Source organism: Pinus tabuliformis, chromosome 2_2 (genome assembly GCF_031772625.1).
Source record: "Pinus tabuliformis cultivar Carrire ecotype Pingquan chromosome 2_2, CPIR1, whole genome shotgun sequence".
In the NCBI taxonomy this organism is placed as follows: domain Eukaryota; kingdom Viridiplantae; phylum Streptophyta; class Pinopsida; order Pinales; family Pinaceae; genus Pinus; species Pinus tabuliformis.
The window spans coordinates 850,504,726-850,648,904 of record NC_142300.1 but is presented as its reverse complement, the minus strand read 5'-3'; the positions used below and the strand labels follow the sequence as shown (position 1 = coordinate 850,648,904).

The following is a 144,179-nucleotide window of genomic DNA, read 5'->3' as shown; positions in this document are numbered from 1 at the left end:
GAAATCCCCATATTCGAGGGTCAGATAGACGCCGATGCCGTAGATAAATGGTTAAATCTGCTAGAGGGTTATTTTTCTGTTCATGAATTTTCGAGTCGGGAAAAGATTGTTTTTGCTCTTCTCAAAGCAGCCCCCCACGTCAAGGACTGGTGGGAAACCTACTGCGAGCAGAAGGATGAAAGTACTGGCTCACTATTTTCAGCCGCACCCACCTGGGATTCGTTCCGGGATGCCATCAAGGAGCAGTACTACCCTGTCGGAAGCTATGAGGATGAATACATAAAGTGGACCACGCTGCGGCAGGGAAGGGACCAAGACGTGCCGGAGTTCACCAATCTTTTCCATACCCTTCGCACAAAGTTGGGTATCAAGGATTCAGAGCAACATTTGATACTCAAATACCGTGGCTGCCTGCACAAGTACATCCAGGAAGAAATACAGTTCCTAAACATCCCCTCGCTCGGCGCAGCATACCGGTATGCCGTCAAGGTCGAGCAGAAGTTTAAACAAAAGAAGCGAGACTTTGGATCTGCGAATCCAAAGCAGGGGAAAGGTGCCCCTAAACCACAGAACAAAGGACAAAGCCAAGGCGGGACAGCCCAAGACAACCAGCCGAAGCTGCAAGCAAAGAGCAACGCCGCGAAGCCGAGAAAGGACACTGGAAAATGGTGCGAGTTCCATAAGAGCTCCACTCACAACACAAGTGAGTGTCGGGCCAAGCAGTCACTGGTGGCTGAGCTAAAGGTTTCAGAATCAGATGCATGTTCCGACTCTGAGTCAGAACCCGATAAGGGGTATGAAAAAGGGAAGCAGATCATTGATGCGGATCCCAGCGCCACTGTTGCTACCGCAAAGATCCAGAAAAATGAACCCGAAGATCCAGAGGAGGAGGAGCGTCTCTTCCACTCCCAGATGTGGGTAAAGGGCTCCCCGATACAGTTCATTGTTGATAGCGGGAGTCAAAAGAACCTCATTTCGGCAGAGGTCGTGAAGCGGTTGGGCTTACCGACCACAGCACATCCACAACCATACACCATTGGGTGGCTTCACCAAGGGCGAGATCTTCGCGTGAGCCAGCAGTGTCGCCTTCCATACAACATCAAGCCCTTCACGGATGAGGTATTGTGTGACATTGCTCCCCTTGAAGTTTGTGATGTATTACTAGGACAACCATACTTGTGGAAGCGACATGCTGTGTATGAATCAAGGCCCCGTGCTGTTATTATTACATTGGGAAATAAGTTGTTCAGGATACCAGAGGTAGCACCACCTGCCGCCATCTCTTTGATTACTGCAAAACAATGCAGTAAGATCATTTCCAAAACCAGGAAATTTGTTTTCCTGATGATACGCCCTCAAGGAAAGAAGAAGACAGTGGCCGCGGCCTCCAAACGGGGTCCCTCTGCACGGCAGCTACAGATGGACAAGATTGTGGAGGAGTACGAAGACATCTTCACCTCCCCGGCAGGGGTTCCTCTGCACTGTCAAGTCAAGCACTCCATCGATCTGACCCCAGGTGCGCCGCTACCCAATGGACCAATTTATCGGCGCTCCGTTCTGGAGAACAATGAAATCAAGAGGCAGATTCAGGAGCTCCTGCAGAAAGGTCACATCCGTCCGAGTTCTTCGCCCTGTGGGAGCCCGATAGTGTTGGTACAGAAGAAGGATGGGACGTGGAGACTCTGTATTGACTATCGGGCGCTGAACAAGATCACTGTCCGTAATAGGTACCCGATCCCGCGGATTGATGACCTCCTAGACCAACTAAAGGGGGCGAAATATTTCAGCAAGATCGATCTGAAGTCAGGATATCACCAGGTACCAATTGAACCCTCAGATGTGTGGAAGACTGCCTTCAAATCCAAGGAGGGCCTCTTCGAATGGTTGGTCATGCCTTTCGGATTGACGAATGCTCCTGCAACCTTTATGAGGCTAATGGATGACATCTTGCGGCCATTCACCAACTCCTTTGTAGTAGTATACTTGGATGACATTCTGATCTTCAGCCAGAGTTGGGAAGAGCACCTCCACCACATCCGACAGGTTCTCCAAACACTGCGGCAACACAAGCTATGTGCCAATTTGGAGAAATGCACTTTTGGCATGACCGAGGTTCAGTATCTGGGATACATCATTGATGAACAGGGGGTGCATGTCGATCCAGCCAAGGTCCAAGTCATTCGGGATTGGCCCTCTCCAACCACTCTAACAGAGCTCCGCAGCTTTCTAGGTCTTGCCAACTTCTACCGCAGGTTTGTGTTGGGATTTTCTCATATTTCTTGGCCCTTGAGTCAAGTCACCAAGGGCGGGGCGAAAGCAAAATTCTTTTGGTCTGAATCTCAACAGAAGGCATTCAGGGAGTTGAAGGATCGCCTCTGCACGGCACCAGTGCTCGCGTTACCAGATTTACAACAACCATTTGAGGTCGAGACAGATGCCTCTGACTATGCTATTGGGGCAGTCCTTACTCAACATGGACATCCAGTGGCATATCACAGTGAAACACTTTCAGACACAGTCCGGAAGTACCCCACTTATGATAAAGAGATGTATTCCATTGTACAGGCCTGCCGACAATGGAAGCATTACATTTTGGGGAAGGAAACGGTCATCCACACAGACCACCGACCTCTGCAGTTCATACAGACCCAAGGGAAATTGCAGAATGATCGCCATCAGAAGTGGTCTACATACCTGCAACAGTTTCACTTGAATATCAAGTATAAAAAGGGCAGCACCAATAATGTTGCAGATTGCCTCAGTCGACCACCGATCATGGCGCTAACCACCGTGCTCAACTCTTGCGGGCACGAGACTTCTGATTGGCCACTTCTCTACAAAAGCGACCCAGAATTCGGCCACACATACCAGACACTCTTGGAGGGTCGGCAGGTTGCAGATTTTCACCTCCAGGATGCCCTATTATGCCACCTCGGTCACCTTTGTGTTCCTTCAAGCGAGCGTGCCAAGATGATTTGGGAAGCACACTACAGTCGGGCTGCTGGGCATTTCGGGGTCGAGAAAACAGTGGCAGTACTGCAAAACTATTTCTATTGGCCGAATCTTCGACAGGATGTTGGGAAGTACATCCGATCATGTACTGCCTGTGCCATTGCCAAACCGACCATTAAGAAGCAAGGCCTCTATACCCCGTTGCCTACCCCTAGTCGACCTTGGGAATCCATCTCCATGGATTACATGTCAGGCCTTCCTTCCACTAAGCATGGAAATGACTGTGTTTTTGTGGTCGTCGACAGGTTCTCAAAGATGGCCATTATGATGGCCTGCAAGAAGAATATCACAGCAGAAGCCACTGCTAAACTCTTCTTTGAACGAGTGTGGGTGCACTTTGGGATCCCACAGTCTATCATCTCAGATCGGGACAGTCGGTTTCTCAGCACCTTTTGGTCCAGTCTCTGGTCAATGCTGGACACCAAACTCACGAAGTCCACAGCCTTCCATCCTCAAACTGATGGCCAGACAGAGGTTGTCAATAGGATGATTGTGCACATTCTGCGCATGTATAACTCAAAGCATCCACGCACATGGGACGAGAGCCTCCCCTACGTTCAGCACAGCTACAACCGAGCTCTTCACAGCTCCACTGGCCATAGCCCTTTTCAGGTGGGTTTGGGATTCCAGCCACTATGCCCCATTGATGTGGCCATGCCACTTGCAGCTACTCACATGAATTCAGCTCATGTCCAGTCCGAAACAGATAAGGCCACCAGCTTCATTGAGCGCATCCAACATATTCGCCAGCAGGTCCATGACATTCTTGAGAAATCAAATGCCAAGTACAAGCAGCGACATGATCAACATCGGGTGCCACACAAGTTTCAGGTGGGCGACAAAGTCTGGTTGCATTTGCAAAAGGAACGCCTTACTGGAGCCTATCGGAAATTGAGACCACTCCGATATGGTCCTTACACCATTACTAAGGCTATGGGAGACAATGCATTTGAGCTCAGCATTCCCCCATTCCTTGGCCTGCACCCAGTATTCAATGTGGACCGCCTTCGGCCATACTTTCCACCATTGCTAGACACATCCGACATTGCAGAACAGCTCAAACCCACAGAATTAAATCCAGATTGCATGGAACAAGCTGCAACTGATCGGATCATGGACACACAGATCAAGAACACTCGCCAACAGAATATCCAACTGTATCGAGTTGTCAAAGCGGGCCAACTCCTTCAGCAGGGCAAGTGGCTCACCAGGGAACAAGTTCAGCAGAAGTTTCCTCATCTCATGGAGGAGCTCAACGCAATGGGGACCATTGCTTCCTAAGGGGGGAGGAATGATCCAGGTGGATATTGGTGGCCACCTGCCAAGTCCACCTGGACCCCCACCATTGTCTTTCTCAGCATTTTCAGTTTCCTTAATTGTAGCACAACTTACTATTTTTAGCAGTTTTTCGGGTCCTGAACTTCCGGAGCCGTTTTGAGGCCCTAAACGACGTTTTTTGGGGAATCTAGGGGCAACACGAGTCCATGGAATGGACTGTGTTGCCCGTCCCAACAATGATAGTGCTCGGATAGATCTTTCTAATGAGCTATTGTACGCGTCAAACGGAGATCATATGCCAAAGTTACGACCCCGGGAAGTTGATGTACCAACTTACCCCCAAACGGGGCCCACAGTTTGGCGTTTCATCTCCTAGGGTTAGGTTTTGGAATGTTAAGGGTTTTTCCATTGTTTCTCAACAATAAATAGGCCTTCGAGCCTCATTGTAACACAGTTCAGAGGCATGTAGCCATCACATCTCTTCTCAGAGATAAGCTACCATCGCCCTAGCTAGTTTATTGCCATTTCTGTTTGTAAGCATATTTCAGTATTTTCCATTAATGAAATGAAGTATTATTTCCGCTGAATCTTTGTGTATATGGTTATCTCTGTAATTTGTTGCGTTCCTGTTTAAATCCGGATCATCGACACTTGAGGTACCGCAAAATTGCCCCTCCCAAGAGCAAGCTTTATTATCAGCAATAGGTGGGATTGGCCCAAGGGATTCCAATCTTGTGGCCTTTGATCATAAAGGATATGACCCTCAGTTACCAGCTCAACTAGCTTTCCTTATTCAAGTGAAAGCCCTCAACAAAACTGTTCATCGAACAATTATTGATGAGGGGGCATCTACGTGTATTATTTCGATGAGTTGCTGGAAGAATTTAGGCTCACCACCCTTGTCGAGATCGTCAACGACGTTAAAAGCATTTGATGGACGATCATACACTCCATACGGGATTTTAAGTAACTTGCAAGTTGAACTAGGGGGCAAAACAGTAGGAATTGATGTTGAAGTAATTAATGGAAACCTCGATTACAACATCCTACTGGGAAGGCCCTGGATATATGCCATGGCCGCAGTTGTGTCGACCTACTTCAGGAAGATTACATTTCCTTTTCAAGGAGGAATTATAGTTGTTGACCAACAAACTTTCCTCCCCGACAGTTCACAAGTTAGGGAAGCATTCCAATGATCCATGGAAGCAATCATTCGCTTCAAAATATTGGAGTAGGTCTCCTAAAAGACCCTACCTTAATGGGTACTTTTGCCCTACCGCCTGCAAGTAATCTGGCGGAAGTGGCCACAGTGGAAACCTACAATATGAAATCTTCTATATCTAATGGATTCGGAAGATTCCTAAACATTTTGTCAGCGTGGATCATCGCCCTAATAGAAATACTGTAAATACAGTGAGCTCCAAGGACGGTTCTTATCTCGTGTCAACCTCGTTAAAAAATGAAACAAGGAGTCGTGAGGATAGTTCTTTTACTGTGTCAACCTCATTAAAAAATGAAACAACCCCCTTTCCAAATCTCAAAGATAAACCTTCATTCCAACCACCAAGTTGAATGCAATGAAGCTTGGGGGGCATGCACCTCGATTTGCGTTATTATGTTGGGGGCATGCAAACTTATCGAGCAGTTTTAGCACATAGTTCATGCTCGTTAAAAAATAAACGCAAGATCCGAGCAGTTTTAGCACATAGTTCATGCTCGTTAAAAAATAAACATAAGATTGAGCAGTGTTTTTCCGCGTTTAAGCTCGTTAAAAAATGAACTACCTTCCGGTAAATAACCACAGTGAATGTAATACCATCAGCCATTAAAGCCTTGGTCGTGTTTGCACCATCACCTCCACTTTTCCATTGGCCGATCGTTCACCTCCATATGATTGTTTACCCATTTTGAGGAACAGCTGCGAAGAGTGATTTCATTAGCCATCCTTGTGACACTGCCGTGATTGGAAATTCCAACCCGTACCTGGAATGAGCTGCTAACCCGCTTTATCACTCGTTCCTCAAAAGACGAGTCTTCTTTAAGCTCTTTTCATCTGACTCGTAAAATATGAAAATATTGCCGAGTTTTGGCCTTCCAGCTTGATAAAGTGACCGGAAGAGCTATCCCTCCTCTAGATTTTAATCTTTTTGGACCTGAGGGATTATTGCACAAAAATATCGAGCACTTGTTTTGTTCGGCTCGTTAAAACTATCGAAAACTCATCCCTTCTGTATTGTTTTACACTTTTTCGGACTTAAGGGATTAGATGACGAAAAAGGACTTTCGGAGTTGACTTTACGTACCTTTTCAGACTCTCTAAAAATGAAAAGGACCGAGTTATCTTTGTCGTTAGACTCGTTAAAAGCATTAAATAGCGACAAACTTGTCTTTAGACGAGAACGAGTTTCACTATCGCTAGGCTCGTTAAAACATAGCGATGGGCTTGCCCGAAGGGCAAGTTATAGAACAAGCATATGTTATCCTCCTCAAGCTTGACAAAAATAAAGAGGTACTGGTCAGCAATGACTGGGGAAAAATTGGGAGAAACTCAAGAAAACTTTGATGGTAGCAAGTCGCTCTTGAACATGACACTTTTCCTCCGTACCACAATCGGGTTGGGTTGTTTCATTCACCGGTCACATCACCATGGTATCGCCATACCATCCATATTTGGGGTAATGCTACCGATCTATCGCATAAGTGTCGCCATATGTTCAAGAGAAGTCGTTCAGAGAAGTCAACCGTGTCCCATCCACTGCCATACATTATCCTTCATCCTTTCATGACCGCCACCCTGAATCATATGTCATCAGATTGTTTTCACCTCCATCAAAATCATTTGCTCCGTTCCGTGTCACTAATGTGGGATTCATTAAGGCCCTCCTTTGACGGATCGCTTCTTGTCGACATCAGCTCATTATCCAAGAAGTTGATCTAGGAACAACCCCTTCAGTACTTTGAAGCTTGCATGCCTCAATGGCAAGTTTCTCACTTCCGGCGACAGGTATACATCAATGACCTTCAACCGAAAGATTTTGTGTGGTGTTCGACGCCAAGTCCTTTATTCACACCACGTGAATTGTACTGCAGTACCTTGAGGGTCATTATCATTATCGTTGATTCCTCTCGCGCTTGTTAACGGTTTACCTCATTGACCGGTAATCAAGCAATGTCTTTCCATGTTCGACTTCAGAACATTTCTCACATGGATCGACTTGTACTTAGAGTGAAGATCGAACGAGTTTGAAGACCCCGGATCTAGTTTCATCCATCCGGGCTGCGATATATATTCAGGAAAGATAAAGACATTGACATGTACATCATTGCAGCAGATAATCATCCTACCCAAAGGATGATAATTTCATCAAAATTATCAGTCTACCATCAGACGATTGTCTGTTCTATGTACAGAAAAATGAATTTATAAAGCTGAGCATGGGAATGCCCGCCTCAACTAGATCATGAAAGCAGTATGAAAAATAATTTATTGTATTGTATCTTATTACAGGTCTCCTCCCAGCATTGGATGAACTTCGGATCCTCCTGATAAAGCATTTCACCCGATAAACGGCCTCATACTTTAGGGGGCAACTGTTATAGAAATTTTTGTGCCTTACAGCTATAAGCATGAAATGTCCATAATCTAAGGGATCCAAAGTCACTAAACATGTTGTTCCTACCCCTAGAGGAACAAGGCTAACAAACCACAGCAATTCACAGAAGTTCTCCACCAGAAACTGCTCAAAAACAAGTCAATTCAGGATCAATTCAGAGGCTCCACTAGCTGTCTGCACTGAAATGCAGAGATTACACTGGCTAGGTGCACTGCAACGCAGGTAGAAGCACTACCAGGGTGCGCTGAGCGGGAAGTGACAAATGGCAAGTTCATTCAACGAGGTGGAAAGACCCTGGAAGCTTCCAGAATCTTCTCCAATGACACTTGCCTCAAGGAATTCGACTAGTGATGAGTAAGAGGCTCTTAGTCTCTAAGTGGAAGCAAGAACTGACAGAGGGAGAGGACACTAGTCAGATCTCAAGCTGACTCATCCTCTCTCCAAACATCTATATATGGATCTCTCCTCCATGAGATCTAGAGGCTGGAATTTTGTTATTGCAAAGAATTGTTGTTGGTTTGAGATTGGAATCATTGGGTGCTTAATGCTTTGAAGGAAGGTGAAGATAGGAATTTCATTTGCTGGGAAGGAGATGTTGGATTGGAGCCCTCTTGGTTGTATCTCTTCCTGAACCTTTTTATTCATCAATAAAGCTATCTTGGTTTCTCCTATATACTGATGTATCTTTGATGTATGATTGCATTAGTATGTTTGGTTTATTTCTAATCCTGAACTAGTTATGAATATGAATCTATGTCTTTGTGTAGTGTTCTCTTCTTGTGATCTTGCAGAAACCTATTGAAGTTGGGCGAGCGAGAAGGCAAGTAGCTGGGAACTCTCAAAGAGAAGAGAAACTGGATCGAGGGACAAACGGAAGACACCGGTTAGTCCATCCATCTCTCTTCATTCTTAATTCATAAAGGAAGAATACTAGAATAGTTGTTTCTGTTTGTTGCTAAGGCACTGTCACACCTTAGGTGGATAGGATCGTCCTGCATAGGCATTTTTCCCCACAACATGTACCCCGTCCGTGATTGAGATAGGGGTTATTCTAGAATAAGATTCTTTTGTTAAAGTTATGTGAGTTGGCGGGCTTCGTCGCTCACCTTTGTTTATCTCGGTAGACATCGCCGAAGAAGTGTTTTGTTTGAAAGATTAACAGAACAATCTTTGGGTGACCTGAAAGAGGTAGGCCTCTCTCGGTAAAACAATTGTTTTGGCGGAAGTGAAGTAGAGGTAACCTTGAAACTCTGTTTTATACCTGGGGGCATGCAAACCTTTTGGAGTGCAAGCAAGGGGCGGCTATTTATTTTTTAAATTTTTAGGTCCTCCCTTTAAACCCGTAGGTCTAACCCTTTAAACTCGTAGGATTAGTCGTTTCCGAACTTGCATAACGAAAGGATGCGGGGCATAGCTTTGTAAGGCGCAAGCTCCATAAAAAATGGCATCTTACATGAGACATTCTTATCATATGACTGGATTAATCGAGCAGTTTTAGCACATAGTTCATGCTCGTTAAAAAATAAACATAAGATCAAGCAAGTGTTTCAACCCACGTTTAAGCTCATTAAAAAATGAACTATCCTCCAGTAAATAACCACCGTGAATGTAACATTATCAGCCATTAAAGCCTTTGTCGTGTTTGCAGCGTCACCTCCACTTTTCCATTGGCCGATCATTCACCTCCATATGATTGTTTACCCATTTTGAGGAACAGCTGCGAAGAGTGATTTCACTAGCCATCCTTGTGACACTGCCGTGCTTGGAAAATTCCAACTCTTACCTGGAATCAGCTGCTACCCATTTTATCACTCGTTCCTCAAAAGGCGAGTCTTCTTTAAGCTCTTTTCATTTGACTCGTAAAATATGAAAAGATTGCCGAGTTTTAGCCTTCCAGCTCGTTAAAGCGACAGGAAGAGCTATCCCTCCTCTAGATTTTAATCTTTTTGGACTTGAGGGATTATTGCACAAAAATATCGAGCGCTTGTTTTGTTCGGCTCGTTAAAACTATCGAAAATTCATCCCTTCTGTATTGTTTTATACTTTTTCGGACCTAAGGGATTAGATGACGAAAAAGGACTTTCGGAGTTAACTTTATGTACCTTTTCAGACTCTCTAAAAATGAAAAGGACCGAGTTATCTTTGTCGTTAGACTCGTTAAAAATATTAATAGCGACAAACTTGTCTTTAGACAAGAACGAGTTTCACTATCGCTAGGCTCGTTAAAACATAGCGATGGGTTTGCCCGAAGGGCAAATTATAGAACAAGCATATGTTATCCTCCTCAAGCTTGACAAAAATAAAGAGGTACTGGTCAGCAATGACTGGGAAAATTGGGAAGAAACTCAAAGAACCTTTATTGGTAGCAAGTCGCTCTTGAACATGACACTTCCACTCCGTGCCTGAGTCGGGTTGGGTTGTTTCATTCACCGGTCACATCACCATGGTCTCGCCATACCATCCACCTTTGGGGTAAATGCTACCAATCTATCATATAAGTGTCGCCGATATGTTCAAGAGAAGTCATCCAGAGAAGTCAACCGTGTCCCATCCACTACCATACATTATACTTCATTCTTTCATGACCGCCACCCTGAACCATATATCATCAGATCGTTTTCACCTCCATCAAAATCATTTGCTCTGTTCCGTGTCATTGATGTGGGATTCATTAAGGCCCTCCTTTGATGGATCGCTTCTTGTCGACATCAGCTCATTATCCAAGAAGTTGATCTAGGAACACCCCCTTCAGTACTTTGAAGCTTGCATGCCTCAATGGCAAGTTTCTCACTTCCGGCGACAGGTATACATCAATGACCTTCAACCGAAATATTTTGCATGGTGTTCGACGCCAAGTCCTTTATTCACACCACGTGAATTGTACTGCAGTACCTTGAGGTTCATTATCATTATCGGTGATTCCTCTCGCACTTGTTAACAGTTTACATCATTGACTGGTAATCAATCGATGTCTTTCCATGTTCGACTTCAAAACATTTCTCACATGGATCGACTTGTACTTAGAGTGAAGATCGGACGAGATTGAAGATCCCGGATCTAGTTTCATCCATCTGGGCTGCGATATATATTCAGGAAAAATAAAGACATTGACATGTACAGCACTGCAGAACAGATAATCATCCTACCAAAAGGATGATGATTTCATCAGAATCATCAGTCTACCATGAGACGATTGTCTGTCCTATGTACATAAAATGAATTTATAAAACTGAGCATGGGAATGCCCGCCTCAGCTAGATCATGAAAACAGTATGAAAAATAATGTATTGTATTGTAACTTATTACAGGTCTCCTCCCAGCATTGAAAGAACTTCGGATCCTCCTAATAAAGCATTTCACCCGATAAACGGCCTCATACTTTAGGGGGCAACTGTTATAGACATTTTTGTGCCTTACAGCTTTGAGCATGAAATGTCCATAATCCAAGGGATCCAAAGTCCCTAAAAGTGTTGTTCCTGCCCCTAAAGGAACAAGGTCAACCAATGACAGCTTCTCCCAGAAGTTCTCCACCAAAAACCACTCAGAACTAGTCAAATCAAGATCAATTCAGAAGCTCCACTAGCTGCCTGCGTTGCAAAGCACCCAAATACACTGGTTAGGTGTGTTGCAACGCACTTGAATGCACTACCCAGGTGCGTTGAGCGGGAAATGAAAAGTGGCAGAGTCATTCAACGAGGTGGAAAGACCATGGAAGCTTCCAGAATCTTCTCCAATGACACTTGCCTCACTGAATTCGACCAAGTGATGAGTAAGAGGCTCTCAGTCTCCAAGTGGAAGCAAGAACTGGCAGAGAGAAGCCACAAGTCAAAACATAAGCTGACTCATCCTCTTTGCTTACATCTATATATGGATCCCTCATCCCAGAGATCCAGAGGCTGGAATTTTGTACTTTGCAGAGAATTGTTGTTGGTTTGAGATTGAGATTAGTACATTGGGTGATTTATGCTTTGTTGGAGGAGAGGAAGGGATTCCTTTGCTAGGAGGTAGATGCTGGATCGGGACTCACTTGGTTGTATCTCCTCTTGGAATTTCTTATCATATCAATAAAATTATTTGAGTTTCTCCTACACGTTGTGTATCAATGATGTTTTGTTATATTTGCATGTTTAGCTTAATCTGATCCTGAGCTTTTTATGAATGTATATCTATATCTTCGTGTAGTTTCTCTCTCTTGTGATCTTGCAGGAATTCGGTGAAGCTGGGCCGGTAAGGGAGCAGAGAGCTGGGAGCTATTGAAGAGAGGAGCGATTGGATCAACAAACTAGTGAAATACACAGGTTAGTTACATCCTTTCTCCTCATTTACATCTCATAAAGAAGAATACTCAAGTAGTTTTCCTTGTTTGTTGCTAAGGCACTATCACACCTTAGAGTGGGATAGGGGCGTTCTGAATAGATACTTTTCCCAACAACACCATGTAATCCACCCATCCGTGGTGGGATTCACCCAGTCTTGGTCTCGTGCTATTATCTTATAGATGCAGTACAGATCATCATCGCTCTCATAGTTGCGGACTGGCTCTATATAGCGCGATCCTTCAGCAGGATCCAGGGGTATTATTACGCGTAGTGATTTCTTCTCAAAGATCATTTTTCGCTTCTTCAGATTGATTACCTCGTTCATATCAGTAGCCTAGTCAATTCCCAAGAGTGCGGGGTAGGGATTGTTGTTATCAACAATCTCTATGACTTCAAAATCTGCCAATGCGCTCACTCCCTCAATATCCACGGTTATTCCTCGCAACGGCTCCCTGGGTATTATTTTTTTTTTATTCGCCATCCTTAGCTAAATTGGGGACCATTGCAGCGCAGGTCTCCCCATTCGCTCCCATGTCTGTTCCAGTAGAACATTCAGATCTGATCCCAAATCCAAAATGACTTGATCCATTTCGTATTCTCTGATCTGTGCGATGAGTCTCATTTCACACCCCATCCTTGTGTTATGCTTTCAAATTTTGTGGACTATGTGCGGTTCACCTGGCGTAGTCCCACCACATCTGTTTTTTAGTTGCTGTAACCCTTTCACATCCTTATTGTCGTGTAGTAACTTCATACAAGTTTCAAGGAAAGTTGTCAACATAGAGGGGTCCATCTCCAGCTCCAGTTTATCTTTGCTTCCTGAAGTGGAGGCCTCAGCGAAGCTCTTCTTAGCTTCCATGAAGGTTTCCCGAGCGTGCTCCAAATCGAACTCAGCCTCCTTTGTTGGGGCTTTGCGAACCCATGTACTGCCTTCCAGCTATTTCCCTTTGTCATCTCTTATCGCAATCCCACTTCGGAGCACTATATTTACATTCAGATCTTCCTCGCACGGCTCAGACCTCATCATCTGCAGGTTCTGAGTCAGGGGAGGCGGTAGTGCTCCTTTGTCACGTATCCTAGCTATCAGTGTAGGACAATCTTTTGTCTCATAATCAAACAACATGCAATACTTGCACGACGGGTGCGTTGGATTAGTGCAATTGCGGGCATAGTATCCTGGCCCTCCGCAATTGTAGAAAATCAACTGTCTGCAACCTCTACCAGGTCCTCCTCCACCTCGGCCTCGTCCACGCCATCCCTTCATTCTGGTTAAGGGGCTGCATTTCGGCCTGAACCCCGTAGGTGGGCGTTCTATCCATCATCAATTCATAGCTTCTACAAGTTCGCTCATCATGTCCCACCGACCTACAAAAGTTTAGAACAACTGTTGTGGAGTTTGCATATACTTCAGTAACAAGTGGCAGTTATCCGTGGCATGTTTTCTGGTTATTTGACTGATAGCGCACCACAAAGTAGGTGTGGTGCTAGGTCCTGCTTGAGCTTCCAGCCTTAAAGACATCGTCCTCCTCCTGCAAAATTTGTAAAAACCGGGCAGTGGTCTTTGTCATGACCCTGACTCTTGCATTTCACGCACCATAATTCTTCGCGTACCTCTAGTCGAAACGTCCTATCCTGCTTCAAGCTTTGCATCTCAAGGCACAGATTCTTCAACTGCGCATGGATTTGCTAAACTCCTAGATTAGTATCTTGCATCAGAGTCCCATGTAGTCTCATGGAAATCTCCAAGGCCTCTGCCTAAGTTGTTAACTTCTGCTGTGATAGCGCACTCCTTAAATGTGGTAGTAGCGAAGCTACAAACCACTCGCGATGTTTTCCATCCATCAAATTCATGTTGGCTTCGTGAATCGTACATTTCAACCTCTGATCTAGTTCCCAAGGTGTCTCACCTGGTAACATCGTGATCTCTTTGAGTCCCATAATCGACTGTGCTTCAGATTTAGGTGTGTTAAATTCCCTATTCAATGTTGTTTGGATGTCTGTTATTCTAGCATTCGGGTTATCGCTGGAGTAATTAATATACTAGGTTAGCACACGATCTTGCAGAGCACTAACCAGTGTTTTCTTCTTTATGTTATCATCTGTGACACCTTGTGCTTCCCATACAACCCTTATAATGAACCAGAATTGGTTTAGATCCTCATTTCCCAAACCTTTGAACACAGGCAACTTCACTATGTTTGCCATACTGAATCGCGGTGGTGGTGGAGGTGGTACGGGTGAAGTTGGAGGTGATGGCAGTGAAGATGGAGGTGGTGTGGGTAGAGGTGGTATTCTCATAAATCCCTGTCTTATCAACTGAATAGCACTTTGCGGAGAGACCTTCGCAATCCCTTCTTCATCTCCTTGCGGAGGTGAAATCAAGGGGCTATGCTCTAGACCCTTATTTCCTTCGTTTTTGTAAATTCTTCCTCTTCACGTAGACCTAAACATCAAGGTAACTGCATAACCCGTTTTTCGCACAACAGCATTTTAATCCAAGTATTTAAATATTTTACGTACTTACCTCGTGGTTCTTTGAGAAAGCATCACTCTGCCTCGCTATAGCTAACTGAGGTGTCGACCGTGAACTTAATAACAAATCCTCCCATAATACGATCGAGCCAATGATCGATGACACATGCGATCTTATCCTCCAATGCTTCCAACCTTCGCACCAGCTCTGGGGTCCACACAATAGGACCGTTAAGCTTCCACCTTCCTTAGCTATCTGCTAGCTTCGCGCTCCACTCATATAGCTCAATAGGGAAGGATGTGAAAAATATTTTGTGGATCTTCGCATATAGGTAGCTGTCTAGCCACTATTCTTTTGACAGTCGCAGGTTTTTGTTCTCCTACGCCACGAACTCGTGGATTCTTCTGTCCAACCAGCCTTCGATTTCTTTCTTAGTTGGATTCCAATGATAAGACATCACACATCTCTCATGCAGATTCCAGTCCCGGCAATAGAACCATTTGTTGGCTTATGGGGGCCTGACCCAAGTTCAACGTTAGTTAGCCAAACAAATCTCTACACTACTGACCCTTTCAGCATCAGCCCGCGGAGCGTAGACCAAAGTCTCACCCGAAGCAATATGGGGGGATGATGGAACCAAGTTTTCGCACCCTTGAGATGGATGTGATGTCAATTTATTCCAACTATACTTGTCTTCACGCAGGTTGCTTATCCCTCTATTCTACCCTTAAGTACCTTCGCAAACTGTTACAATCGACTTTCGCGCAGCCCTAACCAGGGGTTGATCTGCTTTCACGCTGCTAGGGCAATGAACTGTGATATTTCCCAAACTATGCTAAGTATCTTACTTATCTTATTAACAAGTCTTAGTTAGCTTCGCGTCAATAGATGTTCTTACTTGTGTTAACTTAACCAATACAGTTATACACATTCGCGCATCATATAAGTATTAGAAGTGAAATTCATACCCAATATAACAGATGCATAAACAGGAAATAAAGACGCAGAAATTATAGAACATTTCTCTTTATTGATAATTCTAGATGATTACAGACTCGACTCGCCCTGCACACTCAGTTGTTGAGCCTTTACCTATTCTACGACCCAAACTTAGACTTCTACTCCAAAGATATGACTCAATTCTTCGTCATTGATTAGTTTTTCAATTGATTTGATTTCTTAACTACTTAGAGCTTCGCTTTATCATACAATCCCATGGTCCATGGACCATGGGTAGATCTTTTACAACCAACATTACATTATCAAAATAAGGGCGGACAACCCTATGACTCTTTAGCAACTACGTGCTCTGTGACCACAAAATGCGGAGTCTTTACATTATGACTACAAAATTGGACCAAAATATGGGCTTTAAGCCCCAAAACTGCCCTTGGGGGATCCCGCGCCCAACAAGGTCGAAGAAGTTGCTCCAGAGGTTGCCGATGTATTAGCGGAAGTCCCGAAATCACCAAAGATGCCTAGACCAAAGCCCACCCCAACCAAGGACAGCACGAAGGATAAGAAGGGCAAGCATTTTACAATACTGGTGTGCGCATCGTCGAGAAGAAACCCACCGAAGGACAAGCCCACCGCACAGGAAAAGGGCAAAGCCATCAATCTGGAGCCAGAGGAGGAAGAAATCAAAGACATCCCGATGGATGATGAGGACGTGGGAATAGACTTGGAGGAAGTTGAATTCCAGGGTGCTGACCCTATCACTCGGTTGTTTGAGTACATCCCTCCGCGCAAAGGCAAGACCAAGGTATCAAAATATATTGACGAGAGCAAGGTCCCCTTACAAACCCCTCTGCTGCCAGATAAGATTATCTTCAAAGGACCGCGCTTGGGGTGGGTTCTGCTGTTAAAAATCGAAGACTAGGACTTAGCTGACCATGAGAAGTTCCCGCACTTGGCGACCCAGCAACCGATGCGCTGCATTATCGATACAACCACTGGAATGACTGCATTAGAGCCGTGAAGGTGGCTTAGAGGAGTAGACAAGATAGGTCTGATCAACCTGCTATGGGTGTCGCACTACAACCGCACCCTGATTATAGTCTTGGTCGTCAAGTCGTTGCTATGCTTGGTGTATGATGGGTGTCTATGGCTGGAGGAGCCAATACCCATCACTGACAGATTGATCCACAGGATCATGCGATTTCCCTACACATGAGAAAATCTAGCCATGATGTTTGGCGGAAAAGGTGGCGAGCAGGCCCTCATGGAGGCCATGAAAGAGAAATTTAAGCTAGCGAAGAAGCCGTGCATATATGCCATATCAAGCATCAGTGACCCTGTTGTAAAGGTGGCTACGCAGATTTTGGCAGGGAAGGTGATGAGGAAGTGTCGCTCTGATGAGGTGTCGGCACCTGTCGTCGCATTAGCAGCCCAGTGCACCGAAGGAATCCAATTCAATTGAGCGGGCTATCTTCACGGAGAGTTCCTAGCGAACTGTCGCGAGGCACAGGAGCTTAGCAAGACATTCCACTATGCGTGTCTCTTACTGTCTATTGTGCTAGTAGCATGGGAGCTACCAGAGGATAGTCAATTCCCTTCGGTCGCACCAGACCTACCAGAAGCAACGAAGTACACTTCACTACGGGTGACCAAGGATGCGCAGCGCATCAAGGATAGCAAGATCTTCTGGATCTTGATGGAGATGAACATCTGCATGGCCATCAATCACAAACCACAGTTGTCGCCTATGGTGTTTTCCAACCTGCAGGGCTACGTGGAGTTTAAGGTAGATTTTCACCATGTGTCCATCAGGGCGTGAAAGGACCCTGCGCAGACATGGTATGACTTGCCTTACCTGGCAATGGATGACGCCATTGATGCAGTACTTGATCGATGGTCAACAGAATGGCGCACTACAGCAGACTTGGTGGTGGGAGGGAGCAAGTCCACCATGCAGTGCAAGAAGGAGGAGGCCAAGCTCAAGATGACGTAGCTGGACGAAAAGAGAAAGAAGGAGGCTGCTGACAAGACCCAGGCGGAGCGCGATGCCACTCAGCAGACGAAGAAGCAAATAAGTGGAACATAGCGGGGCTCTGACAAAGGCGTGAGGTCACCTTCACCCGAGACAGAAGAAGAGACGGAAAAGTAAATAGAGTAGCACGGCATGGACCCACAGGGGACGTCTGCCTGCATCAAGCGTCCAAGGGAACAAGAGAAAGGAGGGTTGAGGAAGAAGTCCAAGGCCACTACGACGTCGTTGGACCCAATCACCCTCATAGAAGGCGATTTGCATGACATTGGAGACACGGTGCGAGATGTCACTACGGAGGCCCTACAATAGTTTGAGCAATAGCAGCAACTAATATTGGGGTCCATCCAGACAGGTCTGTAGGAGCTACAGACCCGTGCATCACAAGCTGGCATGGTGTCCACCAGCCTTGCCATCGGCACTTCAGAAGCTGCCGAGATGTTGCGCGCAAGGGTATCCAACGCGATAATGCTACCTGATGGAGCACTGACCACAGAGAATGAAGCTGATAGGCCCACTGTTAGTGCCCTCAAGGGAGTAGGGTTGAATCTGGAAGTGCTCCCTGGCGAGGTGCTCCACCTATTGTAGGATGGAGTGATTGCGAAGTTGAGGGCCCGTGAGCACCGCGCCCTACAGGTGATCAGTGAGCAGCGGATTAACAATGAGAAGATGGCACTACAGTGAGACTCTGCCATCGCCGCCATGACCGAGGCGACCGACCAAAACAAGTGTATACTTCAGGTCGTGGAGGAGGCATGCCAAATGGTCCCAGAGTTGGCCATTCTTGAGAAAGAACTAGTCGAGGTGCGCATCCGCAAGCTGGCTAGAGGGGTGTGCGACAATTGGAATTGAACCTGTAGATCACCAAATTATAGTTGAAGGCCCAGCCTTCAACTCCGCTAGAAGTAAAGGAGCATCGTGCAACCGCTATCACAGAGGTAATAGCGGTGGTTGACATTACAGTAGCGGACTGCACACAACTCTTTGGACAGTCGTTTGAGGTCCTGACGAGCTTGCAGAAGGACCCTAATGTACAACGATTGGAGACAGAAGCACGAGGTGCAGCAGTGCTATGATGAGGTCAAAGGCACAGCACAAACTGTCGTGCTCACATAGAGACTAGCAAAGTTGTAGGAGGCCAAGCAGCTGAAAGAACAGGTGGATGCAGTGCAGCACATGGAAGGAGTGCTGAAGGCGGAACTAAAGCCCTGGCTAGATGAGGCTTATGCGGTTAGAGCCTCTATTGAAGGAAATCTTGTGACTCTACAAGCAACTCAGCAAAAGTTTCAGGTCAACAGTTCAGGAGTAGTGACCGAGCAGATGGTTGAAGAAGCGAAGCAGGCGGCCGCACAGTGCACTGTCGAGGTTGCGGTCATACACGTTGAGTTGGGAGGTCTTCGCGCTAAGATCTTCGCGCCCGCCAAGTGACTCGAGGGCGAGTCACGATGTTTGTGTTGGGGGCCTGTTGGGAACGGGATCCCCCAAGGATAGTTTTGGGGCTAAAATCCCATGTTTTGGGTCAAGTTTTGTAATAAAGTTGTAAAGTCTCCGCATTTTGTGGTCGCGGAGCGCGAAGGTGTCATGAGTCATAAAGGGTTGTCCGCCCTTATTTTGTAAAGTGTAAAGTCGGCTGTAAAGATCTACCCATGGTCCGTGGACCATGAGATTGTATAAAATTAGCTAAGGAAGTAAGCTCTAAGTAGTTTTAGGGAAGCAAGAAGTCTTGAGCGATAAGGAGGAAGTCTTTAGAAGTCTAAGTTTCAGGTCTTAGCGTAGGTAGAGGCTCTGCAGCTGAGTGCACAGAGGTCTAGGGTGGAAGTCCGCAGTTGAGTGCACGGACCCTGCAGCTGTGTGCGCAGGGCGGATAGAGTCTGTAATCATCTGAAGATATCAATAAAGAGAAGCATTCTAAAAAATTTTGTGTCTTTGTTTCTTGTTAATGCATCTTGTCACATTGTGTATGAATTTCATTTACAATGCTTATGTAATGCGTGAATGTATGTAATTATGTTGGTTAATTGAACGCAAGCAAGAATATCTGTTTATGCAGCGCTAACCGTGATCGTTTAATAAGATAAGTAATACACTTAAGATAATTTGGGAATTTGCATAATACATTGTCCTAGCAACACGAAAGTACATGAACCGTAGGTTAGGGCTGTGCAAAGGTCAATCGTACCCCTTCGCGGAGTTACCGAAGGGCGGAATAAAGGGCCAGACAGACAGAGCCCTAGGACTTGGGGAATTGCGCGAAAGCTAGAACAGAAGGAATAAACCGATATCACGATCATCTCAGGGTGCGGAAACTTGGTTCCATCATTCCCCCATACTGCTTCAAGTGAGACTTCTGTCCGTGCTCCGTGGGCTGATGCCAAAAGGGCCAGTAGTGTAGGGATTTGTTTGGCTAACTAATGCTAAACTTGGGTCAGGCCCCACGCAGCCAACATGCGCAAACACAAAATTCATTTCATGTGTTTCCTCTACATGTCTTGCTTTCTTTTCACTTGTTTGACCAACTGTCATCTTCAGCATGTTGATTACTATGTCATGCTTGCGACCTTATTCTGGTGACGTTGAAGGTTTGAGTATGAGTTGTGTTTTCTATGTAAACATCTATCACACTCACACACGATGTTGTAAGAACTATCAGGAAAGTGTCGACACAGTCATCCGAAGTGTCACACTTGTCGCTTTCACCATTAGACAGTGTCGCAGTCAGTCACACTGAGACATGTTGTCTTGTTGGTTTTAGGTGTCTTGTCATCGAGACATGTTGAGTGTGTGTTCGCAAGGTCATGTATTCACGATTTCACTCGCTCACACACTTAGCCATTTTTTTCGAAAGTTTTTTGATCGAACCACTCTCCATCAGTCGGACCTCCACTGAGCTGCACTGCACAATCTCGGCCCTCAGTGACCAAGCACTATCGCCTAGAACTGCGCAGAGCTTGAGCCTACCCTCTAGGCAGTCTACACTGCAAAATTCTGGAATCAAACCAATTGGTTGTCACCCAAAACAATGCAGAAGTTTTCCAAGAAGCTATCTTAGTTTGTGCTTCCTGTAAACCTATCCATCAAGCCTCTCGCTGGTCAAGTGGAGAATTTGACTTGGGTGGTGACCCAGGGCTGCACTCCTCCCAAAAATTGTGCAGAAGCTACCAGCCTGCCTACTTGCACTGTCTGAAGAAATTGCGCAGAGAAGAGGGACAGACACCCACTGCCTGTCATTGCACTATCTCTGGAAATTGCGTAGTTCTGTCAATCAGCCCCCTACAGGCATGCTTACTACTCCTCCTGAAAATTACGCAGTTTTCATGGACAACCCACCTGTTACCTAGCAACCCTCTCAGCCTAGAAACTACACAGACATGTCCTGCATGACTTCCTCCTAGATCTGCGCAGTTTTGGCCAGCAAGCTCCCACAACCCACTCTTGGCCTCCTCTGAAAATCTGCGCAATTTTCACTACCAGTGCCTCCTGCTACTCGCACTGGCTTCTCCGGAAAAATTGTGCAATTCTACCTCCCAACTGAGCCAGGTCCTACAGATGTCATTGTTGTCCCAAATTGCTCAACCTAGCCTCACAGTGACCTCTTAGAAATTATTCTCAACAGTGCCCTGGAGCCTCGCATCCCGGCCTAACATGCACTCTATGTTGTTTCAAAGCCTTATCCTCTCTCCCGTTCACTTGCACCCAGAAATGGAATACAATGCATCATGGTAGACTAGGCGATTTCTAGATTTAATGTCGTCTCGTCATGAGTGATTGCAAAAACAGATACATGGATGAGACATGTTGCGACGACAAACGGGATGAACAAGGAGCACATGTTAGAAGACTTGCTCGCGGTTGGACGAACACATGAAGCATACCAAGTAGCAAGCGAAGGAGACACATGCACATGCATGAACTATCAAGTGAACACCAAGACCATTAAAGACTCAGTGCACTCTACCATGCGGAGGTGAAGCTATGGTACACCACGGGCACACTCATCACTTAGCAGCACATCAGCGCGACACAAACAACACAGTCAACATGTGCTTACTAGTAGTGTCATGTCGAGTAGTGTCATAAGTCGCCTCGGCCACATCACTACTTTGGTCATAACTGTGTAAGCAATGTAATGTAACGTGGAAGTCCAAGAGACCCACGGATGAAGTCAAAGAGTCATGTAAGTTGAACAGTCATGAGGGAAGTTGAACAGTCATGAGGGAAGTCGAACAGTCACAAGGGTCAGTTTCACCCTTGGCTATATATACCCCTCATTTGTACATGCAAATGACTTTTCACCTTGGCTCCTCCCACATAGCCTTGAGGGTCTGTAGTCTTTTCTTTGAGTAGCGAGCAGTGGCTCCAACACCCCACTATCGGGGTTAGTGATGTATGGTGTACGAATGTGTCTTGGAACTTTCGCTTAATTTAGAAACCTGTTAACAGGTCATCACGTTTTCACACATGTATTGTATTCGTTTGTAAGACTATTCTTTGGATGCTTGTAATGCATGTTGCTTTAACTTGTACTACAATAGTTGAACTATTTCGGTTGTTTTAGTGCATATGTTGTTAGAAATGTGTTGTATGAGTTGTTAACGTTGTCTCGCCCATGTGGACTACTCTGCCAGACACTTGACAAATTTGTTCTTGTAAACTTGTTATAACGACTGTCGCACTCGTGTGGACTATTCCGCCAGGTGTTGTACATGCTATTTGTTCACCTTTGTGTTTGTGACTATTGCATCCGTGTGGACTACTCCACCAAAAGCTGCACAGATCTTGTTGTGTTGTGTGTCTCTAACTGAATTGGGACTATTCCCTTTCGACTTGAGACTCACTCTCACCCTCTCCCTCTGCAGTGAAATAACTTTGACACAAGCGACACTAAGCACTCACCAGGCACACAAACCTCATTGTTTGAATACTAAGTATACCACTCTCATGTGCTGACAAGCAAGACCTAAGGCATATCTTTAAGATAATGGAAACCGAGCCATCGTACCCTATGGGACTCCTACACCAAACAGTGTGAGGTCTAGTTTGGACTTCATATCAGGGAGATCCCCTGAATGTTGGCAGGTCCAGCACCGTCAACAAGTTAGTAGACCAAAGTTATGATCATCCGAGTATGCGCAGCCTATCAAAACCAGGAAAGTAAACTTCAGGACAGAAGAAAGTCCCAAGATGGTGGTGATATGAGAATATTGGGATGATGAAACTGTAGAAACGGTTCTAGATCTGTTACGCGATACCAAGATTTTTTCCCCAACACATTTGAGGAAATGAAGGGAATCGTAGGAGAGATGGGTGAGATGAGAATTCCATTGAAGCATCAGGTGAAGCCGGTAAAGCAACGGCCATATCAGTTGAACCGTATCTACAAAGAGAAAGTCAAGTAGCAGTTGGATAAAATGATAAAGGCATGAATCATTGAACCCATGAAAGATTATGAGTAGATAACCCCGATGGTAGTCCAAAATAAGATGGGAGAAATGAGGATTTGTTTAGCCCTCTGAAAGTTAGATGATGCATGTGCTCACGACCCTTGGGCCTACACCATTTACTAATGAGATATTGGAAAATGTAGGTGGACTGGAAGCTTATTCATTCACTGAAGGATTCTTTGGCTACCATCAGGTTAAGATTGCTAAAGAGGATTGGCGTAAGACCACCTTTGTGTCAGAATGGGGATGTTTCCAGTACACAGTCATGCCATACATGTTGAAGAATGCACCAGCCATTTTCTCGTGCATAGTGGTCGTAGCATTCAAGGAATTTGTTATCACTCCATAATTTTCCTGGCTATGAAAGGAAAACCCAGAGGTAACATTGAACCAATTTTGGAATAGGAATTGGCCTTCCTAACCAGAGGGGGGTCCCTCTATGAATCAGCTACCCAATGTCACTTCGGCAGTTATCCATGTCTTCAAACAGTGGCAAGATCTTTGGCAGGGTAAAGGTTTAATAGAGTGGTAAGGCAGAGCGAAAATCCATTGGGCATGGAGTCAAAGGTTGAATATAAGTCAAAGGGATTCCAAGATCATGGTTGATGAACAAACAGAATTATAGAGGCCTATAACCAGTATTTCCTTAAACATAAGAAATGTTGCAGTATGGTGGGAAGCAAGTGTAACAAATTCAATTAAAACAGAGCATTTTTCAAAGTGATTTCTGTAATAACAACAGAAGAAATAAGATGTATTTGAATGTATAAATTAAAGCATCATTAAATGAATGCTAATCATATGGCTTTATTCGAATACTGAGGAAAAACAATATTGATACACACAGAGAGACACATAAACTAAGAGACAGACTGGAAAATACAGTAACAAGAATATCTGTTTTGAAATATTTGGAACACCTGATCTTGGCAAACTTAGATTAATATCAAAATATCTTTACATACAAACTGTCTTTTTCCAGAAAAAAACCCAACCTTTATCACTCTAAAAGCGATAGTTTAAATAATAAAAATAATAACAAAGTCTTGCTGGTTTCTAGGAACAAAAACTAATAATAATAAAAAACGAGTGATAATTTCAAATTAAACTCGAAAACCTCTCGAACTATTGGAGTTGTTGGTCCAAAGTTGGAGTCAAATCCCCTGCCATCTGTTCTCAATCACTGATGATCCACTGACTTTGCTGATTTTGTGCTTTTAACATCTGGAGATAATCCCCTTGAAACTAATTTAGTTCCACTAGTCTTTGACTACAAGGATGTTGTTCTTGAAGTTCGAATGTTGAAATTAATTAAGATAAGGCTAATACCATGCCTGGAAATTTGAAAACTTCCCTGACTACTTGCCTAGAAATATGGAGATGCATCTTTGACTGATTGTAGCTGCCTGAAGATATGGATCTGAATGCCAACTGTATCCTTATCTCTGCTTTTGTTGCTAAGTGTTGATTTGATTCGAAGCTTTATTGCCAATAACTTCAAAGTTGCCTTCGAAGGTATAAAAAATGCAATCACCTAGGTCCCCTTTAAATCTTGCAATGATAAAATTTAGTCGCTTATAAAAAATATTCAAAATGTTCATTTTTCGTTGAACGAAAACTAGCATTTGCCCCTCCAAGGAAAACATGTTTCTGTTTTTCCTGTAAAAGCTTCTATCTATCATTTGCTTTGATGGGAGTATGCCAAAATCTCTTAATGCAATAAGATGGCAATCATCTGAGCTCGAACCAATGCACAAGTAAATATGACATCAACAGGAATATTTCTAATCCTTTATCTTCATGTTAAGCAGGGCTTCAACACCACCTTTAGAAAAATATTCTTGAACACTGGTTTGCGAATTGGTGTTGCCAATGTTAGCAAGATCCGATGGTTATGGAGGTACCCTAGCCTTCAGAACTTCTCGCAGGATTGTAGCAATGACCAGCTCCACTATATGAAATAGCTAAGCTCTGCTGCAGTTATTAACTTGTAACTAGGAGATTGCTGCCTGAATGCCTCAATGTGCTCACAATTGTGCATACCAAAAACAGAGCCCCATTTAAGTTCAAAACGAGATGCAACAAGAGAATAATGCTCTAATATTTTTAGCTGATTTCTAAAGTCAATATTAGTTCGAAGGGATAAGAATTTGCATGAAATGATTGCACATTTAGAAGAACTGACATCTTTATTTGTTGCCTTACAAGTGTTTCAACTTCAACAAAATTATTGTCACAATCCTCTCAATCACAGACGCACCGTAAAGTGTGTAGCAGCTTGCAAATTGTTTCTGGAAAATTAGGACGTAATAACAGAGCTTGCTTGTAACACCTAATAGCAGTTTCAACAAAGCAACTATTCCAGTTTTTCAGTCTCGTGCAATAAACATAAAGTTTGCAGTTAGAGCAACTGATTCCCCAAATTCAGTCTTCCCAAAATATTATCTGCCCAATGGATTGACCTTGTTGTGTCTTTGCACCTGAAAACACACATCAATGCGTATTCATCTGACATTATGAACGTTGGGTAGCAACATGAGCAATTGCTCTAGATTAGTCTCTTACAACCGTGTGTTTTAGGAGTTTTACCTCCACATTTGACTAATAATGCTATATCTCGACGCTTATAAACAAGTCACTTGGCGTTTTCTTTGAAACCCTGACTGTGTCATTGTGTGCACAAATCTAAACTAGAGCCCAAATACTCTGGTACAGTTGAATCATCTTCTATGGTAGACTTTGGCAAAAGAGTTGAAATTATAGGAAATTTTGCATACATGGTGTTTCTAACCATTTCTGTATTGTTCTTAATATCGATATAATGTGTTCGTGAGGCTTTTGACAAGCCAGATAATTGTATCCCTGATAAAAAAAAGAGCACAGAATGGGCACGAAACTGATCCCTGTCAATTCCTAGCCTTGCTGAATGTTTGCACGGCAAAAGGGAATTACTCTTGGCGTCATATAGATAACATTTGTCCGCCTTTCCTGTGTGTGCTAGCATTGACCATTCTCTTTGATTTGTCCACTTGTGCAATGGATGCTTGTTAGCTTTATACTTGACACTCCCCGCGAGGACGATGCCTTTGTGACTTAACTCTTGGCTTTGTGTGTGGAGTTGGACAGTGTATTAACACTTGGAAGTTTTGCTGGAACTTATGTGACTATCTAAGCTGTGAGGAAGGTGATTGTTGAATTATCTAGCACCCAAACAACTGTGGCAGTGGTTGTCCCCTAGGCAGTCACAGTTCTTATTGCTTGGTGTTGGTTTCATTTTTAATATTTGGGGAATAATTCCACATTCATAAAGTAGAAGAAAATCATACCGTTTAAAACTGGAAAATTGATGTCATTTTAGGACCCCAAACTGAAATGTCAAACTTAAAAGGGCAGATTTCGAAAAAATCTTGCATGTGATAACATTTGGCTCCAATTTGGCCCCAATGGGGATGATATCTTCCCTGTGGGGTAGCAAAGAACCCGTAGACGAAGTGCCATCCATTGGGTTGCTCCCAAGCTCTGAAAACCAACAACCTGAGACTAAATGCCACTGAAAACCAAACTGCTACAACCTGAAAACTGAAAAATGTTGCAAACTGACAGAGACAATTGTTGAAAATCAAATGTTGAAAAACCGAAATAATTGTTTACCCAACAAGCTTATTTGCAAATAAATTCCTACACTACTCTAACCAACCAAATTTACTTGTTTCAAGTATAGTCATGCTTCCAATGAAGCCATGAATTCATTTGACTGATTGTTTTAACTTCATTGGTGCCTTCAATCCTTGATCTGAATTGTTGTTGAGCTAACTTTGACTGAAAAAGAAATCTAAATTCAAACTTGCGGTCTATATACACTTCAATTTTTTATCTGAAAGATCTCTTCATATAAATCGCTACAGGATCATAAAAATCGAAAGAGGTAGAAGCTTGATAATTTAGAATAACCTCTTTCGCTTGCTCCATGTCAGTAGATTGTCTTTCTGTAATCTTTTCTTTAGCAAGCATAAATCCATCACTGTTTTCTTTATTGTCTTCCTGCAACTCTATTAAATAGCTATCATATATTGGTTCACAATTTCCATAAGTTTGTTGATTAAATTTTTCCATGAAAGAAAATACTATCAGTTGCTTTTGTAGACGATCCTCATCAAAATCATCATATTCATCGTATATAGGCTAAATGTTGTTCCAATTCTTAGTATATTTTAACCAAGAAACTTGCTCACTTTCATGTATATCAGCTTCTTGAAACAATGGTTGAATTTGCACTCCATCTTGTGAACATGAACTAATATTTTCTTGAACAACAAAATCCACAGGTGTTTGAAAAGGATCATCATTAATGCATTCATCAAAAATAGGCGGATCAAGGTGTGATTCTGTGTCACATGCATTTTCAGCCTCATTGTCTTCAAATACCTCTTCGTGTTGTTGATAAGAATTTTCAAAAGAATGGGTCTGATGAGGCAGAAATTGAGACATTCTTTGCGCTTCTTGTTCTGTCCTAATTTCTTTAGCCAACGTATTTAAACAATTATTATTTTCCTCTATATTAAAGATGCTGCATGAATCTAAATAAGACAATAAAGATGAAGAAATATCTTCATCCCATTCATCATCAGAAAACATACCAGTCCATTCTTTAAAACCTTGAAAAGAAACAAGGTCTGCCACAAACCCTGTTGTCTTGACGGGTGAAGCAACTGGATTAGCAACTAAGCTCATCATTCCAAAATAAATGGAGTCGCCAGTGAGAACTTTCAAACTTTGAATTCTTCGGACATTGGAGTCGCCATTGATAACTTTGAATTCTGGATTCTGCTGACAATGGAGTTGCCAGGTGAATGATGCACAAATTCTTTGTGTCTGAATATTGTTCACTTTCAGCAATCAGATCTGAAACATTTCCATTTCTTCCGGAGAAAGTCAACTTGAAGTATTCACCTCCCGGGCAACAGTGCCAAGATGTTATCACTCCGTTATTTTCCCGGATGTGAAAGGAAAACCCGGAGGTAACATTGCACCAATCTTGGACTACGAACTGGTCTTCCTAACCACAGCGGGCTCCCTTTATGAATCAGCTACCCAATGTCACTTCGGCATCTATTCATGTCTTCAAACAGTGGCCAGATCTTTGATAGGGTAAGGGTTTAACAGAGTTGTAAGGCAGAGGAAAAATCCATTGGGCATGGAGTCAAACGTTGCATATAAATCAAAGGGTTTCCAAGATCTTGGTTGATGAACAAACAGAATTACAAAGGCCAATAAGCAGTATTTCCTCAGACATAAGGAATGTTGTAGTATGGTGGGAAGCAAGTACAACAAATTCAATTAAAACAAAGCAATGTTCAAAGCGATTTCTGTAATAACATAAGAAATAAGATGTATTTGAATGTATGAATTAAAGCATCATTAAATTAATTCTAATCATACGACTTTATTCAAATACTGAGGAAAAACAATATTGATATACAAAGAGAGAGACATAAACTGAGATACACACTAGAAGACACAGTAACAAGAATCTTTGTTTTGAAATATTTGGAACTCCTGATCTTGGCAAACTTAGATTAATATCAAAAGATCATTACATACACGCCGTCCTTTTCCAGGAAAAACTCAACCTTTATCACTCTGAAAGTGATAGTTTAAATAATGAAAATAATAACAAACTCTTGCTGGTTTCGAGGAACAAAAACTAATAATAATAAAAAACAAGTTATAATTTCAAATAAAACTCCAAAAGCTATCGAACTGTTGGAGTTGTTGTTCCAAAGTTAGAGTCAAATCCCATGCCATTTGTACTCAGTCAATGATGATTCACTGACTTTTGTTGGTTTTGTGCTTTTAAGATATGGAGATAATCCCCTTGAAACTAATTTAGTGCCACTATACTGAGTACAAAGATGTTGTTCTTGAAGTTCGAATGTTGAAATTAATGAAGATAAGGCTGATCTCATGCCTAAAAAATTGAAAACTTCCCTGACTACCTGCCTAGAAATCTGGATATGCATCTTTGACTGACTGGAGCTGCCTGAAGATATGCATCTGAATTCCAAGTGTATCCTTATCTCTGCTTTTGTTGCTATATGTTGATTTGATTTGAAGCTTTATTGCCAATAACTTCAAAAGTTGCCTTAGAAGGTATAAAAAATGCAATCACCTAGATCTGCTTTAAATCTTGCAAAGATCAAATTTAGTTGCTTATAAAAAATATTCAAAATGTTCATTTTTCATTGAATGAAAACTAGCAATTGCCCCTCCTAGGAAAACATGTTTCTGTTTTTCCTGTAAAAGCTTCTATCTACATTTACTTTGATGGGAGTATGCCAAAATCTCTTAATGCAATAATATGGAAATCAATTGAGCTCGAACCAATGCACAAGTAAATATGACATCAACAAGAATATTTCTAATCCTTTATCTTCACGTTGAGCAGGGCTTCAACACCTTCTTTAGAAAAAGAAAAATCTGGAACACTGGTTTGTGAATTGGTGTTCCCAATGTTAGCATGATCTGATGGTTATGGAGGTACCCTAGCCTTCAAAATTTCTCGCAAGGTTGTAGCAATGACCAGCTCCACTGTATGAAATAGCTAAGATCTGCTGCAATTATTAACTTGTAACTGGCGATTGCCACTTGAATCCCTCAATGTGCTCACAGTTGTGCATACCAAAAACAAAGCCCCATTTAATTTCAAAACGAGATCCAACAAGAGAATAATGCTCTGATATTTTCAGTTGATTTTTAAAGTCAATATTGGTTCGAAAGGATAAGAATTTGCATGAAATGGTGGCACATTTAGAAGAACTGGCATCTTTATTTGTTGCCTTACAAGTGTTTCAACTTCAACAAAATTACTGTCACGATCCTCCCAATCACAGACACACTATAAAGTGTGCATTACCTTGCAAATTGCTTCTAGAAAATCAGGACGTAATAACAGAGCTTGCTTGTAACACCTAATAGCAGTTTCAACAAGGCAACTATTCCAGTTTTTGAGTCTCGTGCAATAAACATAAAGTTCGCAGTTAGAGCAACTGATTCCCCAGATTCAGTATTCTCGAAATATTATCTACCCAACGGATTGACCTCCTTGTGTCTTTGCACCTGAAAACACACATCAATGTGTATTCATCTGACATTATGAAAGTTGGGTAGCAACACGAGCAACTGCTCTAGATTAGTCTCTTACAACTGTGTGATTTATGAGTTTTACATGCACATTTGACTAATAATGCTATAGCGTGATGCTTGTAAACAAGTCACTTGGCGTTTTCTTTGAAACCCTGACTGTGTCATTGCGTGCACAAATCTGAACCAGAGTCCAAATACTCTGGTACAATCGAATCATCTTCTATGGTAGACTTTGGCAAAAGAGTTGAAGTATAGGAAGTTTTTCATACATAGTATTTCTCACCATTTCTGTTTTGTTCTGAATATCGATACAAAGTGTTCGTGAGGCTTTTGACAAGCCAAATAATTGTATCCCCGATAAAAAAAAAGCAAGGAATAGGCATGAAACTGATCCCCGTCAATTCCCAGTCTTGCTGAATATTTGCACTGAAAAAGGGCATTACTCTTGGCATCATATAGATCAAATTTGTCCACCTTTCCTGTGTCTGCTAGCATTGACCATTCTCTTTGATTTGTCCACTTGTGCAATGGATGCTGGTTAGCTTTATACTTGACAAGCCACGCGAGGACGATGCCTCTTTGTGACCTAACTCTTGGCTTTGTGTGTTGAGTTGGACAGTGTACTCACACTTGGAAGTTTTGCTGGAACTTATGTGACTAATCTAAGCTGTGAGAAAGGCGATCGCTGAATTATGTCCCCTTGGCAGTCACAGTCCTTGCTGCTTGGCGCTAGTTTCATTTTTTATATTTCGGGAATCATTCCACATTTATAACGTAGAAGAAAATCATATCATTTATATGTATCAATTGTTGGACTGTTAATTGATATGTACTGCAAAACTATGCACTCGTGGGTTCTTCTCTTCGGCGGGCAGCTTGACTCTAGCATTAATCTGTGCGTTGTGACAATGTAACTCATTGCTTGGCTCCTGGAATGGCTTGATCGTTCCTGGACTTAAAAGATTGGACGTCAACCCCAATGGTTTTTATAGAACACGATAGATCTTTAATGAACCCGAGAGAGCATAATTAGCCCGCCTCCGGCTTAATTCACGGAGTGTTACATGTGTCAAACATAATGCGTAATCAGACCTACAACATAATCATGTCTCGTGACACTGGAACTCGGGTGGGTGGGGAGGTTATCATTAAACCTTCCCAACTATCCAGGGTATCTTCCATTATTCACCAAATTAGTGTTGTCAACGGTTTTTTCAAATAAAAGTCAATATTGGTTTAAAACTAGCAAATCAGTGCCATTTTAGGAACCCAAATTGAAATGTCAAACTTAGGAGAGTGGATTTCGAAAAACTCTGGCATGTGATAACATAATTTATTCATAAATTCTTGGAATTTTAGTTGGATAACTGGATTATGTTCATTACGCTAAAGAAGCACATTGAGGTGTTGCGACTAATGTTGGACAAGTGCAGATAGTTGTAGATTTCATTAAATATAAAGAAACGTATATCTAATTCACCTATTGATATTTTGTTGGGACATGTCATTTGTAAGCAAAGTTATTGGTAGATCCTGCCAAGATTGCGGTGATAGTGGTCATGTCACTGCCCACATCATTGCAGTAGCTATGGTGTAACTTGGGGCATACGCTATGGTGTAACTTGGGGCATACGGGTTACTATCAGAAGGTTATCTATGGATATGCTTCGATCATTTCTCCCATGGAAAATTTGTTGAAGAAAGGAACCAATTTTCAGTGGAATGGCAAATGTGAAAAAATCCTTAGACGCCTTGAAGGAGAAGTTGGTGATGACACCAATTTTGGTATTCCCGGATTAGCACAAGGAGTTCCACATGCATGTTGATGCTTTATTGATTGCACTAGGTGTGATCTTAGCCCAACCCAGGAGAAAAGAGATTGATCATCCCATTTCTTTTGCAAGCAAGAAGTTGTCGACAACCTAGAAGAACTACACCGCGACGGAAAGGAAAGTACTGGAAATGGTGTATGCACTTCCAATGTTTAGGCATTACCTGTTGGGAAATAAGTTTAACTTGTACACTCATCATTCTATGTTGAAGTACTTCGTTAGCAAGCTTGTGTTGTAGGGGAGAATTTGTAAGTGGCTACTCTATTTCCAGGAATGCAATTTTCAGGGGGGTGTCCAAGCCAGGTAAACTAAATGCAAGACCCGATCATTTGTCATAGCTAAGCTTGGGAGAGGACGTGCAGAGTTTGGAGGAAAATATGTCAAATGCACAACTCTTTACTATGAACTTGGTGAATGACTATTTTGTAGAGATTGCAAGATTTTTTAGTATAGGGATAACGCTAAAAGACTATACTATGGTGTAGAAAAAACAACTAGTGGTAAAAATGATCGTTTATCCATTAATTGCAAGTTCCCTGCATAAGTTAGGCATGGGTGGAATTTTGTGCAAGTGTATATTAGAGCATGAACAGTCGATAATTTTAACAGAAGTGCATGCAGGTTTCGTTGGAGAACATTATGTAGGATACACCACAACACAAAAGATCTTGCACACAGGACTATGGTGGCCTACTTTACATACTGATGCCAAGGAGTTTTGTAGGAAGTGTGATGTATGCTAGTGGGTGGGGAAGCCTTCCCGAAGAGACGACATGCCTTTGGCTCCCCAACTCACTTTGCAGTCATTCGGTAAATGGGAAATAGATTTTGTGGGCCCAATCAGCCCACCTGCAAGGAGAATTGGAGCATGGTACATAAACACTGCCATTAATTATATAATAGATGGGTGGAAGCCACTCTAGTCAAAGATTGCAACAGAGAGACAGCTATGCATTTTTTATTTGACAATGTAGTGACTATATTCGTGAGTCAGAATTCTCATGAGTGACCAAGGTACCCATTTCTTGAACAAGACAATTATGGCATTAATAGAGGAGTTTCAGATCTATCATCAAAAGCGAACTCCATACCATCCACAAGTTAGTGGTATAGTGGAGGCATTTAATAAAATATTGGATACAACACTTACTAAGGTATGTAATATACAGTGTGATGGCTGGGATTTGAGAATACCATCAGTTTTTTGGGCCTATAGGACCACATGTAAGAAGTTGATTGGGAAAACACCTTTTCGGTTAGTATACAGGCAGGAGCCAGTAATGCCAATGGAGTTTTTAGTGTCGAGATTGCGCATTGCAATAGCCACACAGCTAACAAAGTCTGGTGCAGTCGAGCAGAGGTTACATGAATTATTGCAACTAGAGGAAGATCATGCGGTAGCTAGATTTCACCAAGAAGTGCATAAATCCAAAGAGAAGGCGTGGCATGATAGAAGGATTAAGCAAAAGACTTTTCAGTGTGGAGACTTGGTATTGTTGTATGACACTAAGTTTTTATAGCAACCGAGGAAATTTTATATGCATTGGATGGGAACACACATTATCCAACATGTGATAGATCCAAGAGTAGTACGATTGAAGAATTTGAATGGTATCTTATGAAAGGGTTTCATCAACAGGAGCCAGTTAAATTTGTACAAGGACAGACAAGCTCGTGGCGACCAACTGTGAAAAGACGAATTGCATTCGACCCTTTTGTATATAAATAAAGTAGGTTGATTATTTTGTTTCTATTCAGAGTTAGTGGATAATGGTTCTTTTTTGTTTTCATGGGTAAAAATTTATTTGTATATTGTGTACAAATGTGGAACGTGTTGAAAATAGCATCAAGAAAGGATAAATATAGAAGTGCTAAATTTAGTACTGCTATAAATAGCCTTTCAGTATACCTTCCTATTTTAGTTAGTCCCTGAACTAAAATAGAGAAGTAAAATTCGAATTTGATCTTAGCAACTGTTTGTAAAATAATTAATTAATTCATCTTGAGTTAATTAGTTGTAGAAAATCAAACGTTAAGTCTATGTGGGGACATGCAACAGTTTCTCCATTGATTGAGGAATTTATCCATCAGCTAAAGAGATAAGGATGAGTTGTAATATTGAGTTGTAATTAGTTGGCTCAATTAACGGAGTCAAGTCCAGTTAGATTAATTCAAACAGTTTGTTGAATTAATTGTGAGTTCAGTTCGATAATGCATGCATGCATGTAACTGTTGCGCTTCAGATAACTGAATATTCTCTCATAAATAACTCATGCATGTCAGTGCAAATAGAGACCCAGTTGAGATCAGATGGAGGGACAATGTACTATCAGTTGCAGGAATATTCCATTGTGAATATCTCTTTCATGCAGAAGGAATTCATTCCTTGGAGATTGCGCAGTGACTTCTTCAGTTTGGTGAGTTTGATGAGGCCAATTCACACATGTGACATCATTGGACCCCAAGAAAAACTGTGCAAGGAAATAGGAGGCTTTGAGGGCCGAGGGAAGGCATATCTTGTGTCTACTCAGTCTATGAGCTATATTGTTTGATTGCAGAGAGAGTAGGATAGCTTGTGAGCTGATTCTTTTTATAACTTGAACATATTTCCACTTGTATGATAATACAGAGATTGGGGTTTTAGGTTGAGGCTTTCCCCAGGTTATTTCTTTTGTGTTATGTGTGATTGATTTCTCATTCTCAGTTATATGTGTTCTCATTGATCTTGCTCAATTCGATTAAGCTTCCGCAAAGTTTGTTGTAGAAGTAGATCTTGTATTTTGCTTTAGTATATTGCATAATCTGTTGATCTACAGTGGGAATTTCTACAGAATGTTGCACACTAGAAGTGTCATGCAGTATCAATGTTAAACTAGATAATATGCAATGTTGGGGGGTTTCCTATTTCAGGGAAGTCTATATTTAAGAGTGAAGTGATAGTGGAATAGTAGAGGTTAATACGATTTGTGGCATAGCACTTAGTAAGAGTACCATAGATGGAATCACATCAGTGGTAATTGGGAGATAGTTGGACAACCAGAGAAATTTCCAAAAACCAGTACACTTGAACATGTTTGGTACAAAATTGAGTGAACAAATGGAGGATGTCACTAAGGCACAGTTGGATAAGCTACAACAAATAGTGGGTGATTGGTGTGCTAGACTAACCATGCAATCATTTTCATCGTAACCTATAGATTAGCCCACCGTGAGAAGTCAATGACAGTTCCTCCAGTCTAGCCAAAACAATCTCCACTGGAGCATCCCAAGCGAATATTTTTCTTGCTCAATATAGCTATAGAGGTTTGGGATGGAGCAATGTAGCAAAACATTGTGGACATCGCGCATATCAACTTTGTATTGTCCCATTTGAATCCATAGGACTTAGATAAACTGCAATACAGCTCTGTGCAAGAGTTGCATGATGGGATGGTAGCTACCAAAGAAGAATTAGATCAATCAAGTGAGGCTCAGGAGTAGTTACAGCGAGAAAAGGAGAAGGCAACTAAAGGTGAATCAAATTGGCATGTGGTCTTGAGGCAAGTCCACACCGAACTCGTGGGCAAACCTACCCATGACACTACCCCAACTAGAGATGTGGTAGGGAAGATCAGTGAGGTACTCAAGGCCTCCAATCATAAGTGACAAAGTTGGTGACACAATAGCGACCACCAACCTCTCCAGAAGAGTTTGAATATAGAGCATTGGTTTAGTGCATCAAACAGAAGTACAAGCAGCTAGCTGAATACAAAAAACATTATCAGAGTATGGTTGAGCAAGGAACTCAGCTATGGAGTACCTTATTAAAAGCTCCAATTGCTATAAAAACTATCAATCAAATCTTGAAGGTTGAAGAACAAGAACATGAAATCAAGGAAAGCATGGGAGTGATGAGCTTCATAGACAAATGAAATGTCACACGGGAAAATTTACATCTTAGTGAATGGAGAGAGTGGGTCTGAGAAGACAAGAAATAGTGGACCAACCTCCAGGATAGGGCATTGAAGGTGATGAGTAAATGTAATGATTTGTTGATAATAGTGTGGCAAGCAAGCAGTGAGGACACTGATGTTTGTTGAAGAATCTAGGGAAATGAAAATTAATGAGATTCTTCGTTAGCATGATAACAATTTGTGAAGTTATTTTACAATTTTATCTTGGCTTGATCTTCATATAATTATTAGTATGTGTTTGCTTCATCAAACTACTATAAAAAACAAAGAGACAAGAACACAAGATGTTTGGCATTATGCCAGGGCCAAAACCTCTCCCTCTTGTAGAGGAAAACCCGCACAAAATTCTTCTTATAGAGATTTCAATTGACGAATACCAAGACCATGACCCTTGATCTACTCTGCCACTGGACCAAGACATCAATCCTATTCTTTTTCACTGTTGAGATCATCATCATTGTTGCACCATTGAAGCCATCACTACCGCATCATTGAGTTCTTCACTGCTTCTTCTTCACCATGTCAACGAGGTCTATTGAGATCTTCACTGTGAACTTTATCGATTGGCCGAGAGCTTTATTATGAAAATCACCATGATGACGGTTTCATCATATCTCCATCATTGTACTCTAGTTGAGATCATCATCACATTAACTGTGAGCAAGCGGAGAGTGTATTTCTAGACTGTGATTACAATAGTGGGATCTTATTCCAAGACAGTGAGACTACACAAAGACAATGAGGGATCCGAGCCCTTTTTCATCATATATATATATATATATATATATATATATATATATATATATATATATATATATAGATATACATATACTCTTAGGAGATAGATCCAATGAGACGACGATAATGTTCCTCCTTGTACTGAGATCTTTTCTGGAATCATGATACCCATCCGAGAGATGTCAAGCCACTATTCTCATCGAGATTTCACATCACTGTATTTATACTTATCACTGAGACTGCGGATCAAATCCCTGTACCCATCCAAAGTGTTTGCTTGTCTTATTGTGCCATCTAAAGTGCAGAGGTATGTCCTCCTGTAGTGTGGATCTCTGCTCCCATACCCATCCAAATAGTATGGTGATACTTCTCCATCTGGGACCTAGAATAATTGCCTTCTTGTAGTGTGGATCTGATCTTCTACCCATACAAAATTTCAGAGAGGAAAATGCAAGTTATGATCTGCGTTTTGTGGATATCTTGACGGGGTATTTATAGTGGTTTCTCCTTGCAAATAAGATGGCTTGACTTCATGAATCATTGTGTCTATTTTTCTAGGCCGACATGACTGCCATTTATATATTTAATTCAATATTGAAGCCAACATGATGAATTCCTTATCGATTTGCTTGCAGACTTCTTGTGCTTGCTAATGGAGGATTGATCTTGGTCTTTGGAGGGCTAATACACACTTTTGTACACTTGTATACATTTACATATGCTCAAGAGCTTCTTTATACATGACATGACTCTTTGACATATTAATAAATCCTAAAGACATCAAGAAGAAGTCTTTTGACCTATGACACTTCTTACTCATGAAACCCATGTAGCAAGGCATACAAAAATAATTTAGTCTCTTTTATTACATCATTTACAAAGATCATGTCATTATGAAGACCGAACCTAGTTACACTTTATTCAACAGTGTTGCCACTAAGTATTTGTGTAACAACACCCCTTACCTAATCCTCAAATTAGGAGGTGGTCACTATGCAAACCCAATCTTCAAGGTACCGTTATGAAAATGGGGTATAAAAATTTTGACTTTTCTAACCTTCTATGAAATTAGAAAACCATCACCATTGCATTCAACTCGTCGATATGAATCTAGTGATATAAAATTTTGCCTCAATCTAACCTCTAGATTGCGATATATGCCTCTCAAAGAATAGGCCCTGCCATGTTATCTAACTACCACATGTTTGTCTGCAATTAGCCTGTGTGGTAGTCTACCATTATCCCATAAGGCCATCAGGCTCTTGGACCCGTCAAGGTTGGCCTTCTCCACAACACACTTATGCTTTTGTCCAGGACCATCCCCTGACTCCCGATCTAGTCGGGGTCGGTTCCACAACTTATCCACAACAGTTCTTGCACTCACGGGGCCTCTGCAGCACGCTAGCATATCAGGTGGCACTGCCTTCCTACCAATGGGCTATCTACTTCAGTGTGAGCCCTACCATGCCCCCACCTTACATCATCTCGCTCAAACCTTCCTATAAATTTCCTAAGAGTGCACTTTTGTTAACCATCGAGCCCTCACTATTGGGCTTACATGCGAAATGGGTCACACGACCCCCATTCCCCACTGGTCCACTACTCCACCACTAGGCTAACACCGTAGCCCATGCCACATCACCCTGACTCCATTCATTCTAGTGTTCCTTCACGTACCCCTCCATCACTACTCCAGGCTAGAATTTACGAGTTGGCATGTCTATGGGACCACCCTACACCAATGTAAATACAGTTGGGCTAGTGTGTCTTACCATGGTAGCCAACTTACGTCATCCCATTGGGTCCTTCCCAGCGCATTTGTTTCCTCTACCTGGAATTCCTTCAGGGTGGGACCTTCGGGTTAACGTCAAGTGATGTCATCCCACACTTATGTTCCCGTTGATTCCTTTTACGCATCCTTCTTTTCTTCCAGGATAAAGTCTCTAGGACACATGGTCAGTGGGCCACACTTTCGACCAATGGTATGACTGTCAGGCACACGCCTTGCCATTAGATCTATCCCAACACTTTTCTCCGCTCCACTCCCTCATACCTATGGTTTCACTACACTGCGCTGACATGTCAGGGGTCCACCTCTAGCCAATATCATAGCCACCGGGTTGGCGTGGCTGCCAACACTTCCCGACTGACGTCATCCTATCCCTTTATTTTTGTGTGCCCGCATTTTCTTTGGGATTTAACCACTAGGCTATGTTGTTTTGTGGGAACCACCCCCAACCAATGGTAGGACCGCAGGAATGGAATCTTAGCCATCTCATCCCAACTTACACCATCCTACCAACCCATTTATGATGTAAATTAATTCTTTGGGGCTAGAGGTTCTGGGTGTGTTGTCCAATGGGCACCACTTCCAACTAATGGCAAAACTGTCAAGTTGGCATGTCATCCAGCTCAACCCGATTGATGTTATCTCGATCAATGCTATTTTTATGCATGATAAACCTTTGGGTTCTTACCTTCGATCCACATCATCATCTCTTCGTCCAATCGCGTTAGGGGAAATCAGGCATGTAAATATTTGGCTACCATGGCTAGGTTTCTACCTGGTGAGGGGATAAGGGTTGCCAGAATTATCTTATAAGTTAAGGTTTCACCCTTGTTGCACTGCATCAAAGCTTGCACTCGAACTCTACCATGGTTTGACCAGGGGAACCTTGCCAGACCTTATGCGATGCACCCGATTTAGATTTCACTAACTATCAAGAGAGCTTGCTCCAACTCTTCGTCAATCACTTCTCGCTAGTCATTTCGACCATGAATCTACAATAGAGGTGTTGTATATATCATTAATGGCATCAACTCTCAACACTGATGATGGTAGAAGTGGCTTGCTAATGCACCCTACAGTGCTACTCTTCCTGAGCTTGGGAAGAAGCTACTTGAATGAGTTCTTGGCCCTCAGACATTCACCATATTATATTAAGGAAATCCCAAGGGTGTAGGCATAGGCGCTCCTACAATCTCTCTCTATTGAGGACCTGCATTAACCTCCTAAAGAGCTCCACCTCTCCCGCCACATGTCGAGAGCTCCAGACTCCAAAGTAGTCTTGTAAGTAGTTCCATGGAACTATGCAAGTACTTTCAAGGCCTAACCAACGATGTGATGACGCTAGTGGAATACATCTAGGCAACAGATAATGCAAGGTTGACTAAGCCTTTTTGCATGGGTTTCAAGTTATCCATGTACTTAAAAGAGAAAATATTTCTTTCAGTGTTAATGTAACGCCTCCTGTGTAGAATCACAAGCTTGTAACCAAGTGAATGAATATATATGTGTATACTCAAACCCTACTAAGCGGGAAGTCCCATATGTAATCACTTCATATTAATAGAAGGCCTTCAAGCCCATTGTTTATATATTTTAATCCAGATCCTTATGGATCCTTCCACTATTTGTAGCATTTCAGAATATATTTGTGTTATTTACATATAGGTTGTTAACAACACAATTCCATCGTCTATGCAGGACATATCTCTAGGTCAAGGTTATAACATAACTATTGTTATCATGTAATATATTACACATTTTTTTGCTTATTACATGTTATAAACAACAGCAACAAGCATTTCACACAACATTCATTCCCAGACCAGAATCACACACACTTGCTTGATTTAATTAGTAGCATCATTTATTTTAGAGATGCGATATCTTCATGTATGTATACTTTCATCACACTGCAGGTGTCATTTCCATGCAAGGGTGTAACCAAATACTTATTAAATTAACAACATTGTTACAGTTTAAGAGTCCGTAGTCATTTCAAACCATAAATGCATCATAATTCCATTAATATTTAAACAAGCATAGAAGGATACTTATCTTTAAATTTGCAGGGAAACTGAGTCTAGGACAAGGACTCTCCACCCAACCTTAGACAGCGACAGCCAAACTCACTTACAACTTTCACCCCCGAGCCAGATTCTAGAGATTGAGGGGGGATTTCTCACAGGACTGTAACACCAACTTCCATCTGGAATAGGGACTCTAAAGGACATTGTTCCTCAATCCCACCAACTGCCTACTGCAATAAGCAATGCACAAAGAATCCATAGATTCACCACCTCCATCCTCAAGAGTAACACCAGGGTTTCATCTCCTTCCTGAGAATTCCATAATCCACTGAAGATTTTAACTCAAAGACTGGTCTCTTCCCATGTTGTCCAGGGCCACAAGGACTACTATCTCAACCCACAGCGTCCAAGGGACCCAAGCTATTACAGGGCTCTAGAGACTCCAATCTCAACCTACAGACTCCAGGGAACCCAAGCTGTTACAGGGCTCCAGAGACTAGTATCCCAACCCACAGCCTCTAGGGAACCAAAAGACCAATCCCTTCACTTCTCTTCACTTCCTTTCTACGATTTTTTTCTCTGCTCTGCACTCTATTGATTACTACTCCAATGCTTGCTCTACCCCCTCATGAAAAATGAGAGAATGGTCCAAGATCCCCCTTCTTTCCCCTAGGGTCAATTCCCTCTCTTCCTCTGTTGTTTCTTTTTTCCTTGTTCAATGGGGATTTTCCATCCTCATCCTTGCTACTTTGCCCAGTCTTGTCCTCCATAAATATTCTTGTCCTATTTCCTTATTAAAATTCTCAAGCACATGGGCATGCATACATTATTTTTGCATCCCATTTAATTTAGGAACCATAACATTAAAATTGGGCACCAACCAGCCTTTAATGGTTGTCCAAACAATTCATATTTTTTTGCACAAGAAAGCCTCAACATCCCAAGCAAGCAATCCTCCTCCTCGACTCTAAAATTCATGTCCCTTTGACTCGGTCCCCTTTTTTAAATTTTATATTTGTAAAAATATTTACAATTCCTTTTATGAGAGAACCATGGGTGGGGTTGTCATAGACCCCTCCCCCTTGAGGGAACACTGCCATCGGTGTTCTTCTTCACATATGCAACACCAAAAATAAATACCAACACATAGTTTTATGGAGCTGCATATACATGGCTCTATACAATATTTACAATCATATACACATTTTCTTCAATCAACAAAGAAGAAAGGGATAATTATCTCTCATGGCATCAATTATTTCCCAAGTTGCCTCTTCACGCCTAAACTGCTTCAACTACACTTTGACTTGATCTATGGCTTGATTCTAGAGCATGAGACTCCTCCGATATAGAATGCACATTGGCTCTAGCTTGAAATCTCCCTCTAGTTCTACGTGTAGAATAGAACAATGAATCACATGATTAGAATCATGTACATATTTTTTAAGCAAAGAGACATGGAAAACATCATGGCTAATTGATGGAGGTAAATCCAACCTATATTCCATTTCTCCAATCCTCTCAAAGATCTCAAAATTCCCACAATTTTGTGGTTCCAACTTGGCACATGTTCCAATATCTAGGGAACTCTTCTTAGGTTTAATTCTCATAAAAACGTGCTCCCCCCTAACTCGAAACACTTTTTGCACCCTATGTTGATATGCATAGTTCTTCTACCTATCATGTGCCACTTCCAAATTCCGTTAGATAAGATGAACATGTTGCTCCATTTCCTTGAGCATGTCAGGTCCAACAAGGACCCTATTCACTGGATCACTCTAGTCGATAAGAGTATTATAACTCCTCCCATATAGAGCCTCAAATGGACTCATCCTTATGGACTCTTGGTATCCGTTGTTGTATGCAAATTCCATAAGCGGAAGGTATTCTTCCCACTTCTTGGGATTGTGCATCACATACATCCTTAACATGTCCTCAAGAATTATGTTATTCCTCTATGTTTTCCCATCAACTTGGGGATGACATGTAGTACTGAATGCCAATTGTGTTCCCAATTTTGCAAATAATTCCTTCCAAAACCTGAAAGTGAACCTAACATCTCTGTTTGACACACTTTTCTTGGGGATACCATGTACCCTCACAATCTCCTTTATGAATATTTGTGCCACTTCACTTACAAGGTTAGTGGACTTGACTGCTACAAAATGAGCTACCTTGCTCAGCTTATCAACCACTACCATGATTACGTCATGTTGCTTAGATGTCCGGGGCAATCCTATAATGAAATCCATATAAATTACCTCCCACTTCCATTCTAGAATGGGAATAGGCTACAACAAACCTGCTTGATGCTTGCACTTAGCCTTTACTTGTTAGAATTCTATGCATTTTTCCACAAAACCAACCAATTCCTTCTTCAAATTCGACCAATAATAGTACTTTTTAATGGTTGTAAGGGTCTTTTGATACCCTGGATGGCCTGAATAAGGCTTAACATGGAACTCTTTCATTACCATATTTTTTATTTCATCATTGTTTGGCACATAAATTTTGTTTTTAAACTTGATTAGTCAGTCATCTGTGAGGTGATATTCCTCATCCTCACCACCTTGCAACAATTTTTCTTTCACTTGCTAGTATTTTTCATCTTGCTACCCATCACTTTTGACCCTTTCTACCAGGTTTGTTTTATAATAACTTATAGATTGCAAGTGATTTACTTGAATTCTTCTGCTCAAAGAGTCAGTAAATTTGTTTTCTCTTCTTTTTATGTACTTGGTTTCAAATTCAAATTCACTAAGTGTGGCCATCCATATTGCTTTCCTAGCATTCAATTTGGTTGCCCAAACAAATACTTGAGTCCACTATGGTTTGTAATGAGTGTAAATTTCCTACCAAGGGGGTCATGCCTCCACATCTTCAAGGCATGGATGATGGTAGCCAACTCTAAATCATGGGTTACATAGTTCACCTCATGTTCATTTAACTTCCTCGACTCATAGCCTAACACATGTCCTTCCTACATCAAGACTCCACTGAGCCCTTCCTTGTAGACATTTATGCACACCATGGAATCCTTGTCAGGATATGAAATTCTCAACATTGGTGCCTTGGCGAGAAACTGCTTTAACTGCTCAAAGCTTTTGCACATTGATTAGTCCACTCAAATCTCTTTCCTTTACTCTACAAGGCTCTGATGGTATGACATATCTTAGAGAAATTCCTAATGAATCTCCTGTAATATCCTGCCAGTCCCATGAATGATCTAACCTCATCCACATTCTTTGGAGTTGGCCACTCCATTATGGCCTTAATCTTTTCATGATCAATTGATATCCCTTCCTTGGACAAGATGTGCCCCAAATATTGTATCTATGATTGGAAAAAATTACACTTACTGAGATTTGCATAAATCTTGTGCTCCCTTAATAATTGTAGCACTACATCCATATGATTTTCATGCTCTTGTTTTTTCCTTGAGTACACCAGTATGTGATCAAAAAACACAATGACAAACTTGTCAAGATAAGGATGCAACACATTGTTCATCATGCACATGAACATGGCAGGGGAATTAGTAAGCCCAAAAGGTACCACTATGAACTCATAGTGCCCATATCTTTTCTTGAAAGCAGTTTTATCAATATCCTCCTCCTTGATTCTTAGTTGATGGTAGTCTGACCTCAAGTCAATCTTGGAGAAAATTGTTGCTCCCCTCAACTTGTCAAAGAGGTCATCAATCCTTGGAGATGGGTACTTATTCTTGATGGTCACCTTATTTAATTTTCTGTAATCACGGCATAATCTAAGGGTTCCATATTTCTTCTGTACAAACAATACAAGTGCTTCCATGGAGACACACTCGGCCTTATGTAGCCCTTGTCAAGCATTTATTTTATCTACAATTTTAGCATTACCAACTCCAGGGTACTCATCCTATACGATGCCTAGGATGTTGGTGGTGCTTTACGTACCAGCTCAATAGAGAAATATCTCTCTGTGAGAAGGTAATCTAGGAACCTCTACAAGGAAAGCATTTTCATATTGTTTCAAAACAGGGTACCTTTTTAGCAACTCAGCTTCCTCATCTTCCATTTCACAATCAACTTTCTTGTCCTTAGAAACTTGCATTGCAAACAACATGAATCATTTTTTTGTTGTTGCGTTTGGCTTGCATAGCAGTGATCAACCTTACTGAAATGGGATTTTTCCTACCCTATAGCACACTACTTTATCCTTTCTCGTCTAAGCATTTTATTTCCTTTTTAAAGCAATATATCTTGGTTTTATGCAGGAACAACCAGTCCATGCCCAATAGTAGTCCATACACACCCAATGGAAATACATTCAAGTGTGTTGTTGTGGGCTTGTCACTAGATCAAATGCACGGGACCTTACCTAATGGTTGATCTTCATTTTTGTCCCAGTTGCTAGATGAACTAGCCATGGTTATTCATGCAATTCCATGACTAGATTACATTCTTCAACAAGCTCTAGGCTAACATAACTATAGTTAGAACCTGGATTGATTAAAATGGAAACAATTTGATCATGCAACTTACCTTCCATCTCAATGATGGATGATTGATTATCTGCCTAGCAGTTATCCACTGCTACATAAAATCTAGGCATACTTCGAGCTACCTCACCCACCATGAAAGCCTCTTGAGCATTGTAAATATTTGGTCTGACATTTTGGTTATGTGGGTAGTCCCTTCTCCTGTGGTTTTCACCACAAGTCCAACATTTTAGTGGCTCTCAGCCTTCAAACATTGGTTGTCCTGACGTTGATTGCTACACATTTTTTTTAACAACAACATTAGCTTTATGTTGAGATTGTCTTGCATGAGTTGGGTGCTTACCTTCTCTCTTTTCTGAGCTTTTCTTGGGCCAAATCTTCATATTTCTAGCATTGTTCTTTTCCTGCCAATTGATTTCGATTTATGACCTATGATTTTCTCTCTCATAGCAAATTTCTAGCTTCTTGATAGCATCTTTCAAAAATTAAGGTTCTAACAACTCAAATTTATCTTTGAATGCCATAGGAAATCCACTAATGAAACTCTGAGTTTTGGCATTTTCATCCTTGAGATATGGAACATACATCAATAGTGTTAAGAACTTAGTGACATATTCATCACTAGTTAATCTACCTATTGACCACACTTTGTCAACAGTCCAAGAAGCAGAGTATAAATCACTAGACAAAATTTTTCAAGGAGAAATGTCATCATTCAGCTTCCAATTTTATCACTGTAAACCCAATTTCTACAAATTATTGTAAATGATGCTAGTGTGACCATTAATTCATGTAACAACACCTAGGTAAGCCTATGATTTTTGTCAAAGGATTTCATCGTAGGAATTTTCTTAACCTCATGTTGACAGTGTTGGACCCACCAACATTCACGAGATCTCCCAGATATGAAGTCCCAACTAGACCTCAAATTGTTTGGAGTAGGAGTCCCAACAGTGGGTGGTAGTGTAATGCCTTGACCATGGTAGCACGCAAACGTAAGTAAGATAACTTTGGGTGAGAGCAAGTGTGTGACCCTATGGAGAGTCAAGTGCGATGCATGAAGGTTCTGACACACAAAGGGGAAAAGGAAGTGTTCCCCTTAGAAGCCTGTAATAGTATGCAACTTGAAAGGAACACACAAGTGGAATGACATCACAAGCTAAAATGCGGAATAGTCCACAAATTAAAATGATGGGTTAATCCAACAAGATTCATACAATTTCATGAAAAGTAGTTCATAAGAAAATGTGTAAGTTAAACAACATAAATTGCTAAAGCAACCAAAATAGTCCAACTACATTAACAACATATGCATGAAAGTGTGTTGGCTCTGTTATTATTATTATAAGGGAAAGTTCCATCCATACATACACCATTGACGACCACTAGCCCCAATAGTGGAACATTACAGTCAAGAACACATGCTCCTCCAAAGAATTATACTCGCTCTACACTGTGGAGAATCCAAGGCTCGTCACAATACTCCCAAGCCTTTTCTAAGCCTAAGGTTAGCCAAAATCTTGGCTCCCAAAAGCCTCTTCTATGAGCTATGAGGTTTTATTTATAACAAAGGGTGGGGTGACCCTTGACATTCCCCCTTGTGACTCTTTAACTTTCCTCACGACTCTTTAACTTCTTTACAAATAATTCATTACATAACGTTATGACCTTTCACATTCCACTAATGACACTTGGAATTTCACTTACCACATATTTATAAATAATATTGCATTTTCCACATGTACCCATGTGAGACAAGATAGGCTAGAGACAACCTAACAAGGTAAAACACCATGACTTCGAAGTCTGGGGAAAGACCAAGTCGGCAACCTCCACTTGGTGCTTTTATTGATGCCAATCTTGGTACTGCATGATGATATCCCCAAACTCCTTGATTGTTTCTTTCTAATAGCAGACTCTTGCCTCCATATCATCCGAGTATATGGTCTTGGAACCTATATCCAACTCATTTTGAAGCATGTGAAACATGGTGTTGACCATGACAGGACCACCAATGTACTTCTACATGTTATGTGCGCTCAGCTCCAAGTCTTCCCTAGTGACCTCTCATCTTAGCTGCTCCATGTACTCATCGATCTCTAGCCAGACTTGGTTCTTTGGTTTAGCCTCGGTGAGGGAACCAATTGATGGGATCTTGTGCGTTCTCACCATGACATCCAAATTGTTGTACAACCATGCATATGAGGCTTGTATGTTGTTGATGAATGGGGTGAGTTGCTCATAGTTTTGGATCAACATCCAAACTTTTTCTTTCTCTAGCTCTTCATGTGGCTTCATCTTCTTGGCTAAGTGAAGCGGGCCCCCCTTGTACCGCATTGTCCACTCTTGCACATGGGCGATGGTAGTATGTATGTTCTTGAGAGTTTTAACAAAATCTTTGCTCCATTGTTGTAGTCCATGCACACGGACAACTACTTTATGCATGGTGACAAATCCGTCATATAGCTTCCACATGCTACTCTCAAGTGTTGATACTTCAGCAAGTATCGCTTTCCTCATCTCCCCCATTACAGAAACTGCACTTTTCTCTCAAAGTTGTTCTGCCTCTTTCCTGGAAGCTTGCAAGTTCTTTACCAGCTGTTCATTATCGTCCAATAGGAACTTAACATTTGAGCTCGTGGCTTCTACAAGGGTAGCTGGATGTTTTCTAGTGTCTAACACTATCACCATTTCCTTGATGAATGACGGTTATGTATGATCATCTAGAAAGTGCTTCCTTCACAATTGTACAATCCTCTTCTACAAATCGTTAAATGATAGATTGTACACATCCATGACCGGATCATCATTAAGGAGGATAGCCTCTCCTTTCTCGTTGGGGATTAGTTCTAACACTGGAGGTGGTGGAGACTAAGAGATGACCCCAGGTGCTCTTGGCATAAGGTCAGTGTATTCATTTCGTGGCTCTTATTCCAACTCCATGTATGTCACTTCAATCAGTCGCTCAATCTGTTGAGCAATATCCCTATCCTGCATCTGTTCACCATCTTCCTCATCTATTGGTTTTTCTAACTCCTCAACCTATATGGGCATTGTTTGCTTCGTCATTGCACCTTGCCTTTCTTCTTCCTCCTATTTATGTTTATCTTCTCTTTCTCTCCTCCCTAGCTCCTTCTCTTCCTTCAACTTCTTCTTCGTTTACTACAACTTTAGCTATGCTTCCTATAACTTTTTATTTTCTCTCTTCCTTTGCTCTACTCTCTTTATCTGATGCTCCCTCTTTGCTTTCACTGCCAAATATACTTTCTCCAAGAGGGGATTTTCCTTCATCTTGCAGCTTTGCTCTTCCTCTGGATCCTCAGCAACCTTCCTCTTTCCCTTGTCCCACGCTGGATTATTGCCGATTGTTGTTGTTTTTGTTTCTTCTTGTCCTATTGTTGTATGTAGAGAAGATTTCCAAGTCATTTCTATACTGATCATCTCGTGGAGTTTGGATGCATTGTAGTAGTACCTGCAAGGGTCCTCCTCGTTCCAGTGAAATGTCCCGTGGATCCAGGGAAAGTACACCCTCTCATAGTGATCCTTGCAAATACCATGGGGATCATACAGATTAAATCTTTGGTGTCAAACTCAAATCCTACTATCTCCTTAGCTCCGGCATCTACATCCTTCAAGCTCTTAATCTATTACAACCTAATCCACAAAGGAAGAGTAGGTCATGGTTCCTTCTTCTTCCTATGCAGTGCTACTGACAACCCTGTGGAGAGGTGATATGATACCTCTTACATGACCAACTTTTCAGTGGCATACCTTGGTAGAACATGCGGAGGCTTCTCTCTGCCATACACTCTGATGAAGGTGTCACCTAGTGAGACATACCAATCTACGATGTTCACTATCACCTCCATTGCTTCTTTGGACATGCAATTATTGGGTTGTGTTATACTCTTTCCATGACTAGCCTACGTAGTTTACAGGGGGGTTAGAGGGGAGGCGGAACTCCCCCTTCATTGCGCCAACTACGCAGCGGGGTGGCGGCAGTCCCTCCTATATGGGGGGTTTGAGGAGGGCAATTAGCCCCCCTCTATGGGGTTCGGGGCAACACCTTGGGGAAAAAAAATTGGACCCTATATTAGGTCTGCCCAACCTAATATAGGGTCCAAAAAAAATTTCCCCAGGGCGCTACCCTGGACCCCGTAGAGGGGGGTTAACTGCCCCCCTATAACCCCCCTGTAAACTACATAGGCTAGTCGTGGAAAGAATATAACACAACCCAACATTCTCCCACTTGTTGTTTTCTTTCCATAGGGGGACACACGAGAGATTAGTCATTTATCCAGCCCTGAAACGCCCATTGTTTCTCTACACCAAGAGAACTTCTCAGAGCTCACAGATTTTGTCAATGCATCTGCAACATTCTTCAAAGTGTCCACCTTTACCAGCAACACCTTTTGTCTTCTATCATATCCCTCACAAAGTGATACTGAATATCAATGTGCTTTGTCTTTGAATGATAAGTAGGGTTCTTTGCCAAGAAAATTTCACTTTGGCTATCACAGTCTATCCTTATAGATCCCTGTACTAACCCCATACTTGAACACAAGCTCCGTAACAAAACTGCTTCCTTGCTTGCATGAGTGGCTGCCATGTATTCTACCTCTGTAGTTGATAATACCACTACAGATTGTTTCTTGCTCATCCAGCTGACTGCACCTCCAAATAGGTTAAACACATACCCACTTGTAGATCTTCTCTTATCCAAATCTCCAACCCAGTCTACATAAAAAAAGCCATGAATATCCAACACTCTGTCCAATATTGGTCTTCCTTGGTAGCACAAACCATAATCACTAGTGCCACACGAATACCTGAAAACCCACTTCACTGTTGTCCAGTGATCCTTCCCTGGTTTTGACATAAACCTGCTCAATAATCCCATTGCATGTGAAATGTCTGGTCTAGTACAGACAATCACATACATCAGGCTACCGACTACACTTGCATATGGAACACAACACATGTCCTCTTCCTCTTCTTGTGTCTTGGGACACAATTCAGCAGATAGCTTTGCACCTACAGGAATAGGAACCTTCATCGGTTTACTATCCTGCATATTAAACCTCTGCAATATTGTCTTGACATACTTCCTATGGTTTAACCAGGGCTTCCTCTTTTCCCTATCTCTTTTAATTTCCATGTCGAAAATATAGTTTGCAGCACCAATATCTTTCATGTCGAATTTGGAGGACAACTGCGTCTTCAAATCCTGGATAATTTCTTTGTCATTTCCAACCAGCAACATATCATCCACATACAAGACCAGATAAATAACACAGTCACCAATTAATTTAAAATACACACAGTGATCTGCTTTGCTTATAGTGAAGCCAAGTCCCCGTATAAATGTATCAAATTTCTGATACCACATCCTTAGTGATTGTTTTAACCCATACAGGGACTTCTTTAACTTGCATACCAGTTATTTCTTACCCTTCACTGCAAAACTTTCAAGTTGCTACATGTAGATCTCCTCTTCCAGATCCCCATGAAGAAATGTTGTCTTCACATCCATCTGTTCTACCTCAAAATCAAAAGCAGCAACAACAGATAAAAGTAATATAATAGAAGCTACCTTGGCAACAAGAGAAAAAATATCACCAAAATCAATTCCCAACACCTGGGAAGAACCTTTTGCTACCAACCGAGCTTTGTATTTATCCACCTTTCCTTCTGCATTTGTCTTCTTCTGGAACACCCATTTGTTGCCAATGGGTTTCCTTCCAGCCGACAACTCCACCAGATCCCAAGCCTCATTTTTGTGCAAAGATGTCATTTCATCAACCATGGCCTCTTTCCAGAGTTTTCCATCCTCTAAATCTACTGCTTCCTTCACAGTTCTAGGATCATCATCAGTAACAAATAAAGAAAAAATTAAACAGAAAGCAAATGGACTATACCTTTCGGGCTGCCTTCTTTCTTGAATTGATCTTCTCACACTTGGAGTTTGTGGCTCTTCATCTTCTGATTCCTCCTCTGTTGTAGAGTCTGATTCTTCCTCCTTAAGCTCAAACTCTATCTTATCAGGTTCCTTTGTTTGGACTTCATGTTTAATAACATCTTTCACCTCTCTAAGCACCACATCTCAGCTGTACACAACCTTCCTTGTTACTGGGTTCCAAAACTTATAACCCTTTAAACTATCCTTATACCCAACAAAGATGCACTTTTCAGATTTACTATCCAACTTGGTTCTTTTCTCCTTTGGAACATGTACATATGCATCACATCCAAATACCCTCAGATGTAAAAGATAGGGTTTCTTACCAGTCCATACCTCTTGTGGAGTCTTATCCTCTAACGCTAATGAAGGTGATCTATTGACCAGGTAACATGTTGTCTCCACCGCCTCTACCCAGAATTCCTGTCCTAACATAACACCACTAAGCATGCTTCTTTCCCTTTCCATCAACGCCTTGTTCATTTTTTCTGCAACTTCATTTTGCTCAGGTGCGTATGGAGTATTCTTCTATCGTGATATACCACACTTCTTACAAAATTATTCAAATTCCTTACTGCAAAACTCTCCACCATTATCTATCCTCAACACCTTTATCTTCTTCTCTGTTTGGTTTTCCACCAGAGCCTTGAATTCTTTAAACCTGTCAAAAACTTCAGATTTCTTCTTAAGGAAATATTTCCATGTATTCCTTGAGAAGTCATCTATAAATGATACATATTAGATAGACTTACCTAGTGATGGAACCTTCCCAAGTCCAAACACATCACTGTGCACAAAATCTAATATATGTTTCGCCTTCTTACCACCAGAGGGGAAACTCACCCGATTCGGCTTCCCGTATACACAATTTTCACAGAAATCAAAACACAGATAGCTATTACTCATACCATCTACCATACCTTTACCATGAAGTATTCAAAGGCCCTTATCTCCAATATGTCCAAGCCTTTGATGCCAAAGCATGGTCTTCTCTCCAGAGACCACTAGATTTTCTGCTCCACTTTCAGGAACCACAGAACTGTTGCACCTATCAACAACAATGCTACCTCGCAGTTTGTACATAGTTCCAATCCGAACTCCCTACATCAATACCAATGCTCCCCAAACCATCTTGCAGGTATCCTTCTCAAACACTATTTTTACACCTGCATCATCCAGCTTGCTTACAGAAATTAGATTTCTGGCCAATGCAGGAATATGTAGAACACTCGAAAGTGTTCTAACCCTTCCACCTTGCAACTTCAACTTTACTTTTCCGCGACAAATGATTCTAGCCTTATTGTCATTCCCCAAGAAAACATCACCACCATCATATTTCTCATACTCGAAAAACCACTCTCTATGGGGAGTGAAGTGAAAGGATGCACCTAAGTCAATCAACCATGCCTCATGATCTACATGTGTACATGAAGAAGCCAAGTAAACATACCCACCTTCAACGGAGGTGGTTTTCACCTCTACATAAGGAGCATCATCAGATCCCTTTCCTTTGTCAGGAGCTTTAGATTTACAGTCCCTTTTGTAGTGCCCTTCCTTTCCACATTTCCAGCAAACCACCTTTACAGATTTTCCTGGAGATTTAGAACTCCCACTCGATGACTTATTTTTGTTTCTGTTTTTGGACCGTCCTCATACAGACAAGGCATCACCATTCTAGCTCTACATATTTTTCCATCTCATCTCCTCCATCAGTAAGGATGAGACTATTTCTTCAAATTTCAAGGCAATTGCATTGCTACCTATTGCAATAACAAGACTATCCCACGAATCTGGTAGAGAACACAACAAACTGATGCATTTATCTTCATTTGAAATTTTAATATCAACAAATAATAACTGACTTACCATAATATTAAATGCATTCAGATGATCTGTCACCGAGTCTCCATCTTTCATCCTCAGGTTATACATCTTTTTCCGTAGGAACAGTTTATTCAACAAAGACTTAGATTGGTAGAAAGTCCCTAACTTGTCCCACAAAGCCTTCATTGTAGCTTCCCCTAATACATTCAGCAATACTGAATCTGAGACACATAATCGTATTGTGCTCTTTGCCTTCCGATCCAACTTCTTCCATTCTTCATCGGACACTCCTATTGGTTTAGTCCCTAGATCTACCGTGATCCACTAATATTTATCCACCAACAAATCCTCCATCTTGAGTTTCCATAACTCAAAACTCTGACCATTAAATTTATTGATCTCTATCTTTCCACTACTCACCATCTTCTTTCACCACTAGAATCAGTCCCGTAGATCTCCCACTGAATAGGGTCTACCATAGGCTTGAGCGAAACCCCTCAGCAACAAAGGCTTCCCCTTGAAGCCAAAACAGCTCTGATACCAAATGTAGGTTTTAACCCCATATAGAAAATACCTGTTGTTATAGACATATTTGGGCACTGCAACCCCAATCTTATATGTCAATAAACCAAAGGCTTTCTAAACCCTAAAAGTGTTGTTTCATACCCTAAATTATCATGGTCAACTGATTACGTCATTCCTCAAAAGTTCCACCTGAAAAACCACTCAGAACTGGCCAAAACTGGACCATACTGACTACTCCACTGTGAGTGTGCGATGCATCTCACCTTCTACACATGGGGGGTACGATGCATACTGAAAAGGCCTTCTATAGGGTACGATAAGCGAGGATGGACAAATTTCTGAGACAGTTTGCTAAGTGGATGATCATGGAATCTTCCAGAAACTTCTCATATGACACTTGCCTCTCTGAATTCGTCGAGGGATGAGTAAGAGATCCAAGAAATCTCCAAGTGGAACCAAGAACTATCAGTGGAATGATGCTAATCAAAAACCCAAAGCTGACTCACACCCTTGCAAGACATCTATAAATGGATCCCTCATCTGAGAGATCTGGAGGCTTGAATTTTGTAATTTGTAAGGAAGTGTTGTTGGTTTCTCTTTGAGAAGGAACATTGTATTGTGGGGTGATCTTGCTTTTCATGAGGTTAAGAGGGCTTTGACACTGGGAGGATGATGCTGGATTAGACAGCTGGGTTGTAATCCTCTCTTCTATTTCTACTATTAATAAAGTTCTTTGAGTTTTCCTCCATATAATCGTGTATTTGTGAATCTTGTTATTTGTAAATGCAATTTTATGGTCAATGTATTTCTGATTCTGCATTGTTTATGGTATTATAGATCGAGATGCTTTGATGGTGTTTTGTTGCTTTGCCTCTACAGGTTTTCTCTAAAGCGAAATAAGTAGGAGAGGAGTGGCAAGCTCTATCAAGTGAGAGAGGAAACAAGCAAGGAGCCAAGTGGAAGATCCAAGTTGGTCCTCTTTTCTTCTCTCTTATCTATCATACATAAAGGAAATCACAATTTTCTTTGATTGTTTGTTTCTAAGATAGCTACCCGTCTTAGCGGGACTAGCAGATTGAAAAGACACTAGTTTTCCCAGAAACAAAATGGTGACTCCGCTGGGGAGCGATTAGTTTGTTTGTTTGTTATTGTTGTTTGCTTTATAAACTATAGACGGAGCCTGAAGTTAGCCAGCTAGCCTTCGAACTACTTTTGCTATGAAACTGCAAATTAGATGAATGCTGCTTCAATCAATTGTTGGGTTGGTTTATGAACTGAAAATCTGAATTACAAGCATCCTAATGTCCTTGTGGTAGCTCAATAACCTCTTGAGATCAAACCCATACTTTTTTTTTACTGTCTATCATAGCTCAGCCTAAGTCAATGAACTTAGCTGCAAATTTTGAGCAAAAACTAAGCTCAGTTTCGTTCCCTAGCCCATCGCACTGTCTATAACTGGCAACCTGTATGCATCGCACCTCCTGTGTGTTGCAGGTGAGATACATGCCTGTTTCCCTTAAGGGAGGGTGCGATGACTGAATGATATTGTTTAACTCTTTGGAATTTGGTTTTTTCCTCCTTGTTTTCAACTCTATTCAGTAGTTTTGCTACTTATGATCAGTGTATCATTGCTAAATCCTCCTTCCTTTACATTATTAAGCCTCCATTGATAAGGATTTTTAAGTGTTTTTATGTATTTTTCAATCATTTGCAATCCTTCTTTGTCAAATGTAGCTTAACTGAACTGTCATATTTTGATACAAAAGTGTCTTAACTGTCATTTTGAGTCAAGAAGAAGAGTGTCGTAAAGTCTTTGTACTTTTGTCATTGTATTTGATTTGAATTGTTAATATTTGAAGTGTCGAAAGTAGTTTTCTATTCGAAATCGAAAAGTGTCGTTTAGTCTTCCTTTCATTTTGAAAAGAAATTGTCGAAGTTTCGCTTTGAAGAAAGTAGTTTAGATTTGTATTAGTTTCCTTTTTGGCATTCTCACATTAAGGAATTGAAAAAAAAAATACATGCATTCGCATTTCCATTTAGACTATATGCGGAAAATGATCTAGGAAAAGTGCATTTAGTGTGTGCTCTTTGCTCTCTGCTGAAAGAATCGTTATCTTCTTTCCTTAGTAGCTAATATTTTCTTTGCTAAAAGAAAATAAACAACTATTTATCATCTTAGATTGCATATTTAGGAATTTTACATCTACATCACGCGATGAACCTTGAAAGGAAAAATTCTAAGCAAGATCAACTCTAAAATAAATCTCCATGAACATAAAAAAGCTTTGGTACCTAACGCACAACATCTAGAAGTCTAGGCTAGATACGTATTTTGGCGTCGTAAAACCTGGTAACTATCGTTTTCATCGAAGGTTGGGTGATTCCTCCTCCTTGATGCGACAAGTGCCAATACAGACTTGTGCTCCTCGTACCTTCGAGTATATATTGGGAGACCACAATAGGCTGATATCCTTTATCTATAGGAAGTCGTGTCTGTCGCCCTATCGATCGCAATGCACTGAACACAGCATTCGGGAAGATTGACTGCCGTACGTAAAGTCCTTGGTAATTTCTCTTTAATTTACCACCAAGGTGTATATTGCAGTTTTGCGATTGGTTTGGTAATCCCTCTGTCTAGATTTCCAGAGTAGTCACTTTCATTCCTTTTCGACTCCTTAAAAGAAAAGGTCCATCTAAGCACTTGTCACTTCAGGCTCATTAAAAATCGAAGGCAACTAGAGTCATCTTTAGCTTTTCTCGACTCTTAAAAATTGAAAAACCAAAGTTGTGTCAAAGCGTCATTAAAATTCATTTAATTCGGAATAACATTTTTCCCTTTTAATTTTGAGTTGATCAAGTAATCCGAAATCGTGGAAGAAAGTCAATTAAAACCCTATCGTTCACGGAGGCTAGCGAGTCAACCATCTTTGACTCTGGAAACGAAACCATTCCGGGTAAAACAATCTCGTTTAACTGAGTCCACCTCTCCTGGTTTATTTGAAACTTATGTTTCAACATCATCAGAGACTACAGTTACTTCGATCTTTTCTGGAACATCTGCCTTTACATAAGAAGTTCCCTAGTTACAAGAGGACATTAGAACTGATCCTAGTGTAACGGTAGACACTTCCACACTTGGAATAGCTCCATCGAGGGCTAATCCAGAAACTGAAGTTCACTTACCTGAACATCTGGAAGTTGAGTTCCAGAATTCAGGAGGTGTCACCCCTCTAGTATCTGTCACTACAGAAGCTATACCTTCTTCGCCTCCAGAAATATTTTACGGACCTGACGGTCTACCTCTTCCACTTGGACTGATTTCCATAGAGGAGATAACATAGGATATTCCATCCAATACTCCATTGCATTTTGGAACTGGGATCCACTTATATCCTTCTATTCCTCAAGTTAGTACTTTTAATCATCCTTCATCGCAAGTTCCTGTCGAATCGCTAGGAAATCCTTTGGATAGACTAAATATGTCTGAACAGCCATCAACATCTAGGATTGTGTCATCTCATACAGCCGCAGCAGAAATTCTTTCTGCCACTCCTACGATGTTTGTTGTTATACCATATGTCCCAACTAGTTATCAATCACTAGATGGATTCCACCCAGGGACTGTTTCGATGACATTGTCTATTCCTATTTGTTCCTCCGGGATCCTATCTGGCATCTCTTATGTTGAAGCTCGAAAAATTGATCCTGCATACCGGTTTCAATTTTGCGCAGCCCAGTCTCCAAAGATCCATCTATCCTTTGAGTACTAGGTTGCCACCATATGGGGGCAGTATGCTTTTTCATTATTCCCTCCAGGGGAACAACCATATGAGAGCTCACAACAACATTCAGGTCAGACTGGAATTACATCCAGTGGTTGGGTACCAATATTACCTCAACAACCAAGGGTTGTATATTCAATGCAACCGGCCCAACCTGTGTCAAATATCACCACTACACCTGCTATAGTGACTGTGTCGCAAGTACAAGCACAACCTGTTGTATGTCAACCTCAAGTTTCTCAAGTGTCAGAAATGACTGGGGAAAAAGGGAAGAAAACTTGAAGAACTTTATTGGTAGCAGGTCACTCTTGAACATGACACTTTCACTCCATCACCATGATTGAGTCAGCTTGGGTTATTCTATTCACCAGTCATATCACCATTAGTCCTCCACACCATCCATATTTTTGGGTTAATGCTACCAATCCATCTCAGTGTCGCCGAAATGTTCAAGAGAAGTCATTCAGAGAATTCACTACCCAGCTAATGCCTCATCCATTGCAATACCTTTAGCCTTCATTTTCATGACTGCCATTCCTAAACCTTGTATCATCAGATTGTTTTCACCTCCAGAAAATAATTTTGCTTCATTTCATGTCGTAGATGTGGGATACATTAAGGCCCTCCTAAGACAGGTCACTTCTTGTCGACAACAGCTCATTATCCAAGAAGTTGACTTAGAAACAACCCTTTCAGTACTTTGAAGCTTGCATGCCTCAATGGCAAGTATCTCACTTCCAGCAACAGGTTTACATCAATGGCCTTCGACCAAAATATTTTGCGTGGTGTTCGACATCGACTCATATATTCGCACCACGTGAATTGTACTACAGTACCTTGAGGGTCATTAGAATTATCGGTGATTCTTCTCGTGTTTGTTAACATATTACATTATTGGCTGGTAATCATGCGATGTCTTTCCATGTTCGACTTCAGAACATCTTTTCACATGGATTGACTTGTACTTCGGGCAAAGATTAAACGAGTTTGAAGACCCCGGATCTAGTTTCATCCATCCAAGCTGTGATATATTCAGGAAAATAAAGACATCAGACGTACACAGGAGCTGCACAGATGATCATCCAAGCTAAAGGATGATGACTCTACATACAAAGAATCACCAGTCTGCAACAACAGACGATTATCTGTCCTATGTATATGAAAATGAATTTATAAAGTTGAGCATGGGAATGCTTGCCTCAGCTAAATCATGAAAATAAAATGATGATGATGTATTGTATTGTATTTTATACATGACACCTTCCAGTTCGAATACCTCAGATCCTCATGATAAAGCATTTCACCCGACATCAAAAGATTTACGACCTCATGCTTTAGGGGGAAACTGTTATAGACATATTTGAGCACTGCAACCCCAATCACATATGTCGATAAAAAAAGGGATCTTCAACCCCTAAAAGTGTTGTTTCATACTCTAAAGGATCATGGTCAACTGATTACATCATTTCCCAAAAGTTCCACTTGAGAAACCACTCAGAACTGGCCAAAACTAGACCATACTGACTGCTCCATGGTCAAGGTACAATGCATACTAGCTGCTAAACTAGCCAGGTGTGATGCATACTGAAAGAGCCTTCTGTGGGGTGTGATGAGCGAGAATAGACAAATGGAAGAGATAGTTTGCTAAGTGGATGCCCTGGGAATCTTCTAGAAACTTCTCATATGACACTTTCCTCTTTGAATTCGCCTAGGGATGAGTAAGAGATCAAAGAAATCTCCAAGTGGAACCAAGAACTATCAGTGGAATGACACTAATCAGAAACCCAGAGCTGACTCACACCCTTGCAAGACATCTATATATAGATCCCTCATTTGAGAGATCTAGAGGCTGGAATTTTGTAATCTGTAAGGAAGTGTTGTTGGTTTCTCTTTGAGAAAGAACATTGTATTGTGGGGTGATCTTGCTTTTCATGAGGTGAAGAGGGCTTTGATGCTAGGATGATGATGCTGGATTAGATAGCTGGGTTATATTCCTCTCTTCTATTTCTACTATTAATAAAGTTCTTTGAGTTTTCCTCCATATAATCATGTATTTGTGAATTTTGTTATTTGTGAATGCAATTGTATGGTCAATGTATTTCTGATTCTGCATTGTTTATGATATTATAGATCGAGATGCTTTGATGGTGTTTTGTCGCTTTTCCTCTACAGGCTTTCTCTAAAGTGGGACAAGTAGGAGAGGAGTGGCAAGATCTATCAAGGGAGAGAGGAAACAAGCAAGGAGCCAAGTGGAAGATCCAGGTTGGTCCTCTTTGCTTCTCTCTTATGTATCATACATAAAGGAAATCACAATTTTCTTTGATTGTTTGTTTCTAAGATAGCTACCCGTCTTAGCTGAGTCGTTTATTAATTCATTATTACCTTCTATTACTTAAGATGTGGCGAAAGGAGGAGTTGACACTGAAGAGCAGGTCATTGCTCGTGCACAGTATTTAGACTTGAGCTATACTCAGTCTGGCACGCTCTACGACAAAATTCCTAACGCTCCTAGAACATAATTTTCTGTTCCTCCCCCTCCTAAATCAAACAAGGACTCTCATGCCGGTGATGGCATGATTGGTACCTCGAGTACGCAAACCACAAAGGCTTCATCAGGTAAGGCCCTTATGGTTTCTAGTCAAAAAGAAAATGACAAACTTCTTGCCTCGGAGGTTAATGCTGTGTCATCTGACAAGGGCAAAGAACCAAAGTAACCAAGGGGCAAGAATAAAAGGAAAAACAAAAAGAAGAAACAGGAAAATTCAACTCCTGAAAAATCTTCCGAAAACCCTGCTGGGAAACAGAAACCTCGTTATCCATGTTTAATATGTAACGACGAGCATTTCACGAGAGATTGTCCACATCGAGCTGAGGTTGCAAAATTTTTAAAGACTTCAACTACCTCAGCGGTGTTGATTGATCCGTTTCGAAACCCAGAAACTAACCTGGTTGCTACGGATCATGCTTCCAAATCCCAAGTGCTTATGTTGTCCATATCGAAACATCAAAATGATACTTTGATATCGACAAGGAATAAAGATTATGGGAATCCATAGATGTCGAACAACAAGGCTATAGATCAACCCAGTAGTTCGACAACAACTTCGTCAGAAGTTGTGCCACCCATCATTCCTGAATTAACTATAAAGCCGCCAAAGGGAGTAGTACATAAATCGACATTCAATCCTCATGCCCGAGCAGCACAGAATTATAATATAGTGGAAGATTTGGCTCAATCACCATCCGCTATGTCGACACTTGAAGTACTGCAGAATTGTCCCTTCCAAAAGCAGGCTTTATTATCAGCAATAGGTGGGATTGACCCAACAGATTCTAATCTTGTGGCCTTTAACCATAAAGAATATGAACCTCAATTACCGGCCCAACTCGCTTTCCTTATACAGGTAAAAACCCTCAACAAAACTGTTCATCGAACAATCATTGATGAGGGGGCATCTACCTGTATTATGTCAATGAGTTGCTGGAAAACTTTAGGCTCACCACCCTTGTCACGATCATCAATGAAATTTAAAGCGTTCAATGGAAGAACATACATGCCATATGGGATATTAAGTAACTTGCAAGTTGAACTAGGGGGTAAGACAGTAGAAATTGAAGTCGAGGTAATCTATGGAAACCTTGACTACAATATCTTACTAGGAAGGCCCTGGATTTATGCTATGGTTGCTGTTGTGTCAACATATTTTAGAAATATTGCATTTCCCTTCCAAGGCGGAATTACAATCGTTGACCAACTAACCTTTTTCCCCAACACTTCACAAGCTACTGGAAGCATTCTGATGATCCATGGAAGCTCTCAATCGCTTCAAAATTTCGGAGTAGGTCTTCTAAAAGACACCGCCTTAATGGGTACTTTTTCCCTCTCGCCTCCGAGTAATCTGGCGGAAGTGGCCGCAGTGGAAACCTGTCATATGATATCTTCTACATCATCAAAGATTAAGAAGAACTCTGAACATTTTGATAATATGGATCATCGCCAAGTGTTACCCCCAAGCCCCATAGAAATTTTGTAGCAATCAATTTTTTGGGCCTGGGCGGCAAACCCAAATCAACACTCATCAAGTGTTTGGATAGACAGGTCTCTACAGTATGGTACCTCTTTCGATCCTTGGTCTCGCATACATTCTACAGACGAAGGAATCATTTAGTCGATGATGATAGGAGAGAAGCCGTGGGAAGATTACCACCATCGTTCCCACCTTCAAGATAACAATGAAGATTATTCAAGTGACCTTAATCATCCTTTAGTTTTTTATTTTCTATCAAATACTGTAAAACGAGGACCCCTAAAGCAAAATTCCAAGTCGAGTCTTTGATTAGATCTCGTAAAATTCCAGTCGAGTCTTTCACTTGATCTCATAAAAGAACCTTCATTCCATCCACCTGATAACCATGAGTAGTCTGGTGAATGTAATGAAGCTTAGGGGGCATGCACCTAGTTGTAAAGATAAGTTTCCTTGTAGGTTATGTGATTGGTTTGTCACACCATTCACCTTTGTCTATTCTGGACGAAGCCATCCTACTTCACCGCAGTGATTTCCATCTGGTTACAAGAGACTCTCGTTTTCATCATGCTGGGGGCATGCAAACTAGCTGAGCATATGTTGTCGCATGGTTCAAGCTCATTAAAAAATAAACCAGGCTCTGAGCATATGTTGTTGCATGGTTCAAGCTCATTAAAAAATAAACCAGGCTATGAGCAATGTTTCCGCAAGGTTCAAGCTCATTAAAAAATAAACCTGCCATATGAGCAATGTTTCCGCAAGGTTCAATCTCATTAAAAAATAAACCCGCCTATGAGCATAGTTTCTCCCGATTCAAGTTCATTAAAAAATGAATCCACCCTCGGTAAATAACCTTTGTGATTGCCCTGCTATTAGCATTTTTAACCTTAGTTGTGTTCCTACTGTCACCTCCATTCTTTTGGCCGATCATACGCTTCCACTTGATTGTTTACCCTTTTGAGGAACAGTTGTGACAAGTGATTCTATTAGCCACCCTCTTCACACTGCCATGTTTTGAGAAGTTCCAAGCTTACCGGAACCAGTTGCTACCCCAAAACACCACTCGTTCCTAAAAAATGAGTCTCTTTTAAACTCTTTTTAGACTCGTTAAATATAAAAATATTGTCAAGCTATTGGTCTTTCCAACTCATTAAAGTAAGGGAAGCGCCATCCCTCCTATACATTTTAATCTTTTTAGACCTGAGGGATTATAAAAAAAAAAAATATCGAGCACTTGTCTTTTTCGGCTCGCTAAAGCGATCGAAAAGTGATCCCTTTCGTATTATTTTATACTTTTTCAGACTTAAGGGATTATGCTACAAAAAAGGACTGCTGGAGTTTCCTTTTCGTCCCTTTTCAAACTCTCTAAACATGAAAAGGACCGAGTTATCTTTGTCGTTAAACTCATTAAAACAATCCAAACAAGAACAAGTTTCGTTGTTGCTAGACTTGCTAAAACAGAGCGACAGGTTTGCCCGAAGGGAAAATTATAGAACAAGCATATGTTATCCTCCTCAAGCTTGAAAAAAAATAAAGAGGTACTGGTCAACAATGACTGGGGAAAAAGGGAAGAAAACTTGAAGATTTTTATTGGTAGTAGGTCGCTCTTGAACATGACACTTTCACTCCATCACCATGATTGAGTCGAGTTGGGTTACTCCGTTCACCAGTCATATCACCATTGGTCCTCTGTACCATCTATTTTTTGGGGTTAATGCTACCAATCCATCTAAGTGTCGCCGACATGTTCAAGAGAAGTCATTCAGTGAATTAACCATCCAGCTAACGCCTCATCCACTGCAATACCTTCACCCTTCATTCTTCATGACCGCCATTCCTGAACCTTGTATCATCAGATCATTTTAACCTCCAGAAAAATAATTTGCTTCGTTTTGTGTCATAGATGTGGGATACATCAAGGCCCTCCTACGACAGGTCACTTTTTTTCGACATCAGCTCATTATCCAAGAAGTTGACTTAGAAACAACCCTTTCAGTACTTTGAAGCTTGCATGCCTTAATGGCAAGTTTCTCACTTCCGGCGACAAGTTTACATCAATGGCCTTCGACTGAAATATTTTGCGTGGTGTTCGACATCGGCTCATATATTCACACCACGTGAATTGTACTGTAGTACCTTGAGGGTAATTATCATTATCGGTGACTCCTCTCGCGCCTGTTAGCAACTTACATTATTGGCTGGTAATCAGCCGATGTCTTTCCATGTTCGACTTCAAAACATCTTTTCACATGGATCGACTTGTACATTGGGCAAAAATTGAACGAGTTTGAACACCTTGGATCTAGTTTCATCCATCTGAGCTGCGATATATTCAGGAAAATGAAAACATCGATTGTACACAGAAGCTGCACAGATGATCATCCAAGCTAAGGGATGATGACTCTGCATATAAAGAATCACCAATTTGCAACAGCAGAAAATTATCTGTCCTATGTACATGAAAATGAATTTATAAAGCTGTGCATGGGAATGCCCACCTCAGCCAGATCATGAAAATAATATTATGATGATGTATTGTATTATATCTTATACAGATCACGTTCCAGTTCGAATACCTTGGAGCCTCATGATAAAGCATTTCACTCGACATCAAAAGATTTACGACTTCATGCTTTAGGGGGCAACTGTTATAGACATATTTGGGCACTGCAACCCCAATCTTATATGTCAATAAACCAAGGGCTTTTTAACCCCTAAAAGTGTTGTTTCATACCCTAAAGGATCATGGTCAACTGATTACATCATTCCCCAAAAGTTCCACCTGAAAAACCACTCAAAACTGGCCAAAAATGGACCATACTGACTGCTCCACTGTCAGGGTGCGATGCATCTCACCTTCTATACACGGGGGGTGCAATGCATACTGAAAATGCCTTCTGTAGGGTGAGATGAGTGAGGATGGACAAATGTCCGAGACAGTTTGCTAAGTGGATGATCATGGAATCTTCCAGAAAATTCTCATATGACACTTGCCTCTCTGAATTCGCCCAAGGATGAGTAAGAGATCCAAGAAATCTCCAAGTGGAACCAAGAACTATCAGTGGAATGACATTAATCAAAAACCCAAAGCTGGCTCACACCCTTGCAAGACATCTATAAATGGATCCCTCATCTGAGAGATCTGGAGGCTAGAATTTTGTAATCTGTAAGGAAGTGTTATTGGTTTCTCTTTGAGAAGGAACATTGTATTGTGGGGTGATCTTGCTTTTCATGAGGTGAAGAGGGCTTTGATGCTGGATCAAACAGCTGGGTTGTAATCCTCTCTTCTATTTCTACTATCAATAAAGTTCTTTGAGTTTTCCTCCATATAATCGTGTATTTGTGAATCTTGTTATTTGTAAATGCAATTGTATGGTCAATGTTTTTCTGATTCTGCATTGTTTATGGTATTATAGATCGAGATGCTTTGATGGTGTTTTGTTTCTTTGCCTCTACAGGTTTTCTCTAAAGTAGGATAAGTAGGAGAGGAGTGGCAAACTCTATCAAGGGAGAGAGGAAACAAGCAAGGAGCCAAGCGGAAGATCCAGGTTGGTCCTCTTTGCTTCTCTCTTGTCTATCATATATAAAGGACATCACAATTTGATTTGATTGTTTGTTTCTAAGATAGCTACCCGTCTTAGCAATACTAGCAAATCGAAAAGACACTAGTTTTCCCAGAAACACCTGCATACGAATTCTAAGAACAAAAAATAAACAATGCAAGAGCATAACACATAAAACACATATACACAAAGATTTTCCCCTAGATCCCAAAACCAGGACTACCAGCTTGATTTTTCATTATGTTCCTTTCAATGTTACAATACATATTTATACATGCCAAAGCATCCAATACCATGGACATGATGGTTTTCAGTCCATGGTTTTGGACGCGATGGTTTTCGATCCATGGTATTGGATGCTTTTGCATGTATAAATATGTATTGTGACATTAAAAGGAACCTAATGAAAAATCAAGTTGGTAGTCTCGGTTTTGGGATCCCAGTGATAATCTCTATGTATATGTGATTTATGTGTTATGCTCTTGCATTGTTTATTTTCTATTCTTAGAATTCATATGCAGGTAATTTATGTACGGGGTTAAAACCTACATTTGGTATCAGAGTTGTTTTGGCTTCAAGGGGACACCTTTTTTGCTGAGGGGTTTCGCTCACGCCTATGGTAGACCTAATTCAATGGGAGATCTGTGGGATCGATTCTAGTGGTGAAAGAAGATGGCGAGTAGTGGAAAGATAAAGATCGAGAAATTTAATGGTTAGAGTTTTGAGTTATGGAAACTCAATATGGGGGATCTGTTGGTGGATAAAGATCAATGGATCACGATAGATCGAGGTACTAAACTAATGGGAGTGTCCGATGAAGAATGGAAGAAGTTGGATCGGAAGGAAAATAGCACAATATGATTTTGTGTCTCACATTCAGTATTGTTGAATGTATCAGGGGAAGCTACAATGAAGGCTTTGCAGGACAATTTAGGGACTTTTTACCAATCTAAGTCTCTAGTGAATAAATTGTTCCTACGAAAAGGTTGTATAACCTGAGGATGAAAGATGGAGACTCGGTGACAGAGCATCTGGATGCATTTAATACTGTGGTAAGTCAGTTATTATCTGTTGATATTAAAATTTAAGATGAAGATAAGTGCATCAGTTTGTTGTGTTCTCTACCAAATTTGTGGGATAGTCTGGTTATTGCAATAGGTAGCAATGCAACTGCCTTGCAATTTGATGGAATAGTCTCATCCTTACTGACAGAGGAGATGAGACGGAAAAATATGGAGAGCCATAATGGTGATTCCTTGTCTGTATGAGGACGGTCCCAGAACAAAAACAAAAATAAGTCATCGAGTGGGAGATCTAAATCTAGAGGGAGATCTAAATCTCCAGGAAAACCTGTAAAGGTGGTTTGCTGGAAATGCAAAAAGGAAGGGCACTACAAAAGGGACTGTAAATCTAGAGCTCCTGACAAAGGAAAGGGATCTGATGATGCTCCTTCTGTAGAGGTGAAAACCACCTCCGATGAAGGTGGGGATGTGTACTTCGCTTCTGCAACTACACATGTAGATCATGAGGCATGGTTGATTGATTCAGGTGCATCCTTTCACTTCACTCCCCATAGAGAGTGGTTCGGCGAGTATGAGAAATATGATGGTGTCGGTGTCTTCTTGGGGGATGACAGGAAGGCTAGAATAATTGGTTGCGGAAAAGTAAAGTTGAAGTTGCAAGGTGGAAGGGTGAGAACACTTTTGGGTCTTCTGCATATTCCAACATTGGCCAAAAATCTGATTTCCGTAAGCAAGCTGGATGATGCAAGTGTAAAAACAATGTTCGATAAGGATACCTGCGAGATGGTTAGGGGAGCACTGGTATTGATGTGAGGAGTTCGGATTGGAACTCTATACAAGCTGCAAGGTAGCATTGTTGTTGAAGGGTGCAACAGTTCTATGGTTCCTAAAAGTGGAGCAGAAAATCTAGTGGTCTCTGGAGAGAATACCACGTTGTAGCATCAAAGGCTTGGACATATTGGATCCTACTCCAAGATTAGCTTGTACAATGGGATTATGAAATGGTCAGTTATATTTTCCATCACTCTTCGAAGCTACAATCAGAAATAAACTTGCAATAAACATGTATGACAGTCTCCTTAGGTGTCCAAGTCCAGCTCATGCCAGGAAACTACTGTTGGGCACATATTGCATCAAGTAAGTATCTGGACATGTAGAATTTCACTTGCTCATTCTTAGGTGGATTACGGGCATTAGTCACATGGATCTTCAACTGATGAACTAATAAGTTTGACCAGTTGAATGGCTTCCCATCATTCACCAATTGGTCCAGCATGACTACCCAACCTTCAGGAAAGGTTTATGTTTTCTCTTGATCATATATTTTGCATGCAAGGATAATCAAGAACTAATAAGCCTTCCTAAGAGACTTTGTCTTGTAAACATGATTGGTTTTCTGTCTAAACTTTGAAGGCTCTTTCACCCAACGCTTGATGATGTCTCTAGTGTTCACAAAGTTGTGGGTAGCATAGAAAAATGAATCCATGTGCTTCACCGGCTGAGGTAAATGATACATCTATTGAAATTTCTTCACCCTAAAGGTGGCAAGCTCTATCCCACTGGCACTGATCAATGTCATAGTCTCTGGATCTATGTGTGAGACATCTAGATGATAATTTCCAAACATAGGTAGGTGGGGTAGTTGCATGCACCCTTGTATAATCCTGACCGGTGGATGCTAAGTTAAACTTGTTGATCCTCTAAGTCTTCCTTGAAGTCCTCTGCAAAGTATCCTTGATTTGTTTCCATGTCAATGTTGTACCCTTCTCAATGAACAACTAAGTGTCTACATAAACTGGTAGATTAACTGACGTTTGCTCAACTGCTTCCCCAATACTTCTCTTGATGGTTTCCTTTGATGCATCTCTCTTGGAGGCCATGTTAACTGTAACTGCTAGAGAGATGCTCAACAACTATTGTACCTGGAGACAGAGAGGACACTCATGGTAGGAAAATGTTAGCTTAAAACCAAAAGCAACTTCAAGACAAGACCAAGCAACAAATTGGGTTCATGATGGGACATACTGTGCAATTATGGTTCACAAAGGTCATTGGCTGCCTACTAGAACTACGCACTGTGCAATCCCAGCATTCGGTGGTGAGGCTTGTTGACTGTAACTGCACAAAGCACAGTTCAGTCTTGGGCCAGGGTCGTGAGAGATTGCACACTGCGCAATATCATTGGCCAAGCTAGGAGGATGGCTCCTGGAACTGCGTAGTTGGAGTCAGCCTAGGACAGACTCTGTGCAATTGCAAAAGCTAAGGTAGAGGCCTTGAGCTCCCATATTGTGCAGTTCAGGTAGTGCATAGTGAGATCCAGGCAAGGGGAACCGAGATCTGCCCAAGGGAGTGTGAAAACAAGCGGATCTGAAAGATGGTGTGAGGTTGAGTCCAGATCCAACTAAGCATATATGCATGCATGTGAAACAAGTGCAACAAATGATTAAAAGGAAGGAAAACGAAGCATGTGAAGAGAGTTTCCATAATGGCAATCGTTGGTGCAAAATGGGAAAACTCATGCGACACTTGGGAAAGGAAATCTAAAACTTGAAACAACACTTCTACAAGCAAAAACAAGTTAAATCACCAGCATTTGTTCATAGCAAAAAGTGAAACAACACTCTCACCAGCTAAACAACAAAAGCGATAGAATAACCAGCAAAAGACAATAAAAGCAAAACTCACCCAGAAAAGCAACGATGATGCTCTGAAGGTTCCTTGATCTCCTTCAGAATTCTAGATCTTGATGATCGAGTGTACAAGTGAGCTCTAGAGGCTTCCATTACATAGAATTGAGAAAATTGGAATTTATGACGCTAATTCCTGATATCAAGGACAAAAGCGACACTTAGCAGAAACTTCTAAAGATAGCAATGTGCCACCTTCGAGAAACTGATAATAGATCCCTGCTTCATAGGGATGATTCTTTGCCTTTATTTTTCCTCATTTTCTGGGGTGGGACCTACCATGCATTGCCCAGAAATATTGCACAGTCCTAGGAAGGACTGGACAACTCTCTCGCTCATGCACTGCGCAGTTTCTAAGCACAGTGAGTTCTGTGCAATTTATGGGCTCAGTGGATCTGGGATGCCTCTCATGTTCTACGCAATTTCCCTACTCAAGGTTGGATTTCAGTCAGTTCTACGTATCAATTGATTAAAAGGAAGGAAAATGAAGCATGTGAAGGGAGTCACCATAATGGCCACCGTTGGTGCAAAATGGGAAAACTCATGCGAAACTTGGGAAAGGAAATCTAAAAATTGAAACAACACCTATACAAGCTAAAACAAGTTAAATCACCAGCATTTCTTCATAGAAACAAGTGAGACAACACTCTCACTAGCTAAACAACAAAAAGTGATAGAAAAAGTAGCAAAAGACGATAAAAGAAAAACTCACCTGGAAAAGTGATGACGATGCTCCGAAGGTTCCTTGATCTCCTTGGGAATTCTAGATCTTGATGATCGAGTTTACAAGTGATCTCTAGAGGCTTCCATTACATAGAATTGAGAAAATTGGAATTTATGACGCTCATTCCTGATATCAAGGACAAAAGCGACACTTAGCGGAAACTTCTAAAGATATAAATGTGCCACCTTCGAGAAACTAATAATAGATCCCTGCTTCATAGGGATGCTTCTTTCCCTTTATTTTTATTTCTTTTCCGAGGGGGACCTGCCATGCATTGCCTAGAAATATTGCCCAGTTCTAGGAAGGACTGAGCAACTCTCTCTCTCATGCATTGCGCAATTTTTAAGCACAGTGAGTTTTGCGCAATTTCTGGGCTCAGTGGCTCTGGGATGCCTCTCATGTTCTACACAATTTCCCTGCTCAAGGTTGAGTTTTAGTAAATTCTTTGTATTTCTTAGGCACAAATTCCACTATCAGTCAAGACTATGCAATTCCCAAGAGAAAGGCTAGTTGCCCTCAAGGATTGTGCAGTTCTCTAAGGCAAGCTTGGAACGGTTAAAAGACCAAGTCAAGAGATCGTCTTCTGGATTAGGAAAAATATCTGAGTGAGAAAACAGAAGCCAATATTGAAATAATAAATCTTAGTTGAAGCACAAGTACCTGGATCAGTGCGAGATGGGCCGTTGTGGTTTATAAGGGAGGCTCCAAAACAAAGCATGGGAAAAAATTTGGAGGGTGGTTGTAGCAATTAAAACACCTCCCTAAATTATTTGTATTTGTAAACATTGATAATAGACAGAGTTTTTCTTCCATTTATAACCCCAAATCTGGGGTGGAATTCGTTGACAAAGTCTTAGCTAAGTCCCAGTGTTTATCAAGTCTATGTAAAAGTGTGTTTAGGAATAATTTAGTGCATGGTTACTCATAGTTAGGCACCATGCCTAAAGTATTTTATTATAAACACACTTGGTTTCATACTAGATCAAATTGTGTCACAAAATTGGGTAGTGTATTGAGGGTCTATGTCTAAATGTCTATTTCCCCTTCTAAGGGTTAAATTGAATTTGTAATATCTTGATGTAAAACATATTTTAGTGCATGGTTACTCATAGTTAGACACTGTGGCTAAAATCTTTGAGGGTGGAAAAAATAATTAATCCCCTTTAGAGCCAATAAATTAATTTTTCTGGAAAAATTAAATAAAAATCTTAAGCCAAAAAATCAATTAATTTTGAGTCAAAAAATAATTTGAGGGAAAATAAATTCTCTCAAAGTGGAAAATAATCAAAAAAAATTGGGTCAAAAAAGAATTTTTTTGGAGGTCCTCCACGAAGGGAAAAATGGATATTAAAAAAAAATGACCCCTTGGACCTTTTTGGTTAAGTCAAAGTGAAATTTTTTAGGATATTAACCCAAAATATTAATTTTTTGGATTAATAAAAAATGGATTTTAAGAGAAATTCGAAATTTTCCTCAAAAATAAAAATAAAAATCAATGACGGAGATAAAGTTATTTTCAAAAGAAGATCAACGGAGGAGATTATTTTGACGAGGATCAAGCCAACTAGTCGTTATTTCCACTTGGTGGGGTTTTCTTCTCTCACTTTCTATGTAAGGAAGCTACTAAGCTCCTATTGTCCATCTTTGCATGATGTAAATTTTAATGCATGTACTGAGCCTTGCTTTGCTGGAATTGTATTTCTCATAATAGAAAGACTTTGGGGTTTCAATTTCATGGTGTTCTTCTATATGTTGATTTGTGGTATGTGAGTGAATCTTTGTGCTCTATATTATATTTGCTCCATAGTTGTTATTTCATTTGTTGCATGACAGAACAAAAATTGGTACAAGTATCTTGCCTTAGGTGTTGGGTTTATATCTACATATCTAAATATCTTATGACCGAACAACTTATATTTTAAGTTTGAATAGAGATCTACAGATATGCTAGCCCTTGGTCTCCAAGTTCATAGACTGTGGGGAAGAATAGACCATGTTTGGATTCTGAGCTTTCATTTTGTTGGGTACTTTGAAAAAGGGTTTTGGTAGGTGATTCATTTGCATACATCATTCATAAAAAATATCTTGAAAATTTTTATTCTCTTTCTCTTGTGCTATAACGAAATAGCTAATTTAATTTTGTAAATATTTGTAAATAAATTTTCTAACCCTTGTATTTTAATTTGAAATTTTGTATAGCATTTGAGGTCTGGGGTTTTATATTTTTTTTGTATATATTAGGTATTTGGGCTCTCCATTTTTTTTATTTGTGTAGGCAATAGCTCAAGGGTTTGTAGCGGTAATTACTTTATGGGTTATTCATTCAAGAGAAGAAGGTTGATCTAGGCCCTAGAGGGTAATATCCAACCTTTCTAGGTCCCATTTTCTCAATGTCTACCTGGAATAGGAGGGTCGCAGCCCTTGGAGGCACTTTAGAAGTGATTTTTGAGGTAAGAAATTATTGTTTGTGTGCTTTGAATCCTCTTAAGGTTGGTCACATGGGTTACAAGGCCTATCATTCATAGTCATAGCCCTATTTAGGATGGAACCCCTTAATCATAGCCCTTGTGAGGACTATTTCCTTAGTAGTAAGCCTTCAATGCTTAGCCACAGACCCTTTGGGCTTTCCTTTGTTGGTCGTAGGCCATTTTTGACCTCCTCTTTGGTGGAAGTAGCCCTATAGGGATTGATTTCCCTTAGCTGCGGGCTCTTGTGGGCTTGTAGCCTTAGGCCACAAGCCTAAAGGCATATTTTCCCTAGTTGTTGGCCTCTTTGGGTCTTCATCCATTCATTCCAACAATTTTTTTCATATTTTTGGGGTTTTTCATCAAAATTAGGACTAATTTTTTTGTGGTTGTAGACCTAGGGAATCACTGGAAATTATCTAGGACTGATATCTATTATTTTGGATCATACATTTTGATTGTATTGGGCTAACAATTTGTTTTGCAGACTAACTAGCCTCTTAGGTAAGGGTTTCAATGGCCAAAGTTACAAAACAAGCCACCAACTAACTCTAAAGGCCCTAGCTTCAGTCACAAGAGAGTTGATCCACTCAATTCCAAGGCTAGTAATTGTGTTGCAAGTGTTTGAAGGATTTATATTCCATTGGAAGGTCAACTAGCCATCAAAATAGGCCTTTACGCTTAAGGGTTTGCTCTCTAACCTTGTCTCTTCCTCATTGTTTCATAAATTAGATATGAAGCATCATAGTGGCATAATTTCTGAAGTAAGACTCTAACCAGCCCTAAATACACATTCACATGAGCTCATAATTAGACCACATTTAATATCAAGTAATAAGAAAGACTTTTTTCATGGCTTTTATGATTTTCTAGTTGATTTTTGAGAGATGATATACATTTTCCTGAGTCTGATATATTAACTTTTGAATCTGATATAAACTCTATAATAGTAAAGTTTGTGAGTTTTGGTGCTAGAGTTTTGATCTAAGCAGTTCTAATACATTTAAGAAGACATAATAAGTTTGGTTTAGCAAAGTAACATAAGTATTTTTTTGTCTAACTAATCATCGGTGTCTTGTTGGTCACTCTTTTCATTTTCCATCATTGACATAACGTTGCATCTCATTATTTACATCTAAGTGTGCTCTAATAAAAATCAACCTCATTTGTGAAGAGAATCCAATTACACACCTCATTGTAGAGCTTGAATAGTTGTTAATGATCATAAAAGATCATTGTTCATCTTTCATTTGTTGCATCATTACATACTCTTGAATGTTGGGCATTCGCATAGTGCATTTCATTTCTAGAAATCATTATTAGCAATCTCTAAAGAAAAAATCACTTCGTTGATTTCTAATTTCATAGCGCTTTTTTATTATTTCACAATGCTCTATTTTGCATTGATTTCTTATTTCTTAGCGCTTAAATGATATATCTGACATTGCCATTTTATTATCTTATTTTGAAATTGTTAATATTATAAAGTGGTTAGTCGTGAAAGTTAATGGTTTTGATGTTAATGCTCTTGTAAAGTAATTATAATACTTTGTAACATATTGCTTCTAATTGATAACTAACATAAGGAATTGGTTGCTAATTGAATAAGAGCATTATCTTGTTTAACATCATTATGATCTAAGGATAATCTTGTGATATCATCTTCTTTGAGTAGTAATTTCAATTGAGTAATCCAATTGCTAATCTTGTTTCATTAGTATTGTTTCCTTTTGTTTCTAATTTGCATATCACATTGTTAAAATAATCATTTGAGAATTTGTTACATTGAGATTGTTGATCATTGAATAAATCTTGAAGTGATTTGTATCTAGGCACTTTGTTGATCTTGTTCCATTATCACATGGTTTTAATTAAGATTTCTCCTAATATTTCTCTCTAAGCACTTATTTGTACTCTCAAATTGAACATCATAGCATCTAATTTAACTTGAAACTACTTAAGAGGATCATCTAATAATATCATTTAATAAATTCACTCATAATTTGCATTTCATCCTACGATTAGTTCTTCATTAATTAATTTACCTCCAAGCATAAGCTTGGTTGAAAGAAGATAGTACCACCTTTCTCACCCAACTTGCGAAGTTTAGACCCTCACTTGTGGTTAACTCACTGACCTTGCAGTCATCAGGGCCATAGTCCCTGTAGCGTTGGAGGCATTTGGATGGTTAGAAATTCTAGGGGAGGTATCGTTAATAAATCCATAGCTTTCTTCTCTTGGGTTTCCCTCAACAACCTACTCTTGAGACTAACTTCAAAACAATTGAGAGAGAGGACTCAATTAGAAAATGCATTTAATCTAAAATTAACCAAGAGTTTGAATTTCACTTAGTTCTAGGTGTTGCATCTCATATAGGATAGTTTTCATCCTAACAATGATTGTTCATCTGGTAACTTGGTATCTTATTTCACATTGTGCAAGTAATTTGACTCCTAAGGCATTGGTCTCATACTTAAGAAATTTTTAAATTTAATCAATTTGTGCTAAATAATATTAACTTTCCAATTATCTTGAACCAAGTTGCTAGGCCATTCAGTTGTGTCTCTTGGATCCATTATTTCAACCATAGGGATTATCCCCCTTAGCCTATTATAAGGAGACAACTTAAACAAATAGGTTCGGGATCTGAGTGATAGCCCCTGCCCTGAGCATTGTCACATTCATGTATATAATTTGAATGACAACATGAACCGTCTTGAGTTCATATAACTCTTTTTCCTTGCTATTGTAATAGCATTCAGACAAGTATTTCTCTCTAAAGATCCTTTCAAACTCATCCTAGGTAAATTCTTTCTCAACAATGCCTCCAACATTCTTCGGATCTTCCCACCATATATCTGCTTTTCCCTTCAGGCTATAGGTGGTGACTCTAGCTTTCATATTTTTAGAATAGTCATGTATTCTAAAAACCGTCTTCATACCCAATAGCCAAGCTTTTGCATCCTTTGCTTTCTTCATATTCCCATCAAATGTGGGTGGATTGGATTTCTTAAATTATTCATGCATGTGATCCTTTCCCTTACTTCCTGAATGATGGTGGTAATAATGGTGAGAATGATGGTGGTGCATCCTAGTATCATAACTAGATGATCTACTAAAATGATGCACCTGTGTGCTAGTTCCTCCTCTTGGGGTGCTCAAAGGTACATCTCTTGGCATAGTGTCCTCACTTTCCTGCCCATGCCTCTTTCTAGACATGCCACCATCTTATCCATTAGTGTTTTCTTCTAACTCATGAAGGCTCTTCCTGTCTCTATGACTTACCCTCATCTCATATTGTCTCTACCTCTACCAATCCAAGAGTCTTTGTAGGAAACTACATTCATCTTGGCTTGCCTTACTTACACTCTTACTAGCCTCTAATTATCATCCTTGAGGCTCTTGACTTCAGCCATCATGCTTCTCAAAGTATCCAACCAATCTGGAGAGTGATTCCCTCCCCCTTGGTCCACTAATCTTTCTTCTTCATTAGCTCTAACCCAGTCACTTCCATGTTGCAATTGATCAGAATTGTATTCAACCATTATGGTCACCATTTCTATATTTCCTTTGTCTTATGTTGCCTGTGATGTTTTGTCAAACACACACATTGTTATATTTTCATGTAATTATAGTCAAATAAAACACCATAATTATCATGAACCTTGCATTCATGGAGCTGTCATGGAGAATTTTGTTGTGACAGAAGAATCATGTTAGCATTCTAACCATATTTAATAATTCATATGTGCAAATTAAAATTCAAGCCATCTAAATTATTAGTGCATCATCGATAAAATAATTAGCCAGTTAGTCACAGGGTCCTTCCCTTACAGGGTTTCCATAACAGTCTTCCTACGACACTATGACCATGTTATCACATAAATATCGTAAAATAACAATTTCCTATTGTAACCTATGGCCTGCAATAGTCATAATCTATCACAGCTAATACCACCCATGCCCACCAAATAATTTGAGTCCTGACACCTATAGTCTTTTTCTGCAAATCTTATATGATGATCCTCACCTCCCACAATCAAAACATATAGTCTGGATTTTCCAGGGTAGATTCATGGCTTGCGCAAGGGGTTAGGACCTCGTTTACATCACTAAGGATAGGGTTGTGATACCATATATACCATCGATCTCAACAAGTTGATCAACAACATGTGCGGGGGGTCCTCTCCCCACTAGTGTCACTCTGGGGGGGTGTGCACACCGTCAGATCATTGACAACGATCCAACGGTTTAACTTTATGTCATTCTAACATGTCATAGAATGAGTTGATACCCAATTAGGTATGTTTATTAATTTATTCAAACCGGCCTTTAAAACCTAAACAATTTGCTTAGATAATTACAAAAATCATCACTTGTTCATGATAGGTCCCATCCAATCCAAGTGTTAAACTTAGATGATCATATACCACGTGTAACAACACCCCTTACAAAATACCTAGAGTAGGAGGTGGTCAGTATGCAAACCTAATCTTCAAGATACTGTTATGAAAATGGGGTATAAAAATTTTGACTTTTCTAAACTTCTCTAAACTCATACCAACCATCACCATTGTGTTTGTCTCATTGAGACAAATCTAGTAATATAAAAAATTTCCTCAATCTGACCTCTAGATTGCAAGATATTTCCTCTCAAATAATAGGACCTACCACATCATCTAGTTTCCACGTGGCAGTCTTCCATTATCCCACGTGGTATTCTACCATTAGCCAGTGTGGCAATCAAGCTCTTGGACCCGTTGGGATCATCCTTCTCCACAACACACTTACGCTTTTCTCTAGGCCCAGCCCTTGACTCCTGAACTAGTCAAGGTCATTTCCATAGCTTATTTGCTTGGTGCATTTTCTTATTATACCATACTGCACTCTCAGGGTCTCTACAGTGGGCTGACCTGTCAGGTGGGACCACATTCCCGCCAATGGGCTATCTACTTCAGTGTGCACCCTGCACACTCCCACCTTACATCATCTTGCTCGAACCTTCCCGACAATTTCCTAAGAGTGCACCTTTGTTAACCATTGAGGCCTCACTATTGAGCTTACGTGAGAAGTGGGTGACGTGACCCCCATTCCCCATTGGTTTGTTTCTCCACCAATGGGATGACACCGAAACCCATGCCACCTCACCCTAACTCCATTCATCCTAGTGTTCCTTTGCTTGCCCCTCCATTGTTGCTTCGGGCTAGAACTTGCAATCTAACCTATCTTTGGGTCCACCCTACACCAATGGAAATACATTCGGGCTTGCGTGTCTTGCCACGACAATCAACTAATGTCATCCCATTGGGTACTTCCCAGCATATTTGTTTCCTCCACCTAGAATTCCTTCTAGGTAAGACCTCTCGGGTGATGGCAGGTGACATCATCCCACACCTACGTTCCCAACGTTTCCTTTTACATGTCCTTCTTTTCTTCCTGGATAAAGTCTTCGGGCCCCATGGTTAGTGGGTAACACTTTTGGCTAATGGTATGATTTTCGAGCACATGTCATCCCTCTAGATCTTTCTTGGTGCTTTTATTCGCCACACTCCCTCATACTATAAATTCACTATAGTGAGCTGACATGTCAAGGGGTCCAGCTCTGGCCAATATCAAAGCCACTGAGCTGGTGTGGTTGCCAACACTTCCTAACTAACATCATCACGTCCCTTTATTTTTGTGTGCTTGCATTTTATCTAATATTTCACCACTGGGTTGTGTTGTTCTGTGGAAACCATCCCCAACTAATGGTTGGACCGCCTGGATGGCATGTTAGCCATCTCATCTCAACTGATGTCATCCCACCAACCTATTTATGCTGCAAATTAATTCTTTTGGGCTAGAGGTTTTGAGCACACTGTACAGTGGGTGCCACCTCCAATCATTGGTAGGATCGCTAGGCTGGCGTGTCATCCATCTCATCCTAGTTTACATCATCCCAATCGATCCCAATGTTATGCAAGATAAACTTCAGGCTAAACCTTCCAAGTTTTTACCTCCGGGACACATCATCATATCTTCATCCAATCGTGTCAGGGGAAATTAGGCATGCCAATCTATGGCTTCCATGACTAGGGTTCTTCTTGGTGAGGGGATAAGGGTTACCTGAATTATCTTATAATTTAGGGCTTCACCCTTCCTACACTGCATAAGAGCTTTCACTTAAACTTTTCCATGGCTCAACCAGGGTAACCTTGATAGGCCTTATGTGATGGGCCCGATTTATATTTCGCTAAGTATCAAGAGATCTTAATCCATCTCTTCATTGATCGCTTCTCACTAATCATTTCAACAATGAATCTGCCACAGATGTTCTGTAGACTTCACGAAAAACATCAATTCCCAGTGGCGATGATGGTAGAAGTGGCTTGCTAATGCACCCTATGGTGCTACCCCTCTTTATCTTGGGTGAAAGCCACTCCAATGAGTTCCTAGCCCTCAAAGAAACCGTGTATTGGAAAAATGAAATTCTAGAGTTGTGGGCGTAGGTGCTGATACAGTCTCTCTCTGTTGAGAACTTGTAGTAACCTCCTAAATGGGTCCACCTCGCCTACCACACACCAAGAGCTCTAAACTACAAGTAGGCCTATAAGCAGCTCCATGGCACTATGCAAGGGCTTCTAGGACCTAACCAAATACATGGTGGCTCTAGTGGAAGACAACTAGGCTATGAATAATGCAAGGCTGACTAAGCATTTGCATAGGGTTTTTAGGCTATCCATGTACTTAAAAGAGAGAATAGCTCTTTCAGCATTAATGCAACGCCTCATGTGTAGAATCATAGGCATTTAACTAAGTGAATGAACGTATATGTGTATACTAATACCCTGCTAAGTAGGCAATCCCATAGGTAATCACTTCATATTAATAGAAGGCCTTCAAGCCCACAATTTCCATATTTTAATCGAGATTATTATGGATTCTTCCATTTTCTATAACATTTCAAAATATCATTATGTTATTTACATATAAGTTGTTAATAGGATAGTTCCATCATTTATGTAGGACATATCTCTAGGTTAGGGTTATAACATATTCATTGTTATCATGTAATATATTACACATTTTTTTTCTTATTACATGTTATAAACAATGCCATCAAGCATTTCACACAACATGCATTACCGGAACAAAAGCACACACACTTGCTTGATTTAATTAGGAGCATCATTTATTTCAAAGATGTGATATCTTCATGTGTGTATAATTTCCTCACACTGCAGGTGTCATTTCCATGCAAGGGTGTAACCACATACTTATTAAATTAACAACATTATTAAAGCCCAAAAGTCCAGATCCATTTCAAACTAGAAATGCATCATAATTCCATTAACAGTTAAACAAGTACAGAAGGATACTTATCTTTAAATTTACATGGAAATAGAGTCTGGGACAAGGAATATCCACCCAACCTTAGACATATGTAACCAAGCTCACTTGTAGCTATCACCCTCGATCCATATTCTAGAGACTGAAGGGGCTTGTAAATAGAACTGTAAAACCAACATCCAGTTGGAACAGGGTCTCCAAAGGACCTATTTCCTCAATACCACCAACTTCATACTATAGTAATCAATGCATAGGGAATCCAAAGGTTCAGCACCTCCACCCTCAAGAGTAACACCAGGGATTCACCTCCTTCTGAGGAAGTCTAGAATCCACTATAGATGTTAACTCAAACACTAGTCTCTTCCCAAGTTTTCCAGGGCTACAGGGACTACTATCTCAACCCACATCCTTGAGGGGACCAAAGTTGATACAGGGATCCATAGATTCCAATCTCAACCCATAACCTCCAGGGAACCCAAGTTGTTACAGGGTTCCAGAGATTGGTATCCAAACCTACAGCCTCTAGGGAACTAGAAGACCAATCCCTTCACTTCTCTTCACTTCCTTTATGTTATTTACTGCTCTAGTTTTCTCTTTGTTGATTTTTTCTCCAATGCTCATTGCTTGATATTCCCTTGCATGAACGATTAAGAGAATAGTCCAAAATACCCCCTCTTTCCCCCAGGTTCGATCCCCTCTCTTCCTCTATTGTTTCTTTTTTCCTTGTTCTGCAATGATTTTCCATCCTCATCCTTGTTTCCTTTCGCAGTCTTGTCCTCCATAATTTTTCCTATCCTCATTCCTTGTTAATGTTCTTAAGCACACGGGCATGTGTACTTTCTTTTTGCTACCCACTTAATTTAGGAACCATTCCATTAGAATCGGGGACCAACTAGCCTTTAACGATTTTCCAAACAATTCATATTTTTTTACCCAAGAAAACCTCCATAGCAAGCAATCCTCCTCCTCGACTCTGGAATTCGTGTCCCTTTGACTCAGTCCCCTTTTTGAAATTTTATATCTATAAAAATATTTACAATGCCTTTTATGAGAGAACAATGGGTGGGCTATCACAATCCAACCAACAGAACTATGCAAGAGGTTATCAAAAAAGGGGAAGATGTTAGGACCGAGATCGAGGCATAATAAAAGGAATTATAGGCAATAACAAAGGCCATAGATGAAAAGTTATGTTCCCAGGATAAGGACTGAGTTGCTCAGATTGAGCCATAGTTTTGCGTTAGGGGCCTGTTGGAGGCTGAATTTTGTTTAAAATAGTGTTAATGCAAGGGATCATGCAGAAGCGATAATGGTGCAAGAGAGAAGTATATGTCACATAGTAGTAAGGACTGGCATATAAGAGAAAGACACGACACAGGGAGGTATCAAGCATAGGAGATAACGACATCTAGCAAGTTGGATGCATGTGAATAAATATGGTAGTTAGTATTTTGCAAATGATGGGCTTTGGAGAGAAAGGTCACTATGGTAGGAGAACCTAAAGATATTTACAAAGGGAGGAAGATGGTGGAGTGGTGATGAGCTAGTGGTAGATATTTTCAACAAGTTTGACTAGACGGTTATATGGCATGGGATAGTTGGAGAGAAGTTGTTAGAGCATATCTCAAACAGTTAAGCCAGTGTCAAGGATAGATGGAAGATAGAGGAAGAAAGTCGAAGAATACTAAGAAGCTACGTCAGATCAATAATAGGACTCAACCGAGACAATTCAAGGGTGGGGCTAAAGAAGAATGAAGAGTTTCTAAGACAATGTATTTTGCTACATTAGTAGGATTCTAGATGTTAATTGTATGTCTATTTTTGTTTTGTAGCTCACATGTAGAGGAAATAGTATATAGTGGCCCTAAGTAATAGAGAAGATTAGCGAGCAAGTTCTAAATGATTTTTATTATAGCGCATTGCACATTTTTTCTTTTTTATGGAGTAATGAAAAGAACTGCAGATTTCCTCCTTTATATTAGCATACAAATGTGTTGTGTTGTTGTTATTACGGTTTGTTTGTTTATATGTTTTTTAGTGGTATAATGTTGAACCAGTATCTCTTAATGCCTCGAATGGATGAGAGGACCATTAATGTTGTGATAATTTTATTATGTTAAGCATATCTTTAAGGAATTTTAAGTTGCTTTGATGATGTCGAAAAGGTCGATGAGAAGGATAAGATATTTTAGACATTATACCAATGTGGGTAATGAGTAGTGTGCTAACTAGCGAGTGTAAGAACCTGTGAAGTCTCGTGCAATGCGCAATCCCAGAATGACTAATAGGTATGGATAATATGTGTTTGAAGTATTGCACTATAAGTCAAAGTCCTAGTGTCACAAAATTCTAGTAATCCCATACGAATGTAGGAACTTGGTTCCAGCAGTCCCCCATAGCACCTTGGGTGAGACTTCATCCACTTTGTTGGTGATGTTGAAGGGTCGATGCTAAGTGTGTTTTTTGTCCAACTACTCAACAAATCTTGGGTCTATTAGAATCTCACATGCCAACAATAAGTACTTCGTATTCTTATCAATTGATCAACTTAATATTTCTTTAATCCTTAGAGATGTCTTAGGCAGGGCTATCCCTTATCCCCTCTCATTTTTTCTGCTTATGGCCGAAGATATGAACAGGGCTATCCTCGATGCAAAAAAATGACATATTATTAGAGGTATTGAGATATCGTTTGCATTCTCTCTCATGCATCTTTTATTTTTTATGATATCATCATCTTTCTTCTTATGGATGTTGGCAACTTACAATCCATAAACCTCATATTGGAATTATTCTCCATGGCTATCAGTGTGCTGATAAATCGTGCAATGTCTAATCTGGGTTGGAATGCACTTGATCAGGATGATTCTAACCTTTTTCTCCAGAATTCTCTCATTTGCTCCATCACCTATCAAGACCCCCTAAAATATTTTGAATTCCCTTTAAAACCCAACAATTATAAAAAGGAGGATTGGGCTTGGTGCATTGAAAAAATTAAGCTCATAATAAATAAATAAAAAGATGCATTTGGTGGCTTTCTAGAGTTGGCGGGATGATCCTTTGCAATGCAGTGATTGAAGAAATCCTTGTGTACTAGCCTTCTCTGGCATGGGTTCCCTTAGGCATCCTTCATAAATTAAGCATGCCATAAACCCTTTGCTCTCACTACTTGGTCCTCTATTTCCCTTCCAAAGCACCTAGGAGATGGGGTTTTAAAAAAATCATATAGTTCTAAAAAGAATTATATGTTAAAGGCGTATGGCAGCTAATTCAAGGCACTAGTTTCTAGGTAAAGACTATGGTTAAAAAATGCATTCACCCAAATACTATTATGGAATGGCTCAGATCCTTTAGAAGACAATTTCATCATGGATCTATAGTCTATAAAGATATAATAAAATCTAAAAATATCACTATACGAGGCCTCTAATGGAAAGTTGGAGAAGGCTCAAAACTTGATATTGGGAGGGATCCTTGGATTGGAAGTGGGGAATCTCATATCCTCTAAGATAATCTTATTCACTATCTTCATCCTTAAGGTATATTGATCATAAATCATGTCTCTTCTCATATAGGCTTCCTGGGACAACAAGCATGGAAGAGGGTTGGGGATTTAGATATCAAGGGGGACATGGTTCTGGAATGGAACCGGTATTTAATTATCTTCAAAACAATCTAGTCTCTCTCTCATGTTCGGAAGACACATTAATCTAGTCATTTGCTCCTACAAGTGTCTACAACCTAAATTATGGGTACCTCATATCAACCAAATGCTCAGCTACCTCCCTGGTGGGTCAAAAGGCTTTGGATACAAAATCTCCCATAAAAACCCAAACTCTTTATGTGGCTACTTCTTAAGAATAAGGGCCCAACATGGGAGATACATAAGAAAATATACTTCTATGGGCAAATTAGATGCTCACTATATTTAGAGGATGCAAAAAATACCCCCCATCTCCTCGTTCAATGTCCCTTCATGGTAAGTGTCTAGAAAGAGGTTCAGAAATCCATTCGAACAAACCATACTTGGAAAGGAAAATTTGTGGATAAATCTCTTAAAGTTTGGATAAACAATAAGACCCAAAATAACATAAAATATCTCCCCTTAGTTATTTTTTGGGCCATTTTTCTTGAAATAAATAGCTCATTTTTTTTAAATCAAGGGAAATCCTATATGAAAGTTGCTATTAATAGTCTAGCCCTCCAGATTTCTCTTCTAATTCACCTACCCACTACAAGAATTCAGAATGGTTCCAAAGTTTAAAATGCAAAAGATAAATCGTGGTCTTTCTTTGATGGAACATCTTAACAAATTCTTCCTTGGGTGGCTCAATAGGCACTATCTATCTGACAAATTCTCATTTTTTCTCTTTCTCTTGCAATGCCAGGAAGGCTTCAAAGAACTATGCTAAATTATTTGCACTTAAATTACTATTAAAATTGGTTGATTTTCTACATATGTTTTATCTTAATATCTTTGGATACTCCATGGTGATAAAATGGATCAAGAGTACAACTAGAAGGAAAAACTACACATTTCTTCTATTATATCAAAACGTTATCCAAAATCAAGAATTTTTCTCACATTTCATTTACTCATATCTATAGGGAACAAAAAAAAAACAATTGATTAGCTTTCGAAGGGAGGATTCGTATTGGTTCAGGGATAGTGGGAAATCCAAGAAAGCAATGAAGGCTCAATCATCCACCGCCAACTATTCCCATGGTCATAAGTAACCATTCAATATTTTCCTTGTACAATATCTTTTACTATGGCAGTAGATTTCTATATATCTTTTATCGCTATATAACAATTTTTTTCTCACGCACCCAGGTTTTTCAGTCTTCCATTATAGAAGGCAAGGCATTGACAAAATATAAATATGTTTATCATCTCTTCCACTTTATTTTCCAACGCAGTTTTCAGATAACATGTTGTCCTATGACAACATAATCATTGCAATGCAATGCATGATGTTATATGGTTTTATCATGACCTATCTTTTTGAAGAATAATATATATATATATATATATATATATAAGGTTATTCTATAAAGCAACAATAAATGACTAAGAACCACTATTATGTAATGAAAAATGGACTCATTGGGCTGAACCTATTGTTTGGGCCTTTGTTCCAATGGAATGCTACAACATCTACGCTATATGTATTTTATTTTGGCTATAACTATAATATGTGTTTTTTTCCTTGGAAAAAAATTAATGCCATGTGTATTAAAAAGTACTTCCCACTTTCCCATTTCAATATTTGTGTTGTGCTTTTTATATTAGTATGGTGATTTCTAAATATTTTGTTGTTAACTAATAATTGATATTGTTAGTTGTGATACATATTATAATTTTAACACCTACTTTACAAAGACCTAAATGGGAAATTCCCTTTCACATATATTCAGATGCATCTTTGAGGCCAATAATTTCTTGGATGTGCATAGAGGTAGTTATGGTAATTAAAATGAGTGGCTTTCTCCTCAAAGAGATAGAAGGTCCCCTAAATTTATTCCCTTGAAAGTCTAAGTAGATCTAACTAACGTATTTAGGACCTAGATTTTTCTTTCTTCCCACTCATGTATTTAGGACATGAATTTTTGTTTCTTCCCCTCAAATTCCCTCCACTATGGGACACTAGATAAAATAGGGCTTTACTCTTAATTAGTTATCTAGGAATATCTATTACTTATGTTGTCAATGAACATTAATAGTTATCATTAGTTAATATATATAACTCATTACGAATATTTAATGAAACCACGTTAAAATTTGTAAAAACCGCAAGTCAAAGATGCATGATTATAAGGCTAATTATTTCATAATTTATTTTCTTCTTATAGCACCTTATTCTTATCTTTTGTAAATAGATATTCTATTTTTTATAATGCAATTTAGTCCTTTCCAAAGTTAAGATACATTTATATTCAAACTTATTTGACAAGGATTACACTGCGTGCAACACTTGTTACTCTCGTTTTGATATTACTTCTCTTTTATTTTATTTTTCTTAAGAAATAAATTGGCCTCTCTCTTAACCTAAAAGCAAGAGTGAGATTATTGGTAACAATCATATATAACCCCAACCTGGCATACTTCTCTTTTACTTATAGTTAATATTATATTTATTCAATTAAACAAGTTACAATAAAACTTTTGAAAATTATTGATAGTTATATAAAATTTAACTTTTTTTTTGGCAAGTTAATGATCCTTGTATTAATAAAAAATATCAAATTACAAGAAAAATGTTTCCTCTAATATTAGTGTAAATATTTCATAGAAGTGTACCAAAAATGCTTCACATAATTCATTGGTGACAAGTGACCCTGACAACAAAATATGGTTGCTTCTATGTTTTGGGTCTACAATAAAACATGAAAAAAACCCTGAAACAAAATAGATCTTGCAAACATAAACATATAAGAGCAATAAAATAAATTGCAATAACCCAATAGAGGACATAAATGAATATTAATTTTATTAAAACACATGGTGAGGAGAATTTACAACATGGGTCTGTAGATCCCCCTTCATGTGATGGGTCCTTTTGATGTCCTAATGCTTCATTGATTTGTTTCTCTGTCTCAAAAACAAAAAACAAAATAACTTGCACTCAATTGGGAGCTCAAATGTGATGAGACGATAGTGGTGAAGATGAGAATGATCAAGGTCAAGAATGAATGGAAAAACCCTATTATTTATAACAAAGTGTTGAGCTAGATTAGGAATTGGAAAATAATATAATATTATTGACCAAATCAAAATCTAGCCATTGAGAGTGAAAATATATTCAAAATGGTCAAATATATTTATTTAAAATGTGATTGAAGTAACTAACAACCAAAAATCATTTATTAATCACTTTGTGAGAATTAAGAAATGTGTGAATTTGAAATAATTATTAAATAATGGTTTAAAAATTATTCCAAATATAAAAATAGAAATAGTGATTTATTTAATTATTCCAAGGTGATTAAGTATGGGGCTTTGCATTTTAATGAGAAATAATTTAGGAAAAATGGTTTACTAAAATATTTCACATGGTTAAAGTGAATTTACTATGATAAAATTAATCTTACATGGTGTATTTCGATCAACCTAGGAAGAAATGGTTGGGTGATCTTTTTTGGGTGATAACAGATTCCCCCTAACATAAGAGTGTGAGGAGAAAATCGTATGACCAAAATATGTTGTAGGTTTCACTTTCAAGAGACACTGAAGGGGAGAGAGAGAGAGAGAGAGTTGAAGTGAGACAAGAAAGGATTGATAATGGAGGGGGCGAGACCTACTAATCTGATATAAGTATCCTTTTATTTTGGAGTACATGATCTCAAATGAGGAAGGGGAGGCATACTTATGCCCTTCGAGATAACTGAGTAAAAATAATAATGGTATGCCCGACAATGTGGGTGTTGAGGCAAATTAATTACCTATCATTTAATTGTCAACCCGGGGGTTTCTTAAAACTTGTGAAGTGTGCGTGCACTGTATATGCTAGAAATTAACTTTCAATTTAGATCAATCTAACTACGAAACCAAATAATGACAAACAAAATTCACCTGTTCTAATTCAACAATCAACTCCAAAACATATGGTATCAGTCCCGGGCTGTAAAACTTATAAATATTTTTTGTTGTATGGGGTTGTTTTCTTTCGTTTGAAGGAGGCCCCAGGTTACGGTATCTTTTCTTTCTCCATGTTTTGACATGTTGCCTCCATAGGGAGGAAGTTCGTACAGGTTTCAAACTCCTATGATCAGCAGAAAAGCTCCTTATTGTTGAGCAGAACAGAAACTATCTGAGCCACCAGTGATGGCTTAAGACCTTATCAGCTCGTAAAACTTTTTATAGATCTTAATAAAAAGTTTTGAATTTTTCCTCGGAAAAAAAAAACAATCAACTCCAAATAAATTATAGTACAGCGCGCAAAATTAAAATCTTAATCTTTAAATCTTGCAAGAATGGAAAAGCACACCACTCATTCAGAAATGGAAGAAAAAACAATCATTCATAACCTCTCACACAAGAAAAAATATGAGAGAAAATAAAAACAATTGCTCTTAACTTCTAGGTAGAAAGCAAATAAAAACAATCACGCTTAACCTCTCACGTAGATAAAGATATGAAAGCAAATAAAAACAATTGCTCTTAACTTCTAGGTAGAAAGCAAATAAAAGAAATCACTCTTAACCTCTCACACAGGAAAAGACATGAAATAAATAAATCTTAATCTATGAAATAAATAAATCTTAATCTATGAAAAACAATAAATCTCACACATTGTAGGTGGCCAATCCAAAAGCATGAGAGATGGAAAGTTGAGAGGCTCCAAATGCAAGCATAACCAAATCAAGTTGAACATCACTCATGAGCATGGTGCCAAATTCAAATTCTATATTCAAAACATGAGCATTTCCCCAACTTTACACATGCCTTTCAAAGGAGAAGGCTCTCCTATTTATACAAAAACATAAGAAGATGCCTCATTAATGGAGGTCCATTATTCTCTCCCTAGATCCCTAGAAAATCTCATAGAGTTACAACTCAAATAGGTAATGATGAGACACATATCCTCTTTGACCTTTATCCAAATCTTCTTCCATATCTTGAAGATAATTCGAATTTGAGTATTGCAGGCCACATAAGGGTGCCTTGGAAGCTTCCAAATGACCTACACATGTCATGAAACTCAAGCCAGTTTTAAGTATTAGCAAGTATATTCCATTTTCCTAAATTTTAACCATTTAATTCACTTATAATACTAGAAATCATTAACTTTTGGAAAACACAAAGGTAACCCATATAATTATGAAAATGGAGGCTAATGAAAGGTTATATGGTTATGGAGTTGTGACATGTGAGTGAAATGGTGGTGATAAAGGTGAAAGTGGATGATATTTTGAATACATTTTGGAGACTCTACATTCCCCCCAACTGACATTATTGCATGTCCTCATGCAATCTACTACATTTCTTAATCATGATTTGCTTTTGAATGAGCTTGGCTTATATCATATGTCCTTAAACTTTCATTTGATAGTATTTGACAATATTATTTTGTTTTGCAAATTATTCATTATCATACATTGAATTGCAACATGTTTGGTTCGTTCTCTTGTGACAACCAAATCTTAATTGGTATTGGTTCTTGTGTTTCAATACCTTTTTTCTTTTTGTTGCAGCAAGATTCATTGAACATGTTTAAGAATGCGTAAATCAACCATATATTATGCTCATCAATTAGACATTTATGTGCAAATCACATAACTTTTGAACCATAATGCAGTCATAATTGACTAGGATGAGTATGTTAGGATGAAATGAAGTGATATGGATGTGATAATAAGTTGATGTCCCTTCCCCACAACTAAAGGTGTTTACGTTTTTTTTCAAATGAGAAAGTAAATATGGTGAATTATTTTCCAAAAATTATAATTTTAGTATTCAAGGAATTCTATGATTAAAAGCTAGAAAAGAACATACCTTTACTTTTTAGATAGAGGAGGAATGACCTATTATAGAGTTCTTGTGAACCCAACGTTTCAGACTACCAAGTGAGTCCATCATCAGAGGATGTGTCAATAGATATTCTTCCAAGAATATCTATTGATGCATCCCCTGATGATGGAATCACTTGGTAGTCCAAAACGTTGGGTTCACAAAAACTCTATAACAGGTCATTCCTCCTCTATCTAAAAACTATCCTCACCTGTATGGATTCATTATTTAACAATACCTTTACTTACCTAGGAAGTGGACAAACTGTGCATATGTAGAGAAGTTGTAGCTGTTGCTGGATCATGGAATAGAAAGTAGAATTTCATCTTCTTCTTGGTTGCATAAATAGTGGATGAGGTGGTAAAAGTGGATTCTTTATTTTTGCTGCTAAATCTGTTATATCTGCTACAAAATGCTGAAATGATATAGTCTTCACGTGCTACAAAACCTGATGGTACAATTCTAGTCATGCGAATATATGTGTTGTTGTCGAGCATGAAGAGAAGTCATTGGATTGCCGACCATTGATGAATGTCATTAACCAATGCAAGGCAACCTTGCCATTAATGTCAACGAGTGCCAAGGTACCTAAGTACATATTGCAAAGTGCGAATAGATGAATTGATGTCGAGCCACTTGCAAGATCCAATGATCAAGGGACATTAATGTATTCTCGTGATTATCAGTGAGAGAACTTGTCGTTGATGCATACAAGCCCCAAGGTGCTAATAAAGACTCTAGCTTTGAACCTAGATAATGTGTTGATGTCGATAGGCTAAGACTTGTTAGAAAGGAGGCCTTAATGAATCCTCCATCGTCTAACATGAGTATGGAATGATGATTTTGGAAGGACTATAAATGAAAAATTTTGCAGTGGATCAAGGTTTATTTAATGGAAAGGAAAATAACAAGAGCGTAAACAAGCGAATGGAAAGAAAAAGGAAAAATCAGCATGTAAGTGAGCTAAATGTCTCTATTAATGGGTTAATGAATGGAAATTATGGAAAATGTGAATGGAAAATATAAAGGAAACATGCAACTCTTTTCAAGGAAAATGGTGATGACGATGCTTAGCGAAAATGCTTGGATAGCTTGTGAGCTTGGAGAGGAAAAATGATGGCATTTATGGATGATAGAAATGGATTTAATTGGTTCATGTCTCTTGAAATTGGTCGTAGAAAACCAATCATGCACAATTGGCTTCCTTCAATTCTCCAATTTCCCTGGAACCTGAAAATAAACATGGCACTAACATTGCAATAAAACGTAAGTGTGTTCAAAGAGAAGTGATCAATTTCTTTTTGATACATACGAAAATTTTGCATAATTAACACATTCATGACGTGTTTTCGTTTCAAATGGTTAGTCCAATTTCATAATCACGATAATAAATCCAATTTATAAAAGAAATGACGATATGCACAGGTAAACAATTTCCTCCATTTATGTTTGAATCATAGCATTTTATAAAGATAAAGAAATATTATTTGTGAATGCTTGATGATTCCTGCAAAACAATCTTTGATAATAATAAAAAAATTCAACAATCAATCCCACAAATAAAGCACCTTCATAGTTCTTCTTCTTCCCTGCATCATGCTTGAAAACATAATGATTACACAAAACCAATAAATTTTGATCATGATTTTCTGACTAGAATGCATTTTTGACAAGTGGATTATTGAGTTAAATACATAGCTACAGAATTGTGGTTCAGCTGCAGAATTGCGCAATTTCTGTAGCTAAAATCCTGAATAGACAGTTAAGTACACACAGCGATGCATTTTTGTTATGAACAAATGACTATTCCAATCTTCAAATTGATCAATGTCTCTTTCAGAAAAATTAACAAATATTTTTTTAATTTTTTTTATTTTAATTTTTTTTATTTTTATTTTTATTTTCTATTTCTTGCTTCCATAGGTGTGTAAGTGAATCATCTCAAAAGTTCCCATTTTTTCTTTTCTTTTTTTACTTTGCTCCAATCATGAATTGAATTTCACATCAATTTTTATGACAATTTTCCATGGCAATTTTCTTCAAAAAAAAAACAATGAAATATTTACAAAATTTAAAAAGTGAAAAATAAAACATTAAACATACTAATCACAAAATATAACATATATATATGTACAAACTTAAAATATATATACAAACATTATATTTCATTAATACAAAATATAACAAACATAACAAAATCAAACATTACAATCATTTTATTTAAAAAAACACTACGTAACAAAAACATAAAACATAACAAAAAAACAATCTTAATAAAAACGAAATTTTCCATGTAAAAAAAAAAGCATTTTCATGTGTGAAATCTGAAACATGTTAAAGCATTTTGATTGGGCAGTGTGAATGCATTTGCCACGTGACTTGAACCTCACTGAAAGGAGGAGATTCTATCTGCAGAAATATGCTTTACTGCCAGAACGACTTCCTCCTTCAACTTAGTCGCAGCAGCAGCATACTACAGAGCCAAGTGCTGGCAATGCGCATAAAATTTGTAACTGTTTTCTTTGTTGAAGTTGCTCTCCTTTCAACACCACGACATCTTTCTGATGGACTCAATCAAACTTGATTTGTTTCCACAATTTGCAGGATCAAGGCAGTAAGTAAAAACCATTTTTCCACGTAACCTGGAAAATAAGGCTCTAAAGAACCTGGAATATCTCCAAATTGGTTATGAATTTCAAAAAATCGCTCCTGGGTAATGTAATTAACCTTGTTCTGAGAAAAACCCACGTTTTATTTTTCTGAGATTAGCTTTCATTTGACCAGAAAACATGTTTCAAAAATGATGTTTTTAAGTTTGTTACACATTTCCTCTGCAAGTATTGCACTTGGGCTTTCTGGGTTCGTGGTCTCATTCAATGCTAATGTTGCTCCTATCTTGTCTGGCTGGGCAGAGAAAGTTTCTGTACTCCAGGCTTTGTGATTTCATGTATGCATTGTTGAGGTCTAGTAAGGAGTCACCCAGTCATGAACAAATTGAAGAATGTCTTGCAAACAATTTATGCCGGTGCATAGGTTACAGGCCAATTCTTTGATGCTTTCTGTATTTTTTTCAAAACTGATAATACCTTGTATAATAAAAATGCTTCTACAAATACATCTAGAGATGCAAAGGTCATTTACCCTTCAACAAGAAAACCTTGTGACTGCAGGGAAGGGGTTAGCAAAGAAAGCAAGGACATTGTACTTCTCGTCCTGTCTATAAGCCGCTTTCATTTAGTGAAGCTGATGCGAGCTTTTATGGTAATCGCGAGTCCATTTTCCCACCAGAGCTTTTATCAAGAAAGCCTCGCCCTTTATATTTAACAAGTCCAAGAGATATGGCCTGGTTTCGTCCATTGAAGCTCCAAGATGTTTTAGATTTGAAATCAAGGTTTCCTGATGCAAAGTTGGGGATTGGCAATATGGAAGTTGGTACAGAAACAAGGTTTAAAAGCATCCATTATCAAGTTATGATTGCAGTTACTCATGTACCTGAGCTAAATATTTTGAGAGTCAAAGAGGATGGCCTAGAGATAGGTGCATCGGTTACTTTGACTGAACTTGTAGATACTTTTAAAACATTGTATTGCATAACGTGATGCACATGAGACATCAGCATGCTCAAGCTTTGTTCTTGTGGAACAACTGAGAGACATCAGCATGCTCAAGCTTTGTGGAACAACTGAGATGGTTTGCTAGAAGCCAAATACGCAGCATATTCAAGCAAGATTTTTTTTATTTATTTTTATTCTTTTTTCTAAATGATGAATTTTGGATTTTGATTTTTAAGCTAATGCAAATATTTTCTTTACAGGTCCCATGAGAGCCTAAATTTTTAATTTCTCGATTCTCTTGAAAAAAAAATTGATAATTTTTATTAAAAATTTATGTTTCCCTTATTCAAAAAACATGAATTTTTTTTAATGTTGTTTTTTTGTTATTGAAAATCCAACATTATATTTTTTATTGAAAATATTTGTGATGTTAATGAAAAATTAAAAATTAAAAATTAAAAAAATGCAATCAAATAAATAAAATTCTAAAAGATTTTAAAGTCTAAAAACTTTTTAAAAATGCAATCAAGAACTTAAAAAAAAAAATGCAATCAAGCTTGATTTTATTTTTCCTATTTTATCTACTTGAAAGAAAAAAATTATTTATTTTTTAAGTATATAAATATTTCCAATGGAGCCATTTACGGATTAGACCATCTAAAATGTTCATATCCAAATTTGTGAAATGTACCTGATTGTGTATGAGTACATAAAAAATCATTTTAACCTTTAGATTTGCCGCAAAGATCTCTTGAAAAATGGATGAATGTCGTGGTGCAATCGCGTTTCGATACCATTCCTCAATGTAGTCCTTGTGCTCTAAAGAATGTTTAATATGCATTCTAGATCCTTTCATCCATAAATGGTTAGTATCGATTTTTTTTAGATTTTTATAAAAAATGATATGTAGCTAAATGATTTATGCATCTACATGCTTTAATCATGCATCTAAAAAAAAAAATTAATAACAAATAATAAATTAAAAATTAATTAATTAAAAAAATAAATAAATAAAATAAAATAATAAAACAATAAAATAATATATATATATATATGAACTCTAGACTGGAAGCTAGTTCCTATGCACACTTCCTCGACAACGGTGCCAAAATGTTGAGGCAAATTAATTACCTACCATTTAATTGTCAACCCGGGGGTTTCATAAAACTTGCAAAGCGTGCGTGCATTGTATATGCTAGAAATTAACTTTCAATATAGATCAATCTAACTACGAAACCAAATAATGACAAACCAATTTCACCTATTCTAATTCAACAATCAACTCCAAAGAAATTATAGTACAACGCGCGGAAATGAAATCTTAATCTTTAAATCTTGCAGAAATGGAAAAGCACACTACTCTTTCATAATTGAAAGAAAAAACAATCATTCTTAACCTCTCACAGGAAATGATATGAAAGCAAATAAAAACAATTGCACTTAACTTCTAGTAGAAAGCAAATAAAAACAATCACCCTTAACCTCTCACACAGAAAAAGATATGAAAACAAATAAAAACAATTGCTCTTAACTTCTAAGTAGAAAGAAAATAAAAACAATCACTCTTAACCTATCACACAGGAAAAGATATGAAATAAATAAATCATAATCTATGAAAGCAATAAATCTTAATCTATGAAAAACAATAAATATCACACATTGTAAGTGGCCAATCCAAAAGCATGAGAGATGGCAAGTTGAGAGGCTCCAAATGCAACCATAACCAAATCAAGGTGAACATCACTCATGAGCATGGTGCCAAATCCAAATTCTATATTCAAAACATGAGCATTTCCCCAACTTTACACATGCCTTTCAAAGGAGAAGGCTCTCTTATTTATACAAAAACATAAGAAGATACCTCATTAATGGAGGTCCATTATTCTCTCCCTAGATCCCTAGAAAGACCCATAGAACTACAACTCAAATAGGTAATGATGAGACACATATCCTCTTTGACATTTTTCCAAATCTTCTTCCATATCTTGAAGATAATTCGAATTTGAGTATTGGAGGCCACATAAGGGTGCCTTGGAAGCTTCCAAATGACTTACACATCATGAAACTCAAGCCACTTTTAAGTATTATCAAGTATATGTCATTTTTCTAAATTTTAACCATTTAATTCACTTATAATACTAGAAATCATTAACTTTTGGAAAACACAAAGGTAACCCATATAGTTATGAAAATGGAGAGTAATGAAAGGTTATATGGTCATGGAGTTGTGACATGTGAGTGAAATGGTGGTGATAAAGGTGAAAGTGGATGGTATTTTGAATACATTTTGGAGACTCTACAGTGGGTCTAAGCAACAAAGTACATGATACATGATACAATGAGTCCCATATCCATAATGTGCCTAGAAAAACATAGCCTAATACTGAATGCAATAACATCAATTGAGTTGAGTCCATGAGACACAAGGCCCCTCAAGCTGACATGGTGAGGGGGGATCACAGCCAAAGAAGACCCGCTAAATAGGAAAGCGCTCTAAAGACTTGAATGGATCATCTGGAAGAGACAGACCATGTTGTAAGTGTTGCGATCGATGGAAACCAACCCAGTAAAATCTATGGAACTAGATTAGAAGTTGGATTATAATCTTCTATCATCCAAGAACATGTGGGGTTACCTAAAGGGCCACCTCCTCATGAGGTCTAAAACATCTCACACACACCCAAGAAAAGTTGGTACAATCTGTTGGATCAGTGGACCATCAATTGTACAATTCTCAACCATGTGATAATGAGATGGAGTCGAGCATGGAATAATCAACCAAGTCAAAGGGAAATGAGGATTCCCTTTGCTTGATTTGAGGCACCGAACAATGATAGAAGCTAGAACCAAGGTACACCACCGTCTAAACCACTCTCCCAAAATAAATGTGTTCAAGTCGACGAAAGAGGACCTGCCAGAGTTAAGGAAATGAGGATTTCTCAACAAAGGCACGAGGATCATAGTAATGTGACTAATGGACTGACACCAGAGATAATTATGGAGGAATAATATGAGTGGTAAACTAACGAAGTCCCTTGTCATAGCATCTTATGCATGGTTTACCTGGAAGCGCCTAACTCGATTCCAGAGGGGATGGTTAATTACTTAAACAAAGGCTTTTCATAGACAGCTCAGAATAGCTGGAGGCCAAATATGAGTGAAATGGGATGAATGGGACAGAACGATGAATGATGTACTTTAATAGGATTCAATGGGACTTTGAACAGACTCCATGGTTGCAAGGGTAACTAATCTATGATGCTCTAAACAATGGTGGCTCGATGATGCTTCCATGTGGGGGAGGACCAAAGGGGACCATAAACACATGAGTAAATCATGGTTACTCATGATGAAAATCAACATGTGAGTCGACAAGTGAAAATTTAAACTAGTACCAAAGTACAAGCGGCTCATATGAATAAATTTGGTTTTGAGGCGGCAAAGTGAGACTTCATGGAAAAAATGCCTTCCTGGTGAAGTTTAAAATAACCAAAAACAAAGAGAGACCCATTATAGGGCTCAGTGAGAGATTTTCAATGGTGCTTATGGCTCGTCAAACCAATCTAGGGTTTGGTCACAATGGGTGATGAAAAAACTAGGGTTTTTCCTTTAAAAAGGCTTCTTACCCCCAAATCCATTTCATTTGCACATTGAGTTGTTGGATAATTTGGAGAGGAGGAGAAGGCCCTAAATCTTGGTGAGCTCATAGTGAATAAACCAAGTGATGGACTTTGAATCTACGACTCTCAGGTAAGTGACCTTACCTGTCTAAAAATGGCATTAAAGCTTCTTAGAAGGATGGTTTCTGGTGAAGGATCAAGGTAAGAATAGAATAAAGGAATGAACTACTAGACAAGGTCCAGGACCATCCATTCCAACCAAGTTAAACATGGGGAATGGGTGGTTTGGTATCACACAAAATATAATATTTTAAGATATGGTATCAAATATATACGATATGTGATATGTATATGGTTCATCGAAGAGGTCGATAAGACAAAATATACAAGGAATGAAAGGATAATCAACCATATCTATATCATTGGGGTCTAGGTTGAGAGTAATGTTAATTAATTGAGAAGGTGGTTAGGGGCCATCATGTCTCCAAGCATGATATACTACCCTCTAGCATTGATCCAGATTTAAGTAGGAACGCAACAAATTACAGAGATAACCATATACACAAAGATGCAGCGGAAATAATACTTCATTTCATTAATGGAAAATACTGACATATGCTTACAAACAGAAATGGCAATAAACTAGCTAGGGCGATGGTAGCTTATCTCTGAGAAGAGATGTGATGGCTACATGCCTCTGAACTGTTCTGAACTGTATTACAATGAGGCTCGAAGGCCTATTTATTGTTGAGAAACAAACGAAAACCCTTCACATACCGAAACCTAACCCTAGAAGATGAAACGCCAAATTGTGGGCCCCGTTTGGGTAAATTGGTACATCAATTTCCCGGGGTCGTAACTTTGGCATACGATCTCCGTTTGACGCGTACGATAGCTCGTTAGAAAGATCTATCCGAGTACTACCACTTTGGGAGGTAACATAGGGCTCTGTCGCCCCAGAATTCCAAAAAAACGTCGTTTAGGGCCTCAAAACGGCTCCGGAAGTTCAGGACCCGAAAAACTGCTAAAAATAGTAAACTGTGCTACAATTAAGGAAACTGAAAATGCTGAGAAAGACAATGGTGGGGGTCCAGGTGGACCTGGCAGGTGGCCACCAATATCCACTTGGATCATTCCTCCCCCCTTAGGAAGCAATGGTCCCCATTGCGTTGAGCTCCTCCATGAGATGAGGAAACCTCTGCTGAACTTGTTCCCTGGTGAGCCACTTGCCCTGCTGAAGGAGTTGGCCTGCTTTGACAACTCGATACAGTTGGATATGCTGTTGGCGAGTGTTCTTGATCTGTGTGTCCATGATCCGATCAGTTGCAGCTTGTTTCATGCAATCTGGATTTAATTCTGTGGGTTTGAGCTGTTCTGCAATGTCGGATGTGTCTAGCAATGGTGGAAAGTATGGCCGAAGGCGGTCCACATTGAACACTGGGTGCAGGCCAAGGAATGGGGGAATGCTGAGCTCAAATGCATTGTCTCCCATAGCCTTAGTAATGGTGTAAGGACCATATCGAAGTGGTCTCAATTTCCGATAGGCTCCAGTAAGGCGTTCCTTTTGCAAATGCAACCAGACTTTGTCGCCCACCTGAAACTTGTGTGGCACCCGGTGTTGATCATGTCGCTGTTTGTACTTGGCATTTGATTTCTCAAGAATGTCATGGACCTACTGGCGAATATGTTGGATGCGCTCAATGAAGCTGGTGGCCTTATCTGTTTCGGACTGGACATGAGCTGAATTCATGTGAGTAGCTGCAAGTGGCATGGCCACATCAATGGGGCATAGTGGCTGGAATCCTAAACCCACCTGAAAAGGGCTATGGCCAGTGGAGCTGTGAAGAGCTCGGTTGTAGCTGTGCTGAACATAGGGGAGGCTCTCGTCCCATGTGCGTGGATGCTTTGAGTTATACATGCGCAGAATGTGCACAATCATCCTGTTGACAACCTCTGTCTGGCCATCAGTTTGAGGATGGAAGGCTGTGGACTTCGTGAGTTTGGTGTCCAGCATTGACCAGAGACTGGACCAAAATGTGCTGAGAAACCGACTGTCCCGATCTGAGATGATAGACTGTGGGATCCCAAAGTGCACCCACACTCGTTCAAAGAAGAGTTTAGCAGTGGCTTCTGCTGTGATATTCTTCTTGCAGGCCATCATAATGGCCATCTTTGAGAACCTGTCGACGACCACAAAAACACAGTCATTTCCATGCTTAGTGGAAGGAAGGCCTGACATGTAATCCATGGAGATGGATTCCCAAGGTCGACTAGGGGTAGGCAACGGGGTATAGAGGCCTTGCTTCTTAATGGTCGGTTTGGCAATGGCACAGGCAGTACATGATCGGATGTACTTCCCAACATCCTGTCGAAGATTCGGCCAATAGAAATAGTTTTGCAGTACTGCCACTGTTTTCTCGACCCCGAAATGCCCAGCAGCCCGACTGTAGTGTGCTTCCCAAATCATCTTGGCACGCTCGCTTGAAGGAACACAAAGGTGACCGAGGTGGCATAATAGGGCATCCTGGAGGTGAAAATCTGCAACCTGCCGACCCTCCAAGAGTGTCTGGTATGTGTGGCCGAATTCTGGGTCGCTTTTGTAGAGAAGTGGCCAATCAGAAGTCTCGTGCCCGCAAGAGTTGAGCACGGTGGTTAGCGCCATGATCGGTGGTCGACTGAGGCAATCTGCAACATTATTGGTGCTGCCCTTTTTATACTTGATATTCAAGTGAAACTGTTGCAGGTATGTAGACCACTTCTGATGGCGATCATTCTGCAATTTCCCTTGGGTCTGTATGAATTGCAGAGGTCGGTGGTCTGTGTGGATGACCGTTTCCTTCCCCAAAATGTAATGCTTCCATTGTCGGCAGGCCTGTACAATGGAATACATCTCTTTATCATAAGTGGGGTACTTCCGGACTGTGTCTGAAAGTGTTTCACTGTGATATGCCACTGGATGTCCATGTTGAGTAAGGACTGCCCCAATAGCATAGTCAGAGGCATCTGTCTCGACCTCAAATGGTTGTTGTAAATCTGGTAACGCGAGCACTGGTGCCGTGCAGAGGCGATCCTTCAACTCCCTGAATGCCTTCTGTTGAGATTCAGACCAAAAGAATTTTGCTTTCGCCCCGCCCTTGGTGACTTGACTCAAGGGCCAAGAAATATGAGAAAATCCCAACACAAACCTGCGGTAGAAGTTGGCAAGACCTAGAAAGCTGCGGAGCTCTGTTAGAGTGGTTGGAGAGGGCCAATCCCGAATGACTTGGACCTTGGCTGGATCGACATGCACCCCCTGTTCATCAATGATGTATCCCAGATACTGGACCTCGGTCATGCCAAAAGTGCATTTCTCCAAATTGGCACATAGCTTGTGTTGCCGCAGTGTTTGGAGAACCTGTCGGATGTGGTGGAGGTGCTCTTCCCAACTCTGGCTGAAGATCAGAATGTCATCCAAGTATACTACTACAAAGGAGTTGGTGAATGGCCGCAAGATGTCATCCATTAGCCTCATAAAGGTTGCAGGAGCATTCGTCAATCCGAAAGGCATGACCAACCATTCGAAGAGGCCCTCCTTGGATTTGAAGGCAGTCTTCCACACATCTGAGGGTTCAATTGGTACCTGGTGATATCCTGACTTCAGATCGATCTTGCTGAAATATTTCGCCCCCTTTAGTTGGTCTAGGAGGTCATCAATCCGCGGGATCGGGTACCTATTACGGACAGTGATCTTGTTCAGCGCCCGATAGTCAATACAGAGTCTCCACGTCCCATCCTTCTTCTGTACCAACACTATCGGGCTCCCACAGGGCGAAGAACTCGGACGGATGTGACCTTTCTGTAGGAGCTCCTGAATCTGCCTCTTGATTTCATTGTTCTCCAGAACGGAGCGCCGATAAATTGGTCCATTGGGTAGCGGCGCACCTGGGGTCAGATCAATGGAGTGCTTGACTTGACAGTGCAGAGGAACCCCTGCCGGGGAGGTGAAGATGTCTTTGTACTCCTCCACAATCTTGTCCATTTGTAGCTGTCGTGCAGAGGGACCTCGTTTGGAGGCCGCGGCCACTGTCTTCTTCTTCCCTTGAGGGCGTATCATCAGGAAAACAAATTTCCTGGTTTTGGAAATGATCTTACTGCATTGTTTTGCAGTAATCAAAGAGATGGCGGCAGGTGGTGGTACCTCTGGTATCCTGAACAACTTATTTCCCAATGTAATAATAACAGCACGGGGCCTTGATTCATACACAGCATGTCGCTTCCACAAGTATGGTTGTCCTAGTAATACATCACAAACTTCAAGGGGAGCAATGTCACACAATACCTCATCCGTGAAGGGCTTGATGTTGTATGGAAGGCGACACTGCTGGCTCACGCGAAGATCTCGCCCTTGGTAAAGCCACCCAATGGTGTATGGTTGTGGATGTGCTGTGGTCGGTAAGCCCAACCGCTTCACGACCTCTGCCGAAATGAGGTTCTTTTGACTCCCGCTATCAACAATGAACTGTATCGGGGAGCCCTTGACCCACATCTGGGAGTGGAAGAGACGCTCCTCCTCCTCTGGATCTTCGGGTTCATTTTTCTGGATCTTTGCGGTAGCAACAGTGGCGCTGGGATCCGCATCAATGATCTGCTTCCCTTTTTCATACCCCTTATCGGGTTCTGACTCAGAGTCGGAACATGCATCTGATTCTGAAACCTTTAGCTCAGCCACCAGTGACTGTTTGGCCCGACACTCACTTGTGTTGTGAGTGGAGCTCTTATGGAACTCGCACCATTTTCCAGTGTCCTTTCTCGGCTTCGCGGCGTTGCTCTTTGCTTGCAGCTTCAGCTGGTTGTCTTGGGCTGTCCCGCCTTGGCTTTGTCCTTTGTTCTGTGGTTTAGGGGCACCTTTCCCCTGCTTTGGATTCGCAGATCCAAAGTCTCGCTTCTTTTGTTTAAACTTCTGCTCGACTTTGACGGCATACCGGTATGCTGCGCCGAGCGAGGGGATGTTTAGGAACTGTATTTCTTCCTGGATGTACTTGTGCAGGCAGCCACGGTATTTGAGTATCAAATGTTGCTCCGAATCCTTGATACCCAACTTTGTGCGAAGGGTATGGAAAAGATTGGTGAACTCCGGCACATCTTGGTCCCTTCCCTGCCGCAGCGTGGTCCACTTTATGTATTCATCCTCATAGCTTCCGACAGGGTAGTACTGCTCCTTGATGGCATCCCGGAACGAATCCCAGGTGGGTGCGGCTGAAAATAGTGAGCCAGTACTTTCATCCTTCTGCTCGCAGTAGGTTTCCCACCAGTCCTTGACGTGGGGGGCTGCTTTGAGAAGAGCAAAAACAATCTTTTCCCGACTCGAAAATTCATGAACAGAAAAATAACCCTCTAGCAGATTTAACCATTTATCTACGGCATCGGCGTCTATCTGACCCTCGAATATGGGGATTTCAAAATTAACTTGTACCTTAAAGGGTGTGGCGTTTCCAGAGGAGCTACTGGAAGCCGATGCGCCGCTTCTGGGTAGCCGCTGAAGGATCTGCGCAAAGCTGTCCATCATCGCGTTCCGTTGTCGCTCGAGCGCTTCTTCGAGCAAGATTTTGATGGGATCTCCTGCCCCCTCGTCTTTCTTCTCGTCCGCCATGGGAGGCCGTCGGGATTTGCGAGGCTGGTCTTGCAAAGGTTCAACCAGTTCAAGCCCTAACTCCTTATATCCCGACCTTGTTGGGGACATGCAAAGAAAAACAGAGAAAAAGCAGACCGCTCTGATACCACTGATCCAGATTTAAGCAGGAACGCAACAAATTACAGAGATAACCATATACACAAAGATGCAGCGGAAATAATACTTCATTTTATTAATGGAAAATACTGACATATGCTTACAAACAGAAATGGCAATAAACTAGCTAGGGCGATGGTAGCTTATCTCTGAGAAGAGATGTGATGGCTACATGCCTCTGAACTGTTCTGAACTGTATTACAATGAGGCTCGAAGGCCTATTTATTGTTGAGAAACAATGGAAAACCCTTCACATACCGAAACCTAACCCTAGAAGATGAAACGCCAAATTGTGGGCCCCGTTTGGGTAAATTGGTACATCAATTTCCCGGGGTCGTAACTTTGGCATACGATCTCCGTTTGACGCGTACGATAGCTCGTTAGAAAGATCTATCCGAGTACTACCCAGAATTCCAAAAAAACGTCATTTAGGGCCTCAAAACGGCTCCGGAAGTTCAGGACCCGAAAAACTGCTAAAAATAGTAAACTGTGCTACAATTAAGGAAACTGAAAATGCTGAGAAAGACAATGGTGGGGGTCCAGGTGGACCTGGCAGGTGGCCACCAATATCCACCTGGATCAAGCATGTGATGATGGAGTGGACAGATCATGTATGCAAAAAGTGGGAATGATGCCCCCAGCTGGAGGTGTATGTTGAGTGTCATTGTGGTTTGAGTGATCAAATAATGGATTCAAGCATTCATCCCTACTGGCAGAAGATCCTGCAAAGGATGATGAGGAGATGTGGAGGCATAGGTGCCCCCGAGTTCTGTATGTATGGCGATATCATGCTATGGGCATGTCAGATTTATTTAGAGTAGTGGAATCTAAGCATTATATGATGGATGATACATAAAATGGTTATGCACATTGTGGTTTTGTCGCCATTTGTTGTTATGGTTGTCTTTTTATGGGGAGAATGGATTAATACAATTGGAGAAAGACAATGGTGGATTGTCAATCTCGTTTGGTACTACATATATGAGTCAAAGGGACTGAATTTTTGGGTTCGCATACATGGTGTCATCATACCAAAGAATAGCTTTGGATATAATGAATTGATGCTCATCTATACAACACAAGGGCTGAATAACAACAATGTATAAGGGATTGGGTTGTTGATGAAAGATGTAGGAATGATTATGTGGACCATCCCCATGGTGATTCCAAGTGATATGGTGCTCTAGACATTCTTCCAACTGGGGGATCATAGTGGTACTAGATTCGACACTACCATATACACTAGGAGGATAGGGAATAATTTCTTCTTCTGGGCCCTCAAGAGTGGATATCCCCTTACCCAAAAATTGTGTGGCAATGCAATGGCCACAAGGTGGATGTGGTTCAAATTCATGGATTCAAAGTAAGGGGCGATGGAACTAGTCATCATCATGGTAGACATGGTTCACATGCACATCATCAGAAGAGGTGGAAGGATGACTCATAGATGTGACATCTATCAATGTTGAGACCGAAGTGTCTTCCAAAGAAGGTTTGAAAGAAGAACAGTAGGAAACTCCTAAAGAGTTTGAATAGATCGATCCCATGGATGATGACATGTAGAGAATGAGTGTGGAACTATCCGTGATCTCGACATTAGGAGAAGGAATATTAATGGTGGGTTGATAAACCTCATGTTCTGGCAAAGCAGTGGAGATAGAACCCACAAGTAGAGGGGAGGTGGAACCTGTTAGCCTCCTATACCAATAGGGTTTCATATTTCATGATTGACAGTGGAAGTGCTAAAAATGATCATCTTTGATGATACAAAGGTTCCATTTTTGTGAACAAAGCAAAAAGTTAAAAAAATGTAAAGAGGGTATGCCTTAAAAGAATAATCAAAAGGCAAGAAAAGGAATTGGTCAAAAGAAAAAATAATTGAAATGAACCCCAAAGAAAGACCGGGAAAGTGGCCAATCAAAATGCCACTGCTATCTTGATGGATGGCTCAACAGTTCAAACTGGGCCCTGCCATGTTTTAAATTGCCTGTTTTAGAGTAGGGAATGAGTACCTGTTCAAACAGTTCAAGCTTGACAGATGACTAGCTGGATAGAAAAAGGAAGGAGCCCACTAGCTTAATCTGGGCCCTTGGAAGATATAAGGGTAGATTAAGATAGGAGGGCAGCAAAAAGAAAAGATCATATGAGGGTTTGCAAGTCTAAGTGCACCCTCCCTGAAGTAACAAAAAATGCTAGGTTCTAAGTTGGGTAGGTAGCCAGAAGTTGCAGAATCCTGATCCTATTCAGTTTTGGCCTTGATCAAGAAGGCACATGTTAGCAGTTGCAAAGGTATCTATGCAGCATTTTGAAGGAAAAATATAGAAGCATGTCTAACTCCCCCTGTTTTCCCCCAAAGACTCTCTTTCTAACATCCCATACAGGACTTTAGGACCTCCCTAAAAATAATCCTCCTTGTATTTCTTTTGGAAAAATGCATGACAAGTTTTCACCTTCTTCTCCAACAAGAAGCCACATTTCTTGTGTAAAATCATTCCCCATCAACTTCTAAAATCTAGGTTTACTCACTAAACTTAGCATTTTATCCCTCACTTCCAATCTTTCGTATCCCCAATTCACGTTGACTTCTAACCCTATTATCTAACTCCCTAAGTGGCCCTTTTCCCCTACTACTATATCACTATTGTGAAAAAAGCCCAAAAAATATGTAAATACCCCCCCTTTGGGCATTATAGCCATATTTTCAAAAGTTTGGAGAATGCTACAGAATCAAAGGGTTCTTGTATTTGGTTCATTTTAAAGATTGGGGGATTGGATTAACACTTGGTTAGTTCAATAACCCGTTCCTACCCTTATCCGCTTTGCAAACCCACAACATTGCATTATCCCCGCCATTGTATAAATTTTGTAAAAACCCACTTTTTTCCGCTTTTCCAAAGTTTGTATTTCGGCACGCCTCACCACAAAAAAAAATATTAAAAAATCCCCGTCGGGTCCCGCCGTATCGCCTTCGCACATCCGCAGCCCGTCGTCCGTTGGATCCGAGCCCTCCCATCTGACGGCCCACAATGATTTTCAGACCACCCCTTACATCCTCCCTTTACCGCCCAAAATTTGTCAGAGGGTGACGTAGGGCCGAGGACGCGTGCCCGCCTATTACTGGAGCGGGCGACCTCTGACCATTACCAGGCCCGTACTCTTAGCGGTCCGATAAATACCACTAACCGCTTTTGTTACCACTGTCCCGCTCCCACCCCACGTCATCTCCACATCAGCTCTACCTCACCCCACTCCCCGCCATTCCTCAAACCTGTCTGCCACATCGCCCATCCACGTCACTCCCAACCACCAGCCACCACGTCACTCCTCTGTACCTTGTCGGACCAATGACGTCATGATGATGTCATCCACTAAAAAGGCGCCAAATACCAAATTTTTTATATAAGTGCGCAAAAAATCGTTTTTCCCCTTTTTTCGCCGAAATACGCACTGTACTCCTGCATGAGTGTTTACGTTGCTTATCCGCCAACTTTGAAGCTTGCTCCCTCGCTGCTGGCACCGTGTGTCCACCTGACTTTCAACACCATCGTCATACTGTGCCCAGGTATTTATCAGTTTCCCTCTACATGCCTTGGTCTTTGCATAATTCACTAAAGCAAACAAGAAAAGAGGGAAAACATAAGAATTGCTACGAATCCTCAGTAATTGGAGCTTCATTTCCCCACTATAATCCTAAATTCGCCTACAGAGGTCCCCCATTGTGCACAATTATCACAAATTCACAGCTTATTGCGCGTTTTCTAATCTAAACCATTGCCAGACAAATCCACCAAAAAAGAAATTCTCAGTCCCAGCATTTGCTCTTTAAATCTCTCCTAGGAGCATTTCAACTGAGTTTCACCCCAATTTACCTTGTTCTCTCTGCAAATTGCCCTGCTCATTGAAAACAACTGCTCTGTATTGTTGTGCCCAAAAATCAAGTTCAAATACAATTCCAAGTATCAGTTGACAATGGAGACCCCTGTGGCATTAAACATTGCACCATTGAATGCCCCACACAAGGACCTGAAATGGTTGGCCCTTGCTCACAGAGATTATCAGATGAGAGAAACTGTAGAGCTGTGTAACAAATACCACATAGAAACAGTTTGTGAGTTAAGAAAGAAACACAGAGATGGTACAGACCTCCTGGGAATCTGGAAATCCCATTTGCCAATCTACTATCTCCCTCAGGTCAATGAGTTCCCTGACTTGATTCACCAATGCTGCACAAACTATGACCCCAATCAAAGGGTTGTTCTGAGTCCTTCAGGCTCTGTCTTATTCCATATTACTCCTGAAGCCATCAACCAAATGCTACAGTTTCAACCTACAAAGCCACTGGTTCCTCTTACTATGCAGCTTTTACTAGAGCAGGGTGCCAAGCTCTCCAACTCACAAATTACAAGAATTGGCCAATTGTTTATGCTTCCAGATTTCCAGCCCTGACAGCCTCCCCCTTATCTGCATGTCTGGTTCAATGACATAGGGAGACTGCTAGTAGACATGATATCCTCCATCCTAGGGTTCAAAACCAGTGAGTTTGTGGATGAGACAACATCCATTTTTACCCCAGGAGAGCCCCCTGTTGTCCAGTATGACTATGCTACATTTATAGCCAACAAAATTCATGAACAGTTCATGAACTTGGAGAGAGAGAGGGTATTCAAGTACACCTCCTATATATATCATCTGCTATTGTACAATCAGCCTGATGGCTTTCCTCTTTTTCTCAAGAAACTAGATGCAAAGGGAAACAGAAGATCTGTAATGTTCTAGACATCAGTCTGCCATCATATTCATTACTCACCATACAATTATTGTGAGTTGATTCACCTCTTCATTCACCCAGCCTTGTCACTGCTGCAGAGTTCCCCTCCTCCTAGACTCACTGATGATATGCAGAAAATCCTCCAGCTTTCTAAGAACTATAGCATTGGAGATTGGTACTTTTACCAAGACCACACAGTGATCAGAATATATGGCTGTGAGTTAGCACCATACAGGCTACCAAAGTATGTTCCCATTAGACTCTTTGCACTAGAATACTTCAGGAAGTTCGGCAATGCAGATATGATTCACTTCCATAGCAGAAACAATAAGGCACAGCTGAAAATTAAGCATCAATTGGGTCCATTCATCTTTAATAAGAGGGAAGAAGCTTGGGAAGAGGCAGACAAAATGCTAAAAGGCCTCCTCCTCAAGACAAGCTTTTATTGGGCACCCTATGACCCTAACCATTTCATAAGCCTCAGAAGAATCAAGTATAGGCTTGCCACCTATGATCATTTTAGCATTCCATAAATTGAAAAACATGTTAACCAACTAGAGTGGAGGGAAGGCACCTTAGTGGAGGATTATTCTGAAGAAGAATTAGTAGAAAGAGCCATTAAAACTTTAGAAAAGGCAGTTGACTTGGAATATTTTGGACAGGTTTGGTCTTCAGGCCCTCAGCATCTTGGAGAAGCTACCTCTTCATCCACCGTTCCCTAACAGCCTGCCAAAACAACTGATCAAGCAGCAAACATAGCCAAAGGCAAAACAGTACAACAAGAGGAGTCACCTCCAAATGTGGAACAGCAAGTAGAGCAGCAGGAAGGTACAACCAAGGAACCTGCCTCCACAGAACAGCAAACACAAGAGCAAATCCCTCCGAGGCAGGAGGTAACAGTTGAATCCTCAATTTTACAAACACCTGCTAATGAGGAAAGAACAAGGAAAAGGGATAGGCAAGAGGACACTCCTCTTACTACTTCAATGGACCAGCAAGGCGAAAAAAGACAGAGGCTAAATCCCTTTTCAGAGGAGGAATTACCAGAGAGACCAATTGATACTATGCCCCCTCCTAGCATTGAAACATCGACCAGCTCCTTACAGCAAGGACAGGACATGCCACATGGGGCAGAGGTGAGCTCTTCAAGGCAGTGATCTAAGGCGGACTCTAGCATCAAGCAGCAGTTCATAGATATCAAGAAAAGGAATGAGCCCCTCAAATACCAAATCTACAACCAACTCTTGAAAATGGCACCAACTAATCAGCAGAGATTAATGTCTGCTTATGACATTCAAGAACAAAAAATGACTCTTAGTCATTTCAGGCCTACTATGCAGCAACCTCAAACAGCTGCCGATTATATCAGAACTAATTTGGAAATTTTTGCCAAAGACATCCACCCCATGGATCAGATTGAGCTACACAGGCAAACCGGGGAGATGCTCTATTCCACATTAGCTGATAAGACCCTACTGGCACACCAATTACAAAATTCTTTACACAATACTGCTGCCCAACTTGAATTAGAAAAGGCATCATCTCAAGCCAAGGACAACATAATCAAGTCCTTGGAAGAGATCATTATAGAGTTGGGTCATGATCCAAAGGACCCTAAGGGTGTGCAGGCACTATTAAAGAAAAGAGATGAAGATATAGCAGCTATGAGAAAGCATATCAAGCTGCCAGCTACCCTTCACCCTCAGACTGGAGAGGTGGCAGAGCAAAAGAAGGATCAGGATGTGGTGGCTTTACTCCTAAGTTTATACAAAAGATTGATGGAAATAGAGAGTCCACTGGAGGTAGCATTGAAAACAAGACAAGCCGAATTACCAATGCAGCCAGCACAGACATCTGCAGTAGGTCCTCCCACCGGACAAACATCAGAGGCAGGCCCTTCAACATCAGTACCAGCTACAGGAATATCAGCGCCAGCAACAACACCAGAACAGGGACCCAGCCTCAGCATGCAGAACATGATGAAGGAGCTTGAAGCTTTAGAAGCACAGATGGCTGAACTGCAAGAGACCAAGGATAAATTGGCTGCCATTGAAGAAAAGTATGATAAATCAAAGCAGAGCATAGCTGAAAAAACAAGAGAGGTAAGGGCTCTTGAGAAGAGAATAAAGGAACTGGAAAGAGAGCTCTCTCTTGATAAGGTTGTAGTTGAAATCAAGAAAATCATGTGGGCCAATATTGGTCAATCTATTATAGACCAGTGGCAATATATTGAAACTATCCACGAGCATATGGATCTCATAGGCAGGGCCCAACTAGAAAATCAAAGAGCAAGAGCATCTCTAGGCAATATGCCTGAAATAGCCAATAGGATGATCAATGTCCTTAACAATCGCACTGGCCCCCAGCTGGCAGCAATGGGTATCACCAGCAGAACTGATACCATTTTACTGGTAAAGAGGGTGCTTACCTTGAGAAATCATGTACAGACATTGGACAGAAGGTGCCAAGAAATGCAGGCAGATGTGAACAAATTCATTGAGAAAATTACAACATTACATAACAGAGGTCTTCCCGGCCTGGTAACTAGTGCAGGAAGGTTACTATCTCATGAAAACTATGCCAAAAGAGTCAACACATATGCCACAAACCAGATCACTGCATCAGCAAGTGCCCCAGGGGAAACAGGGCCTCCATCTGGGCAAAGTCTGTATGACAAACTAGAGAATTTATTCTTTATTGTAAATGAGATTAGACATCTTTTTGAAGTGCCTCCAAACTATTACAAATATACTGAGGCAGATGAGACTCTGTGCAAAATCCTAAGACACCAATTGCCTACACAGTAATGGTGGTTGGGCATGATACAAACGTTGCTGTGAAGAAACAGGTTTTTCACCAAATTTTTGTGTATCGATCACAAGTCAGCATTTTCAGAAAATTAATATATTTTCTCTGACTGGGAAAGGAGTGGAAAGGGCCAACTCAGCAATCAAATTTGGCCACCAAAGCAGGACCGACAGATGCAAATGACGGGGCTGAGATAGCCGCACCATGAAAATGCAGTAAAGGGCATATTTCTCAGAATCAATACGAAGCACCTGACAGACCCAGTTTCCCCCAAAAGTCAAAGAACTTCTGACAGGAGTGAACAGTCATTCATTGTTCATTTAAAGTAGCAATAACTACTGCATCTGCTATTCTTGAAAGTTGGTAAAGACAGTTATTGAGCAAATGACTCATCGTTAAGATATTTTGTAAAACGATTGTATATATATCCCCACGCATAAACTTATTGGGGTTGTTGATTTTTCTTCTGAAGAGCTATACTGTAATTTCAGACTTTAATACAAGAAGCTAATGGAATTTCTGAATTTTTGAGTTGTTTGGAGTGTTGTGATGGGCTTGCTTGCTGCTACAGAATTCTTGCGCTATTTCATGTCACAATAAGTTTTCTGAACCATGTTATTATGTATTCCGCTCTTTCATAATCCACTTATGTTGTATGTTTCATAGGCTTAGCATTAGAGAAAAAGAATAGTTCAGGATTTGTTCATTGAACACCCTAAACTCAATCTCTGTTGTTATGAATGTCTTCTTCAGAATTGGTTATGAATGTGAAATTCTTAATTGCTCACATTTACACTGAATCTTTCATAGTAAATACTGTTCAGGAATTCTGATCTGCTCCTGAGTAATATTTCATTTCTCCATATCACCAGTATAGTGAAAGATTCTTAGTTGCCTTCTCACTGGTTGGAAATAGTCCATATTCCACAATTTGAAGATTGTTTCATGAGTACCCATATGGCCCTGCAGTTTCATCACTCTCACTCAACACCTCAAACAACACATAATCACAGACTCCAATGCCCAATGGACTGAAACCCCTAAAGATTACATCTTAGCTGTTAGAAAATATCATTCAACCAAAACTTTAAACAAAATTCAGTGCATCATAACTAGCCTAAACATTACTTAAACAAAGCTAAATTCTAAAGAGAGAGCCCTCTCTGATTGCAGGTAGGCTAGAACCTGTGATCCAAAGATTGGTCTGTGGTTACCTCGGCCGTATTCCCTTAGGAGTCAAAGGGAACAACCTGAGTGCTAACAGAACCATTGTGAGTGGCATCTAGCTCGCAAAGCACTTGAAGTGTTTGTTGGCTTGGTGGGGCCTGACCCATGTTCAGTGTTAGTTAGCCAAACAAATCCCTACACTACTAGCCCTTTCGGCATCAGCCCACAGAGCGCTGACCGAAGTCTCACCCGAAGCAGTATGGGGGGATGTTGGAACTAAGTTTCTGCACCCTGAGATGTTCGTGATGTCAGTTTATTCCTTTTATTATTGCTTTCGCGCAAGTCACTCAGTTCTAGGGCTTTGCCAAACTAGCCCTTTATTCCGCCCTTCAGTACCTCCACGAAAAGGTACGATTGACCTTCGTGCAGCCCTAACCTACAGCTCAGGTACTTTCGCACTGCTACAGTAGCATATCATGCAGATTCCCAAACTAGTTTAAGTGTATTACTTAACTTATTACACAGTCACAATTAGCACCGCATAAACACATATCCTTATTTGTGTTCAACTATCCAATGTAATTACATACATTCGTGCATCACATAAGCATTATAAATGAAATTCGTAAACAATAAGATAAGATGCATTAACAGGAAACAAAGACACAAAATTTGTAGAATGCTTCTCTTTATTGATATCTTCATATAATTATAGACTCTATCTGCCCTGCGCACACAGCTGCAGGGGTCCGCGCACTCATCTGCGGACTTCTACCCTAGGCCTCTGTGCACTCAGCTATAAAGCCTCTACCTACGCTATGACCTGAAACTTAGACTTCTCTCCTTAACACTCAAGGCTTCTTACCTCAAAACTATTGATTACTCCTTAGAGCTTACTTACTTAGCTCTTTTTATACAATCCCATGGTTTGCGGACCATGGGTAGATCTTCTACAGCAGACTTTACTTCACAAAATAAGAGAAAATAACCCTTTATGACTCATGACACCTTCGTGCTCCGCGACCACAAAATGCGAAGACTTTAGAACTTTATTACAAAATTCGACCCAAAACATGGGCTTTTAGCCCCAAAACTGTCCTTGGGGCATCTTGTTCCCAATAGGCCCCCAATGCAAACATCGTGACTCACCCTCGAGTCACTCAGCAGGCGCGTAGATCTTAGCGCGAAGACCTCCCATCTTGTCCTGGATGACCGCAACCTCAGCAGTGCATTGTGCGGCCGCCTGCTTCGCGTCTTCAACCATCTGCTCGGTCATTGCTCCTTAACTGTTGACCTAAAGCCTTTGCTGAGTTACTTGCAGATTCGCAAGCTTTCCTTCAATAGAGGTTGTCACCGTGTAAGCCTCATCTAGGTAGGGCTTCAGTCGTGGCTTCAATACTGCTTCCTTGTGCAGCATTGCATCCACCTGTTCTTTCAGTTGCTTGGCCTCCTGTAGCTTTGCTAGTCTTTGTGTGAGCGTGACGGTTCGCGTTGTGCCTTTGACCTCATCATAGCATTGTTTTAGCTCGCGCGCTTCTGTCTCTAGTCGTTGTACATTGGGGTCCTCCTGCAAGCTCGTCAAGACCTCGAACGACTACTCAAAAAGTTGCGTGTGGTCTGCTACTGCACTGTCAATTGTTGTTACTGCCTCTGTGATAGCGGTCGCCCGCTGCTCCTTTATTTCTGGAAGGGTTGAAGGTTGGGTCTTCAATTGTAGCTCAATGATCTGTAGGTTCAACTCCAACTGAACCTGTGCCATTTATGTACGAGCGTCGTGCACCACTATGGCTAGCTTTCGGACGTGCACCTCGATTGGTTCTTCCTCAGGAATGGCCAACTCCGGGACCATTCGGCATGCCTCCTCGACAACCTGCTTAATATTCTTATTCTGATTGGTTGCCTCGATCATAGCGGCGATGGCAGAGTCTCCCTGTAGTTCCATATGCTCATTGTTAATCTATTCCTCACTAATCACCTGGAGGGCGCGGTGCTCATGGGCCCTCAGTTACGTAATCACTCCATCCTGCAAGAGGTGGAGTGCTTCACCACGGAGCACTGCTAGATTCAACCCTACTTCCTTTAGGGTGATGACAGGGGGCCTGTAAGCTTCATTCTTTGTGGCCAGTGCTCCATCAGGCAGCACTATCATGTTGGAGGTCTTAGCGCACAGCATCTCGGCAACTTCTGAAGTGCCGATAGCAAGGCTTGTGGACACCGTGCCAGCTTGTCATGCGCGGATATGCAGCTCCTGCAAACCTATTTAGATATCCCCCAATATTATTTTTTGTGGCTGCTCAAACTGTTGTAGGGCCTATGCGATGACATTCCGCACCGTGTCACCGATGTCATGCAAATCACCCTCTGTGAGGGTGATTGGGTCCAGTGATGTAGTATCCTTGAATTTCTTCCTGGACCCTTCTTTCTCTTTCTCCCTCGGACGCTTGATGCGAGTGGACGTCACCTATGGGTCCACACAGTGTTGTTCTATCTGCTCGTCCGTCTCTTCCTCTGTCTCGGGTGAAGGCGACCTCGCACCTTTGTTAGAGCCTTGCTCTATTCCACCCATTTTCTTCTTTATCTATTAAGCGGAATCGTGCTCCACTTGGGCCTTGTCAGCAGCCTCCTTCTTTCTCTTTTTGGCTAGCTGCATCATCTTTAGCTTGGCCTCCTCCTTATTTCTCTGCGCGGCGGACTTGCTTCCTCCCACCACCAAGTCTGTTGTAGTGTGCCACTCTGTAGGTCATCGATCAAGTACTGCATCAATGGCATCGTCTGTTTCCAGGTAAGGCAAGTCATACCATTTCTACACAGGGTCCTTCCACGCCCTGATGGACACACGGTGAAAATCTACTTTAAACTCTGTGTAGCCCTATGGTTTGCGATTGATGGCCATGTGGATGTTCATCTTCATCAAGATCCATAAGATATTTTCATCCTTGATGCATTGCGCATTCTTGGTTGCCCATAGCGAAGTGTACTTTGCTGCTTTGAGTAGGTCTAGCATGACCGAAGGGAATTGGCTGTCCTCTGGCAGCTCCCATGCTACCAGCACAATCGATAGCAAGAGCCACGCATAGTGGAATGTCTTGCTAAGCTCCTGTGCTTCGCGGCACTTCACAAGGAACTCACCGTGGAGATAACCTGCCCAATTGAACTGAACTCCTTCGGCGCACTGGGCCACTACCGCGATAACAGGCGCTGACGCCTCACTTCCTCATCACCTTCCCTGCTAAAATCTTCATATCCACCTTTACAGCAAGGTCACAGATGATGGATATGACATATCCGCGCGGCTTTTTCACCAGCTAAAACTTATCCTTCATGGCCTCTGCAAGGGCCTGCTCACCTCCTTTTCCACCAAATATCATGGCCAGATTCTCTCCTATGTAAGGCAACCGTGTGATCCTATGGATAAACCTGTTAGTGATGGGTATTGGCTCCTCCAGCCACAGACACCCATCATGCACCAAGCATAGCAGCTGCTTGATGACCAGTACTATAACTGGGGTGCAGTTGTAGTGTGGCACCCAAAGAAAGTTGAGCAACCCTGCCTTGTCTACTCCTCTGAGCCACTTCCATAGCTCCAATGCAGTCATTCCGGTATTTATATTGATAATTCGGCACATCAGCTACTTGGTCACCAGGTGTGGGAACTTCTCATGATCAGCCAAGTCCCAATCTTCAAATTTTAACAAAGGAAACTACCCCATGCATGGCCCTTCAAAAACAATTTCATCCGGTAGCAGAGGGGTTTGCAAGGGGACTTTGCTCTCATCGATATCTTTCGGTACCTTGGTCTTGCCCTTGCACGAAGGGACAGAGTGATAGGGTCAGCCCCCTGGGCTTCAACCTCTTCCACATCTACTCCCACATCCTCATCATCCATCAGGATGTCTTCGATTTCTTCCTCTTCCATCTCTATATTGATGGCTTTTCCCTTCTCCTATGTGGTGGGCTTCAGTGGGTTTCTTCTTGGCGATACACACACCAGTATCGCAGGCTACTTGACCTTTTTATCCTTCAGAATCTCCTTGGTTGGGGTCAGTTTTGATCTCGATGTCCTTGGGGATTTAGGGACTTCTGCTAATACTTCGGCAACCTTGAGAGCAGCTTCTTCAGCCTCCATCTCAATTTTCAACACCGACTCTTCTGCTTCAGTATCTATAGCTTTTGTGGCTGCCGATATGATGTTCTGCAATAACTCCTGTGTCTCCTTCGGAAACGTCTCAACTACTGAACTGGCAATCAAAGCTTCAAAGTTCTCACAGTTCATGTGCACTTGAGAGCTCAACAACTCATTTCTCAAAATGCCAAGTGTTTTTCGCTGGACATCCACCTGTAATTTATAAGGCATTTTGAATTCAAATCTGACCCTTCCCCCCCAAATTCGGTTCATTAATGCCAGATTGGCGGCAGATTTTCAAGGATCTGACCCATAAATTCCATCTTAAATGTCGGTCGCCTACTCCATTTGGCCGCATTTCTACCATCAAATCATGAATAGTGACTTTAATGGTCACTTTCCGGCTGACCTGCACGATTTCTCCATGGGTATCACAGCTCCCTTCACGTTGCTGCGAATCCTTTAACATTTCCTTGTTTTGCGCAATCCTTCAATTGCAAAGCTCCCCAACTCGGGTGGTGTAGTTTCTAGTCCTGCGCCTGCTTTCAACTGCCTGGAGCGCTAGGACTGTGTTATCTTCATATAGTCACATGGCGAGACCACCGATGTATGGCTTCAATCAACTTCCATTCACCTTTCCTAGGAAGGGATCTCCATTCAATTTAACCAACTGAACCGCTCCTCCATCGGTAATCTCCTTAATGACATAGGGCCCTAACCAATGCATTCTGAACATCCCTATAAATTTGTCAAACTTACTATCATATAACAAAACCAGGTCATTTACCTTAAAGGTGTGAAACTTAATGTGTCGATCATGCCATGCTTTTTCGCATTGCTTTTGGACCTGTTGGTGAAATCCAGCTAGAAATATCTCTTCCTCAAGCTCAGCCTCTCCTCCAAGGCTCTGCGATCCGTCATATCTGTGAGTGTCGTTATGCGAGACTAGGAAAAATGTATTCCATGGGCATCACTGCTTGAACACCATATACAAGCCTCAAGGGTGTTTGTCCAGTCAACTTCTTGCATGTCGTCTGATAGACCCATAGTACGGTGGGTATGCGCAGGTCCCAATCACTTCGTTGAGCGTTGAAAACCTTGGTCAGTGCATTCTCCAACACTTTATTGAATGCTTCCACTGTCTCGTTAGCCTGCGGGTGATAAGGCATGCTCTTCTAGTGATATACCTGAAATTCCTTTGTCAGCGTGTTGATTGTCTCGTTCAGAAAGTGCGTATTGTGGTCACTCATCAAAATATTTGGACACCCAAATCACGTCAGTACATACTCAAAGAGGAACTTTGCAGCAGTCATGCCTTTGTAATCCTTCACAGGCTATGTCTCCGCCCATCAAGTCAAATACTCTATCGTAGTGATAATGTACCTCGCTCCCATCTTCTTCCCTTGGGGCTGAATGGGTCCCACAAAATCTATCGCCCATTTTTCAAAGGGTTGTAACGTCATCTCTAGATTCAGAGGCAACTCATCCCTCCACAATGGCCTGCCAATCCTTTGACACACATCACATGATTTGCAATATTCTTTTGAGTCCTGATGGAGGGTTAGCCACCACAACCCTGTGCGTAGAATCTTCTGCATGGTCGCTCTCTCCGCATAATGTCCTTCCATGGCGCCCCCATGAGCGTCCTAGAGGACACTGCTCCTTTCAAACTCCGGTACATATCGTCGCAATATCTCATCAGACCCCATTTTTTACAGATGCCTGGCAATGACAGAAAAATCTGTCGTGCGTACTACTAACTCCTTCTTCTGTTGGACGGTGTATCCTTCTGAGGCAATTCATGTCGTTAGTAAGTGTATGATATCCTCAAAATGATCATCCGTGACATGCACTGCAAATAGTTGCATGCAAGGAAATCCCTCCTCCAACTGAGTGGGATCTTCCCCCATTTTGATGCGCGACAGATGGTCTGGTCCCGCGTTTAGTCGTCCAGGATTCACAATAACTTCAAAATCATACTCCTGGAACAATAAAAACCACCTGCAGATTCTCCCCCCCAACACAGGCTTATTGACCAGGTATTTCAATGTGGAATGATCTGTATACATCTTAAAATGGCCACCCAGCAAGTAGTGTCTAAACTTCTGGAGCATGTATACCATGGCTAACCCTTCACACTCGGTGGTGGAATAGTTCTTCTCCAACTTGGATAACCTTCTGCTTGCAAATGCCATAGGATGGTTAAAGTCTCCTCCGCCAACCTGCGTTAGTACTGCTCCTAGTGATATACATGACGCATCGACATGTAGGTGAAACTGTTAAATTAGCAACTAGGGCCCAAATCCATGTGGATCAGTTTATTTATGGCAGCTAATATTTTTATTGGATCCCTCTCGTCGAGAGGTGTAGGATTGATCCAAAGATCATCCGATTCCGATAAGTATTTATGGAGATACGAATTTATTTTGTTTATGTAATTATTATCAAGCCGACCAGCTCTTATGTAGGCTCTAGAAGCCCAGCCGACGTGTCTATTCAACCTCTACGTTTTTAGTATAAATAGAGGAGGATTCGAAGTCATTTGGTAACTCACTTCAAGTGATCTCCTCTCCACGTCTTGGGTTTTTGGAGAAGGAGATTCACACTAGATTACGCCGGCCTAGTATGATGCCCTAACGGAGAACGCAGTCATGAAGTCATACGCTGTGCAATCATACGCTGGAGTTATGTATACGTTGTGCAAGGAGTTATGTATACGCTGGACACACATATATAACGCAGAGGAGGTTCTGGCAGTTATACGCTGGAGTTATGTATACGCTGGACACACATATATAACGCAGAGGAGGTTCTGGCAGTTATACGCTGGAGTTATGTATACGCAGGCAATGGATGGTTCTGAGATTTCAGATGGGTTCGAGTTCTTCTCTTTGATGGTTTAGAATTCTAGCTCGCATTCATTACAGGACAAGAGCTCACATGGTCATATATACTACAAAACCCGACTTCGCACCAAAATGAATTAGTAGTCTTGCACCTCAGGTCTTCATTCGCATTGGTCCTAGACTATATTCTCCTCACTTTGCCTCAAGATTTCTCACGTAGCAACTACAGGCCTATATATAATTCTCTCGCATTGGTACAAAACGCTCAGTCATGCCCTAATTCTCTGCAATGATATTGACACTAATTCTATGTGATGTATTATATTGAATCTCAGTTCAATTCTCTGTAATTAGATGTGAGACTAATCTTGTATTCTAGTATGATTCCTCTGCGTAATGTATTGGTATGGATCTCTGTTCGAATATGGTTTCCTCGGCATATTATAGTCTCAACATAACAGATCTCAGCTCAGTCATATGTGATCCCTTGACGCAGTAGTCCTGACACTGCAATACATGGTTTCGTCTCCAATATAGTCACGACTTTGTCTCTAGCTTCACTAATATGTTGTAAGGTATAGCATGTAGCCGCAGTGATAACAAGCTCGGAAGAACCGCAGGTAGAGCCGCATGCATAACATGGTAGCCGCAGTGATACAGTCAGATAAACATATCTCGGTGCTCTCACAATAGTGCATTCGCAGTCACAGTGAGGAAAAGGTTTTCAATTATACGGTGGCATACATGTAGCAGCCCTAACACAATGGAACAACAGTGAGATGGTGGCATATGTGTAGCAGCTCCAACACAATGAACAACAGTGATAGAACTCTCGGCAAACTATCTCTGCAGAATCGTGTTGATGAAATAAGTTTCCATGATGCACAATATTCAGATCTGTGATCTCAATCTAAATATCAGTACCGTACATTTGCTCAGCATATTAATATGCAGTCACCATGACAAGGATCATAAGCAGTAATGTTTCTGATGGTTATAGTCTCTACATAATGAGAATGATAAAGATGAACAGTCTCAGTTCATGATGAGGAAAGATGCAGTGTAAATGGGCATGCTAAGCAAGGGCAACATGATGATGAATGACGTACATTAGCAAGGGCAGCATGATGATGAATGAAACAGTGGGCAGCATGATGATGAGAGCAGGAGCAGCTCAGTCATCAAGGTTCAATACATGTGACAGTACAACATGGTGTCACATAGTTGTGTGCAGCAAATGGACTACGATAGGTGAAGTCGTCACCTTGGAGAATCAGTTGAAGCAGAATGTCTTCAACTGATCTCATCGCTATACGAAATGATCTATGCTCAGATCTAGACAAGTCAAAGTGTTGACTTCTGTTGTAAATGTACTCTCTCTCTCTTTCTCTGCTGAACTTTGAAGATAAAAGAAGAATTGATCAAGGGTTTCCCCACACGTTGTGGGGTTTGTCCCTGGCTCGCGCCACATCTTGTGTCCTCTTGTCTTGGCTTGTCTTCTGCGTTTTATATTTATGTTCTATCTGCAGTTTATCGTAATGCTGATGTGATTGCTAACTGTGAAAATTTTAATAAATTGCTCTAGCATAGAACATACCCAAAAACTAACAGAAACTCCTTCCAATCTGGGAAGACTACAATCGGTGCGGTGACCATATTTTCTTTCAATACATCCAAGCTTCTCTTACAGTCCTCGTTCCAGAAGAATATGACATCTTTTTTCAACAACTGCTCCGTATGCGCGGTGATCTGGGCATAGCCTTTGATAAAATTTCTGTAATATCCAGTATGTCCTAGGGTAGCGCGCACCTGTTTCACACTCCTTGGTGCTTCTAAGTTAAGTATCACCATGATCTTCGCGAGATCTACCATCAGTCTTTGTCTACAAACCACATGACCCAGTAGGGTCCTGAAAGGAGCACAGAACAAGCATTTCTTCAAATTGAGCATGATCTGGTATCTTGGACAGGTATTTAACATTAGGCACAAACTTGCCACATGGCACTTCACCAGCCCAGACACAGTCCAGTCATCAAAGTACACTTCCAGGAACTTGTGAATAAATTCCTTGAACGCAGCAACGACTATGCGCGAGAAAATCACAGGCGCATTCTTCAATCTGAACAGCATTACAATGTACTGAAAACACCCCCACTCAGTCACGAAGGTCATCTTTCTCCTATCCTCCAGTGCGATTTTGATCTGATGGTACCCATAGAACCCATCAGTGAAGGAATATGCTTCCTGGCCACCTACATTGTCCAACACTTCATCAGTGAACGGAGTCAGGAAAGGATCATGTACACAAGCGTCATTCAACTTCCTGAGATCTACACATATCCTTATTTCATCCTTCTATTTCTTCTCTTGTACCACCATTGGGCTTACCCAATTAGATTCTTCCACAGGCTCAATGATGCTTAGCACAAGCATTTTTTCTAGCTCTAAGTGGACCTTCTCCTTATAATTTGGATTGAGATGGTAAGTTCTTTGCTTAACCGGCTTTGCATCGGGCTTCAACGTGATCTTCATAACACCCAGGTCCCCGATTATCCCTTTTAGATCCGTAAAATTGTTAGGGAATAGATCTTGGTATTCGCGGAGCAATTCAGCGACCTTATCCACCGTCGCATCATCCTAGTAATCGCCAATATTTGAGAATTCGGGCTCTGCCTCTGTACAAATATTTACCTGTTTCATTTTCAGTGGCACGGTTATATAAGGATTCTCAATATGTGGTCCTTCAACCTTGCGATGACCTTCTGTTTGAAGGATGTTAATCTTTCGTAGATCCTCATCCTCTTCTTTAGTGGTTACATTATAGCATTCCAGCGCGTGACTCAGCTGAGTAGTCCAATCAGGTTGAATCACGTCCAAGGGATCCTGCGGTATCCTAAAGATTGTTACTTTTACTTCTTGTAGCGCTTCGTCAATACAGTCAAACCCATCTTCAAAGTGGAATGTCATTATGAATCCTTCACGCAGAATATCTCATTCACCTGTACCATGGTGTAGCTCTATTTCTAAGTTCCAATTCATCGGGATGACATCCAGGGTGTGACAGAACAAGTGCACCCATTCAGGCTAGGGCTTCACTCCATAAGCCTCAACCCATTGGCTAAGTGCGCGTGCAGATCATCCTTTCCTTCATACTTTTCTTTCATTTGTACCTTCGGCTTCCCAAGCGGGTTCTCATCATCCTTCTACACTCGCACCAATCATCAAAGCTACCCTTGTGCGTACCCCACCACCTTGCAAGCGTAGTGCGTAGTGCCCAGTCCAAAGAGAGGAATGCTACTTCTCTAGTACCTCCCTCTCAAATGCATCCAAAAATATATTTACATCATTCAGGCCATCATAAGTCGGTAGATTTCTTACCTCTGACGATAAACAGTGCAGCGACTGGGTCATCATGTTACAACTCAGTGTGGTTACTTCATGTAACCGATTCTGCCAGTGCTCTAGTTCTTCATCAGAGTCTGAGGTGCAGGAACTCTCATGATCCCATGTAATTCGTCCATCCATTGTTGGATTCACCCAATCTTGGTCTCACATTGTTATCTTATAGATACAGTCCAGATCGTCATCGCTCTCATAATCGCAGACTGTTCAGTATAGCAGACTGTTCAGTATAGCGCGATCCTTCAGCAGGATCTAGGGGTACTATTACACAGAGAGATTTCTTCTCAAATACCATCTTTCGCTTCTTTAGGTTGATTACCCCATTCATATCAGTAGCCCAATCAATGCCAAGGAGAGAAGGGTAGGGGTTCCTATCATCCAAATTTTATATTACCTCAAAGTCAGCTAACGTGCTTGCGCCTTCAATATCTACAGTCACCCCTTGTAGTCATCCCATGGGGATGATCTTATGTTGATTTTCCATCCTTAACTGAATCAGAGACCACTGCAGCATGGGTCTTCCCATCTGTTCCCAAGTCTGCTTTAGTAGGATGTTCACGTCTGACCCCAGATCTAAAATAACCTAATCCATTTTATACTCTCCTATCTGTGCGGTCAGTCTCATCTCCCATCCCATCCTTTTTGTATGCTTACCAATCTTTCGTACTACGGGTGGTTCACCCAGAGTGTTTCCGGTGCATCTATTTATGAGCTCCTATAACTCCTTCACAACCTTACTATTATGCAGTAAATTCATGCAAGTCTCCAGGAAGGTTGTAAGCATAGAAGGGTCCATATCCTGATCAGGCTTATCCTTGCTCCCTAAGGTGGAGGTCTCATTGAAGCTCTTCTTTGCTTCCATGAATGTTTCACATGCATGCTCCAAATCGAATTTAGCCTCCTTCGCCAGAGTTTTACGAACCCATGCGTTGTCTTCCGGTTGTTTCCCCTTATCATCTCCTGTTGTAATTCTACTTCGGAGCACTATATTCATATGCGGATCCTCTTCACGAGGCTCAGACCTCATCATCTACAGGTTCTGAGTCATCTGAGGTGGTAGCACCCCTTTGTCGTGTATCCTCGCTATCAACGTAGGACTGTCCTTCATTTCATGATCAAACAGAGTTTAATATTTTCAGGACAGATGCGTAGGGTTAGTGCAATCATGGGCATAGTGTCCTGGTCCTCTGCAATTGTAGTAGATTAGTTGTCCCCGACCTCTGCCAGGTTCTTCTCTTCCTCGGTCTCATCCGTGCCCCTGAAATCCTATTTGCGCCATCCCCACGCTCTAGTCAGGGGCCCGCATTTCTGCCTAAACCCTATAGGTGGGAGTTCTATCCATCATAAATTCATAGCTTCTGCAATTGCACTCATCATGCCCTACTGACCTACAGAAGTTGCAGAACAGTTGTTGTGGCGTTTCTACAAACTTCTGTAGCAAATGACAGTTATCCATCGTATGTTTTCCTACTACCTGACATATATTGCACCATAATGCAGGTCCCGCGCTTGGTCCTTCTTGAGCTTCCATCCTCAAATGAATCCGTCCCCCTCCTGCAATATAGTTAGCAAAGACCGGGCAATGGTCCTTGTCATGTCCTTGACCCTTGCATTTTAGGCACCAGACCTCTTCGCGCACCTCTAGTCAAACTATTATGTCTTGCTTCAAACTTTGCATCTTAAGGCAAATATTTTTCAACTACGCGTGGATCTACTAAACTCCAAGATTTGGATCTTGCATCAGTGTTTCATGCAGTCTCATTGCAATCTCCAAGGCCTCTGCCTGAGTTGTTATCTTCTGTTGTGACAATGCAACCCTTAGGTGTGGCAGGAGCGAAGCCACAAACCACTCGCGGTGTTGTCCATCTGTTAAGTTCATGTTAGCTTCACAAATTTTACACTTCAACCTCCGATCTAATTCCCAAGGTGTCTCGCCTAGTTTCATCATGATTTCCTTGAACCCTATTATCGACAGCACCTGAGACTTAGGCCTATTGAATACTTTATTCAGCGCGGTCTGGATGTCTGCCACTCCAGTATTTAGGTTATCATTAGAGTACTTTATGTACCAGGTTAGAGCACTATCATGCAAAGTACTAACTAGTGTCACCATCTTCATGTGATCATCTATAACACCCTAAGATTCCTATACAACTTTCATGATGAACCAGAACTAAACTGAGTCCTCATTTCCCAAGCCTTTGAACAAAGGCAGCTTTATTGAATTTTCCATACTGAACTGTGGTGGAGGTGGAGGTGGTATGTGTGAAGTCACATGTGATGGTGGTGAATTTGGAGGTGGTGTGGGCGGAGGTGGCAGTCACGGGAATCCCTGTCTTATTAACTAAATAACACTTCACCAAGAAGCTTGCGCTACTCCCTCTTCGTCACCCGATGGAGGTGAAATCAATGGAATATATTTAGGACCCTTTCTCCCTTTGTTCTTGTAAGTTTTTCCGCTTCGCATAGCTCCAAACTTCAAGGTAGTTGCATAACTCGTTTTTTGCACAATAACATCTTAAGCCAGGTATTAAAAGACTTTAAGTACTTACCTCGCCGTTATTTGAAAAAGTGTCGCTCCCCTTCATTGTAGTTGACTGAGGTATCAACCATGAATTCAATCACAAATCCTCCTATGATGCGATCGAGCCAATGATCGACAACGCGGGTGATCTTATCCTCGTATGCTTTCAATCTCTGTACTAACTCCGGGGTGTATTGACAGGCTGCAATTCTCCGCCAACAGCAAGGGGGACCTCCCCGGTGTAAGTTCCTAACTAGAGCCTGCACAATTTGGGATAGGGGTCCCTTCCAGTATGTAGGCCTAGATGCCATTCAGTTTTGTTGAGCTTGCCTCGGAAGGAGGCGAAATATAAACTCAATTGAAAGCATGTACCTCAATAAATACAAGGAAATAATTGACAAATATTTTATGCCACATAAACCATGAATAGCCAGACTTTAAACAACATAAATCTTATGTAAAGTTACTATTAGCAAGCTTCAAATAAGACTCATGTTTGCCCAGATAAAATGCTTAGTAATTGTAAATTAGTTCACAATGATCAAACATTTATGAGAATAAACAAAGGTGCAATCAAACAAATTATACCAATACCAAAGAAATAGTTCACCGACATGAGCATAGAGTTAGTGAATCAAATACCATTCATACGAAGCAACACAAATTTTGGAGTATGAGATAGCATATGAGGAAACCGCACATCAAAGAGCTTTCAGGAACATCCGATCCATCAAGTGAAGAAAATACTCATGGCATTAGAACATAAAAGATCTGAAGAATCCAATAGTGGAAACGTACAAATACTCCTTGTATCAATTAGAAGGACATAAATTCTCTTAAGTAATGTATATATATCTCTAAAACAGTCCTTCTCAAAAGCCCTCCCCTTACAAATGAGGCATGAGGGTATATTTATTGGGTGAGAGTGACTCTTAGCCTACCCTTAACACTTGAACTTCCTCATGACTTTTCATCTACCTGGTGACTTTTGGTATTCCACATGACCTTTCATATTCACAAACATGTTCTATGCTACTGCAGAAGATGGCAATATCTCTCTACCTTCCTTCTACGTTGGACCTAGCTTGACTTCAATATCTATTGTTGACCAAGATCATGCATTTCCGCAACAATGATCCTTTGGGTCATTTTAGAAACAAATAGGCTCAAGTGTCTACATAAATGAGAGGGACTTGCCTTCACCACTTCAATCCTACACATGTACAAAATAATAATCATCAAGAAAAAATGTACTTTGATGAAATATAAGATATAAATATCAGAATTAATACGAACCATAATTTGTAGCCTTGACATCTCTTGCAATTTCATGGTCACAAATCTATGCTTTGATACATTCCATGTCTTGGCATCAATCGTTTCTTTCCTTGACTAGTTAGATTATCATTGTTATATCACCTTTCACACTCCTTTTCATCCTCATTGTACATGATGGACATTGTTGCATTGTGTTGTTTTTAAACATTTGCAAAGGTACTAAGTAAATGGCTGGTTGAGGCCTATATTTATAGTCTTAGGTCGCGCATGTGGGGTTGCATGGGTCGCAGGGCCTGATATAGGTTAGTGTGTGACCTTTGTGACCCATGCGACCTATGCGACCTATGAAACCTTTGCGACCTATGCTATTTGTGCAACCTATGCGACTTGTGTGACCTTGCGACTTGTGCGACCTATGTGACCTATGAAACCTATGACCTATGTGACATGCGACCTATGAAACCTGCGACCTATGTGACCTACAACCTATGTGACCTGTGACTTATGCGACCTATGCGACCTGCAACCTATGCGACCTGCAACCTATGCGACCTGCGACTTGTGCGACCTATGTGACCTTTGCGAGTCACGGAGTCACATAGTCACACGAGGGACTGACGGTAATGAAGGCGACTTTGCGACTTTGCGACTCAGAAGGTCGCGGGGTCGCAAGGTCGCATGATAGTTGAGCGGTTGGAGGTGCGACTACGTGACCTTGCGACCTATGCGACCTGTGACTTATGCAACCTGTGACCTATGCGACCTCCGACCTATGCGACCTTGCAACCTGTGCGACCTGTACGATCTTTGCAACCTATCCAACCTGCGACCTATGCAACTTGCAACCTACGACATATGCGACCTATGCGACCTTTGCAAGTCGCGGAGTCACATAGTCGCACAAGGGACTGACGGTAATGAAGGCGAATTTGCAACTTCGAAGGTCGCGGGGTCGCATGATAGTTGAGCGATTAGAGGTGCGACTACGTGACCTTGCGACCTATGTGACCTGCGACCTATGCGACCTGTGACCTATGTGACCTTGCAACGTGTGCAACCTATGCGACCTGCGACCTACAACCTATGTGACCTGTGACCTATGCAACCTGCGACCTATACGACCTACGACTTGTGCGACTCGTGCGACCTTTGGGACCTATGCAACTTTGCAACTTGTGCAACGTGGTTTGGCTTATGAAAGAGACATGAGTATTTTCTAGACCTTTCTGGGGTTTCCCGTCTTCTGAATAGACTCTTAGGATGGGCGGTAGCCATGGAAAAGGCAGAGAGGCTCCAAAATTTAGAAGAGTTTGAAAATTTTGGAGGGGTTGTTGCAGCGGCTACAAAAATTGGCGATTCAGTGTTAGAATTTGGCATCTCGGCCCACATCCCTACAATAGCTCGAATCTAGATAACGATGCAAGGGAATATTGAACAGTTACTATGGGTACCTGTTACCTTCACCTTTATAGATATGCCTTCTCTTTGTGTCTCATCCAAGTCCTGTTAGTCAGTAAACATCCAATTAGGAGTTCACACGTGCCAATAGTCAATGATGATGCAAAGCATGAGGCAGAGGGATTATTATATTCAGAATTTTAAAATAAGTTTCTAGTGTTGCTCCACTGCTAGCAGGCCTGGATAGTACCCGGTGGAGTCACTCCAAGAAATCACAAACATTGCTCCGCTGCCAGCAAGCCTAGACAGTACCCCAGCAGAGTCGTTCCATTACCTCTCTATGCAAGAAGCCTTTCTCAATCCTTTACCCTTTATTTAACTTCATTTTCTTTTATGTGTAAATTTACACTTATTACTAGGCGTTCATTGCGCTAGGGCGAATGAGGGATCCCGACTTATTTTACAAGCAAGAGAGGTTTTTTCTTGTTTGAAATAAACTAAAAGACATCCTGATTTAGGTTTGCCTTCATGTCAATCTTTCTCATCTCATCTCCAATTAACAAGTGAACAAACAAAACAAGTCATTGAAACAGTCACGACCATGGTGAGTGTTAGCTACCTATACCAATAGGTTTCATATTTCATGATTGACAAAGAAAGGTCCAAATATGCTCTGCTTTGGTGATGCAAAGATCCCATATTTCCAAGAGAAGACAATGTGTGTATATAGCTTGATGTTCACAAAATCTTGGTGGATGGTCCAACAGCCTAATCTGGATCATGCCATGTTTCAATTTTCTGTTGTAGAATAGAGAAAGAAGTCTGTCCAAACTGTTTAATCTTGGCAGACCAGTAGCTTAGGTAGAGAAGTATGGTTCCCAACTGCTTAATCTGGGACCTTGGGAGCAATAAGGGTAGTTCTAGATAGGAACTCAAAAGGGAAAAGCCAAAGAAAAGAAAAGGCACATAAGGGTATGCAAGTCTAAGTGCACCCTCCATGAAGAAACAAAAAATGCTAGACAAATAGATGGGTAGGCAGATGGGGTTGCAGAAATGTCATTCCTTACAATTCAATTTGTGCTAACCTATTCACAAAGGAATATCAATGGATTGAGAAGGTCTTCTTCTCCATCATGTTGCAGCAAAATAAAGAAGCATGACTAACTTCATTTTCCCCTTTTTCACCTTCATTACTAACATCCCTTCAACGGTTGTGTTCATGAAAGAATTTGAGGTTTTATGCTGGTTCTTATTCCTTTGAAAGCATCATTTCTTGTCTAAAAATCTTTTTATTTTGATCTACTCCCTAAGCTAAGTTATCTTCACAAAAAACTTAGTGATTTCACTCCTCATTCACCTTTTCCATCCATATTAACCCCTAACTTCTATCACTAAATCCCTTATGTTCCCCTTCCCCCTACTATTATAACACCATGGTGTATAAATCCCAAGCATTGTATAAATATCCTCCCTTTTTAGCACTATAGCTAAATAAGTTTGTCTAAGGGAGACATTAGTCCACCAGGGACTATGGTCAACCCTGTCATGGGATTGCTCTAACCTCTGGTTGGAGTGATAACCTCCCCCTAAGCCCTCACCTCACCTCTGCTCAAGAATTCCACAAAAACCCCTTCCCTCTTCTTAAAACCCACTTTTTAACCCTTCTCCCCCCCTCAGATTAACCCTTGCCCCGAAAAACCCACAAAAAGCCCTTAAACCTAAATTTCTCCGCCCAAAATATTAATTCGAATATTTTAATATGCTGGCGGGACCCCCCCAACATGCACGATCCGTCGGGAGGCCTGCCAGCCGTCCATCGTTTGCCACCCCCGATCCAACAGTGGGCGGGTATTTCCAGATTTGGATCTGCCGTCCTTTAGCGTCCGGGGAACGGTGGTTTTCCGCCCCGTACATAGGACGCGTGGCAGGCGTCGGGGTTGTTCGGAGCCCCCATCCCCGATACCGCCTTTGCCCAAAGGTGGTGCGGGGAAACCGCTTACCACCCTCCCCGTTACCACCTTCCCTCCTACGTCACCATGACGTCAGACCATCTCCCGCCCCGCGCCGCGTGGCCCTCCACGTAGCCCTGCCACCTTATCCGCCCGCCACCGTGTCCGGCCACGCTGACCTCCACCTCAGCACCCACGTCACCCTCAGTACCCGGGCCCACCATGACGTCATGCTGACGTCATCGGCGGAAAAGCGCCAATAACCCGTTTTTGCCAAAATTGTCGTTATAAATGCCTGAAATAGCCGTTTTGTGTCATTTTCGAGCGAAATACACAGAACTCTTGTCGCTGCTTCGGCGCCAGATTATTCCTGAACCTCCAAATTCGAATTTGCGACCGCCCGAGCTTATCAACTCAGCTACATTGAGCCTTCACAGTTCGGCCCGCAGGCTTTTCAAGCTATTTTATCCAGGTATTCACCATAATTCTCCCATTTCGCCCATACATACCATTTCTCTGCAAATTCACCATTAAAGCACTTGTCAAATTCCAAATTAAACTCTGTCTGCCACCTAAAAGTGAGCTAAGGTAACCTGCATTGCCCCAGCACCATAATTTAACATTAAAACAGTCAATTCGCGGACCAAAATTGTAAATTTGTCCTCGAGGTGCCCAGCATTGTTCCCTTTTGTCGGGTGTAGACCAGCTGCAGCTTTTTACCAAAGTAAATCTCACATACCCTCTGTAAACATCCTCATAAATTCACAATCCCTGTGAATTTACCAGCAAACAGAAAAAACAAGTATGTTAAGCCTGTCACTCAAATCTTTGAGGAACCTTGCAAACTATTGTAATCACCTCAGTTAAATTCAAACTGCATAATGGCTGCTCCTGCACCCTCAGCCCTCAGTGTTGCTCCATTAAATCCACCAAATAAAGACCTAGAGTCCTTGCCTCTTGCTGACAAGGACTACCTCATTGAAGACTTTGTGGGTAACAAGGACTTTCTGCAGACCTTCAGGCAATTGAGAGAGGACTACCTGAATGGTCATGATACATATGGGATATGGGAGTCAAACCTGCCATACTATTGTCTCCCCTCTGTAAATGTTTTTCCTGAGACCATTCGCCTATGTGTTGAAAACTATGATGTGCAGCAAAGAGCCATTAAGTCTCCATCTGGGAGCATATTCTTTCACATCAATCCTGAAACTATCAATAAGATGCTCCACTTTGATCAAACTGAGCTGATGTTCCCCTTTTCCATGAATTATCTGCTGGACACTGGTGCCAAGATGACCAGTGAGGATATTCAGAAGGTCACCAAGACATTTGTGAAACCTGAATGTCAGCCTGCAGGGCCTCCTCCCTACTTGGATGTCTATTTTACTGAGGTAGGCAGAATGTTGCTAGACATGATTGCTTATGTGTTGGGGTACAGAACCAGTGAGCATGTGGATGAAACAATGCTGGTATTGCTAGCTGCTTACAGCCCAGGCCAACCCCCTGCCCGCAAATATAACTTTGCCAAGTTCATAGCTAACAAGATTCATGATCAGCAGTGCAAAGTAGACAGACAGGGTGAATTCAAGTACTCATCCTATATCTACCACCTTTTTATGTACTATCAGTCTGAGGCTTTTCCATGCTACATCAAAAAGCTAGACTATAGAGGGGAGAGAAGATCTGTTATCTTCTGGACATCTGTCTATCACCAAGTCCAAACTTCACCCTATTCCTATTGTGAGTTTGTTGACCAATTTGTATACCCTGTCTCTTGCCTATTGATGAGGTCCCCTCCTCCCAGAATATCAACTGAGATACAGAAAGCTCTGCAGCTTTCCAAAAAGTACAAAATAGGTGATTGGTACCTATATGAGAATCATACAGTCATCAGAGTCTATGGCTGTGAGCTCTGTCCATACAGGCTCCCAAAATATGTGCATATGAGGATATTTGCCTTGGAGTATTACAGGCAGTTGATTCAGTCTGACCTCACTCACTTCCACAGCTCCAAGAAGAAAGCCCACCTCAAGTTCAAACACCAGGTGGGCCCCTTCATCATGAATAACAAAGAAGGATGGGAAGATGTCGACCTAATCCTCAAAGATAAATACAAACTGTCATATAGTTTTCGGTGGGTCCCTTATGACCCTGAAGGCTTCATCACTGCTAGAAGAATCAAGTACAGGCTTCTAGGTTATAGGCATTGTAAATACCCACATATTGAAAGATATGCCAACCAGCAAGAATGGCAGCAGGATACTCTAATTGAAAAACTAACTGAAGAAGAGACAATGTTAAAGAATGTCAAGGAACTAGAAAAAACTCTTGACCTAGACTCTGTGCAGCAGGTACCCTTCAAACGGCCTTATTCAGCAGGAGAAGGGACCTCGGCCTCAAGGACTGCACCAGCCACACAGGCACCTTCCACAGCAGCACCAGCTACAGACAAAGGGAAAGGCATAATGGGTGCTGAAGAAGAAACCGTGAAAGAAAAGTCTGCCCCTTCAAGTGAACAGCAACAAGAACAGCAACCGGAGCAGCAGCAAGAGCAGACTCCCCCTCCACAAACTGAGCCACCAACAGCTCCAATTCTGCAGACCCCAGCACAAGAGGACAGGGGTACAAAAAGAGCCAGAGAAGAGTCCACTCCTGTTAGTGGATCCTCCCAGCAACCCCAGACCAAGAGGCCAAGAGCTGATTCCCCGGAGGTAGAAGACATCACTGAAGAATTCCTTGACAGTTCAAGGAAAAACAGGGAGGGCAGCCAGCACACAGGTACAAGCTCCTTTCAGCAGGAGCAAGGATTACAACTTGGTTTGGAGGTGTCATCCCCCTCCCAGCAGAGCAAGAAGCCCAAAGGCACTAAGGACTTCTTCAAGCAAATAAAGGCACAGAATGACCTGCTGAGGGTGGAGGTTTATAAACAATTTCTCAATACCACACCAGCCCAAAAGGAAAGGCTAATGTCTGTATATGACATTCAAGAGGAGAAAATGATCCTCAGCCATTTCAAGCCTACAGTGCCCCATCCAAAATCAGCAGCAGATTATGTGAAGACAAAGGTGGAGGTCCTAGCCAAAGATATCCATCCCATGGACCAGATTGAACTCCACAAACAGACTGGAGAAATGTTCTATGCAACCTTGGTGGAGAGGGCAACATTGGCCCATGAGCTAAAAGAGTCACTCAAAAATACCAACACTCAGTTGGATTTTGAGAGAATGTCCTCCCTAGCCAAAGATAACAGAATAAAGTCACTTGAGGACATTATTGTTGACCTAGGGCATGATCCTAAGGATCCAAAGGGTGTAAGGGCCCTTATGAAGAAAAAGGAGGATGACCTCAATGCATTAAAGAAGAGGTTAAAGCTGCTGCCTACAGAGCATCCTCAGACAACAGAGCTACAGAAGGAAAAGCAGGTCGATGAACAGCTAGACCTCATAATGCAGTTAAATCATAAAATCATTGAGTTGGAGAAAGAGCTTGAAGGGGCATTACAAGAAAAACAGGGAGAATCTACATCCCAAGCTCCTCCAACTACTTCAACCACTGCAACAACTACAGAGGCAGCAGTGGCTCCCACAACAGAAGCAGCAGCAACAACAACAACTCCAAGTTCCAGCGCAAGTGTGGAAGAGTTGACTAAGGCCATCAAGGAAATGGAGCTCCAGGCAAATGAAATAAAGAAGGCCAAGGAAAAATTGGCAGAATTAGATACCAAGTATGACAAATCAAAGATGACTGTGGCAGAACAAAGCAGAGAAATAAAGGCCCTAAAAGAAAAGATAAAGGCCTTAGAAAAAGAGCTGAATCTGGAAAGTGCCATGGCTGAGATAAGAAGAATTCTGTGGGCCAAAATTGGCCAATCCATCGATAAACAATGGAGGTCAATAAAAACTATACATGAGCAGATGGATTTAATTGGCCAAGCACAAACAGAAATTCAGAGGGCCAAAGCAACACTGGGAGACAAGCCTGAACAAGCAAACAAAATGATAGATTTCTTGAACAGGCAAGAAAAGGAGGAACTGGCAGCCATTGGCATTGTCAACAGGACAGAGGCTGTCCTCACAGTCAAGAAAGTACTCACTCTCAGGAATTATGTACAGACTGTGGAGAGAAAGTGCTTTGAAATACAGGCTGAGGTGCATGAGTACCAACACAAGATGGCAGCACTGCAAGCAAAAGGACTGCCCAGCCTACTAAATGGTACAGGAAAGCTGATCTCCCGAGATCAATTTGCTAACAGGATGGCTGCTTATATTGAAAACCAAATCACTGCATCTGGCAGTACCTCTCAGGAAACAGGGCCTCCAACAGGACAGAGATTATATAATAAACTTGAAGGCCTGTTTTTTATTGAGAGTGAGGTAAAGCATCTTTTTGAAATTCCTCCTAATTTTTACAGGTATACAGAAGCCGATGAAACTTTAATTAAGATTCGAAGACATCAAATGCCTAAGGAAGATTGGTGGCAGGCAATGCTTCAAATTTTGCCACGGTAGCCTCAGTTGCTCGGTCACTGCCATCTCCAGCTCACTAGAAGACAAACAGCAGAAAAAGGTTAGCATTTAAAGCAGCTGAAAAGTGACTCAGCACATGTACAAATGACAGCTAGCCCAAAGGATAAGAAAAAACGCATATCTTTGGCAGCTTATCCTCAGCCGACTCCAACAGCCACCAAGTCAACATTCTCTGACCATTTTGACAGCTAAAGCACTGAAGAGTTATTACAGCATTAACTTTCTCAACTATAATGCTCCAGGAGTTGGCATAACATCAATGAGCCATTAACTCATTTCCTTGATATTTGTCATGTAAATTTTGTATATATACCCCCCTTAGCAACTCATAAGGGGTTGGTAATTTTCACTCTGAGGCAAATGTATTGTACACTTTCAGAATTGTCTAATACAAAGGGTTGGATCAGCTCAGTGATTTCCTGAAATTTTGATGTCTTGCTGATGACCTGCGTGCGGTTGCAGAATTCTTGTGTTGTCTGATGAAATAATAAGTTTTCCTTAATCTCTTTTTGTTTTCCTATGTTCATTAAATCATACTCATGTTTCACTGACAAGCAGTAAAGAAAAAGAATAGTGCATGAATTGTCTGGTTACACCTTGTGCTCAATTTTTACTGCTGTAAATGTTTTTCTTCAGGATTAACTATGGACATGAATTCTTAAATGCTCATGTTTTTATTAATTCTATACTGTGAATGTTGTCTGGAAATTCTTCACTGCTTCTAAATAACACTCTCACTTCTTTAGCATACCAGTTTATTGGAAGATCCTTAACTGCCTTTCATGAATTGGACACATCACACTTAATCACAATTTCAAAGTATTGTTTCTCATACAGTTATCCAGCTCTGCAGCTTCACTACTGTATCAATATAGCACACCAAACAACTAAAGGACCACTGACTCCATTGCCCAATGACGTATAACATTCTAGTAAGAACATACATATCTTGACTGAAACATTATCCAACCAAATACAAAACCAAATCTTGAACATCATAACTAGCCTGAAATTTCTACACAAACAGAGCTAAACCTTAAAGAGAGAGCCCTCTCTGATTACAGCCTGGCTAGAAGCTGCAATCCAAAGATTGGTTAGTGGTTACCCCGGCCGTATTCCCTTGGGAGTCAAAGGGAACAACCTGGGTGTTAACAGTGAGCACAAGGTTCAGGTTAAGGGTATCGGTCATTCAAACTGATTAGGGTTCCCCACGAGCAATCTGTTCTTATCTTCCTTGTAAGTAAATTAGACTCGTAGGAAAGATATCTAGGAGGCAACTTTGATGGCTGGTTCTAAGAGAAGCTACCCATTGGCATGACCATCACAACTTCACACAATCATTAGGGCTCATGTTTAAATTCTAGGGTTTCTGATGACTAGGGAAACTCTCCTAGGGTTTCAACATGTGCGAAGAGGTTGAAGTAATGTAGTTTAAGGTTTGAGAAAAAGGTGTGAGAAATATATTCACAGTACCAAAGGTTCGAAAGCTTCAGGCTCATGGAGGCTCAATCAAGTGGTATGTGAAATAGAGGGAATTTCCAGGTTAGGTCCAAGGCAAGTGTTTGTTAAGCAAGAAAAGATGTATGATGTAATGCAGTGGACAAGGCTTATGATGCAAGGTAATGATATGTACAGAAGAGATAAGCTAATTGCAATTAAAAATACCAATGCAATGCATATGCAGAGGTTTCACAGATTCCATGTAATAATAAGAAAATGCAAGGACATGAGTGCAAAATAAACATGTAGGGAACTAACTACCTACAGTAAAGAAAATGAAGCATGACAAATTTCAATCATAAAGCAAATTCCAATCAGCCAACTAATAAGAAAAACTAAAACCTAGCTAGTCTAAAACCCTAAATCCTAATTTAACCAAAGTATAGGTCAGGTTATGTGAAATCAAACTTCCAATGCAGCCACCGCAGCAGTTCCCAACCTGCAAAAACAAAGATGACAACAATTAGAATTTGTGGAAAGAGTTGTGCAAAACATAACATGTTTACCTGTAAAACATGCACAACAAAAATAACATCTCGTCCATCTATAGGGAAATGTGTCAGAGAATACCTTTCAAGGTGAACTACCACCCAATCCTGATAAACCGAACCACAAGCGTGAAATTTATAGTCATCCAGCCATAACATACATTCGTTTATGCCTAACCCTAAATCCAATGCAAGTAAGGCAAGATGCTGCCGGCTAGTAAAGGCATCTGCCAGATTGATCTAATCAACGACCCTATCATGATGTAGAGGATGACCAACTTGATAACCTTGAAAAGAGGGGCCCCTGTCGGGTGTAACTGAGATCCCTGAGGATTCAAACATAGAAACCCCAATTTCAGAAACCCTAGTTTGAAATTGTTCATGGACTTCGTCAAGGACGTGAGGACCTAACATAACCATCAGCAGACGTTAAAGTGCCTCATTGTCCTGGTTATCGTTGGTTGTGACCAGACAACTATCAGTGAAAATATTTTGGATTGGATCCATTAACTGAACATTGATAGAATGGTAGCTCGACAAATGAGATTCTTTAGATTCTAGAGAATGAACTGAATCAACCGCAAGAGTATCAAATGAAGGGGAGATCAGGCGATTGGCACCCTCCCATCTAGGATATTGTAAGGTATCATTTGATTGCATATGTTGACAGACTGTATTGGCTGGGAGACAATAAAAAATATTTGAGACAATGGCTAGAGCACTCCCCTTAGCAAAAAAAATAGGATAAAGAGGTTGATGCGCCTCAGTTGAAAGGTGATGGAAATATTTTCTCAAAGAGACATTGCTCCAATCAGAGGGCTTCCAAGATGAGCTCGCATCCAGCGAGAAACTGTTGTGAGGAGCGTGATGTGCAGAAACCCTAATTCGACTAGGTTCAGGGGTCTCATCGGGAACGTGGGAACCTGACATAACCATCAGCGAAAGTTGAAGTGCCTCAACTTCCTGATGAGTCCCTAAACATTTGAAAGGTGGGTCATCAAATTCTAGGGGCTCCATAGGATCAACAGCTGGATAAGTAGGAAAATCACTAGAGGCGTGAGTGAATATATTTCCGGAAAAATTAGGATTGCTGAAAAAGGGATCAATGAGAGACCTAGCTTGAGTTGGGCGAGATGCAGGCCCTCTTCCTCACTTGTTAAAGGCTACAAGTGGCAAAGATTCGGCATAAGGGATTTAGACTCTGCATCCCTTTACAGCAAAATCTCTCCCCCATGCACATGATTACAATCAGTGCGAGCGAGATAAGGATATGAATGATATGAAGGAACCGCCAATGCAATAGACCCATAGACTAAATTAGGGTAGGATGGATGTACAGGGTCAGATGAAGGAACACCGATCGGACCCGGACTCACATCCTGCCCATTTACGTTTGCCAAAGAGAAAGATGAATTTAAAAGCCTGATATTCTCCGTGGATTTGATAAGATAGTGAACATTACTTGAGACAAGACTAACACCGTCATGCATAGTTGAATGAGATCCCGGGATATAGTGCGACGTATGTTGAATGGACTCGATCGGAATGGATGTTATGCGATTTTCAGATTCCAAACCAAAAGAATGTATGAGGGATTTAGAGACAAGACCATCAGATCCATTTCCTAGAAAGCATTGTTCATCGTTTGAACCATTTACGGTCATAATATTATTATGTAACAAGTCAAGAGGTGATCCAAGTGGCTATAGAGAGAGACACGAGACAAAGAGGGCTTAAAAATCAAAGTGTTTGGATTATGCTCAACCCAGGAACATATTGTAGATCTCATCATCCTGATCGTGGAGGTGTGAATGGTTTGTCAAACTAAGCTCGTATGCAAAAGATAGAGCTCTTCAAAGTTTGACATGACAGGGGAAAATTGGGGCCCATAGTGTGCCACATGGCATCCCAGTAAGTACGTGGAACCGACATGGCAGCCCATCAGCCGTTAAAACTTGGCGTTCTTTCATTGGTCTCCTAAACCTGCATAGGAGACAAAAATCATTTTAAAATATGGAAAATGGTTATTCATTTATTTATATAGTTATTAATAATGATATAAAAACAATAAACCAAAATTATTATAAGGCCGACAGGCCACAACCTCCCCCCGACCAAATCACAAATCACAACCATAAACAATATATATATATATATATATATATATATATATATATATATATATATATATCAGGGCGGGCGGGCCACCACTGGCCACCGGCGGTGGACCCGTCCCACACCCTATCACCCCGGCCTAATATGCATATGCGATAACAAATCGCCGATGTATATATCGACGAAACCCCGATAAAAGAGCCAATCTTATCATCGCCCCGATATCATATATCGCCGACACACCTTAAATCGCGCAGATCGCCGATATAGATATCGGTGAAACCCTATATCGGGCACCGATATAGATATCGGTGAAACCTAATATCGGGCGCCAATATGAGAGCCAACGACCATCCTAAACTGTCAACCGCCGATTTCGGAAAAGTGCCGATATTAATACACCGATATTGTTGTTTAGTGCGAGGTTTTAGGGGCAGGCTACCCAATGCGGACCCGACCCCCCATTAAGGTATCAATTCAGTACAAAAGAAACTGTTATGTATTATTTTGGGAGGGGCGGGGTTTGACCGCCCGACCTCCTCCCTATTAACCAGCGATTTTTACCAATCCTCCTAACCAATTACCTTGGTAAATTCACCTAGGGTTTTTTATATAAACTCAATAAATTTTACCAGTGCACAGAGTTCGAGGAGGCAGAATGTGGGCATGGATTTCGAGGCAATTAATTAATATTTTAATGATGGAATCATGAATTTTGCAGGAGGGCAGAATTTTCACTTTGTCAGAGATTAACAAATTTTATATGGATTTTACATCTCTCATTGCCATGAGTGCAATGGTTTTGTCCATTTCTTCATCACAGGCCTTCACTTTTCAGTCATTTCTAGAATGCACATGGAACCATGATTTCAGCAAAAACAGGGAACGGAACCATGAGCCATGAATTTTCCCAAGGAGGTGAATTTTTTACATTTCAGAATATAGTCAAGTTTATACTTGTTTTTCATGGTTTTACACAGGGATCGTAATGGCAAGATCAGATTCACCATCTGAGTTGCATATTTCCAGTCCATCCATGGAACAGAACCTTTGAGAAATCTCGGGGGAATCCAAAAGATTCCTTGAGCCCAGAATTCTCAACTTCTCAGAATTTGAATTTTGGACAATTGATTCAGCACTACTCGACGCCACAAATCTGATGGTGTCTTTGGATTTCTTATTCCCTCATTTCTTCTTCTAGTCACTTTTCTAAGTGCCAGTTCAGATGTCCACATTCATGTGCGAGCAGCCATCTTCATATGATCGATGCCTTGAGATCGATGGTCTGATCAGCTTCACCAGTGTGACATCCACTTCTTCAGATGGCCCTTGGTTGTGAGGTATATGATGTGTGCATATACTTCTTCTTTCTGCATTATGTTGCACATATCCTTTATTGATGTTGATGCAGGGTCTTGTTTATTACATGTTGTCATGATTCCTTGCTTGATTTGATGTGGAATCTTCTATGTGATGTACTTGTTGTCATAACTCATCATGTTATGCTTTGAGATCCCTTGTTGTATGTTGTTGGGATAGTCTTGTTGTCATCATGCATGTGTTTTGTTTTGACGTCCCTTTTGTGCCATGTTGGTGGGATGCTCACCATGCATGTTTTTGTGTCATACTGATAGGAGTCTTTTGATTGAGGGTTCTAGTTGTGGAACATCTCTTAAAGCCACCCCTGCGTGAGGGAATTTTTCCTTGTATTATCGCAACATCATCTCGTGTGTACATCACCATTATTGACAGCACTTAATGCAGCGATCTACACCATCTTGACACCAGGGCCCAGAGACGTAGTCCCTCCTAGACGAACTCCGTTATCAATGCTTATGTTTTCATGTGTTGATGATTTTCATGTTCCTCTTCTTTTCCCCATGCAGATGTATTCATTAATGTTCTTTTATAATGCAATTTAACACATCACGAAATTAAAAGGTCTTGGAAGGGTCCTTCTTCACACCTAGACCTGAATCAAATGGTATCAGAGCGGTCTTTGCGTTGATGTGAATTGCAGTGGGAACAATGACAGAGGATGAAAGAGAAATGTACAAGACCATGCTTAAAATTTCCAAGAAAGTGGAAATCTTGTATGAAACTCTACAGAAAGAGGTAGAGGAAAAGAAGCGATTGCAGCTTCAATTGAAAGCCAAAATAGAGGCCATGGAAGAACTGAAGGAAAACAAACATAATCTTCAAACAGAGAACGTTGAATTGAAGATGCATCTACATGAAGAGAAGGAGGAGAAACAAAGTTTGCTACGACAACTGCAAGCAAAGGACGAGGCCTTGGAACAGCTGCAGCATAACCCATGTGAGGTAAAAAGTAGTTCTCCATCTTCATGTATGTTTCCTGATGATGATTTCGTTGTGTTTGAAAATCATACCACAGGAATTGGCTCCAAATTGTTGAAGAGAATGGGGTATGAAGGAAAAGGCTTGGGTGTTAATGGCCAAGGCATTGTCAACCCCATCAAAGTAGAGGAAGTACCCCGTCAGGCAGGACTTAGGTATGTCAGGAAAGAAGTTTGGAAATGCGCTAAGACAGCGAGCGAACCACCAACAACGAATAATGAGAAACCCTCATCAATTCTTTCCAAATCGAAAGAAGGTAAAAGATGTTGATTTCCTTTCGATTTCATCTTCTCATAGAATGATGTCTATTGGAGATTTGGAGATCCCAATTACAGGGACAAACATGAGGCTCCTTACAAGGATGAGGCACAAGGAGAAAGAAGAACTTGGTGTTAATAACCAACGCATAACTCCACCTTTGAAGTTGTGCACGAACATCCATTTGTAGGCTTGAGGTACACTAAAGGAGAGTGCTCGAAGGGGTTAGATTCGTCTGAGACATCGTTGAGGAAAGAGAATGATGGGAAAACATCCCCATCATCCCATGGCAGTTTCCATTGCAGGGAGAGAGCTGAGGCAAGCTCTCATCGCCATACTGACATCAGAAACAACAAAGGAAGGTATAACCATTTTCGATCTTCGAATGTTCATTTTTATTATGATCATGTTGTTAATAATGAACAAAGATCAAGGCATCGAAAAACATGTACCTTTTGTGGTTTACCTAACCATACCTTTTCTAAGTGTTGGAAAAGAATGGTAGCACTCATGAGGCATGAAAGACCCTCTCAACAGCATGAAAAGAAACAGGTTAAGCAGATATGGAGGAAGAAAGCCTACTGCAGTCATTGCGACAGAAATGGCCATCAAAGAGCCACTTGCTGGAAGCTCCATCCAGAGCAGCACCTTAAAGACAAAGCATCGGTGCGTGAACCAGGAAGAGCAGTTGTTCGACAAGCAAAACCACCTCAAGGAGGTGACCCATTCACATTGATAAGTGAAAAATGGTTTTTTTGACATGTTGTCATTTCATGGTCATTCTTTTGTAAATCATTTGTTGCATTTTAAAGTGTAAAAGTGATGATGTGTTTCCATCACTTGGTCAGCAACAATGATGTCTGGTCATGTTTTGAGTCGTATTTTGAGTTGCATGTTAAAACTCTGAAAGTGATGTTATGTTTCCATCACTTGTCAAAACAATAGTGTTTGGCCTTATGTATGTAAATCATGTGTTGCAGTGATGATGTGTTTTCCATCACTTTTTGAAGCAACCATGATAGGTTGGCCTTGTTGTCATAGCTGGGGTATTGCGTCCATCTTGTTGTAAACTTGACCACTGAGTATGTGTTATAAACTCGTGGCAAGTGTGGGACATTTGGACCTTTAGTTGGTCATTTCATTCCAGCATGTAATTTGCAAAACAATGTACTACAGGTTGCAGAAGTAGCAGGTGTCGGCTTGTCACTTAAGGCTCCAAAGAACAAAGGTGAAGGAGATGGAAGTGAGACCTTTTCAGGACGCTTGTGATGCAAACAGCATATAGAGAAAGTGAAGATTATTTTTTCATGCTTTTGGAGGAACAAAATCTCCTCAGTGGGAAGGATTGATCCAAGTGGCTCCAGAGAGAGACACGAGACAAAGAGGGCTCAAAAATCAAAGTGTTTGGATTATGCTCAACCCAGGACCAAATTGTAGATCTCATTGTCCTAATTGCAAAGGTGTGAACGGTTCGTCAAACCGAGCTCGTATGCAAAAGATAGAGCTCTTCAAAGTTTGACATGACAAGGGAAAAGTGGGGCCCATAGTGTGCCACATGGCATCCCAGTAAGCACGTGGGACCCACATGGCAGCCCATCAGCCATTAACACTTGGTGTTCTTTCATTGGTCTCCTAAACCTGCATAGGAGACAAAAATCATTTTAAAATATGGAAAATGGTTATTCATTTAATTATATAGTTATTAATAACTATATAAAAACAATAAACCAAAATTATTATAAGGCCGATGGGCCACAACCTCCCGCCGACCAAATCGCAACATATATATATATATATATATATATATATATATATGTATATTGGTGTCGGCGGCCATAACCTCTGCCAAACCCTCCGAAGGCCTGCCGTAGATAGATAGATAGATATATATATATATATATATATATATATATATATTATTCTATATCAGTGCAAGCGGGCCACCGGCGATGAACCCACCCCACACCCTATCGCCCTGACCCAATATGCATATGCGATAACAAATCGTCAACGTATATATCAGCGAAACCCCGATAAAAGCATCGATCTTATCACCACCCCAATATCATATATTGATGACACACCTTAAATCACGTCGATTTTATCGGTGCTGATCGCCGATATCGATATCAGTGAAACCCTATATCGGGCACTGATATATGCGCCAATGACCATCCTAAACTGTCGATCGCCGATTTCGAAAAAGCACCGATATTGATACACCGATATTGTTGTTTAGTGCGAGGTTTAAGGGGCGGGTTGCCCAATGCGGACCTGACCCGCCACTAAGGTCCCTTGAGATCCCTTGTTGTATGTTGCTGGGATACTCTTGTTGTCATCATGCATGTGTTTTGTTTTGACATCCCTTTTGTGCCATGTTAGTAGGATGCTCATCATGCGTGTTTTTGTATCATACTGATAGGAGTCTTTTGATTAAGAGTTCTAGTTGTGGAACATCTCTTAGAGCCACTCTTGCGGGGGAATTTTTCCTTGTATGATCGCAACATCATCTCGTGTGTACATCACCATTATTGACAGCACCTAATGCAGTGGCCTACACCATCTTGACCGGGGCCCGGAGACGTAGTCCCTCCTGGACAAACTCCGTTATCAGCGCTTATGTTTTCATGTGTTGATGATTTTCATGATCCTCTTCTTTTCTACATGCAGATGTATTCATTAATGTTCTTTTAAAATGAAATTTAACACATCACGAAAGTAAAAGGTCTTGGAAGGGTCCTTCTTCACATGTGGACCTGGATCAAGAGGAGGATGAGAAATCCCACAAACAGTAATCTCTTCCACGAGGGTTTGAGGTTGTTCCATATTCAAAGATATAGGCCAAACAAAATTATGATAAGAATCTGGACACTTTGTAATATGAAAATTATGATGATACTCATGCAAAACGGGACTTGTTTCTAATTGAAAATGTTGTAAAGAAATGAGAACCAATCGCTGAAAATTTATATTCAAATACACCCAGTCAATATCACTTTCAGGAAATTCAAAACAAAGATGCACAAATCTGAAAGCAAAACCCTCTAAAGATTCCTCAGGTTTCATCCTAAGCTCATTTATCCTCTTTAACACATCTTGAAAGTCGTACCTATCAAATGCTTGTTGGAGCTTACCGACGAGTTGCTCGAACGAATGAATGGACATTGTTGGCAACATGTGGCACCATTTCTTGGCACGACCTTCAAGGGTGAGGGAGAGAAATGCACAAGCAAACTCTTCATTGTCGATCTCAAAAGATTCACAAAACTCGAGAAAATCATAAATGTGCTCGTTTAAGGTTATTCCATCCTCACCATCAAACTTTAACTGAGAAAAGTGATGGAGCTACTCCTGGGGGATGGAAAATTGGAAAATAGACAAACCAGATAAACATCCTAGGAGCAAGATTTTGGTTGGAGCCATTAACAGATATGAGACTAAACTGCAGGCTCCAATGGCTTATCTTGTCAACTAGCCCTCCTTCTAGCACCAAATCTGTTGACGGCCTCGATTTTTCTACCAACAGCAAGGGGGACCTCCCTGGTGTAATTTCCCTGCTAGAGCATGCACCGTTTGTGATAAGGGTACCTTTTGGTATGTATGCCCGGTTGCCATTCAGTTTTGTTGATCTTGCTTTGAAAGGAGGTGAAATATAAACTCAATTGAAAGGATGTACCTCAATAAATACAATGAAATACTTGACAAATATTTTATGCCACATAAACCATGAATAGCCAGACTATAAATAACTTAAATCTTATGTAAAGTTACTATTAGCAAGCTTCAAATAAGACTCATGTTTTGTCGAGATAAAATGCTTAGTAATTGTAAATTAGTTCACAATGATCAAACATTTATGAGCATAAACAAAGGTGCAGTCAAATAGATTATACCAATACCAAAGAAATAGTTCACTGGCATGAGCATAGAGTTAGTGAATCAAATACCATTCATACGAAGCAACACAAAGTTTGGAGTATGAGACAACATATGAGGAAACCGCACATCAAAGAGCTTTCAGGAACATCTGATCCATCAAGTGAAGAAAATACTCATGGCATTAGAACATAAAAGATCTGAAGAATCCAATAGTGGAAACGTACAAATACTCCTTGTATCAATTAGAAGGACATAAATTCTCTTAAGTAATGTATATATATCTCCAAAAGAGTCCTTCTCAAAAGCCCTCCCCTTACAAATGAGGCATGAGGGTATATTTATAGGGTGAGAGTGACTCTTGGCCTACCCTTGACACTTGAACTTCCTCATGACTTTTCATCTACCTGGTGACTTTTGGTATTCCACATGACCTTTCATATTCACAAACATGTTCTATGCTACTGAAAAAGATGACGATATCTCTCTACCTTTCTTCTGCTGATCTGAATTTGAAACTACTTGTAAATGTTTTGCAAGGTATTCAATTCAGTAATATACATGTTTAAAAGATGTCCATGTCTTGTAGAAAAGAAACCAATGAAATTTTCAGCTGTTCATGACCCATTTAAGTATAGCAGATTTATTTCCTTTTACTGTTTAACACGCTAAAATGAATTTGTTCTGCAAAATGAATCAACCACAGATGCAAAAGAAGTTGATGAAGCAGTTCACCCTTCCTAGGCTACGTCTTCTGGGTCCAAGGCTCCCAAATGGGCCTGTTCTAGTTTTAATTAAATGCTCAAAATGAATATACAGCTCAATAAAAGTCTCTACAGGTGGAATAGACTGTAAAAACGGATTCAAAACACTTGAATCCTTCAGGATTGACTACTGGTTCACCTCCAATGAGTACCTGCAACCCTATACAGCTCTCCCAATACTGCGCTCTAGTGGCTCCTAGAAATTTCACGGCTCCAAAACCTCTGCAAATGACCTCAGATGGTTGTAAGACTTGTGCCAATGGCTTCAGAAGGTCAAAGATACCCAAAATCAAAAAACAATTCGTCCAAAATGGACTTTCCTAGCAAAATTTATGGCTCATTAAAGATTCCCTCCAGTTTGGCCTAAAAAAACTCCAACTAACGGTAGTTGAGGCCAGTTAGCTCTGCCAATTATGGCGGGACTGCCCAAATTTGGCGCTCCGCCAAAATTTCTGCCAGACTAACCGTAATGGTTTGGTTGAACTGCAGTTATAATAAATAACATGTGAACGGTCCCGACGGTTTTGGGTTTACCTCGGAGTTTGAGCCGAACTGTTCGGGCTAACTATCTGTTTAACTCCGCGTT

General features: G+C 40.9%; 1 pseudogene; it reads left to right on the top strand.

Annotated features, from left to right (window-relative positions):
• The first annotated feature begins 33,138 nt into the window (after window positions 1–33,138).
• LOC149195632 (xanthine dehydrogenase 2-like) lies at window positions 33,139–92,340 on the top strand (annotated as a pseudogene).
• Window positions 92,341–144,179: the final 51,839 nt, after the last annotated feature.